This window comes from Atractosteus spatula, chromosome 9 (assembly GCF_055471065.1).
Source record: "Atractosteus spatula isolate fAtrSpa1 chromosome 9, fAtrSpa1.hap1, whole genome shotgun sequence".
NCBI classification, from domain to species: domain Eukaryota; kingdom Metazoa; phylum Chordata; class Actinopteri; order Semionotiformes; family Lepisosteidae; genus Atractosteus; species Atractosteus spatula.
In genome coordinates, this window is record NC_142714.1 from 47,950,695 (window position 1) to 48,091,655 (window position 140,961).

Genomic DNA, 140,961 nt, shown 5'->3' on the forward strand with positions numbered 1-140,961 from the left:
TCCTGTGAGGGAAATTGCAGAAGGGCAGGGTGGTGCCGTAATACCCAATAATGTTAATAAGACTACAAATAGCCATTATTAGAAATTATCCATTGTTATTCTTATCCATTATTAGAAATCTGCTTACTGCATTTAAAGGTTGTGGAAACATTTTGGTACAGAGGGTGCCAGGTGGGGACTGCTCCCTGGAATAAAGTCCAGCTCGCTGCAAGGCACACCCATTCAAAAATAAGCAAACAGGGACACAGGGAGAACATGCACGCTCCACACGGAAAGTGCTTCAGTATAGAATCGAACCCAGGAAGAGCAGTGCGCCAGCAGTACTAATCTCACCATCACCAGGTTTCCCTATAATAGCGACATAATTAGAAATTTACAGTCTTGCCTTAAGTCGACTCCCCTGGTTTGCCAATTGTCTGTTCCCTCAGTATTACATCCTGCTCTTGCTGCGTCTCACCGCTGTGAAGCAGATTTCTGCTATACAAGAAGCACAGCACACCCTCCCTCTGAATACTCTTCCCTATTAGGAGGTTCAACATCTGCCAGTCGCATTTGCTGAGTGGAGCTCAGAGTGAAGGTCACCGGCTGGGTGCTGTGTGCAGAATGAAAATGTCAAAACGCCCGAAAAAGGAAATGTGTCCCTAGGAGGGATGCGCCGAAGTATTGATCCGGCTGACTTGGCCTGCGATTGAAAAAGAGGCTGATCGGCTGGGCGGGGACAGGTGGGGGAAACACGTCCGCATGCCAGACGAGAAATAAAGGGCAAGTCGAAATCCCAGCAACACAGTTCACAAAGACAGATGAACTGTACAAAACTCCCGAAGACACGCTAAGGAAGACCGGATGGTCCTGGACTCTCACACCACAGTATGGGAGTGCCGACCTCTCCGATGACCACAGTGGATCGCCGGTCCAGTGTTGGCTGGGAAGACCAGAGCTGGGCCAGCCTGGATAGTCTAGACACAATCTCCACGGGGATTCGCTGGCTGGAAAGTGTTTTGGGGGGACTCCTCACGACAGGGAGATCCATGGTTTCTTTAGTTGACTATCAGACCGCCAGTAGAGGATTGTCAGGGTTTTTGTGGTTATGTATTCTTTAACAGGGAGTCAGTATTAGTGACACTTGCAGTCTGCGCTTTTACTCCTGGCTCTGTGGCAGAGCCGCGCGGCGCTGAGAGAAGGTCAGTCCTGCCGGGTAAAGTGACCCCCCAGCAGGCTCTGTCCTGCCAGGTGCCCTCTCCCCCCACCTCTGGCCTGCAGGAGAGGGTAAAACACAGAGCCCGTGTCCTTGGGGGGTCATTGTGTGGGTCCAGCAGGGGTCTCCCCGGAGCTGTTGAGCTCATATTGGCCAGCAATGACAGATGGGAAGAGCACCTGCTTCACAGCTCGCAGGAAAGGCAAATAGATTGTCATGCATGAACTCATTGATGGTTCAGTAATGAGACCGTTATGGATTGCACTAAATGTGCCTTTACAGCAGAGGTGGATTCACAGTGGGAGTGTCAAGGGCTGTACAGAGAGACTTCTCTGCTCTTTGAAAGCTAAATTGCAAGGATTATCAGAAGGTTCCTGCAGGGTCTTCAGTAAACACTAAACCGAATCACTTTAGGCATGAACTGAAGAGATTCTGCCAGTGAAAGGCCCTTATGCTACCGACAAACTCAACCCCAGCGGGTAACGTCAGAGTCAGCAGCAGAAAGACCCCAGTGGAAATAAACTTCAGTCCTGCAGAACTGAAAACAGGAGCTCTTGGCATGAGGACAAGAACTCATGTCCTCTTGAGCCTTGTCCTCTTAAGGAGTTGAAGCTGAATCCTTGGGATCTTTCAAGGAGGGCATCAGGCACGTTGGGGTGAATGGCCTTGTCTTCAAACCTGCATGTTCTTCAGGTCAGGGGCAGGTGGAGCTGAGGTTTGAGATGGAGGTCCCCTGCCCAGGCCACTCCCCCACCCCCCTAACCTTTCTGCTGCCTCGAAACAGCCATGGTGCCAATTACAGACAAACCTCCCCTCTCCTCCGGCTCAGCGCCTGACAGCAATTACTTTTAATGAGTAAATAATGAAAGCTGACTGACAGATTGAGGGAAGTGAGCTGTTGAGGGTGTACTGTCAGTAATAAAATGATTGAGAAGATTACCCGCTGTCCACCTCTGCTGTCTCCAAGTCGGAGGTGACGTGTTGCTGGTGTGTTCAGCTTATAGCAGTAAACAGTGATGCCAGTGGCAATTCCTGTAGCAACCTGTCCTCTTCTTCTCCTCTTGCTCAGCCCTCACACTGGGGAGCGTGTCTTTGTGAAATGAATATGAATGCTTTTAACATGAAGGGCACAATGCTTGCCGCATTGCCTCGAATCTGTTGTATCTTTCTTGCAAACATTGTGGTAGAGTGTTGAATTAGAGAGAGAAGTGCAGAAATAGAAGTGCCACTCTTCATCCCTGCACAAAATTGGATAAATGCTGATGGGGCAGCAGTGCACGGGGAGCAGAGTGTGAGAGAGAACAGAGGCAGAGACCCATCCCACCAACCACAGGAGACAGGAGAGAGAGAAGGGGAGGGGGAGAGAATGATTAAGAGCCTCTTGAAAGATTCTTCTATAAATGGGTTGCTTTTCTTGTCTCCAAGTGAGAGTACCTTTGTTTAACCCCTGAGTGTGAGTGTACTGTCACTATATAGGCAGGAGGGCTGAGCTGTGTGTAGCACAATAGACATGTCCCCTGCTGAAAACAAGAAAGGTTGCAAACGAGGAAGTCATCCTGCCTGCCTATCTTTTGGATCTCCTCCAGCCCCTGCCTGAAAGAAGCCAGGGTATCACCTTCAACAGCATGACAGGCTAACTTGTTCCATACTCCCACCACCCTTTTGTGTAAAGCAGTGGGTTCTGTTCCTGTTTTGTTAAGCATTACGTATAAGTATAAACCAGCAAACAACCTTCAGGGTGTTGTGTGTGTGTCTTCTGTTGTATATATGTTATACCTGTGTGAATGCTGGTTCACACTCCCATTATAACAACCAACTGTGTCCCTACGTGGTCTGATTCCTCCACTGGGGCTGTCCGTACCCAGTATGGGTGTATATCAGTCCCCACTGCAGTCTCTTGTTAACCATGGTCATCAGCTCCTGTATTTAAGTCCTGACCGAGCCCTTGCTCTGTGCTGTCATTGGGTTTTCCACTGTCTCAAGCATGCTCTGCTGGTTCTACTGGTGATCTTCCTTGCTTTGCTTGCTCTTTACCATGCTGGAGGTGAACCAACCTTTCCTATGTTTTCCTGACCGCGATTCCGGATTCCCCTGGCTTGTTCCCAGCCTCCTCAGAAGTTCCGAATTCTGGAACTTCCCTACAGTGTCTGGACTGTGTTTTCTGTAGCATCACTGCCTGTCTCTTCATCACTGAGCCCAGCACAAAGGTTCAGCCCAGTTTTCAGAGCGCAGAACCCTGCCACTTATACCAAGTCACTCTAATATTCAGTCATGCCCCCCCCCCCCCGCCCAAGCACCCATCTGTTACTGGTCAGTCTTCAACGCTGCTTGCTTGCAATTTCGGAACGTAATCACAAATTGCTGCAGGGAGGAGATGGAGCCCTGGAGTCAGTCTGGAGAAGGCAGGCCTGACCAGGGCAGGCAGAGGCCTGGACTGTCTGCAGGACTTTCTATGGAAGCACACCTGTGTCTGGAGGTGTTGGCTCCTGCTGAAACTCTGAGCAGTCTCCCCCTTGTACAGGAAAACGTGCCGTACAGCCCTGGTGACCAAAGGGTCATAACCCTCTGCTCTCATATCACCCAGCTGGAAAATTCTCATCTCCTGGTAACACTGGCCTTGTTCCGGCTGTGCGGTGTCGCACAGACAGCAGCTGCTGGGATTCAAGTTTAATTTGCTCACAGGTTATTTACGTTCATTTACTGCAGCCGTGGCAGGAAACGAAAGCGAATGGCCCTTTCCAATTTCCAGAGCCAGCTGCTGCCCGTGAGAAATGCCTTCCACAGGCCCTGCTCATCTCATCGTGGAGGCGGGGGGGACGCGGGGTAGGGTCTCTCTCACCGATGTCCCAGACAGCGGAACAAAACAATGTGCTTTTCCCGGATGGGAACGCCGTTGAGAGTCACATGTATTCGTCCAGTTCTGTTTCACAGTCTGCATCTCAGCGATTCACATCCGAAATCGCAGTGAGTTTTCAGTCCATTTCAGAACAATAAAACAAGATCTGTATGATCTCATAGACCAGCCCTTTGATTGCAGCTTGGGGAGGCATTGAAAATACCTCAGGATAATCTCAACCTCTCATGTTTTAAAACCTGCACAACAGACAAACCCCATTTAAAAATGCAAAACAGCTCTGGGTTCGTTAATTACTTTGTAATTACTGGACACTGCAGTGAATAACATTGGATTAACCAACATGGAGTTCTGCTTTTCTTTCCCTTAAACATGAACAATGCTCTGTCAATTAAGTCTCACATGACTAGGTGACCGTTCGAGGAAAACCAGGCAATACGAAAAAAAGAGAGCAACAGCACTTCCTTAAATTTAGCCAGGTTAACTTTGTAGGCACACAGAGTACTACATAAAACATGGTCCAGCCTCTTGGATCTTTGATGGACAGAGCAGTGAAACTGGCATCCCTGTCACTAAGAGCATTAGGATCTTGCTTGTAATGTAAGCAGAGTGAAATGTGACGCCCTTGGGAGCAGTCCTTTCTCTAAACACTTTGCAGAGGAGTGGCTGTAACCAAAGCCCAGCAAGAACCTGGAAGGAGTCTTACATACAGTATGATCTGCAAGGAGTAGGACGAGAGAAAGACTGCCAAGCTGTTAAGAGTGTGCTCACACACCTTCTTCTGTTAGGTGTCTGGATTAATCCTGCCTGTTTCATCTCCTGCACTTTCAGAAGAGAGGTTATTTAATCCCCTCCCAGCCCCTCTTTTTCTCCACCAGGGAGTGTATGTTAAAGAGCATCCTCCTCGGTGCAATGATTAGCAGGAAAATTGTACTACATCAGACTGATTTCCATTCACAGCCTTCCCCAGTGCCCAGGCAGATTATATCCATGTGATGGATGCCTGTGTTCCCAGGCACCTGGGGGAGGGTGTGAAGGGCTTGTGTTAGATCCAGGCTGTCCTGTCCTGACCAATGAAAGCAAGAAGCCCAGAGGCCAGATTGCACCGTGTAGACAGGAAAGGTGAAGAAGACAGCCTCTGCACAGCAGCAGCGGAACAGAGAGGCACCCGAGAGCCATTCTCTTTGTTGCACTGTGTGGCATGGGAAAAAAAGATGAGATCAGCATGACGTTGCGAAGGCTTTCCAGCACAGAGGAGTAGCCAGCTGGCTTTGTCTCAGAGCTAATGATATTCCGTACTCAGGGGCAGCGGCAAGGACAGACAGCTGCCTTCTCGCCTGGGAGCTTCTTCTGAAGGGCCGCGATTAAAAACACCTCCTGCAGGTACAAGGGCAGTCCAGTCAGGGCCTTACATAACGAAGCAGAATCAGTAAAGCCTTCTGACACATAACTCACTCATTTCTGAAAGGCTCCATCCCTTGAGTTCCACAGTGCTGTCCTCGCATAGCTGCGTGTTTTGGGATTGTCCTGTGATGGAGCACTTTTGGGTGGAAGTCACTGATGGGCTTCTGGATGTGAGTGTGCCACCGAGCTCCCAGATGTTCTTGCACAGTCACGACTCCCAGTTTACTACTAATCCTGCGTGACATCTTCCGCGAGTTGATCTATAGGCAGCCCAAAAAATCTGTTTTGAGAAACTGGTTGAAGCCCGGACTCTTGAATGACACTTGGTTGCATTTGTTTACAAAAATTGGCCATGTAGAAAGATGTAGTGAAAAAATGCTTTGTGTTTTGTCTACAATACTTTGTTCAATTCTTGCTATGTTGTAAAAAATTTAGTAAAAACGGGCCTTCTGAGTGGCTCAACCCTTAAAGGTAACTCTCCCAAACTCAGGTTGAACTCAGTGATCGTGGGTATAAGCCTGGGTTATGTCACCAGCTGACTGTGGCTGAGATACTCCAAATGGCAGCATGACATTGGCTGAGCACCACTGAGAGAAAGGCATACGGGGATTAGTCTGCGGACATTTGCAGGCAAGCAGTACCATCAGCGAGGGACAGGCCTCTCTTGCAGTAGGAGCTGATTTTCTGGCACGGGGCTATACTGCCTGAGACACATTTACTGACCACTGATTCGAATGTAGGCGGGTCCAAACTAACTCATTCTCCCGTGTGCGGTGGCGGGGTTTGGAGACCTGAGGGGATTTTATTGGGAATTGGGAATACATGTGTGTGTTTGAGGGTGGTGAGAGGTGTTTACCTGTTTGACACCAAGCCCTGGTCCTGGAGCAGCACTGTGTCTCTGGTGTGAATTCAAGCTGTGGATGAGACGATCAGACTAGACAAGCCCATGGGGTGACACTGTATTGGACATGCCCACAATGAGCATTTTTCCTTTTGCTTGCTTACGTCCTTTATTGTCAGAGATGGAAAATTTGCTTTGCATTTATTACGAAAAAATAAAGTAAAATATAATAATCGATTGACCAGATTAAGCAGGTTAATATCTGTGGGAATGAAGGATAACTACTGCACTTAAATCTAAGCATTCGAAACCCTGATGGAAGGAGTTCAGTTTTACTTTGTAAGGTCATGACAGTCAATGGCATGTCAGGTACCACACCTGAATAAGGGCCATTTTGAAATTCTAAATTCAAATTGACCTTTTAAGAGCCGAAAGCAAATGTACAGATATGCCCCAGACAGAAAATCGAAATTGATTAACCTGTGATCAAGCGCTCGGCTAGAGCAAAATTAAAACAGAGCAGGTGGAGATCCTCCAGGACTGGGGTTGGGAATCATTGCTCTACAGACCTGATCTGACTTTCCCCATAAAAGCAACAACAGACCTCCGAAACCAGGCAAGACAAAAGACACACACCAGAGGCGAAGTGCAGCCACCACCAACATTATTTACTATATTTACTGTAGACCTGGCTCTGCACATCATCTTCATGTTTCACATGAAGCCTTGCCTCCCACTCTGTTGAAACTCTGTTATGGCTTCCTGTAATTGTTTTATTACGTTAAGTACTTCTGCTATGACTTCAGTCCTCTTATGTTGTCAAGTGCAACCGTGTTATGAAATCTGTGCTATAATTCTGTTATGATGTCTGTTGCTGTGTTATGGAGGCAGTCTACAATTCTTCCAAAGCCCTATTTCTGCTTGTGCCAGTCACCCACTGTCTGTGACTGGCTGTGCCTGAACGTGGAGCCCTTATCACTAACCAGAATGCCCCCCGCTATCTATCTGATCTCTCTTAAATCAATCACTTGCTCATGAATAACATTAATTAAGACCCTTAATTAAATCTGGAGATGACTCTGTTATTCTCAGCTTGTCGCAAGCGTGGGCCAGTTGTAGATGAGTTGGTGTGAGCTTCACTATTTGAAGTTGAATGTCTGTAAAACCAAAGACATGGCAATTGATTTGAGGAAGAAACTCCAGACCCCTACACAAACCTGCATCTGGGGAGAATTGGTGTTAATGGTTGAGATATATATATATAAAAGTATTTAGGGACCATTCTGGCCTGCAAGTATTTTGTATAAGGAAACATTTTAAGGTTGATAATACATTGTTAATCGTGTTTTAGCAGTCTTGTATTGAGGCTGCTTTAACTTTTAGCCCTGATCTGCTGGTCTGGGAATCGGAATCTGAGGAGTAAGAGCAAATTGGTAAGTATTCTCATACTATGTGATACTAGTTTTACGAGTTACTCTGAAGTTAATATTTTATTGCAAAACACAATGAACTCAACGCAAAACGCAAGATTCAAAATCCGACCGAAATATTGTATTTAAAAATACCATGCAGGGTTTACTTTGAGCTCCTGAAGTTGCCCCCCCTACGGACAGCACAAGCGATGAAACCCACCTTATTCGTTAGTGCTACGTTTGTGCCGGTTTGTCGTTGAAAGTAGCGTTTGTGCTGCTTTCGTTTCCGAGATATAGCGCCTTGTTTTTCGGGTAATCACGTGACTATCTACAAGGAAGTTTAAAGGTACCAACAAACTCGGTACTTGAACTCCTGATTGTGATGAAAACAATGGGGGAAATTTGTTTTCCGAGTCTGGTCGGGTGTGATGGATGTTTCTATATATTTCATTATAGCGCCTTCTTTTCCTGGCTGTGACGCCACTCTGTAACGTACAAAACAGCAAAGTCACGACCACCAGATCTTTCAGTTGTCATCTTTTGATCAGTTGACCCCAGACTTTTCAGCCTTTACGCGAATAAACAGTCTTACATTTAGGGAGGAGATACTATGTTAGTGTTTTCTTTTAATTTTTAACCATGTTCTCGAAAATGTATCGCTTGTGTACTCCTTTCATTGGTGAAGAGATACAAGCTTCCAAATTATCGCTCGTACAACACGAGAGCCCATTCACATTTTTAGGTATTAGTTTCAAGATCGATATAATTTAACAATAAAAACAAAATTGAAAGCACGAGCATAATAATATAATGATCATAGACTTTACATGTCTATTCATGTTTGAAGTGCAAAGCAGAAGGTGTTTCACCTACCTTAAATATACGATTAAAATTGTTCAAATACCATGTATTCATTACAGAAAGCAGCGGAGACAGTTATATTGCAAATAAAAAATTATTTATTTCGAAGAGTGCGGGACATGGTGAATCAATAAAGACGTTAAAAAATAAGCCGATGTAGTTATTTTGCAAATGAGTAAAGCATTTTAAAAATAGATTCTCATTGACAGTAAACAAGCCGATCCACCTGGCGCTGCTGGCTTGAACAGCTTTCAGACCCGTGATTGGCTAAAGCCCCGAACAGGTCGGGCCGCGATTGGGTGAAGAGTGAGAATCGACACTCTGATTGGGTAAAGCGCCACAGCAGAAGTTCCGAGAACATGTAGATACACAGGTGATCTTGGTTCAAATACTGTAGCCCCGGTTAACCGTGTGTGCTGTATCAGCACGCTGGATATACAGTAACACATGCATTGGTTTCCAATTACTGGTCAATCTAAGTCGCATTGAGGTCAAAACTGAATAGCAGACAAAGAATGTCATGGCAACCACAGCGCTCCGATAGCATGTCACGATAGGAGTGCGCGCATTACGATCACATCGCGATACCCATTGCGACTGGAGCATCACTGTCATGGCGCCACTGTCCATATTAAGTTCACATTAAGTCAAACATATCGCGATATGGCGTACCCCGACAAAATTCACCCCCCCACCCATGTCGCGACATGAAGCCCGCATATCGCGATATGACATACCCCGGTAAAAATGCCCAGCCCCTATGTCGTGACATGGAGCTCCCATATCGCGATATGACATACCCCAGCAAAAATGCCCCGCCCCCATGTCGCGACATGAAGCCCGCATATCGCGATATGACATACCCCGGCAAAAATGCCCCGCCCCCATGTCACGACATGGAGCCCCCATATCGCGATATGACATACCCCGGCAAAAATGCCCCGCCCCTATGTCGTGACATGGAGCTCCCATATCGCGATATGACATACCCCGGCAAAAATGCCCCGCCCCCATGTCGCGACATTGAGTCCATATGTTGAGATAGGACATACCCTGACAGGATATGCTGACCCCATGTCGCGACACAAAGTCCATTTATCGCGACGCGTCCTATCTGGGTATATCAAGTTCTGAAATGAGACCTTTGTTGCGACAGCGGTGCCAGGGTGGCATGGAAGCAAGGCGCCAGTCCTGATACACTGCCACGATATACATGCGATATACATGGGATCCCTATCATAACATGCTGCGGAGGTCTTGTCGCGATGATATCCCACAGTTACGCGTTTGGCAACAGCGTGTCACGGTAGGGAAAGAAAAGGAAAACGTGCCTGAGAAAATAAAAACCATAGATCTTACAATCACGGTGATTTTACATACATTACAACCACAGGTTTATGTCATAGATAGGTTAACTTGTTGGCATGTGTCATGTCTTAATATTATTCACATCTAAGGAGGCTCATATGTTTATGGATACTGATTGTCTTTAAAATGTTAAGGGTACGAGCTAAACTGTAACAGACGCTTGAACTCGGCAGACGGGGTCACTGGAGGTCAAAGTCACCATGCATGGTCACGTGATCACCGGAAAAACAAGGCTCTATATCTTGGGAACGCAAGCAACACAAACGCTACTTTCAAAGGCACAAACCGGCACAAACGTAGCACTAACGAATGAGGTTGGTTTCATCGTTGGTGCTGTCTGTAGGGGGGGCAACTTCACGGAGCTTTTAACTTGTCTTTAAATATTCAGCGGACTTGAGCATAACATACCAGAAGAACGTGCGCGCACGTATGGGTGTCAGAGGCTGGAGTAAATGCATCGCCCCAAGGGTAATATCGAGTGAGGCGCCATGAGAATAAAAGTGCGAAGGTATTACAATATTAAGTTTTGAAGATCTTGTTTGATCCTTCATGATGCTTTTAAACTTGTATGAAACCCACGAAATAAGTATTCTATTTTCGAAACCAAAAGACACCTAATTTGGAAATTCGTGACTTCCCACAAGACTTAACACTGAATTGTTATAGTCGCGTTACAGTGCTAACCAATTCATTGTACAGTACCTTTAATTGCAAGAATGGTCTGCTAATAAAAGCGTCAATTACATATTTTGGATGTATTTTAGCTCTGTAAACGTCGTTCACTTAAAAATACTGCAGAGCATTTAGAGGCGATCTGTAAAATGCACACTCGCATCTATCCGTCAATATTATCTTAATGTTATTCATGCATTCCAAAACTTGTAATTTACAGGAGAAATTTTAGAACCTCTTCGTGCTCAACTCCTACAGGTCGAGCATGTATCGTGCTGCTACAAGCAAACGCGTGCACTGCACCTTATTCGGGAAGCCAGGCTGTTCTCCTTAAAACCCAAGATGCCTGTAGCATCTCATGTGTCTTATTTGTTTTGGGACTGGTCTGGTCATCTACAGGCGGCTTTTTGAAAAACGTAGATGTATGCATTTGTTTCGTCATGTTGGCTAATAAACCAAAAACCCAGCGCTAGATAGCTCTAAGAGCGTCTGACGACAGCGATAGCCAATTAGGCTATGGCTATGCATGCACCGCCCCACAACAGTTACATAATTTTCTTATTGGTCACAAAAGATACAGCGAGCCAATAGCAAATCACATATGATGAAAAAAATTAAACACGTAACATTAAAAAGCAAATCATGTAATGCAAACAAGGGAAAAAATCTTATTTCTTTGGACTGATTGGGTAGGCCTAGGATCAATCAGGGTGGGCCTGGGCCACGCCCCTGGTGCACGGGTAATCTGATTGGCTTACTAGCTCTAAAGTCTACGCCCTCTCAAATTGACTGAGGTAGAGGCTTGTCTCTGTGCTGTTCTCTGGTTGCGGGAAGCCGCTACCGAAAGTCAGTGGGGCTGATCTTTCGGCACTATCGCACATCTATCAGTTACGAGTCTTGTATAAAGCATATTCCACCCTAGAGGGCTCTTCAAACCCTCCAATTACTCCCTTCAGAGTGCAGATACAGATTTCCCCATCTAAAAACAAACAGGCTCGAGTTCGCATTTATACCTGTGACCATAACCTTGCTCAACAGTCGATTCTCTGGCTCGTGTACATGCGTATTGTTTGTGTGTTTCCTTTATATTGTCTACTGCTGTAAAACAAATTGCCCCTTGGGGATAGTATAGGTACGCTCTCTCTAACCATCTCTATCACAATCAAAACACCAACAGAGCACTTTACAGAATGAGGCAGCAGTTAACAATACAGCAACAGCTGACCATGGAAGAGAGGAGAGGAGGAGAGGAAAACACAAACTCCCAGGGGGAGAGAGAGCACTCTGAAGCATGATCCCTCAGCAGTGCTGGTGTCTGTCTGGCCTGTTCCAGCTTGTCTGCCTTGTGGTTCCCGGGATGCTCTGAGGTCATTGTCACCCCAGGGCTGCCCACAGCCAGAGAGGAGCCAAGAGGCCCAGGGTAGGGATTTAGTTAGCCTGACCCTGGGTTGGAGCACGGCCAGCATTTAACACGTAGTGCCTTGTGTCCACTGGGACAGTCATGGTAGAGATCGCTAAAAGTTTTTTTTTTTACTCTCAAGTCCCGGCACTGATGTTCCTGGATGGAGCGTGCATGTGTGTGGAGAGCAGGTTCTGTAGGTCAAGAGCACCGACCTTGGAGGGCCTTCCAGCTGAGGCAGCAGTTCCTAACTTAACAGGCGGCAGGCGAAGAGAGCGTACCTCGGGACCTCAGTCACTTTAAACGGACTTGAAACAAAGCGAAGGCTAATTGTGCTGGAGCACTGCCCCGTGTAGATCTCTTCTGCAGGGGGTCAGCCCTGGGCGCGAGTTAACGTAGACAGAGGTGTGACTCGACTCACCAGCTCCACCAGCTCGGAGCCAGCTACCAGGATGCAGGCATCCATCAGCTGAAGCAGAGAAAACGACGCGGGCTAATCCTGTAATTCACACACGAACTAGTGCACTCCTCCACTCTCAGTGTGACCTTGTGTGTGTCAGGCCAGGGTTTGCCGAGACAGAGCTTGGCGATGTAGCAGGGCAGACAAAAATAACAAAACACACAGATCTTCAGAACAGGTGTTTTGGTAGGATATGGTTTATTTGTTATACATTGCATAAATCTAGTAAACACTACTGGAAAATTACTAGTACAGTGTGCTACAGTCTTAGACCTAGCTGCTATTACAGCGTGCTGCTGCAAAGATCAATGAAATATTCATGGCTCGACGGATCAGTCATGCTGGTAGTGTAGATACAGCGGTGTTTCTCTTATACCATCTTTACGCTACACGGACAGCTCCTCTTTACTGGGATGTGCCTATCCTTTCCGCTCCCAGGTCGATGAAGGCTGGGACCTGTTTAGACAAGGTGACCTCTCAGAGCACACACCGACACACGCCAATCTTTCAGTAAAGGCTGTAAGAGGGGAGGCTTCTAATACACATGCAAATAGGAAAAAAAAAAACTCCTCTGCAATTTCTACAATCGGGACACGGGACAGAGTTGTGCAGCACCCAAATTTTTGGAAATCCATTCGGATTTTGGTTACATTTTTTTTCCAGAAATCTAGCTGCATATTTTTCTGCGTGGCCTGTGACCAGAGTGTCCTGAAAAGGATTCTTGCTCTCATGGCCGATTTCAGCATCCGTTCTGAGAGGAGAAACGGCAGGAATCGAATTCCAGCTTTTAAGGTGCGACCTTATCTCCACATTAACACAACACTTACACAGACCCGTCAACTGATTACGGTCTTCCTGGTCACCACTCGTCTCTGCGGGTCAGGGGTATACACTCCTGGTTCTGGAGAACTGCGGTCCACCTGCTTTTTAAAGCGCATTTCTAATCGTCAGCGAGCAGAGAGCTGGAAGCAGTGGTATCATTTACTAATTAGGAGAACTAGTAATTCAGATGAAGTTGTTAATTGTCCAGTATGGAATATAAACTTTAAGAAGTCAGTAATATCAACGACTCTTTTCTCTCGGAAGCGTAAAGCAAAAGCTGAAGAAACCGATCTGATTGGGAGCGAAACACGAACGAGTCTCCCAGCTGCCTGCCCCGAACCCGACTAATTTAATATTCCGTCAATGAGAAAAAAAAAACTTTGGGTGAAATTTAATACATTTTTTGAGCGAAAATAACGACATTTTATTTTAAACGCCTTTAACTCGTTTGAGCTTCAGCCAGATGATGGTCAAAAACCGCGCGGGCTGAAGCATGTCTGAATGTAAGATAAACAGACGCGGAACAGCACTTTTTAGATCCACAGTTTGCGTCATACGGATCAGATGGTGCGCTTAAGCTGTTCTCTGGAATTCGGAGAACTGGCCTGTTTGGATTAGTGTGTCAAGCGTTAGTTTGGTGCCGAGTCAGTACAATATAACAGGGAAATGGCACAGACGTCCATCGCACAACGGTTTGGTCAAATGCGGTCTTATTTCTGCATACAAGCCGTCTTCGGATCCTCAGTGTTTTCAAGCCTGTGGCAATAGTCGGTCATCTGCATCCCCAACTTTGAAAAAGTGATTTCAGGGAGGGAGGGGTCGTCCCTCCCATGAAAACTTGCGCACCGGGGGGAGGTCCCCCTTGAAAAAACAAATCACAGCTATATAATTAAATAATTCGCTGATAGATACTATAATAAATATGCAATACACTACACTATAACTCACCAGTCCAGTTGAATCATCTCACTTTCTTTGCAAACTTTCGTTGTACAGAGATGCGGCTCGTTTTAGCAGATTTGAGAAAAATCTGGGAAGGGGGGGGGGTGATTTCTGGGGGATTATGGATCACTTGCGGGCGTCAGGGAGGAGATGTCTGAAATACTGTTTAATATAGTTTTCATTTACACACTGCTTCATCAGAGGTTTCTGCGAAAGCCCGTCGTAAGACCTGAAATGGCTCGGAGTGCCTTACAATAGGAGCCTTAGTGGTCCGGCTGGACCGGACAGTGGAGGAACCCCTCCTGTGTCCGCACTGTGCTGAGCTGAGCTGGCTGGCCCAGGGGGCTGGGCTTCTATGTGGCAGAGTGCGGAGAGGCCGGACGATCCCGACAGGAGTTTGGTGCTGCGCCAGCACTCTCTCCTGGCTTGTAATGAATGGCAGCTGACCTCTTCATGGGAGCAAGTGATACAAGCAGGAACAGCTAAGACTGCTGGTGAGATGGAGGCGAGAGGAAGAGTATTCCCAGATTGGCCCCCAGCTGCAGCCTGGCGTCTTCCCTAGAGCAAGCAGGGAGCTGCAGGCGGGTGAGCTAAGCAAGGGGATGCCATGCTGTATGCAAGACCCCCCTCCCACTCCCACTCCCACTCCCACTAGGCATTGTACTTCCGGAGCAGATCGCTCTGCCAGTGCCTCTTCCGGTCGGGAAAGAGCTGGGGGATGCGGATCCTCCGGAAATCCTCGATGCATTTCCGCAGCTCCTCCTCCAGCAGCTTCTTCTCCTCCTCCACGTCCGGGTCCTGCCTGGGGGGCGCCCCGTTCTCCTGCCCGCTGGACTGTCTGAGCAGCAGGGTGGTGGGCCTGGGAGGGGTGTCCTTGGGTGGGGGGGGCACGCTGGGGGGCAGCGGGGGCGGCATGGTCGGAGGAGGAGGAGGGGGGAGTGTGGGGCTAGGGGGTGGCTCCAGGTCATGTGGGGCTAGTGGGGGCTTGGGTGCATCTGGGGAGAAGCCATTCGTCAGGTCCAGCGTGGTGCTGGTTTCTGATTGGTCGCCCGGGCTGGGTGAGAGCTCCTTGGCCACACCCACTTCAGGGCGGTTTTGGGTGTTGTCTGGCGGGTTGTCTGTGAGCGGCCTTCCCATGGGCACTGTCCCAGCTTCCCTCTCACCTGGGAACGGGAGACAGAGACGGGACTGTTAGATGAGCACTGTGTGCTCCCGAGCCATGCACTCGAGAGGCCTCCTTTTTTGTGGATCCTGCTGTCTATTGCATTTTAAGGGGTTTCTTTGTTTTTTTTTCAGCAGCTGTCATGGTCGTGCCCTTTCTTAAGGGAAACAAGGAAAACAGGCAAGGATGCTCTCAGAGGGGGGTGTATCGATTCAGCTGGGAATTTAGGAGGGTTGCCGAATTCGCCAGCAGCTATATCACCCTGCAACCCACTGAAGCTCAGCAGGTGTGAGCCTGGTCGGTACCTGGATGGGAGACCTCCTGGGAAAGGTCGCTGCTGGAAGAGGTGTTAGTGGGACCAGTAGGGGGTGCTCACACTGTGGTCTGTGTCGGTCCTAATGTCCCAGTATAGTGACGGGGACACTATAGTGTAAAAAGGCACCGTCATTCAGATGGAACATAAAACCGAGGCCCTGACTCTCTGTGGTCATTAAAAATCCCAGGGTGTTTCTTGAAAAGAGTAGGGTAGTTACACTGGCATCCTGGCCAAATTTCCCATTGGCCCTTACCAATCATGGCCTCCTAATAATCCCCATCTCTGAACTGACTACATCACTCTGCTCTCCTCCCCACTGAGAGCTGGTGTTGGGGAGTGTTCTGGTGCACTATGGCTGCTGTCGCATCATCCAGGTGGGGCTGCACAATGGTGGTGGAGGAGGGGATCCCCATTACCTGTAATGTGCTTTGAGTGGAGTGTCCAGAAAAGAGCTATATAAGTGTAAGGGATTATTATTATTAACCTAGAGTGGCAGGCACCCTCAGAGAGCATTGAGGGTCAAATGAAAAGTGTGAATTCGATCACCAGTCCTCACTTAGTCAGTGCCTCTACTTTTTTTTGTGGGGTTCCTTTACATCTGCTGCGCTGTCCTGACAGCGGGACTGCCCTAAGCCCTGTGTCTCCTCTGCAGTCTGCAGCATATCGAACACTGCCGTAATGTGAGCGTCCCCACAGCACCCCACCCCTCGCTGTCCCACTCCTCGCTCTTTGAAAATTACCCATGATCCAACATCTTGCAATTGATCTGAAGTGAGATTTCCTGCCAGTCCTTGTTGGAAGAGCATCATTATGCTATTTTCTGTGTGTGTTCTGTTTTCTTTTATGCTGAGACTATTTTCCTGAATAATTCATCTTTCCTGCGTGGCTCCACTTGGCTGTGGAGCTCTGCGAGCGGATAACTGAGTGTGTGCAGTAATTTTGCCTAAGTGGCGACTCTCCATGTAAATGCAGCTCAAAGCGAGAGAATTAGGGTGTGTGTATGTTTCTGTGTGCCTCTGTGTGTGTGCTTCATTGCCCAAGATCATCAAAACAATTCTTTGAAGCGAGTGCTTAGGTTTCAGGGTATTACATCCATTGAAATGTTTAATTTTTACTGTCCCTGTATTTGTTTCCCTTGTCCAAGATGTGCCATCTAGACAGATTTGATGAGCTGGTGGGACACAGGAAGGGGAAGAGATCAAGCTGATGTAAAGGTGTGTGCCCCAGTGATGCTGAAACACTAGATCAGTGCTTTCCCCGATACTGTTAATTCAGCATATTGTGAAGCTGACCTACGCAGTGCCCCCTGATTTCTGCAACATTGCTGCCTTGTGTAATCCCACAGGCCGACAGGGAGAGCAGGCTGGAGAGGATGGACAGTGACCAATCAAAGTGTGCATGACTGATGCTCTGGAGGTCATCTTTACCCCCCATTCTACCCCTCTAACAGGTCACTCTACACCTGCTACTACCTCCCTCCTGAATGTGCTGTACCTACATTCCTGGACATTCCTTCTTCACACACTCACAGGCGAAACAGAAGCATGCGAGCGCACAGGGGAAACAGTCAGGGACACCGCCTTTCGCACACGGGGGAGGTCGAAGAGCGAAACAGGGATTCACACGAGCACAGTAACCCCCCTTATATAACGGCATTAAGCCGTTAGAGAAATCAGCTTGCTCCATATGGAAGCTCTCTGCATGTGTAGAATATTCTAGCGCAGTGTGTGTGTGTGTGTGTGTGTGTGTGTGTGTGTGTGTGTCTCTCTCAGTTTGAGCACGCGTGAGCTGTGAGAGGAGGAGGTGATGGTGTTTCAGCACAGAGATTGTTACCCCGGGGCTGAGGCTCATTTGTCTGCGAGGATTATAAAAAAGAGAGAGCTTTACACTTTCTCCCGGTCTTCCTATAGAATACAGATGCTCTGCACAATGAGTTCCTGCTCTGATCCCCAGAACAGAGCTCTTTCACGATGATTTCTATTGTCAGCAGCAGTAGTAATGATAGTAGTGGTGCTATCACATTGCAGTACTATTAACAATAGCAGAGTAGCATTATCTCAGTACACATGTGTATATACAGTATACTGTAGGCAGGATGCTGCATACAGTGTATGTGTGTGAGGGAATGAGGGGTGACTGGCCATCACTACCATCAAATCATCTATTGCAACTCAGAACAATTTTATTTTCACCACTGAAGCAAGTGGTCTGTGCAATTACGTTGTTTAGATCACAGCTGCCCATTCCAATGAGTTTTATCAAGCCGATCGAAGCTCGTGTGTGGTCTGAGAGGGCCTGTAAGTGCCACAGGTTTGTGGCTCCAGAGGACCGGGCCCTCGAGCCCTGGTACATGCAGTAACACAGTGTGACCGGGATGCTGTTTCCAGGCCTGGGAGAATCACTGGATTTTAGATAGAGTGAATAATTCACTTGAAATGTGGCGAAGAGAATTAATCATTCAAAAGAACTTGTTTTGATCTCGTACCCGTTTTACACACATTCAAATATCTCAAATTCTGTTGAATCGCGAACTTCCAATCCAGTGTTTCTCAGCGTGTCTGGCTACCCAATTGGACCCTGTTGCCCACGTGCCATCTCCACACCTGCATGATGGCTGCAGGACAGGGCAGAGCTGGGCGGGGGGAGGGGGGGGCGCAGATTAGAGATCTCCTTGACAGGGAGTCCGAGGACAAGGCCAATTTAGGATTAAATCTAATTAGGGACAAGATTATTCCTCCGAAGTCTCCAGATGGAGGAGGTGACACTCCGTCCCAGATCTTGAAACCCCTGTATGCGGGAGCAGATTCAATCTGCCGTTCCCCTTCTCGCCAATCCCTCACCCACACACCCGGCTTGCACTGTAGGGTGAGGGGCACTGCCAGCCTGGGTACACTTTCCCATCTGACTGTCTGTCGTCAATTTCTGTTCATTTCTCCTGCCTCCCCTCCGACGTCAGAGGGATTTCAATCACAGCCGTAATGACTGCCTTGTAATTACAGCTCTTCAACACTGGAAACAGAATTTTATTGCTTGTACGTTTTTTTTTTTTGGTTGATTGCTGTCATGTGCTCTGGCTTTGTCAAATGATTAGCTGTTTTTTTTTCAAACACTCGGGAGCTTGCTTTTCAAAGTGCTTTTTACTGAACCTGATATTCTATTCTATAGTAGCTCTTAGCAACAGCAAGGTGATGTACCACAATCCATAATAATAATAATTCCTTACACTTACAGTATATAGCACGTTTCTGGAAATTCTTCTCAAGCAGTTTCACAGGTAATGTGTAGCCCAACCTGGAACCTGGATCATGCTACGGCAGCCATAGTGCGCCAGTACTCTCACCACACTCCAGCTCTCAGTGAGGGAGGAGAGGAGAACAGAGTGATGAAGCCAGTTCATTAATCTGTTCACAGCTGCCCAGCTGCAGTGGTGATTTGCAGGTTAATATAGCTGCTGGCTAGTGCCCCAATACATACTGGACATCTCCAGGTGCCTCAAGGTGTCGCACACTGTAATTGTTGGAGGTCACCTGTATCTGGATTGTAGGTGAAGTTATCAGGGGGGCAGTGGGTCCCTACTCATTCAGGGGATGGGGAGTCAGCAGCTTTTTGGGGTTGCTTTGAGGGTTTAGCAAATGAGAACGCAGATCCCGTAATTCGTACAATGCTTTTCACCCCCAAAAGATCTCGAGGCAGCTCAGGGGGATCAGGGGAGCAGTGAGAAATCCTTTACTTCATTAATTTAATTAAGGGGGGAACTTTAGGTAGGTCAGACTGTAAGCCTAGAGGGAAATTCAGCCAGGATAGCTGGGCTCACACCTGTACTGTTTCAAACGGTGCCATAGTTTTTACTGATGAAGTAGTCAGCATCTCAGTTTCTCACCCCACCCACGGGACACCACCTCCAACAGCAAGGTGCTTCCTGTCACCGTACTGGGGCATGGGTGTAGAAATTCTGGTCTGGAGGAAAGAGCACCACCTACGGGTCCACCCACACCATGCAGGTCTCTTGATGTGCATCTGATTACCTCAGTTAGAGGTACGTTACCTACACCTGCATATCCTGTGTGCATCAGAGTGATGGAGCTGATTGAATAGAAAACCACATAAGCCACATAACTTAATTATAAAATATAGTTTCCTGTCCCCTGCAAGTAGGGTATTGACTGACATGTGTTACTTTGTGCAACACCCTTCAACTAAGCAACATTTAGGTAGAAACTGAAGAGGAATTCAGCTGAAAGATGTTACAAACCATCGGCCACAGGTCTGTTCTAATGCTGGGCTGGTTTGACAGCATCAATTTCTGTCATTGATGCTGTCTGCATCAATGTCTGTCTGCTGTCTGTCTGCTGAAAGCCTGTAAGGACAAATGATAGAAATACCCATTCTGGCTGTGTTAATCGCCCCTGAATAATTACTGACCACAGACTGTACAATGGCGCAATAATGAGGAGCTGCACACAGCTGGCGCCCTGCCTAAACAGCTATAAATAACCTTGTTGACAATCTGTTAACGAGCGCTGACCAAGAGCAGCCTCCCTGAGAGAGAGAGGGAGTGCTCCAGTCTGCCAGGGGTCTGCCTATGCCAACAGCAATGCCAGCTGTTGGGGCTCCATGCAGGAGCTGAACAATTTGGGGCGCAGTGTCGTCCCCACCTTCGGGAGACGTCGGAGGAATACTGAGTTTCCCTGCTCTCCAAGGAGCCCTGAGCTGTCCTCTGCTCCGGCTGTTATATCTCCGGCCTTGGGCTCTGCACTGTCTGCAATCTGTGATAAATTTTTTTCTTCCATGTTTAATTCCGTTGTTTTTTCGCAATTCATTGGTATCACGAGAAGTTTAATATTGCTGAACATGTTCGCATATATTGCAACTGAGTTAGGCCAAATACAAAAACCCAAATTGATGATGACAAAAGGAAGCGTTGGAGCTAAACCTGCTGCTCTTTCTCTCTCTCTGAGTGCAGCTGGACAGCGAATGCAGGAACACAATGACACAAGGCAGGAGAAAGCACTGTGGATCTGTCAGTACTGCCATACCTGCTGCACCAGTCAATCCAGTTTAGTGCTCATAGGAACAGCTTGGATTGACCTGTGAGGCCTGCAGGGGCGTGCCACAATCGACAGTCTACTTTGCCACCTGTAGAAATTCTGGTACAGAGGGAAGGGCACTAGCTACTGGTCCACAAACATCACTTACAGCAGGCCTAACCTACACAATGCTCAATCCTGTAGGAAGTGTGGTGTCTTGAATGATATGCTGTCATTGATACTTTAAGATGTTATTTAACATCATAAGACAACTCCTCCCACTTGAACAACTGCCCTGATGTAATACTGTTGTAAAAGCTCTAATAATTAATTCGTTATGGATGTCTCTTTACCTTGAGAACTCATTGGCTTCAGATCTAACATTGTCTCCACGGGTATGCCTGTCTCAGGCTGTTTCTGGGCTGCTGCTTGCTGGCCAGTTCTGTTTGTTGCAAACCGTCACAGAGTGTAGTGAACACAGAGGTGAACCACAAAGTCTTGACTGCTCAACACACTGTGGAAAGATGTGGTTGCATTGAGGCAGCCATGACTGTTGGATAATGTTGTGTCACACTGCCATTTGCTTTACAGTTTCCTAATGCTTAAACCATCTGTTTCCTACATGTCACCTCAAAGCAACAGGATTATTTTCTTGCAAAGCATGACTCTGTAACGGTCCTGGCTTGAGCAAGGGCTACAGCACTGGACCTGAGACACAACCTCCTGCAACCTGGAGGTAGGATCCAGGGTGCTGGTCAGCCATTACTGACCAGGCAGATAGGATAGTTATAATTAGTAGCTTCACAGCACAAATGCAGAAATTCCGACCGAGATAAGCATAACCGTTTTAAAGTAGATGGTTCACATATCAAAATGATTTTCCTGTAAAAAAGTTTCAGGAAAAATATTAATCTTAATAAACCTCATCTGCAATAAACACAGTTTCAATAGTGAAATGTTAGTCAAAGAATATATGTGCAAGCTAACAAGTCCATTAGATAATTCAAAACACTTCATATAAATGTTTGTGAAAAAAATACACAGTCATGTTGCTTTCAAGAAGTGTCTAGATAAGATCATTGGATCAATTAGCTACTAGTAATCAAAAATGCTAAATGGACCAAATGGCCTCCTATGTTCACAACCTTTCCAGTGATCTCATTTTCTCATGAATAAGTAAGGCCTGTCCTGAAGACCCAGTATACAGGCAAAGCATTATACTATGAAGCTACTATGAACTATTGTGGCATTTGAAATAATCAAGGATTTTCTTTTACATTATAAATGACTGTTTTTGATGGAGTGTGATTCAAGGATCCCCAACTGTTTTCTAAAAAGTCCCTGTGTTTACAACAGTTAATAAACCTTCCATTTCAGACAGTGGTCTCAGCCCTGGTCCTGGAGTACTCCTGTGTCAGCTGGTGTTTGATCCAGCTAAGTTCGCAACCACCAACTAATTTATTTCTAATAAATAGGCCTTTTCAGAAATTTGCTTTCAACTCTGAAACCACTGAATGAGACATGTAAGTGGTATGAATCCTGTGCTAATTAGTGATGCACGCGGAAATCTTACTAGTTGGACTTAAGCAGAAGGAAAACCGCTGACTCACGATGGGGCTTGTGTGGTGCCAAGAGGGCACTGCTCCTGGCGCTGTCTGCTCCTGCCCACCTCTCCCTGAGCGCCACAGTAATGGATACAAGACCGGTGTCAAACGGGCGGAGGCCCCACGCAGCTCATCCGGCTCGTTAGCTCAAATCTTCGTTTGTCAGAAGCAGGAGGATGGGATGTGAAATCCAGGGGGCGAGATCAACACGTGGCTCAACTGAGCCAGGCGTGCTCGTGTCCTGCCGGGCTGGCGTGGGTGCCAGGCTCTGACTGCCTCCTGCAGTCCCTGGATCATCACGTATGCCCTGTGGCAGGCTGGTGCCATGAGGGAACAGTCTGCTCCTGTGACACAGTACGGCCTCTTCAGTTTGCACAAAGTTCCCTTTCCTTCACTATTGTGCAGTAAATAGTAAATATATGCATTGACCATGCCTGGACTACGATACTCTTATAATACAGCTGTAAACAGTCTTTAAGAGTCTTTATGAGGCTAGTAAATGCATTAAAATCCTTAGAAATTCCACTTAAGGTTTAATGAATTTCAGCCATGCAGTTTGACGCAGGTGTCCACTCACATTCCTCTTCTGCATGGACAGTTTTTAGATTCATTTCTGAAGGATTACAGCCTGCCCGTCAGGGGTTGCGGTCAGCTTTATCTTCATGCATACCTATTCTCTTCCTGTTCTGGGAGTTAGGAATGCACCTTTCCATCGGGAAAGAAAAAAACGATTTGGTTGTATTTCTGCACTGCTGCTGTGCATGCTTAACTCGATATATGGCTTGGTGTCTTTTTACCTTGGAAGAGGATTATTGAATTTTTAAAAAATATTATATTTTTGTTTTCCTTTTCTGACTGCTCTAAGAGAAGTGCAATTTATTTTGCAATATCCCTTGCTCGGGCTCAGCTCATCATCCATTCACTTATATTTCAGTGTCCTGATTCTGTGAGATTTTGATCATGCCCAATACGCATGATTGACACAACCGTGTAATTATCTGTGTTAAAACAGGATGCTTCAAAACAGCAGCTCATCACAGATCCCAGCTGGGGGTTTTAACACTTTGGTTGCCGGGCAGCTGCTCCTCCTTCTTTCCCAGCTACATGTTTTCACCCCAACCCGAGCAGATGAGTTTGCTCCCCGCTGTGTGCTGCCCTTTTCAGCTCTCCGCCCTTCGCTCTCCTCACCTTCCCGGGCCTGGACCGTTACCCGCTGCTGCTGCCTGGCACAACGCAGCCAGGACAACAGGCGTGACAGTACGAGCATCACCGCTCTGACAGCAGCCTCATGGCTCACAGGCCTTTATCTTGTGGAAAACATTGGGGCGTTTCTCCCACCCTCCTGGATGAGCTCTGCAGAGGAACCCTGCCCGCTCCGGCTGACGATCAGACCCGACTCTGCACAGAATTAGCACGTCACTTAGAAAGCCTGCTGCCCCCGGCACTGTCACCCCAGCTAATGTTTCATAATTACAGCCTGTAGCTGTAGAGCCCTCATTACTCCCGAGGATTTGAGAACAGGGGAAAAGCAGGGGGAGTGGCAGTGAGAGTGCCTGGTATGTACCGTGAAACACAGGGCTTCACATTAAAGGTACAGGGCTCGCTGGCTAATTGGGACTCTGAGTTACGAGTCTTCCTCTCCCTCGATCTCCCTCTGTATTCTGCGTAACGCTTCAGACTGGGTGACAAGAGCCAGGCCACCGCTACTGCATCTGATTGAGATCAGAGGCAGCGACTGAATCAAACACTAAGAGACCATACCAGAGGTCAGCCTGCCATGTAAAACTGTATTGTGCTGCCCTGGAAACAGGGAGGGGCAGAGCTGTGCCTCCCAGGGTAGAAATCTGACCCCGGCCTGGGGTCGTTACTCCTGGCCTGGCTTGGGGGAATCTTCAACAGACACCTGCTGTTCTACCTGACACCTCAGGAATAGCTGAAAGGCAGAGATAACATGATCAGGAATAGCCACTAGGCCATAAGAGGAAGCATGTTTGTAATGGCCACTCATAAACCCCCATTCATGGTATTCATGGTAATAACACGGGCTGACCGGAGCTGGACTTGGACTATGACACTCTCTGTAACACTCCTGGAATGCAGGGCACTGTGGGAAATACACCTTGTGCGTGTCTCCTTCTGTGTTTTCCAGAAAGGGACGTTTTGGTCACAAATTAAACTCATCTCAACCCTTTCACTGGACTGCGCTTGCATCCCTAACCCAGACTGTGCGCCGCTGTACACTGGTGTGCCATGAAATGAGAAGGAAGCCTGTGGATCCAGACTTTCTTGTAGTTTTTTTTCCAGCCAAAACAAATGGACGGAACATTTAACTGTTCTCTTCACTGAAACAAGCCATCGAAAGCAGCAAAGCAACAGTGAAGTAAATTCTGACTGTGAAGGTAATTTGGTGTGCCTGCGGAAGGTGTGGAACATTAAAAGAGTGCTGGGACTGTGTGGCAAGCGCCGGGTTACAGAGCGATCCGAAACGCATCGCAGGCCACCCCTCCCCCACTTGCGAGGCACCGGTCACATGACCCTCTAACAGGGCACGGTCATGTGACCTGGGCCAGCAGCTGGAGTCCCCGTGTGTCTCTGGACTGAGACACTCCTGCACTGCCTGCACCACTATGACTCCCCACTCTCACTTCCACGAAGCACGTACCTTCGTTAAATTCAATATTGATGAGCAGCACACGTTAATGCTCAAGTGCGTGTTATTCCATGTCATTACATGTGCCTTTACACAAAGTCTGAATGAAGCTCCTCTCATTTAACACAAAGACAATGTCAGGGTAAAAAAAATTCTTCTGGTGCTTGCTAGATCCAGAAGTTATGTATTGATTCAAATGCATGCATGTGTGAATTGCAGTTAAATTCTTCTAGAGTCCCTTAACTTTCACTGTATTTTGTCATATTTTTAAAGTAATAAAATTCAAACAACATTACCCACCCAAAAGCATAACGAAGCAGGACTACATCCTGTGATTTTCCCATGAAGTCCGTTTGCGTGATCTGACTTAAAGTCACAATTCACTCACGGTTTCTTCCATCCCAGACTGAACTCCCTTGTCCTTCAAGCTCCCAGGTGCTGTCAGTGTATCACAGTGTGTCTGTTCAGATCAGTTTGGACTAGAGCCTTGAAGCTCATCCATGCAGATATTCAGGTCTTAATATGAGCACACAGAGAAATCCACAATGCTGGGACTCCACTGTGCTACTCTGGTCTGAGCCACATGATGAGATATTACCTGCCAACTTTATATTCAATTTTTAAGCTATGTTTAAGAGGAGTGGTATAGTGCAGGGGTAAGTCAGTGGACCCCTGGCTATGGGGTGTGGGTTCAAGTCCCATCCAGGATGGGTGTCAGATGCTCTCTTGTCCTCTCAACACTACAGAGCCAGGATCAGCTTTGTTGTGATGAGCTGCTATGGCCTTCATCTTTTCAGCTATGTTGAAAGTGAAAATGAATTAATGTAGTTTCCTTTTTACTGGGCCTTTTGCTTCTTGCTTGATTTACGCCTTTAATCTTTTATAACCTCTTTCATAACTAAAAGGGTGAGCAAATTGTGCTTTGGAGCAAATAGATACGAAATCTCTCCTATGAAGGGGTGTATCTACCACAGTCTGTGGTATGCTGTAGTGTCAGTGTGGAGTATTGATGTGTACAGAAATTAACCCACTGGTGTCCAATACTGAATTTAACATAGGATCCTCCTTGTATATTTTAAATGTGATGCTGTGTTGCCTGAATTCCTCAAATGCTCTAAATTATTTTAATAGCATCAAAGACTCTACCCATGCACGCTTATTTAACATACATATTCTCAGACCTTCTTTCTCAGTATTGGAACAAAAGGCCAAAAAAACATGACTGCAGAATTGTTTTCCTCCCACTAACATTACCACCTTGTTGCCTCATCTTGGCAGAGCTCAGACATTAAAAAACCTTGTGCCTCTTCATTTCTGGGAAGGGAGACCACTAAAGTTGATGGTACCAGAATTTCCAGACCGATTTTTCAGTATGGTGAAAGCTGTACTGTACTTTCAGCTGTAGGAAGTGCTGTCCTTCAGAGGAGACATTAAAACTGAAGTCCTGCCACTATGCCTAGTAGTGCCTGTTGGGCCGCTGTGGTCTCTGGGCACTGTTAGAGTAGAGGTGGTAACCACTGTATCCTGGCAAAATTCTAGTCTGTGCCTGTTTGTACAATCTGACCTCCATAAGTTGCTCCCATTATGCAATCAGTGAAGCAGTTTCTCATTTCTGCACCTGATCTGTGCAGTGGGGCTGCTGGCGCAGAACGGCTGCCACGCGTCACCCAGGTGGGCACTGCCCTTTCTCGGGGAAAGAGCAGGAGCAGGTAGAGGGCGGGGATACGGCTGAGTGGTCAAGCTGGGACAGGAGGAGGGGGTGAAAGGTGTCACTGTACCTGTTCCAGGAAGTGGCCGACTGCCGCCCTCCTCCTCGCTCCCGACTCCGCCTTTACCTGCGCAGACAAGACAAGCTCGTCACACCTCCCACTCCCCAGCTGCGACAGGCACACACCTCCCTCCTCTTCAACCCCTTCAGCAGCACATCACAGACCCTGAGCAAGGCACATGATTTATTCCCAAGCCCAGGTGACTATAGACTATACACCCTGGTACATTTTTAAATCCTTTCCTATGGAGGCCTTCACATACTCCGAAAAGAGCTGTATTCCTACTCCTGGGGCATAAAATACCACAGGGCCCCTGCAGAACGGTATAAAAGAATGTGGAAAACAAACTTTTTTTCTGCCTGTTGATGATGAGCAGCATCACTCAGAGAGCGAGAGGCCTCTAGTGAGAGAGAGAGAGAGTGGGAGGAAAAGAAAGATTCTTGGATAGGCAAAAAAATCGAAAGAGGGGAAGTTTTTGTCTTGAGAGAAATGGGGAGCGGAGGGGCTGAGGAAGACCGGAGGGTGGGGGGGGAGAGAGAGAAAAGGAAGAGAGTGTGGCTTTCTGAACAAAATCAACAGGGGGGTGTCGGGGGGCGGGAGGCAGGGCGATTCACCTTGGTGATCTGGGATTGAATGGTGGTAATAGCAAAGTGAGGGAGAGTTTATTTTTAAACTGGGGAGGTGGGGGGGAGGGGGAGACAGAGCAAATAGCCTTTGGGAAAGAAAGGAGAGGACCTGCAGGGAGCTTTTCTCTGCAGAGGCAGGCAGAGGGGAGCCCTGTGGAGACTTTAAAAATACACATACACATTTGTAAGACCACAAAAGAACAGGAAGGTTACAGAGATGGGATGTCAGTGTCTTAATGATTGCACTGACTTTTCTTGAATGTCCCCCGTAAATGAACGCTAAGAGACTTAGAGATAAGCAGGGTTCTGCTGTTTTTATCCTCTGCAGTGGATCAAGGCTGTGATCTTCCCCTGAGTGGGAGGACTCTCTGGACCCCAGGCTGACCCTTGAGTGGGTGTGTCACTAGGATGTGACCAGGCCCTACACTGTGAGCCCTTGCCTGGATATGTGAGCAAGGGATGGCGCCTTGTTATTACAGTACCAGTTTGTATTGGTAATGCAATATAATGGTCAGAACCTTTCAGATCACTGATAATGAAGACCTGGTACTAATTAGTGATCAGTTATTAAACTAGGCATGCAGGGCGCAGAGAGTCCGTTGCTTTAGATGATCTGGAGAAGAGGGGCTACAAGCTCCAGCCCCGGTGTCAGGTGGTCTCCTTACAGATATGCCTCCACAACCATGCCTCACCTCACCAGACCTACAGATCCTCACCTTCGGCGGACTCCGTAAGGACACGGTCATATTGAATTGTAGTGATCGAATGTTTTCAGACAAGGAGACGGAACGCATTAAAAAAAAAATCGTGTCAAAGCATTTATCAGTAAGAGGACGAGGCAAAACCACAACAGGCAAATACTTTTCATTTGCACATCCTCCAGTGCAGATTTGCGCTCTGTAATTTCCCTAGGGCTCTTTTATGATTTCAAAAGAACTGTTTTAGAGCACCGGCTCCTCATCCTTCACTTTCCGCACACAGTGTGATCCGAGCGCGAGCAGCTCCCCTCTTTCACGAGCAGCGAAGTGTTCATCTGCCACTTCAAAGACGAGCGATTCCCAGAAACACACACACTGCATAAATCAGATTGCCACAACCCGAGTTCATCACAAAATAACTTTATTGTCTTACTCTGGTCACAGTAGGCATACTATTCCATAGACATCAAAAAAGTGGATCTGCTCATGGTTTTGGCACAGGTTCATGCACATTTAAACTTTTAGCCAAGGGTTTTTTTTTTCGGTTTTCTTTTAAACACAGAGCTTTACGACTGGGCTGCTGTAACATCCCCAAAAAAGGCATGAAGTCTTTTTGTGCTTTTCTGAACAGCTATTCTCATTACTGCTGTTTACTTCTCCCCGTCCTTCGGCGGAAGGATCCCAGGATGCTCTGGGAGATAAACACAAACGACACTGGCCAGTCTGTGGCTTCTTCACTTCAAGACACACTGAAAAATACACCCTGTCAAACACAGGCACAGGAAACACTAAAGAGAGAGCAGGATTCTGGGAGCAGGATCTTTTTCACTCTAGCAGATGTGGTTTTGCTCCTTTGTAACTATTTTCCTCAGGGGGTGTGTGTGTCCAGACGGACTTCACCAAGGTACCCCTTAATGTGATTCTCCCTGTCCGCACTCCAAAAAACTCTCTGGCACACAGAGGGTTAGTCTTGTTCCAGTGCTGACTGACCTGGCGGCAAGCAGAGATGGGCCTTCAAAGGCTTTACTCACTGACAGAGCACCCACCTCCTCCAGTAGGAAATTGAACATAAAAGAAACCGAGGAGGTGAGAAAGAGAATGTAAAAATATAGTACCTATGGCTGGGCTGGAGATCTGACCCTGGTCTCAGAAACAGCAGCCCGAGTACAAACACTGATTTGCAGCGCTTTGTCGATCCGAAATCAGCTATCGCTTCAAAAACAAAATGCCTCTGTACAGAGTCCCCCAGGGTTCAGACACTGCCGGGGTTCAGGCACCCCGACACCGACCTCCTCCATTCACGGGGAGCCTCGTATTTTAGTGGGTTCTCTTTTTTTCTGCATTCGAGCAAAAGAAAACCTCTCGGAATCTTGCGGCTCATCAAGCCGGTGGGAAATAATAGCTTGTTGACGAAAGCGGGCTGGCGGTGTGGTGACTGCGGCGCACGGGACGCGAGTGGGGTTTGGAGCTCTGAACGCCCCAGAGGGTGTCTCACTCCAGAGGAAGGAGGTGTGGCTTCGAGGGGGGGATGGCAGCTTTGTGCCTGCTTGGGAAGTGCTGAAGAGCCCACAGACGCCGGCGTTGATTACTGACAATCAGAGCCTCGGAGCCCACACTTCCAGTCCGAGGGGCTGCTCCCTGGCATGGGTAGCCGAGCAGAAATAAAATCAGCCCCCAGAAGCACACAGCCTTTCAAATCCCTATAGCGGCTTATTAGCACAGCCCCTAAGTGTCTCTGTGCCTCAGTTCGCTGGCGCGAGAACACAAACCTACACTCACTCCCCAGAGCACAGGGCTTTGGTGCATTGGGAATCAGGAGTGTTTTGGGATGTGGTTGTTTTCCGTGCTTTCAACAGCCAAACTTTTCGCAATCTGAAGCAGGAGACCCTGTGCTGACAAAGGGGAATCTGTCTCTTGGCCTTCCCCAAATCCTGTCCTGGAATTGCAGCCGCTGTCAAAACCTTCAGCAGTCTTCACCTATTATCGAAAAACCATGAATATTTTTATTCTAAAACGCAGGCGCTCAACAGCTTCAGCTTTTGGCAGCCCTTAGTCCTGGCTTTTCTTTGAAGGATAGCATCGGATCTACTGAATGGACACATTCAAAAAGCGAATGAGAAAGAAACACAATCAAACCTTCTGCTCTCTCCCTTCATATCCGTGGTGCAGGTGACCCTCAAACACAGAATGCTCGCAGTTTTCGAGACAGCACCTCTGACTTGGCCTCACTTCAAAGCTTCCCGATCCCACAGACACCCCCAAATTTGCAGCGTGTGGGACAAAAACTCATGGTGTTGGGGCATCCCAGAAGTCCCAGACTTCTTCCTATGGTGACTCATTGCGTGGCCACAGCCTACTTCCCTGGCCCTAGCCCATTCACTGGAATGACACCCAAGAACCTCCTCTGCTACCAGATCCTGCTAATGAGCTGTAAATAAAAGCGATTTTAGCAGAGAGTCAGGAGTTGCCCTTTCCTCAGTCGCAGGGATAGAAAGCTGGCTCAGAAACTTCTGTGAAAGACACTCGTTTGTGCCATTCTGTTTTTCCTCTTCAGGAGCTACAGCAGGAAGATGAATACAAGCTCCAATTAGACCTCATAGCAGATGAGACAGATCTACACCGAATCCGGGCTTCCCACTGCACCAGACATCTGGAGGCGCACTGAGGGGCCCCTGGCCCTCACAAACCCACGCCTCCTCGCAAACACCGCCTCCCACCTTCTCCTAACCTTTGGAGCAAATCGCGTCCACGAGAGGAACCAAAATCACACCTTGCTTTCAGTTATCTGTAGCTGATTGACCCAGAAACCTCACCCGGCTGATTCTTAAAGGATACCAGCCATAATACCACGGCAGGTTATGTCACTTCCCGTGACTGGGACTGTTCGCGAAAGGAGGCGGGGAAACAATCCCGAGGCCTGACATTTTTTTAGCCGTTCGAAGGCCGGGATCCTCTGCGTGCTAGCATGGCGGAAGCTGTCTACGTCGCGCGAATGGGCGAACATCATCGCAAACGGCCTGTTCCTTATTGACGGGACAGTGAATACTCCTAGAGGGAGGTTGGGGGACACAGTAAAGCCACCTGGTTCTGGGGGTGTAGTCCCCTGAAGCAGCTAAAGTGATCAGCACGCCAAGCTAGTGGTCCACCTGCCTGTTGGATAACTGACTGGATGTGTGCCTACCTACCCCTAAGACACGGTTTTAAGTCCCCGTCAATGACCCTGACAAGATGCGCGGTTTTAATCGAAATCTGCGTGTTACATCTTCTCTGTCCTTCTCCGCTAGCCTGCAGTCACTGCTGCCTCCTCACCCCCAGGAACCGAGCCTTCCTCCTGTGCCACAGGAAGGCAGGGCCAGCCTTTCCACGAGCTGAACAAAATGTAACCCCCCCCCCTCCTTCTCTCCTCCCTGCCTGCACAGTCCTGGGGTACCTCCAAAATTCAGGAGTAAAAAAATTTGCCCTGGCAACACTTGTACTTCAGCAGTGTTTTCCCCAAAACTGCCACTGCTGTTGTCCAGTCAGTTAAAAGGCTTACTTTAGTTATCTGTAGTAAAATGAGGCAGATAAAAACACTGTTCCCTCATCCGAGGCAATCCACCTGAAATTATATGGAATTACAGCAGTGCTGATTGTTGTGCTGTATTTTAAGCGCAGGTGATGTGCTTTCTTTTCTTTCCGGAGAACGCAAGGTGGTGAGTCTCAAAGCCTGACTTTTTGTCACCATTTAAATGCAGATCAATAAATATAATCATTGCCTGCCCGAGTTTTGCAACAAGCTCACTTAATGACGTCTAGCACTGTGGCCGCACCTCGATGCACAGACCGTTAGCCGAGCACGCTCATTGATTTTGGCGTTATAGAAATGTGTGGAAAAACAGGCAATAACACAATAGGTCTTCACATGACTCATGCTGCCCCATTTCTTAAAGAGCTGTACGGCAGGTCTCGCCGAGAAGCTCCTCTGGGGCCTCACAGCTGCCTGGCAGTGTGGGACACCTCTTACCAGCCTGGCGTCTCGCAGGTCTTCTCTGCAGGTGCGGGTGACTGCGGAAACCTTAGCATTCTCCGGAAAACAGGAGGCAGGTCTAGAGTTTTAGGTGTCTGTCTGTGCTTGGAGAGAGCTTATCGTCTCTATTATTGGGCTCAGGGAAGAATCTGCGCCTTTCGGAGTTCAGCAGGAAGAGCAGCCTGGACAATGTGCTTTCTGGAGCCCCGTACAGTACTGCCACACCCCTCCTCCACGGGCAACAGAATGTCAAGAAAAAAAATGTTCACGGTAAAGTTAACGGGATTAACAGCCTCTCGCTTGTAAATGTTGTTCTGCCACAGCAACAGCAATGTCCGCGGTGATGTCAGCATCGAGCAAAGAAAAATGCAAGAAACTGGAGGAATGACCAGTGGCAGCAAACGCGTACTGGAGGAGAGCGAGAAGGCAGGTGTGGCTCACCCTCATCTGCCCTGACGGCGCAGGCCACTGGGACACTGAACGCTGTTTTTCCACTACAGCCCACGCGCCACGCTCCTTGCAAACACGAGGAGCCGTTCCCCTGCCTTTGAAGCTCGCTCGTGTTTTTCCTTTTTTTCCTCCCTCCGCTGAATGTCCTGCCCGGAGACGCTCCCCCTGCCCCTGCATGGCCGGGGAGGGGGTCCTCATGGGCTCACGGCGGGGCTGAGGAGGAGGGGGTAGAGGTGGCTACTGCTTATTGATCTAGTCCTCCCTTCAGCCTTAAACCCTGAAGGCTTAGGAATGCAGTATCAGTTCACGGGGATCACGTCGCGCTGCCTGACCGGCTTTCGATTTCATAACGTATTGATCAAGGGGGGGGGGGGAAATTTAGTAGAAAATGAAAGACGTTCCCTCCCCTCCCCCCCCCCCCCTTCTTCATCGGGGGAAGGCAAAGAGGGACCTTGAGGTCATTCTTTTTTACGGTTTGATAATCACCAGAAAGAATTAAAAAAAGGATTAAGAAAGAAAAACCACCCGGCAGCAGACCGAAAGGATATCTTCTTCAACTGCGATCCTGGACGACCGCCGGTATCAATAACGGTCCTCTTCTGTTTTATTAGTTTGCGCGGATGTACCAAGAGGAAGAGAGACTTCGCCCCTGTTTAGTTGCCCTTTTTAGAATAATAGAAAGGGAACCGTCGCCGTCTCCCAACCCCACAACCCCCACCGCCCGGGTCTCAGAGTCGAGCGCTACTGGAGACGCAGCCGGCTAGCTGGATCCCGGCTGCGTCTCCCGGCGTCTTAGACACACAAGACACCAGTCGTTAAAAACGGTCCTCCGGGGGTCCTGCAGTCTCTCCGCAGGGCGCGCGTAGGGTCAGTTTGTGCTTCTGGGTAAGAAACCCTGTTTGGGTGAGCTCGGGCACAAAGAGGGGGAGATGGGGGCAACAAAAGATCTCTTATCTACAGCAGGTGGGGCCACCTTGGAGCACAAGAGGATTCTGGGAAGGCAGGCGGACGGGCGCAGGTGAGTGGGTGTGCGGGGGGTGCTGTGGGGGGGGCTCGGAAGGGGGCGGGGAGAGGGGCCGTTGACCTCACTCACGGTAGAACACGTATTCGGTGTAGCTGGTCCAGATCTTGTCGTCGGTCTGGTCGTGGGCGAAGGCGCAGGTGCCCGTGGAGTTGCAGGCCACCATGTGGAAGCCGGCGTCGGCCAGCCGGTCGAAGGCCTGCTCCAGGAAGGTGAACTTCAGGTAGTAGCGGGAGGTGTAGCGCTCGGGGGGCCGGTCGGGGTCCCGGCTCTCGTTCAAGGTGTCGCCGAACACCTCCTTGGCCAGCGAAGTCTTCCCACACACCATGATGCGCGCCACCCGCCGGAACTTGGCGTCCGTCTGGCTGTCGCGGCCCAGGGTGTAGGAGCCCCGGTACCCGATGGTGATGAAGCCGGAGCGCCGGGTTTCGGCGCCGCCCCCGGGGGTCAGACTGGCACAGGCGGCGGCGGCGGCACCCAGCGAGGACAGGTTGCGCGCGGCGGCGTCGGCGGTGGGCGAGGACTCCTCGGGGTCGCTGGGGCAGCCGTCGTCGCCCAGCGAGTTCTGCTTGCTGATCCTGGGCGCCAGCAGCTTGACCAGCTCGGGCAGGTTGAAGAACTCGGCCTCACGCTGCAGCCGGCCGCGCTCGGGGAAGTGCTCGGGCAGCACCAGGGTCTGGTCGCGCATGTAGTCCAGGATGTAGCGGAACAGGAAGCCGTCCCGGTCCACGAAGAAGCGCCCCTTGGCGTCCCGCGCTAGCCCCCTGGCGCTCTTGCGGCTGAACATCTCCCAGAGCAGCGAGTCGGGCACGCTGGTGAGGGTGGAGTAGCGGGTGATGTACACCTGGCCGCCCACGTTCAGCTCCACGATCTCCGGGAATGCCGGCTCCTCCCCGGGCGGGCAGCCGCTGGCGTGGTCCGGCAGAGCCATGGTCGGGCGCTTCCGGGCGGGCAAGGAGACCCCCAGCCCCTCCCTCTCGCTATCTCCTTCTCTCGTCTCCCGTGTGCGGCGGCGACTTCTTCGGCCTCTCCGGGCCACCGAGCTTGGCGCGCCAACAGGTAACGGGCGACAACTCTACCGTGCGACTCTCAGACTGAGCGGAAAACCACGAGAGGGAGAGGTTGTAACACCGGTAAGCCCTGGAAAACGCCTTCTGATTTTTAAATTCCCTCGCAGAATAAAGCCGGTGAACGGGCAAGATGTTCAGCAGAGCACACGGTTGGGCAGTGAAACTCCAGCAGGGCACAGCACCAGCCTCCTCCTCTTCATTGCCAGAGAGAAATTGCCGCCTGGCTTCTTCTCCTCCAGTCTTCTTTGCTGGTGGTGGTGGGGGGGGGGGGTGTTTCTGTATTCCCAGGACACTGTGGGCGCACTAAGAGCCAGGCACTGCTATAAGGAAAGACCGCTACGGAGGCATTCTCAAGCTGTCAGTCCGAGACACGCAGGTAACAGCCCGTCTCTCTGGGACGCGAGAAATATGTTTGCAAACAGCAAATACAAAACATCTCCGTACAGCTCCGTGCAAAAAATAAAAAATAAAAGGAAAGGCGCTCCGAGCAAATCCCTTCAGGGACGCGAACACGGAAGATGCGCAATGAGAATCAAAACAGCGAAAAACAGTGACAATACCTGCCGAGCCGCTCTCTGTCGATGAATCAAAGCCGTAAATTTTTTTGGGGAAAAAACTAAAATATCCCTCTGTCCAGTTGGAGAACACTCAGTTCAGTATCCGGGAGACCCGTTTCGCGTAAGTCAAATCAAGCTGCGGCAGCCGAAGAGCAAAAAAAAAAAAAAAAAGATTGTCGAGGTCCCTTAGTCAAAAAACAAATAAAAATAATAAGGAAAGAAAAAAGCAGGTTCGGTACTTGGAGCACCTAGAACTCCCCAAAGGAAAACACGAAGAAGACAAACATAACTGTTAAAAATATGTTGAAGCAGTAATGGGAGCCGATGGTGACGGCTAGGAACACCTCTGGGTCCATGCCTGCGTGCAGCGGCTGTCGTCTGCCTTCGCTCCTGCTCCACGGCTCGCGCACCCGCTCTCCCTCGCTCCGCGGCGGCTCTCCTCGCCCGACACCCCGCTCCCGCGCACTAATAGCCCCCGCGCTGGCCCCGCCCCCCCCCGGCCCCGGGGCCCGGCCGCGTCACGCTGGCGCCGCTCCAGAGGCGTGAGCCCGAGGGGGGAGCGGGCGCCCGGCTCGTGGCGGAAACGGGACGGCATGCGCGCGAAGAAGCGGGACAGATTGTGCCAGACTTTAGTCCAGCATTTTTTTTTATTTGCATGATTTATATTTATTTTTTTTTTATTTGCCTGCAGTACAGTAGTGTATCTGAAATGATACTTAATTAACAGGGAGAAAAGCAAACGCTTATCACCAGAGTGAAAACCACTGGCCTGTACTGCATGTCCAATAGTAAATGAATAATGCATTCATTTGATTGCTCGATGTACATGAGGCTCTGAGATGCTCTGGAAGCGTTCCTGTAACACACTTCGTTAAACCCGCTGTACAGAAAGTTCCCACGCTGCTGTAAATCACGCCCTTCCAAGACTGGTGTGCTTTTATGCTCGACAGACGCAGCAGGATTGTCTCAGATTCTGCTGGTGTTATTTGAGCGGGTGGGAAAGGCTGGCAGTGTTTTGGATTTTGTTCTGGTGATTAATAAAAATGCAATAACGAGAAAGTGAAAGCTTGCAGTTTCAGGGCAGGGAACACACAATAAATGCTTACACTGCCGTGTCCCGTGCTTCTTGGGCACCAGACCTCCAGTTTTTAATCTTGCCTGCGCAGACAATTTAGCTTGGACATACTTGTGTGCCAACAGCACTTTCAGCCGTGATTCGTGTATTTTTTTCATTTTTGAAAGAACCTTTGCTGTACGTCTATATCGGAATGTGTGTGTGTTAGGTCGCGTTCATAATTATTGCTCGTCTCTTCAGTCTCAACCTTTCTGGACACAAGCTATCAGCGATTACACTTGATCACTTCACCCCGCAGACAGCAATGTGTGCTAAACACTACGCTCTAGGTGTGAATAATGTTCAACGCCTTATGTCTTATTGTTTATTTTATTTTGGGGGCGTCTGTAACCGAATTAAGCACGCAGAATTAATTCTCTTGAATCAACGCCCATTAATCGAAGTTATAAATACGAAGGGAAGCTTGGAGAAGTGAGGACTTATTATTACGAAAAGCGAATAACGGTCACGACCCATCCACCGGCCTATTGAGAAAGCAAATACTAATTAACAGAGCCGAATGCGTTTTGAGCAAACCGGAAACCGGAAAGCTCAGAGAAAAGCCCCAGAAGGTACCCCAGGCCGGACCTCGAACCCAGAACCGAATGACTCGTGAGGCGGCGGTACTACATAATGGCATTTAATTTGGGAGGAAAAAATTAGAGAGCCTCCGATTGCATATTAACACAGCGACATCTAGTGTACATGATAGACACAAGCTGTAGGTGCTGGACACCAGCGGTAGTGTAACACCAGCAAAGAGTTAGGAGGCGTGTGGAGTTCGCAGAATGTGCACGGTTATCACTAAACTGATTTAAAGGTGTTATTCCGAGCTGGTCAGACAAAACACCACGCTTTCGGTTTAAATGTTGCTCCGTATTTGTAGCACTGGAGCAGCAAAGAAATCGATTGACATAAAGCATTAAGAGCCGGGTGCCGGTACGCCAAGCCATGCGCTAAATTAAAATTCAGAGCAGTTCGCCAGCCACAGACATCCAACAGAAACGTCAGACCCTAACCGCTACACCTACGGCTTTGACGTTGTTAAACTCCTGAATTCATTAAAGACGCGTTTTCGTTCTCATAATGAGAGGGGAAAAAAAAAGTATTACAACCATTGCAGACGTGGACAACTTTGTTCAACTTGACAACCGCAGGGCAGCGGTCTCTATGGGAACTCCAACACGAGGCTGAGATTGACACTTCTCGTGTCTCCATGGAGATACCGGGGCAAACGGGTGCAGCGGGTCACAGGTTTCCCGTGTCTCCTTGGAAACCGAGGCACGTTAAAGGTTTTCTTTAGGAGGAATATTTTTTGATAAACTATTCTTCTGTAAAACTATGTTTAGGTTTTACGTCGGATAAGGTGCTCACTACATTTAAACTAAAGAAAGGTAAAGAAAGGTACGTAGAATTTACTCAAGCGTAAATTTAATAAACTGTATAGTCAATGGTCTATGTATTTTCCCGTCAAACGTTTTTTGTTTAGTCCTTATTTTCTAGCATCTCCATTCATTCTTCAGCTGACAGGAGATGGGTCTGTAGATATTCTGTTTTCATTTAGATATTTTCAAAGCACCACACTGCTGAACACCGCATAGGTAACATCTGTCTGCCACAGTTAATAACTTGACGTCGAGAACGCCGAGTGGTTTAAAAATAAGCATTCTTCCGAGTTGAATTCATTAAAATAATCTTGAGGTTTCTTGCCTTAGATAAAAAAGAACTGTTCTTCATTAAGCACTCAAGGGAGATTGTGCAGAAATGGGAATGCCAAGCAGCAGAACACAGAAGCTTAATATTTGACTGTCTAATTTTTATTAAATAAGAATCCTATCTGTATTCTACGATGCGTACAGTTCTATTAACGCTATAACCCTTAAGTAGTTACAGAAAAAAAGAATAAAAGTTGGTTCTCAGTCTAGAGAGATCCAATTTAAAGTCATAGTGGAATATAAAGACAGATAGTTAATTCCTATATTTTTAATTCTAAAAAAACTAGACCTTTGAAGTCAGTACCCTCTTAAATCAGTGCAATTTGAACTTAAATTTGAAGATGTCCAAACTTGTACAAACGCCAGAGAATCGTGACTGTGGCTCCCTGTGAAGCTCACAAGTGGTAATTACTAAGATTAATGTCTTACGACGGAGAATCAGGCTCCAAGAGCCTGAGAGTGGGATAGCAGATCGGGAATCGATGGCAGGAATTAAATGAGACGGTTGTGTGAAAAGTTGAGCAAAATGTAAAAGTAAAAGAAGCCACCGGGCTGTTAGGCTGCGTGGCTGCTCATTGAGAAGTCGTGATGTCAGACCTCCACACAGGGCCAATGGGGACTAATTAGAGCTTCCGAAAAAGGGATGTGTTTAATGAGTGTGTCATGAACGTCAAACCACAGGAAACAAGCGGTATACAGAAAGCAAGAAGTTCCTGTAAAGCATCTGGTAAAAAGGTGTAGGAGGAGGGAGAAAACAAGACTCCAGCTGCAGCAAGGATCTCATTTTTAAAGCCTTTCTGAGCATGCCGCCAAGCACAGAAACAATACCAGCAGAGGGGGGCTGCTTTCAGCTGAAACGGTTGCCTTATGCTGTTTAACCTGCAAGTTTAAAGTCTGCGCTAGTCAGCAGAGCACAAGACGCACAGGGCCGTTTCACCTGCTCGCCACTTCCGTGTAGCCGAGCGAGTCTGTCCAAGCAGCCCCAGCAACCTCCTGCACCTTGCAGTCACCCAGCCTGGTTCTGTCTGGCAGGCTGCTGGCATCGCCGAGCCCTCCTCTCACCCGGCTGGGCCTCACCGCAGGATCGCAGGGGAGAGAAAGCTTGACGTGGGTAAGAGGAAAGCTACCAGGCTTCTCTTGAAGGGCCATGGTTGCAATTTCACTCTGTGATTTCTAGTGAGGACAAGCTCAGGCAGCAATGTGGCCTTTTCTGTGCGTTCGCCATTGTCCTCGTGCTTGCTTTTCTTTTTTTTGGGGGGTGTAAAAAGAGCCGCCAGTGAGCCGGGGTCTTTGTTTTTTGTGGGCGCCCCCACACTGGTGCAGATGGATGGCCGTGTTCTCGCTGCGCAGTATTCTCCAGAGGGAGGTCTTCACTCCACGGGGGGAGCGCCTGCTGGGGGTGTCCTTCGTCTGGAAAGCCCGCAGGAAGAGGAAGAGTGCCATCCTGTGTGCAGCAGGTAATGTGTCCCCCCCCGCTTTGGGTCCTCCATCCTAGACAGGAGGGGGGCGAATTCTACCATGGCCCAAATTCTAGAAGCAGTTGCACCCCATAAAACACACGTAGGCCGACACAGCGAGCTAGATAAATACTGTAAAAATCTGAAGGACCTGATACGTGCAGCCTCTGTTAAAGTCACCAATGAAAGGAGAGCCTTCTCTGCTTCAGTACTGTGAGATGAAAAGAGAAAGAAAAATTGCTTTTCCTCGTAAACCATTTGTTTGCTTCAAACTTATGGTGTGTTTCTCGAAAACAAAACGCAAACAGATCAGCCCATTGTGTGAAAAAAACATTGTTCCTCTTGGTTTAAAAGTCATACCTGGGAGCTGGTGGTCTGTAGTTGAAAAAGCTGTATAGTCACTGCACAGTTAGTGTGAAAGATTTTTTTTCCTTCTAGCACAGACTGCAGTCTTAGGCCCCTGTCAATGTGCTGGCAACATAGGTTGTTAGCACAGTCACTCTGCAGTAAACTGATGTCTTACAATTGATACAGTCCACTGTTTGTCTAAGCAATGGCCAATCACACCTTAAGAACAATGTCACATAAGATAAGATAAGACCACTTTATAGGCCATATACAATTTTCTTGTATTAGGAATTTGTTTTTTCACAGACCCCAACTTACTCTCCATGAGACACACAGACAGGGAGAGAAGCTTGGGGTCAGAGCGCAGGGTCAGCCATTTATACATTAATATTTACATGAGAACATAAAAATTCAGTGTGCTGGAGGAATAGCAATTACCTTTATACTTTTGTTGCTTTGTCTTCAAAATGGTCATATTTAGCCATAGGCCATTTTGTTATATACGTGGAAGCTATACAACAGTTTTGTCTTTTCCCAATACTTTTATTACATTATTAAGCAATGTAATAATGTAATAAGAAGTAATTCTCCCACTGATTACTTCCTCTATATTTCACTTCCTAATCAGAAAACGTTTAATTTACTGTAACATTCCATAAAACCTCTCTGTCCTTTGTTCAGGTGGCTGCAGTTTCTGTGGTGTACGTTTAACTATTTAGTATTTAGCATCTATTTACTACAGCTGACAGAGATATAGCACTGCTATCATTGCTCTCGATGGATTTTGTTTGTAACTTGTGGATTGAGGGAAGCAACCCAATGAGGGAGAGAGTTGCTGTAATGTTATTGTTTAGACAGCCTATACGTTAACACCTGCGAGAGCGTCAGGTTTCCTAAAGGTCACACTCTGCAGGTATAGTTGATGCCCCCGGAGCTTACATGCAGTGACCTCCAGTAGTTGGAAGGATAAGGTATGTTTTCAAAAGATCTTTTAGAGTATAAGCTGCACCTTTCTGCAGAGCGCTGTTAAAAAATATCTGTCAACAAGAGCAGGGAGAGCCTTTTTTGCATTGATTATTTAAGCAGGCTGTCAACTCGGACATGTGGCTGAAGAGAATCAGATTGGGCATGCATTTTTGTCATCTTTTCCCGTTTTTCAGTTTCTCGGTGGCTCAGTGGCTTGAATGTGCCTGAATGATGTCAGACATAATTGGATTAAAATGCCTGGGCCACATCTGACTGCCTTGAGTGCTTCTCAGATTTGTCACGGCTTCCGTCTCTGTCGCCTTCTTTCTGCCGGGGGTGCAGGCAGGAAACGGGCACATTCAAGCGCACACTGACATGAACCTGGCTAGACCGCAGAGCTGGCGCCACGCAAGCAGATTGAGATGAAGGTGACATTTTAGACTGAGCTGACGCCCCTAGGGGCCTGCCACAGCCCAGAAGACCTTGGCTTTGTGCTCCCAAGAACAAGGCAGCGGTCCCTGGGTTAGGAATTATTTCGGCGTCAGAATGGGCAGTGAGTTGGGACAGGTTCAGCCCTGAACAAACCGTAGTTCAGAGAATAACTGCTGCTTCTCATTAGGACGCCATTCACTTGTGTTCAGGTGTTGAGTGTGCAGTATTACAGCACAGCCCACCAATAGATCTGCAGTGGTTTCAGAAGTAGTGTGCAGTATGGAAATAGCAGAACATTCATGGAGTGATCTAAGCATAAGTGATACTGTGTGCAACATTTTTCTCATTCAGCAGGTATGCAATGTAGTTATTTTTGTAATTTTTCACCTATTTATGTTTTTTACCTTTTTTCTTAATTTATAAAGGATTTGTTTCCCAGTCCAATTTTTATTTTGCTTTTAATTAAAGAGTGGATGCCTTTTTGCTTCATACAAATTGTTTTTTAAAAGTGTTTTAGCTCTTTAAATCCTATAGAATTGTGTAAAGACGGCAGAGGATTACTGTATGTATTGTAAGCCTGCGACAAACGTGCTTTGTAACATTTTTAGTTTACTTTTGCACAGCAGCAGCTAGTTTATAAATTATTAATTATTTGAAACCAAATTCCACACCAGTCAATTAGAAAAAAAATGAGCTTATAACAGAAGTCAGGCCATCAAGCTGCTTAAAAGGGCTACAGATTAAGGAGCCTTGATTAAGGAGACACTCTGCATCACAGCAGCTCAGCACAAGACAGGACCAAGCCCTCTCCATTGCCCAGGTTTATTTCAGTCACTTGCTCAAATCGTTAATTGCAGCCTCTGTGAATGCATTACATAATTGTGGATCAGATGGGTGAGAGCAAGTCCTACAGCACAATGAGCTGGAGGGTTGGTTTCTGCAGAAAATGTGGCTCAGGCAGCTCTTACTGCTGTCACCGGCCTGGCTGTGGAAATGTGGAATTCCTTCCTCTTTCAGTGGTGGTGACTCCCCTTCACTCTTGTTCCTGCCTTAGTTCTTTCCATTGAGTCATCCTGATCACCACATCCAGGCGATACCCCAGGTTAAATCAAACATGTGAAAGAAAAACAAAATAATTAATTTAGGCACAAAATAAATAGGCTGTTGACTGATTCTAAGTGCAGCTTTGCTCTTGGTGCTTGCTCTCTGTTTGTCTCTGCAGTGAGTTCAGACCAGTCTGGGCAGGTCGTCCTGGTGACCGTGAAGGCGGACCGGGAGCACTACAAGCTGTCGGCATGCTGGCCAGCCACAGAGCTCACACTGGTGGATGGGAAAGATGCTGTCAAGGTCAGGAGCACTGTGTAATTGCACCAATCCCCCATGTTGAACCAGATGATCTCTGCAGGCAGGCAAACCATGTATAAACTAATTTAATTCCTCCAATGTTGAGAGGAAAAGTTCATTCGTAGAGATCATTAGTAGAAGAATGCAGCAAGGCAAGTCAACAAGAAGGAAATGATTTGGGGTACATAAATTAACTGTTCCTGAGTTGTAATGGTATAACAGTTATTGCCAGGTTTATGGAAGCTAAACTTTTAAAGATAATCTATGAATGGCGATCACAAAGGAGTACTGCGCATAGATTCAGGTGCATGACATAATGTTCATAATCAGATGTTTATAGAAAAAAAACCCAACAGAAATGTATTTACTTAAAATCTTCATACCTTTTAAATTCTTCATTAGTTTACAACACCAGCCTACAATATAAGGTTCCCTCTTGTACACCGGTGTTAAACAGCAAATTCCATTAATTTCAGTGAGTCGCTGTGGAACAGCTTTAGTTGCACATAACACGTGAGGGTGCACTGTTTGTCCACCAAATGTGTTATTGAACCTTATAATTTCAAATCATTTATAATCATGTAATTTCTTCTTTTTTGGCATTGGACAATTCATTCGCTGTTCTGCCTATCTCCATTCTGGATAAACTGACGCACAAGGAAAATGCCACAATTTTAAATCAATTTCTCATTAGACATAATATTTTTTACATTTTTAAAAATTCACTTAGCTCAAGTGCCAGATGTTCATTGTCTGTGAATTGAGGTACAATGGCCAAGCTTACATTAATCTGAATAAACAGTCATTCAAAAAGAATTTGTTTTAATTATTGAAAGAATAGCAAAAGATACAATCTTGCCCTGCTTAGAAGAGTAGTTGCTATGACCATGATTGTTTGAAGGCAGCTGGTCTGTATAAGACTTTGCTTGGAGACTGAGATTTGATTCAGCAATCAGCAAATGAGCCCAGAGACACCAGGAAACTGAAAAGAGGCTCATATCATGGACAGGACATGTCATGACACTACACTGACCCAACATTTCAGTGGCTACAGTACAGGAAATTCCAAGAAGATACTACTCACTCTTCATCAAAATAACTGTAGATTGCTGTCTGCATAAAAATGATATTACAGTGCATGCTTGCAGGGCACTTAGTACTAATGTTGACCTCTCAAAGTCAGCATCTTCTGTGAACCAGAAAACTAAAATAGTGACAGAGAGAGTGCTAGAGTGTTTTATTCACTAGTGAACGCCGTTGTGCCCTTAACGCTTCTGACAGAAGATAATGTGTTCAGAGACATTGTGATGGGCATTATAGGTTGGGTTGTTCAAGCTAGCTGAAGTGCAAAGTTATGAAGAGGAATCTCCTTTAACAAAAGAATTCCTCTAGAGGAAAACGTGGGCTACTTCACCACTCAGCAGTACTTTGACAAAAACCTACCATGTCCGTTTCTCCATACTGGAGTCCCGTCGAACATCTATGGGACTAATTTGCTAATGCTATCAACAGGAGACAACCAGGAATGGCTAACCTCTGCCATCTGGTTGCTGTTGTTCGGGAAGAGTGGCATAACATCTCCTATCAATCTCTCCAGAGATTGTGTTAACAGGGATAAGACTGTGTACAGGGAGGTCGTTCCTGATAGTTATTTAGCACTGTTTTCAGTTTGACAGTGTCACATTTCTTACTCACATGGCCAGGTTTTTCTCACATGGCAATGTTTCTTACAGAACCTTACCATGATTATTTAATTTGTCTTTTTTCAGAGATTGCATTAAGATCTATTTTAAAATCCATTGGACCTGTGTCCAATGGGCACACCTTTTGGGCACCACTCTATATTGTGAGTAGCAAAGGGCTATGCAGTGGAAACCATAAAATCTCAAACAAATGTATACAACTTCCTTTTAATGTGCTGTTGAAAGTGAATTTCAACTACAATGGCATCATGCTGTTGCTGTCCTGGCATGATCTTTCACTGATGTACTTGGTCCAAATTCCTTTGATTTAAAAGAATTTTAAAAAATATATAATATACAGAAAAAACAAAGTAATCAAAAAACTCCACAACTAGGAATAATTCACCCCTATGCTGAATATTTTATCTTATGAAAATGAAAAAAGAGCTAGATAAAAAAAAAAGATTTTCTTCATCTTCAGGGTTGGAACTGGTTGCAAACATGACTATTTAAAGAAAATTAATTCAGTGTTTATTTTTTGGGGAGGGGAAGATATTTTTAATACAGTGTATCACTATAGACCAGGGACAGGAAACTCCAGATCTTGAGGACTACAGGGTTTTCTGGCTTTCATTCCAATTGTTTGAGTTAATTAATTTAACAAGAAGATTGTCTTGATTAGGTGCCAATCAAAATATGCTTGTAAAAGCTGCAGGAATCTGTCCCTTATGAACTGGAGTTGCCTATCTTTGCAATAGATGAAAGTTACTTTGAATTTATGTTTTTTTACTTGATTTCTAACCCTGTCCTCTTTAAATAGATTTCATCATTCTCTCTGCCTTTCAGATGTTTGCAGCCCGTAGAATCTGTACGGAACGCAATGCTTACATACAATTAAATTACAGTATATAATGGATATCTAAGTAGACTTTAATTTGATTGAATGCAAGCAGCATAATGACAAAGTGATTTTGCTGCTGCTTCCCAGCTCTTGGGTTCTGGATTTAATTCCAGACTAGAGCGCCTTCTTTGTGGAGTTTATATGTTTTTCTGCTTGGGATTTCTGTAGGTGCTTCTGTTTCCTCCCACTTTCCAAAGAGATGCAGTCTGGGTTAATCAGTGTCCTTTATATGTGTGAGCCAATGAATGCTTGTGTGTCCTGTGTGCAATATATGGCATTGCATCACATGCTACTGTAGATTAATTTGCCTGATGCCTAGGTGCAATGTAGCAGAGATGGTTTGGGAGAGTTAGTGATGAGTTGGCATAACCTTTAACCTGCAGTTTTTAATTTCCCCCTGATGGACAGGAGACAGCAGAGTTCCACCTGCACCTGGACAAGGTATATAAATGGGTATCAAGCAGCTCTGGGGAGAAGACTGCCTTCGTCTCTTGCTTATGGAAGATCAACCAGCGCTACCTGCAAGACAAAGTCAAGTTTATCAACATCAGCCCCTCTATCCTAGAAGGTATTTTCAAAAAATGTTATCAAGGGTGAATCATTTCTTGTTTGGGACACCATATAAGGCCAATGAAATACAGTCATGCTAACTTTCGCTATTAATTTGCAGCAATTGTCCAGTAACACCAGCATAACTAAACAAACACTTATTCTCAAAAAAGATGAAAATGATGACATATGAACAGATATGGAAACTAATGCCCATAGCCAGCTGCAATGAACAACCAAGGCCAAGCAAGTGACTACTTACATTTTCACCACAGCAGCTGGTCTTGTATGACCATATCTCCAGCAATAATACAGCATTCAGAGACATAATTTTCCTTAATATGAGGGGAATGCATTTTGTTACATGTCTTTGGTTCTCTGATTCAACAATTGATTGAATGATGGTATACGTGAATGATCTGCATGCACTGTAATATCCTGATCTTAAGGGCTATGAGAAAGGCACTAGGCATCAGATCTTGCTTAAACAGAATTTATAAATGGTCTGAAACATCTTCTGCCTTTATTTTTCACTTTCTTATTTATCACATTCCAGAAGAGGTTCTAATATGTTGTTCTTTACCCTGAAATGCTTTACAGAAGTAACAGCAGGAACTCTAAGTGTTTGATGAAAAGCAGGAATACAGTAAATACAGTTAAAGCAATAGAAAGCATATTGCCTTTATAACACTAATTTTTATTAGTTTTAATTCCAGCTGATCTTAAATGAACTGATGCAATCATTAATTTAATTGTTTTCTGCACCTAAATATTTGCAGTTTTTGAGTTATATAAAAAATGTATAAACAGTACTGAGAGGCATGAAAACTCAATAAGTGAGTATTATAGCCAACAGCATCTGTTGCATTTTTCATGCTTCAGTATATTTTAAATCAATTACATTTGCAGAGCTGGAAAGAATTAAAAAACTGTCTAATTAGAAAATATAATCAGTAAATATGGGTTTCAGATAATCAAGATCTCAGAATTATGTGAACAACAGAGGTCACAAAGACCTGAATAGGGAAAAGATTGACAGGATTACAGATTAAGAGGGCTGAATCAACAGTCACAAGTAAACGAACCAAGTTAAAGCACACTGAGAATCCAGCTGCAAACTACACTACTCCTAATCTATTATAGTGTACTGTATATTTAGCTTAATTATATATGTAAATTATTTTACCTGAAAACACTTACATCTGATCGAACAACATTTTATAAAGTCCACATACTAATGTGCCGCAGCCTGTTGACAGCAGAATAACACAAACCTCAACCCAGAACGTGTTGTGTTAGAGGCAAAGACAGAAAGACACAGTGCTCTGAAGCCAGAGATTTACTTAACAGCTGCACACCGCAGTGAAAGTAGAAATCCAAAATTAAAAGAAAATTAATTTGAACATCGAGACTGTTTTTACTTATAACCAGCAAGGAGTCAATATCAATGACAACCCATATTTACGTCCTGTGAATTATTTTTTCAGCACACAGATAGAATCGATTTACACAGAATAGGTCCTAGAGGAGGCTAAACAGCAAGAAGCACAAACAGGTGGCACTGCTGCTGCAACTCAGCGGAAAACAGGCTTGACTGCAGCTTGTGTGTGAGAAGGCTTTTCAATTGGTTTGTCACTAGATAGCTGGATTTCTGCTCAGAAACACCGTTCGCTGGCTCAAGCCTGGGAATGTTAGTCTCATAGAGAAAAAGTTCACCCAGTGTTTACTGAGATGAGTTTCCTTAACAGCCTGTTGGTCTGTAGTATTTTTTTTAGGTATTGCAATTCAAGCTTAAAGATGGAAGTCCTGAGCTACTGATAATGGACAGCGTGTCTATCAGACGACTTCTTAAAAATCTGTTTTACTTTTTCCTGTTGACATCTTGAGCCTCTGCCCACACTCTGCCCCATAGCTAAAATACTTCTCCTGTCCATATGGGCCTTTTTTTCCTCTTGCCCAACTCTGTAAGTTTTTTTTATAAAAAGAAAGAGAGCCCCATTACTAGCCTGATATGGAAATGCATGACTGATACTGATCTAATAGGAGAAGAGACAGCATTTCTGAATTAATTTGCATGTGTTTGTTTTTTTCGTCATTCTTTTACTTTAGAACATGCAGAATGAGAAATTAAGTATTCAGTTCCCAAAGCAGTCTCACAATTTGCAGGACCCCCCAACCTCCTACTTATACCTCTGGGAACAACAACAACAACAACAACACCGCGTTAGTCATTAGTGTGCGTTCTGTCTACATGTGGAGGTGCTGTTCCTCCACAATCTCCGGCCTCCTCTGTGACCCTGGCAGATGGTACATGACAGTCAGAAATAAGAGATGATATATCTCCCACTCACAGCCTGTACGAACCTCAATGTGGAAGCGAAATTATAAATTAACTTCATTAGATTTAAATTTTACTTGTCTAAGATAAATGTGATGTATACTGCGTGTGTTTGTGTGTGGTGGTGGGGCATAGCTCAGATATTGTTCATTGTTATTTTTAAAATAAGAAGTATTTGCATTCCTTCTCAGTATGAGTTATTCCCTGTCTGATTTAAAAATCCACCAGTGGACTGTTTGTGCACGTTGCAGTCTTGTGATTCATTATACACACTGCAGATCCATCCTAAGATAAATTATTCTCCTGTGAATAGAGAAGAATGCTTCACCTAGCTGTGTTCTACAGTGAGGGAGTTCATGCAATATGAATACAGTATGTGTTTGTTTATGCACAGAGATCTGTGGGTCTCTCTTCCTCTCATCAACGAGTCCGTCCCTTGCAGAGGTGTTGCCATGGCAGCAGGGCAGGGCAGTGAGCTCGCAGGTTGAGGAGGAGGAGGACGGGTACCAGGAGCTGACAGCACGGGAGGCTGCTGATATCCAGTACCTGATGGAGCAGAGTGAGCTGGCTGTGTCCAATGCCAAGGCCTTCACTCAAACACTGCATGCTAACCTACAGGCCCTAGATAAGGTGAGGACAGTGGAGCGGGGGATACCGAGACAGCAGTGACCTACAGTGAAAGAGCAGGGGAGCTGTAATAACGTGAAAGAAGAGGCAGGCAATGTGACACGAGGGCATGGTTGTTAACACTACTGCCTCACGATTTTATAGGCAGTTTCCAGCTTGGGCCACCTGTCTTCATTTTCTCTCTCTTCCCCACAAAAACATGCAAGGTTAGGTTATATTGGCTACTCCAAACTGTCCTTTTCCCAGGGTGTTTCAAGGGAATTTCATTTTAGCATGGTCTGTTACCAGACACTGACCAATGGACCATAGAGGACCAAATGAGCATAAAGGGCCAAATGGTCTTTTTTCATTCGTTACCTTTCTCGTGTTCTGATCTTAATTGACAGAAATAATTAATTGACAGTACAGAAATAAATACTTCAGTGTTGTGTCAACCTTTTCACTCAGCGTGACAGAGCAGTAATAAGAATCCTGTCATTTTCATAGACCATAAAATTACAGTGGGTTTGCTTTTAGCTCTTTACATTGCGGGTCCTAGACAATTGTACTATAAGTGCACATTGACACTGTTATAATACTTATGATTGGACGTACAGTCACATATTAAACAACACCCTTTAGCTGGTTTTGTGCTGAGAACTGGTCAGGATTAAGCGAAGTTAGACACATCCAGTGTCTGTGTGGTTAAAATCTCTTCACGATGCAAGAGCTCGGCTCTTTTTTCCGCCTGCCATGTCCCCTTTGACCTCCAGGAATAGTCGCTCTGTCAGGATTATACTTACACAAGCCAGGCTGTGTGCTTCTTCCTCTGTTTCTCATCCTCCTGGTTTATAGGCATGCAAAATGATTAAAAATTGATAACACTGTGCTGGTTCTATCTGGGGAACAGGCATATTTTTATACTCTGTGAACAGTGCAAGCACAGCTTCCTGAGGGAGCCAGTCTGCCTGTGCAATACAGAGACCGTGCAACACAGCACTGTACCACAGCTGTTGCTTAGAGGCATACCTTCATTTGTGAAGCTTCTGCATACTTTGGCCCCCTGTTCTATAGCCGGAGGAAATCATGCTCTATGGATTAAGTGTGCAGTCTAAGCTTACTGACTGCTGTCAGTCATGCTGTGCGAAATGCATTTATTCAATAATCACAGCGGCCTGCAGGAATATGCTTTCCAATTCAACATTTCAGAAATGAACCACGTGATTAAATTACATATAAAACTGTTGTGAAGTATACTTGTACTATACAGGGTATGAAGGCATGTCATTCCTGAAATAAATGTGTGTGTAGCTGTCTGTTTTCACATTTCCCTGTTTTCCAGGGAGTATCACTTAGAGCAATGAAGGCTTCAATGCTGTGAAGGGAGCCTCACCTCCACACATGATAATCTAAAAAGATCTTCAGAGGCTATTGTAACAAATAGTCAGGACTGTTAATAAGCAAATTTGAAATTGTAGGAAATAATATGCAGTACACAGTGTGCACTGTGAAATGAGTAGGAAATGAGTAGCACTTGTGGGACTTCTTGGATCCCAGACATACATAGGCAGCTGTAATGTACAGTAAGACAGATGTAATTGCTTTATTTACAGTCACCAGAACAATGAGGATGGTTGGTAGATCATTCCACATAGCCTTCTGGGAAATGTAGTTGAGGCAAGAAGCTCCGTATAGCTTCCTCCTGTACACCGTCAATGTGTTAAAGGTGCTGCATCAAGGGATTCACTGATGCCTGTTTTTCCTTCACTTTCCCGCACAGCAAAACTGTTAAGAGCAAGGCTGAGACAAGCTACACATCCAGCCACAAGTTTTTTCTTCTTCATATTCTTCATTATTTGTTTACCTTTTTTAACCACTGCGACCTGCAAGAAAAACAAACCAGGTCGTAATAATAAATGGTAATTTACACCATGTAATGCAGAATGTGCTGTGTTTTGCTTTATACGGCGAAATAGAGGACACCCACGTTTTCCCCTCCAGGAGAACCTGCTGGCCTTGCTGGACTCCGAGCGGCAAGTGGGCAGCCTGGTGCAGCTGCTGGAGGTGGGGCTGGAGGAGGTGGCCCGAATCGAGCAGTCGCTGAGCCACCACGACTCACTGCTGCGCACCGTGCAGCAGCAGATGGACAGCATCCACACGCGCAATGCCTGGCTGCAGCGCATCGACCGCAACCACAGCCTGCTGGACGCTGAGCTTTCCTACCTGGTGGTGAGGACCCCGCTGCACGGCCCCCGATACAAATAAGCACCCACTGGCAAGAAGTATTGGGATCCCCCAGGGAAAATGAATGGGCTCTCTCAGTGACAGGCAACGAGTGGCTGGACCTAACGAGCTAGAGTCAGAGTTACATCACCTTCCCTGGCAAGAATAATTCCCAGATAAGATCACTTTATTGGCCATATACAATTTCTTGCATTAGGAATTTGTCTTTTCACATACCCCATCTTGCTCTCCATGAGACACAAAGACACACAGACAGGGAGAGAAGCTTGGGGACAGAGCGCAGGGTCAGCCATTGTACAGAGTTAAGGGCCTTGCTCAGGAGCCCAACAGAGTAGGATTCCTCTGCCAGCCGCAGGATTTGAACCGGAAACCTTCTAGCCACAGGCGGAGATCCTAAGCCACAGAGTCACCGGCCTGCCCTAGATCTCAACCCTTTTAAAAACTGATCGAGAGGCTTGGATCTGTATTTAGGTTTGTCACACCTTTACCTATATTACAGCTTCAGCGGTTGAAAGAATGACAATGAGCTGCAAAACCTATAAATATAAAAGACACGCCACACCCTCTTCATATTATTCTTGCTCCTCTCAATAGGCCCAACATGTTGTTGATTGGGTTTGAAATAGTCTGGCCAGCGTGTACTGTAGTACCATGGGAAGACGAATGAACAACTTTCCCCTCCCCAGGGTCTCTAGTAGCACCCACTCTCACCTCTCCTTCCCAAAATCTACAGCACCAAACCTGAGGCTGGAACAGCATTTTCCACATGGCTCAATACAGCGGTGATTCATGACATCAGATCTATGTTTTCAAATGTCAAAATACAAAATACAAATTATCAGGGACACTGGTGCTGAAAGGCAAATCAGACTAATCCCCACAGGGCAGCTTGTTAGTACAGATTGATTAATTTGGAAAGATATTTTAAGAGCCAGCAGTTCAATGTGCTTACAGGAACAACATCACTGTGCTTTCCGGAAAAGCCTGTTGTATTCATGGGTAGCCTTAGGATCACCAGACAGATTATTAAGAGGGGATAAATCTATGGAGAACAATAAAATGCATCATATTTCCTTTGGTCTTTTTATATTTTGACATTTTCCTTTTCATGTCCTATTTCCAGTTGTCAGCTTGTTATTTGTGTTAAGTGTCTGGTAACTTTCCACAGTGACTTTACATTTACTGTCCTCCTCTCCTGTCTTTGCCCTGTTGAAGTGCTTGACAAGGTTTGCTAGAACTTGCCGGAAAAAGCACCTGACCCATAGTACCCTGTCATGATGAATTTAGATAGCTGACATGGCCTCCCTGCTTCGCAGAAGTAGGGATCGTTTTACAGGGGCAAGCTGTGGGAGAATTGTTGTTATGTGTTGTAACGAGAATCTGAGTGGTGTAATATGTTGTAGAAATATGTGTTTAACTGGTGTTCCTTGGCGGTCTGTGCTCCAGGACAGCCTGACTCTAAGCGAGGAGCATGTCTGGGTTCTGAGTGAAGGGGATCTTGGGAAGGAGCAGGATGTGAAGGCATGTGTTGCTGCAGTTCGGGCCCTGACCAACTGTGCCAACACACCGCTGACCCCAGGTACAGACCCCGTGCGTACACTTCACTGCCCGGTCTTCTAGTATTTTTACTAGAAATATCTTCCAGTATTATATATTTCTATATACTAAATAGTAATTTAGTGTTTTTTTTTATTTGGAGAAACATCCCTACCAAAGAATATGCAGTCCTTCAGTGGCTAAACCTGTAGGTCATTACCACATTTCTTGTTCTACTTTGTGCAATGCTAATTTCTGCCTGTAATGATTTTCTACAAAAAAAAAAGATTAGTTAAAAAGTTTAAAAACCATCAAGAATGTGTGTGGTTACTCAGCACAGTCCTCAGTGTATACTCTCCGGCAGCCATAAAGAGAACTAAAGGCTGCACTGATCCTTACTGGCAGCTCATTGCTGACAGCGAGGATTAATGTGAACGCCAAATTTAAACCTTTCCCACAGAAGTCGATGCAGAGGTTGAGTATTCACCTGAGTCCCCGCAGAGGGGTGTGGGTGTGACCCTGTGCCCCTTGTGCTTCTGCCTGCTGAGGGTGGGTGATACACACCTTCTTTTCCGCAGGCCTCCAAAGGCACATCCCCTGCAGCCGCCTCTCAATGCCTGCGTGCTGTCAGAAGTATAAACTCCAGGGGAAGCCTGACCTCTTAGCTGGCCACTGGTGCCAGCAGTCCTTTTTTTCTTTCTTCTTCTTATTTTTGTCTCCAGGAATGTTCCTGCTTGAGAATCACTGCTCAGAATCGCTTATGAATCATGAAAAAGACAATAGGTCAGGGTATTAACCCTGACAGAATTTCACAAGCAGAAAGAGTGCTGTATCTGACGTTCCCTTGTGGGGGTGTTGTGCTGAAATAAAAGCCGGGCTTCAAAGGCTTGGGTTTCATCCAAACTCTGTGCTTCAAGTATCCACACTAATTGTTTTTTTAAAAAATATTTGCCCTTTCTCTTTTGCTGAATAGCCTATAGAAGCATTGGCAAGGCTTACAGGAATTTTAGGAAGTTTGAATGGATTATTTTGCAATATCATGCCTGTGAGCTTGACTATTTATGCCATCTTCCCCGCTAATATTTTTTCCCTGGCTCCTCAAATATTTTTGTTCTGTATTTCTCAAGCACAAGCATTTTATCGTCATTGAATTTAGTTTTTTTGGAAGCTCTTCGCACTGTCAACAGATTGATGAGAAGCTCAGAATAAAGCTTGTCTGCAGTTTAGGGGTCCTTGTTGTAAAAGTCTTCCAACAGCTTTCTTAGTCCTGTGTGTAGTGAGTTGCCCCAGTTCTCACCACTCTCAAACACTGTGACAGTGACATGATAAGTGATAACTATTGTAACAAAACACCAGCCATAAAATGTAGCAGACCCAATCACATAAGTATTTGATGGCATAAAAAATATAAAAACATTATAAAAGGCCTTACGGAGGTACACAGATATGCGCACATATAGAAACCTGAATTTCTATTTGGGGTGTAAGTATACTGTGATAAAAGTGTACTTCCATTCTTTGCAGAATGCTCATTACTGTGGAGCAGGACTGTATTGTGCTTTGTCCTGGAGTCCAGTGGGCGCTGTGACAGTGTCAGTAAAGCACTGTGCTCAGGTTTCCTGGCTTTGTGTTGCAGGGCAGCGCAAACTGCATGCTGTGGCAGAGCAGCTGATCAAGTTTGAGAGTCTGCGTCAGATCTTTGAGCAGCGCAGCTCCTTGTACATCAACGCCCTCATCGTCCAGCAGGTAAAGGCCACTCCATACAGGGCCAGATAGCCCTGTACAGCTGCTGGGGGAGACAGAAAAACAAGATTTAAAACAATATGTTCTTCATCTGAATCCAATACATTTTATTTATAGCTTTACCACAGTGAAAAAATATTGAGTTCCACTCAAAATAATATTATAAGCTGAAGCCCAAACATCAGGTCATCAGGTTAATGCTTAGCAGAACAGATATTATTCTGATTGGTGTGGTGTGTGATCTTATGATTATTGCATTGACAATTTTTTATTTTTAATGCTTGCGTATACCATTTACCAGGAGGTGCCTTAAAACTGAAAATGAATTATTCTGCTGTAAAGATTAGATGTGTTTGCCAATGTTCATTGTCACAGCTTGCCGAGATTGCTGTTCAAAAGGCCTGTGCTTGAGTGTGTACAGCAGTGGTATGGGTCTTGTTTGCAGGATGTGGCAAATACTGGAGCTGCTGCAGTGGACGAAGACAGGCTGGTTCTACCAAAGCTCACAGATTTTCACCAGCAGCTGACACAGTATGCACCACTGATGGACTGGTTAAGAGAGAACAGCCCTACTGCCTTTCAGCACCTGCAGAAGGTCAGAGCTATCTGTATCTAGACTGCATCTACGGTATTCAGAGTAGAAAGCTACTGCTGGAAGTATCAGAAAGAGAAAAGCCAGAGCATTGCAATGTTTTGCAACTCTTGCAGGAGTAATTGTTACAACTTTCCAAATAACTGTTGCAACAGCAATTTCAGTACAGAAATAAATACTTCAGTGTTGTGTCAACCTTTTCACTCAGTGTGACAGAACAGTAATAAGAATCCTGTCATTTTCATAGACCATAAAATTACAGTAGGTTTGCTTTTAGCTCTTTACATTCCTAGGCAATTGTACTATAAGTGCGCATTGACACTGTTATAATACTTATGATTGGACGTACAGTCACACATTAAACAACACCCTTTAGTTGGTTTTGTTGTTTGTGCAATTGTGAAGAGACTCATTTGTTAGTCAAAAAATGGAAATCTTGTTACCGTAAATAAGGCTTTAAAACAAATAGCATTTTAATAATCATTCTTTTTGGAGCACAGCGTTGCGACAGATTGAATCTAAAATAATACTGTTGTTAGTTGTTGTTTCTGTAGTGCCAGAACTTGTCTGATATTAGAGAAAAACTGCCATCTGGTGATGAAACTGTGTGGCAGTGTGATGTCTACTGTGCAGAGGTGCGGTGTCGATCAGGAGAGGTTCCAACTCTGGTTCTGGTCTTCTGCTTTTTATTACAGCCAAGATCTCAGTAATCTAACTCAGCCACTCGTTGGCTTATTTAGTCAAGCTTTAAAGATAGCTACAAAGTCTGCAGAACTGGAGCTGTTTATGCCTACAATTGCTGTGGAGGAAAAAGATTTTTCCCAACAGCTAGAGAATGTTGTGCCTGTCCCCTTTTTTAATAGAGGAGAAAGCTGCCCTGCCTCTTTAAATCGGGTCTGATTTACACTTTTAAAGCAAAGATGCTCGTTGAGTGTCTAACTTTATCCTTTGATTGCACAGAGGCTAAAAATAAAAACATATATTGATCTTCATTCCAGGTGTATACTGACATTATTGGAAAGCTTTATGACAGACAAATGAAGGACCTTTTTGACGCAGCCAAATTCAAGGTGTCTGGAGTCAAGGAGACAAAGAGATTTGGTGAGAGGGGCTCTAGAGTGTGAATCTGAAAGCTGGTGTTTTGATATGTCTGATGGTTTCACTAAATTTGAGTCCAGCCACATGTACAGTACAGTATATATTCATGTTGGAAAATAAGTTCACCATGGTGGTAAAATTAATTTTCTTTACTGCTTGTGTTATTCACTCTTGACTTCGCCAACCTGTCTTTGACCTCCTGGCTAACCTAATGTATTTAATCTTTGTTTTCTTACACACTGAAAGGAAAAGATTTGTTTGCCTGCAGGTCCTCTCTCCTTAATTTGACTGTGCTGTTCAGAGTTTCACATAGGAGACCTACTCATTCAAACATACACACTTCTGTAGGGGTCACTGAAAATAAATTGGATTTCTTTGGAATCCAATTGAAAGACTTGTTAATAGAGTGCCAAAAGATAAATTAAATTCTTCATGCTTCCTAAGTTTCCTTTTAAACCCAATCTAGCAATTTCTGAATAGATGGGTTTGAAAAATGTTTCTATTATAGCCTTGCACTACTATGTATTTTTTATTTAAAACAAGAGCTGTTTTCAATTTACTCCTGACTGCAACCTGGATAACCGCATATCTTTCACTCCAGCTGGCAGTGAAACTGTTCAGAAATATTGGCTCAAGGCAGTTGTTTTCTGTGCACAGAGCTGCCTGGCAATGTTTTCATGCATGACATCCAAGAGGAATATTTGTTCCAGTGACCAGAACACTGTATTATCCTTCCCTCCCCCATGTCAAAGACCTTGAGTGTGAAGTGCATTGTTCACAGATCACCTGGTACCTGTCAAACACAAATAGCAGGCTTGTCCAGTTATCTGCGTTTCTTTATTTTAACAGCTGTGTTAATACAATCTGTAATTTATTAGGGCTGCAGTCAAGGAGGAATTTGTGCCCTTGGAAATCCATACCCCAGTGCAGATACTTCTCAGTCTACAATTACAGTTTATCTCCTAGTTAGCAGCAGTATAACCGCACTGCCTCTTTTCCAAACTGTATGCTATTGCAGGTACTGCAGCTTGTAAAATTGATTTCATGATCGGGTGAGATGCGAATAGATAACAGATCAGTGTTCTCCTACACCTCCATTTGATGTATATTAACACATAATGCTTTGTTTGTTTTCCTGTGACAGGTATGATTCCTGTGCTCCAGGGGTCTATGGAAAGAGCCCCCAACTCCAGTTCTTCATCATCCAGTACAGAGTGGAGACCCAGCAGGGTGAGAATAGAGCCACTGTCCTTTATTTCAGCAGCATTCACACAATAACTTGCATAGGTCCATCAGCCGTGCTCAGTAACCCCCCTCTTCCTCTCTTGGCCAGGTTGTTGAGCAGATGTTGAGCGAACTGAGTTCTGTTCTCATTGCGGAGCAACAGTTCCTCACCATTTTCTTTGCACTGAACAGAGGAGACAGAGGCAGCAAGCACAGTCTCAGCACTGAGGTGAGCAGGAAGTGGGGGTCTCTGCACTCAAACCACATACTGTCTAGAAACATATTGAAGATTAAAACAGTATTCTTTATTCTTGGAACACCCTGTATTAAGTGTACTACAATGATTTACAAATTAAGAGAATTTAGTGATCTGAATAGCACCAGAGCAGCCTTAAATCACAAAGCAAAATGTTTGGTGTCAGGTCTAGTCTAGTCTGTCCTACTAATTTCTCAGAGCTATGAAAGGAGGTTTCTGCGTTGTTTGCTAGCCCAAAGGTTGATTGTATCTAATGTCATTCACTCATCTCGTGGTACAAATCCTGAAGGACATTCATTATGCGGCGGGTTGCTCTGTCTTGCAGCGCTTCACTTACTCTTCAGCAGGTTAGTATGCACAGTATGTAGAGTATAAGAGGCTGCCTCTTGGCATCTGTCTGTGTGACTTACTCTCTGTTCTGCCGTCTTTTCTCTGCAGTACCCAGCTGTAACCATAAGCAATGTGGCTGACCAGACTAAATTGTGAGTATCATGAATCCTGATTCATTGCGAAATGTTTTTTTAATCCCTCGTATTATGTCCTGTGAAGGCATAATTGATTTGATAGCTCTGACACCACTTTTACTTCTTTCTTAATTCTTGTACAAGACCATATTAGGCCTGCTATGCCTTTATTCCTAACCAAGAACTCATCCACCTGACAGCCTAAATGATCTTAGTAAATTCTGAGGATATGTAACAAAGCATTGCAATCAAGTTCATTAATCTAATTCCCAAATCTCACTGTGTGAGTTTCTTTGACTTCAGGCCAGCAGGACACAAGAAGAGGCCATGCAGCTGGATAAGAGTGTCAAACACTGCTCCCCCGGTATCATACGGCCCAGGAAGCTTAGATTGCATGCAGGAGCTGCTGGGGTGTGTGGAGCCCCGGCTGAGTGTTCTGCTCACCCTCTGTGAGAAGACAGAGCCACTCAGCTGCCTGTGGACGCTGAAGGAAACTGACCAGCGTCTCCACGGCACGCTGCGCAACCCCCATGCCTCTTTCTACTGCTCCCTTCTCCTCTGCACTCTGCAGCTGAGCCAGCAAAGCCTCCAAGGGCACACTGTGAGTGTCGTACAGCACACCAAATACAGCACTCCCTATACGGCACACACGTGCCACATGGTAGAGTATCACCACTCTCTCCCATTACTGAAACACTGATAGTTAAGTAGTGCGTATGGCACTCACAGGAAAGAGGGATGCTCTGCTCTCATCAATTGATTTTTTAAACTTTAAGAAAACAGAACAAACTAAGGGTGAGAATGGAAAGTGTTTCAGGTAGCTTGGAGGAATGGGGGTTTTGCAGCAATGCCGACCTGTTATATTGGTTACATTGGTCTTGCAGGATGCTCTGTGCAAGGAGATTGAAAACTTACGGCTTTCCAAGAAGGCTCGGATGGGGCTGCTGCCTTTTGTGCCCCGACTGGAGGAGTTTGTGTTGGAAGGGGAGAATGTTCTGGGCGGCTCTGAGCGGCGCTGGGGGCTGGATGCTGCGTACAGGCAGCTCTTCACTGCTGCCTTCCAGAGCTGTGCGTGTATCCGCCTTCCCTCTCAGTCACGGCACCGCTGAACTGGTCACAGAGGCACAGCTAAACTAAACAATACACAGAACACATGCACTTTCTCCGTCATCTCTCTGGAATAGTCATGCCTTTGCCCTCACTCTTTTCAAATCGCATGTCAATCAGACCATGCATTGTTCACTTTACTCTTATATTATCTTACTATACTCCTACTATTATCTTTGTGACGCTGAGTAAAGTGTAGTAAAACAAAGGTGAGATGATGACACATGATGAAAATCATGGACAATCTACAAACATTACAGGCAAAAGCTACCAGTAAGGTTTTATACGGAATTGGTGGCAAATAGCATTGCCCTTGGGAGCACTAAAAATGTAGAATCACAATCTGTAATAATTCTTTTTCTCAAATGCATTCCTGAACCATTTGGTCGGTGTATTAAAAATCTCAAAATGTAATGAATGTAAGGCTGTAATGTTGTTCTGCGTGTAGGTAGTGTGTATTCCGTGCACAGCCGCTTCCTGAGGCCGTTTTCTTTCTCTCCCGTGGGTGTCAGTGGAGAGCCTGTCCACCCAGAGCTTGCGCACACACCCCCTAGTGGTGCTGCTGCTGAACTTCCACCGGCTACACGGTTTCATATCCCGCTTGCATCTGCCTGAGCTGGAGTCGCTGTGCGAAGAGGCCAGAGAGAAGAGCGCCCTCTACCGGCAGCAGTATGTCACTCTGAACCTGGGCCAGCCGCTTGGCACACTCACTGTAAGTCACTGCGTGTGAAGGACTCCGGTGTAAAGACTTATATGCTTAGTATAAGGCGGATCAGTGTTTTAAAGTGTGAGCATCTGTGCGTGTGGGCAGCAGTTTGTAGGAGAAGCTGATTGTTGCCTTAGGAGCCCTCTCTCTCTAATATATTTATCTACTTCTCACAAACTCTTGTTATAGCTCCATTCTTCCTTACATAAGATCGGAAAAAAACTCACAGAAAGAGCCAGTCTTTCAGCCCATTTTGCTCACTCGGTTAATAGAAATACTACTGCGTGACAAAGAGGCACTACAAAGAGTGGTGGCATCAACCGATGAGATTCACACCATCCGCCGTTGCGGAAAAAGCCCAATCCATTATTCAGAATCCCAACCATCCCGGCCACAAACTGTCCTCCCCCCTGCGCTTTGGCAAGCAGTACCACACTATTAAAGCATGGACCACTAGACTCAAAAACAGCATCTACCCTACTGCAGTACGCACACTTAACAGCTAACTGCACTGCCTCAGACTCAGAGCACATCTGCACTAAGCACGTTTTGCATGGCCTGCCATGTTTTTCTTTTTCACTACTATATATTTATTGTTCTCCACAACATATTTATTGTTCCTGTCTTTATTATTTAATATGTTTGTAATGTACTGTCTACATTGTGTGGTGTTGTCTGTTGTCCTGTGTGTGTCCTGAGAGATCAGAGCGAATAAGAATTCCAGTGTTCATGTACATATGGCAGTAAACTCCTCAACTCTCTATGCTAGAAGTAACTGATCCAAGGATAAAGCCATTTCCTAAAAGGATCCAGTGAAATCTACTTCAACAATATCCCTTATTGCAAAGATGCATTTCTGTTCTTGGCCCTAAGTTTGAAATAGATGATATAAAGCGCTCTGAACTCGGTGTACTCCCGTCAAGATAAGTTGGTGCTGAAGCTTAAAGGCAGTTGGAACTTGTTTTTCATTTTCAGTTCTTCTGCCAAGTCTCCTGTGTATGCTATTTGTTCAAGAGAGGCCTGCAGCTACTGCCCTTCTCTCTGCCTCCTCTGCCTTCCTCTAGTCCCTGCAGGTCTGCAGGTCTTCCCTCTTCTGTTCTTCCCTTTTCTTTCAGCCTCACCTTTCTCCTTTCTGTAAGCCCTTGTAGCCGCGCTGATCCCTCTCTCCCTCGCCCTCCCTGCCTCCCCGTCTCAGGAATTTCTGGGAGGGGTGCGGACGTGCCTGGCCCACGGCGTGCGCGAGGAGGAGGTCTGTTTCAAGCTGGCGTACAGCAAGCAGGAGCTGCGCAAGGTCATAGAGCGTCACCCAGGGCGGGAGGTGCGCAAGACGATCGAGACGCTGTACAAGCGGGTCAGCAGACACCTGGCTGAAGATGAGAGCCTCCTGCAGGTGCAGCACATTGTAAACTACTCCAGCAGGGCACTGCAAGGGACTGTGACTGGAGCGCCTTATGTGTGGAGTTTGCATGTCCTCCCCTAGTCTGTGTCTCTGTCTTTGCCAGGCTTCTCAGGATTACCCTTGCTTTCCTAAGACATACTAGATAGGTACATTAAACGGTGAATGTCTTGTGTTTTAGAATTTGTGACTCTTACTATCGTTATATCGTATGTTTTACAGTTCGCAGGCACTGCAAACAGGTGGCGAGTTCCTTTAGTCGTTCGACTGCATTCATCTCTCTCTGAATGCATTTGAATGCATTCAACTCACTCTCTTGCAGAGAACTAGATAGCTAAATCAGGTGATTAGTTCCTTTAGTCATTCAGCCACATTCAACTCACTCTGAATGCATTTAACTGCATTCAACTCACTCTCTTGCAGAGAAATTGATAACTCTGTGAAGAAGGACATATTAAACAGATATGTATCTGTGTAATGACAGTGTGTGTTCCATGCAGAATGACAGTTTGGAGGGGCTCTTCCTGAGGCTGTTTCCTGGCATTAGAAAGGGCTTTACTTTAGTGATCAGTACGAGTATGTCGGCATTGATTTCTTTAGTTGTTGAAGTGTTTTTGGCAATACTAGAGCCTTCTTATCACCCCAGTGCAGTTCCGTTTGATAATGAATGTGAACCTCATTCTAAGCGGTGCTGATTTCTCTCTGAGCAGGTGGTGTGGAGAGCCATGCAGGATGAGTTGACAGAGCAGTGCCGCGGGTTCAAGCAGCTGATCGAGAGGTGCTACCCTGGAGCCAGGATCAAGCTGGATTTCACTGAGGAGGACCTGCAGCAATACTTCAGCTCAGTCAGCCTTAGAGACAGAGAGTGAGGCACAGAGACAGAAAGACTGAGGGGTGGAGTGAGTGACAAAGAGAGAGCACAGATGAGTGACTTCCACTGACACCTATTCATTTGTAAGGGTTCATGTCAGATGTTAGATTTATAGTCCAAGAATAAATCTATTGTAAAGTGATCAGGCCCTCACATCATCATGGAAACCTGACAGAAGTCTATCAAGGCATCATTACTCTCCAGACTAAGGCAGTGCCCATCCAGCACACTCTGCAACATATTCTTGTGCTCATTTTATAGTGGTCAGGGCTTTGAGACATAAACTGCCTTTGCACTGAACAAAGGGTTATCTTACTTTCCTCATTTCTGGACCAGCCCTCTGAACTCCTGAATAATGGAGTGTTTCCTGCAGTTACTGTTTATGCAGGCGGTTCTCACATGCTCATTAGATTAAAGGAATTTTGAAAAAGAGCTCTTAAAAATTGTCAAAGAATACAAATATCTATTATCCATTTTTGAAATTGCTTACTTGATTTTTTTCTACATGTCTTGCTGTTGTAAATGGATATTTTTAATATTAAAAATGCAGATTCAGCATTATGCTTCTCATATCTTATTAATACAATAACAAGGACAGGGGTGCACACAGTGTGGTTTGGGAATACCCCTGGTTTTGAGAAGCCTTGTATTTAATAATTTAATTAATATGGAATTTAGTTAATGAGTAATTAATTAATCATATATTAATAAGTAATATAGCAATAGTGATGTAGCTTAGGAAAGACAAAAACTGCTAATATAAAATGAATAATACAGAGTTTGAAGACGCAAATTATGAGAGGTGTTTAGACATCGATTTTATCTTCTAGGCAATGTGGGGAAGCAACAGAACAAGGCAGACAGACTGCTAGGATATATCATTATATATGTCAAGGGACTTTAACATCCATTGTTAAAACTCTCAAAGGCACTGAGGAAGTATGGACTTCTTCAGAATCAACAGTGTAACATGAACAGAAAGAAGCAAGAGGAAATGGGAGTTGCATTTAAAACCGAGAATGGGACGCCTCTCTTTACACCAAGGGTTGTGGGAGTCTGGAACATGCTGCCCACCCATATTACTCTGGTTTCTTTCAATTATGTATGAGATCTTTGGTTCAAGTAGCTACTGAAAAAAGCAAACTAAATAGGCAGCATGGCCTCCCCTAGTTTGTAACTGGTTTGATATTCTTCTCAAGTTTTTATTTTTGCAAGTTTTAATTCAAATTATGATAATACTTATAAAATGAGCAATAGTGAGCGAAAGAAACAGAAAAAACACCAGAAGCCAGAAAGCCATACAGAAGATACCTATTCCTGAAGGGAAATACGGTAAAAGGTCCTATATTCTACGTTTTACGGTTCCGCCATAGGTAGTACAATAGCGGGTTTGTAAGTTTGCCCCCTTGTCAAGTTTCAAGTTCTCAGGTGCTAAAGCAATGGTGATTTTAAGACCCCCCTGGTACTCCGCGGTGCAATGGAGACATTTCTGTTACAAGGTAAAGCAGTTAATTGTTTATTTTGGCTTCGCACGGAATAAGAGATCACTTTTCAGCACTAGAAACAACGTCACCGAGCTCTTGTACGTTTAAGGAGTCCGTAACTTCAGTCATGGCCGCGGTTTTCCTTGCCAGAGAGTTACGTAAAGAAGGAAATTAAATCCCATTAAGAGCAGTATCCGGATGGGGAAGATATTGAAGACGCTGAATTTCTGTCCCGAGTTCACGTCAGGTGGTCAAAGGCTGGCAGTGACATCTTTATTATGTTTGTAAGCCACGAGCAGTTAAGCCGAAATAAAATATTCGGGTCGTTTTTATATTTAAATAATTCATTTTTTCCCCTACATGTCATTTTCATACCAGTGAAGTTTGAGTGGGCCGGCACAGTAGCGTGGCGGTGAATCCTGCTGTCTAAACGCTCCTGCGTCCGGGTTTATGACCGGAGCGCTTTCTGTGTGGAGTTTACATGTTCTCCCCGCGTCTGTGTTTTTTTTTTGCCAAAGTTTCTGGATTACCCTCGCCTTCTTAAGACACACCAGATAGGTTAAAAAAATCGGTGAATTTATTGTGCTTTAGAGTTTGTTCCCGTGCGTTTTACAGTTCGGGGGCACTGCAAACAGCTGATTAGTTTCCTTTAGTCATTCGACCCAGGGAGACGAATCGAGCATCGAGCTCAGTGACCGACACGGGAAATGATTGTCAGATCGTAACACATAGACCTTGATGTGTGTAGATTGGAGGGCTGTTTTACACATGTTTTTGCAGGTTATTTCAGAGCGCTGTTTCGATTCGACTTTATATATTGCCGGAGTTATACCAGGCTGTTGTTATTACTAAAACTACTGGTTGCGGCTACTCAAGTAGGAATACCTAATCGTATTCCCTAAAAGATCAACCTGCCCTTTACTGGCGTGCCCGCTGGAATAGAATCAGTTTGACCTTTTCCAGGAAGTTGATTTCTGGATTTTGGCTTCATATTTTCTGACAAATTAGATTTAATATAAGTTTTTTTTAGCATCTGGCATTGATTCAGCTAAAATCGTTCAGTTTTTAAAATGAAACTACATTAAGTTTACATTAACGGGTTTACAAGTTATTAACTGAATGAGTGAATATTTGTTAGTAACTGTCCACACGCAGATGGTTGGCTCGTTTGTATGAGCCCTAGGAGCCACAGTCTTGGGCTTCAGAGCCGCAGAGCAGCAGAGCAGCAAATCGGACTGTCCCGGCTTTGTCCTGATGTAAGATCTACGTCTCTGTCCCAGTTCCTGGCCAGCCGGGTCACAACTCCAGCCAGGCTCTGCAGCTCCATCACATCGCCGATCCAGATCCACAGTCTGGACCATCTGGTGCTGACGGTGAGGAGCGTGCCGGACTCCCTGGCCTTCTACTCCAGGGTGCTGGGCATGGAGATCGTCACCTTCCAGGTACCGGGATAGGGAGCTGCCGCTGGAATAAGCTGATGGTGACTTTGAGCACAACTCGTAGATTGGATTGGTGTAGTACCTCCTACTGTCCACTAGGTGGGGGCAGCAGCACATACAGAGTGTGCCGCAGAGCTTTTTTCCTTTTTTTATCCAATCCACCTAAAACAAATTCCGGCTTTTCCTGCTTGGAACTTGGATCCCCTGCCATTGCCTCGCAGCCGTTTACAGATTCGGTGCCTGTTGATGCCAGGCTTGAAGAATTCTGTAACTCCAGGCATAATAAGTTAGGAGTTTGATCCTGCTAACAAGCTGTAATTTTAGAGAGCTTTACTGTAAAATCAAATTTAACACTCCAGTGAACACTAAACACTCAGTCTTCAGTCTGAGCACATCAGTTGCAGTCAGCGTCCGCTCAAATGATAAAAGCAGTTTAAAAGACCTTTCAGGCTGATGTGAATGTTTTCTGCGAATGTGGGCGCATTATTAAGCTTTAACTCCTTGCCAGCAGTCATATCACAACTGGCACAACTGGCAGCCCACTGAAGCTCAGCAGGTGTGAGCCTGGTCAGTACTTTGATGGGAGACTCCTGTGAAAGCTAAGGTCACTGCTGGAAGAGGTGTTAGTGGGACCTGCAGGGGGCGCTCACCCTGCAGTCTGTGTGGGTCCTAATGCCCCAGTGTAGTGACGGGGACACTATACTGGAAAAAAGCGCCATCCTTCGGATGAGATGTAAAACCGAGGTCCTGACTCTCTGTGGTTGTTGAAAATCCCAAGGCGTTTCTCAAAAAGAGTAGGGGTGTAACCTGGGTGTCCTGGCCAAATTTCCCCCCTGGCCTTTACCGATCATGGCCTCCTAATAATCCCCATCTCTGAACTGGCTTCATCACCACTGGTTCTCCTCCCCACTGAGAGCTAGTGTGTGGGGAGAGTACTGGTGCACTCTGGCTGCTGGCGCATCATCCAAGGGTGGGGCTGCACACTGGTGGTGGTGGAGGGGTGTCCCCAATACCTGTAAAGCGCTTTGAGTGGGGTGCCCTGAAAAGTGCTCTATAAGTGTCAGGTTCTTGTTGTTAACTGCAGATGCACAGTCCTGCAATCCGGAAGAGAAAAAGACACAAATGCAGACCGTAGCGCTGCCCCCTGTGTACTTCTGAGCTGATCGCCCTTTCCCTCTCTCCGGACCTGCCCCAGGGCAATCGGAAGGCCCTGCGCTTCGGGAGCCACAAGCTGAACCTCCACCAGGCAGGGCAGGAGGTTGAGCCCAAAGCCCTGCGCCCCACGCCGGGCTCCGCCGACCTGTGCCTGGTCACTCACACCCCGCTGTCCGCAGTCACGCGGCACCTCCAGGTGAGGGCAGCACTGTGCCGTTTCCTTCATTGTCTCTTCCTTTTAGACCTTTTTAGGGTGAAACCTAAAGCACGGGCCCATGATTTTTCAACACACATATGTCCAGCTGTGTGAGCTGCGGTGAAATTCCCTGGTGCTCTTATCCTGTGTGCTGTTTTTAATTCCTTCTGGTCTTTTAAAGCTGGTGAGGAGGGATTTTACTTCCAGGATACTTCCCCAGTTCTTCATCTCCTGGGGCGTAGGGGAATACTAGATCAGTAACGGACAGTGTTACGGTTGTGAAGCTGCTGTGCTCACCCTGGGTCTGTGTCTCCAGGGCTGCGGGGTGACAGTGGAGCAGGGTCCTGTGATGAGGACAGGCGCCGTGGGCCCCATCACCTCTGTCTACTTCCGGGATCCCGACGGCAACCTGATAGAGGTCAGCAACTATGACAGGCGTGCTGGAGACGCAACAGGGAAACAGTGATCCCCCTGGCTGTTTCATATCTCATTAAATACCTTGATATCTCATGACCCCTTGATTTTGTGTGTTGATTTTTCGATTTTGCACGCTGAAATATGCTACACAGGGTCCACACAGCCTCCTCGTACGGCCAAGCAGTGCAGCCATGGGATCTAGCTGTGTCCTTTGAAGGGTCACCCACTGCTGCAGTTGTGAAGCCCTAACGAGGAGAAGGGTCCTGGGGCTGGTGGGTGGGTGGGGGGGGGCTCCATAACTCATGCTTGCTTCCCTTCCTTACAAGGGGGGAATCTCTACTCCCTCCTCACAGGAAGAGCTGTGCAGTGTGAGCCGTGAGAAAGAAGCTTGCACACATTCCACTCCACTGCAGCGAGGCGCTCACCACCACCATTGTGGGATGACGATTGAGACCAGCAGAAGGGTGGAAGGGACCGGAACGCCTCCGTCCTTCTCCCCTGCCCTGTTTGGGAATTTGCCAGCTGTTGTAGTTCTCTCCCTGACCTGTAGCAGGCGCTCAGTGCTCACGTAACGGGAGGAATGTACGAACACGGATTTGAAACCCAGTACGATAGGATCTGGAGACTGTGCCAGTTTTAGATTAGCTCCGCTTGTTGTCCTCAGAGTAGCCCCTGTTTTGGGTGCTTGCGTGTGTGGCAACAAATAGGCCTTTCTGCAGCTTTCTGAACTGTAAATTGCTTCCGGTCTACAGCCTTTCTGTATTCCGTGAGCAGTACTCAACGAGCCCCAGAGTTTCATAGGTTCATATTTAAGTGCTGTTGGCTAGATGTTACAGTAGTGTCTTCAGAAAAGTGCAAGGCTAGTGGAAATCAGGAAAATATGGAAAATTTTCTGCAACGATATTTTCTGTCTTTTACTTCACAGGTGTCTTTAGGTGAATTACATTTTATTTTTTTTCAGATGTTAAAAAATTGTTTCTCCACATTACTTACCCACAGTATTGTGACCAGCAGTGTTCAGGAACTTATCAGGAATAGTGTGACTTACCGTACTAACTGCGTGTTGTTAATGACACCCACTGTTGACTTACCACACAGTCTTTAACAGGAAGAAAGAAATTAAAGCCTTTCAAGCCATTTTATTGTACATTCTTTTATTTGTTTTATCATTGATTCCTTATGCACAAACTGGCACACATATATGTTTCTAATTGATTTTTTGAATCTTTAATAAATGCTTTGTTTCTGCATAATTACATCAGTAAATGAAGCTTAATGGTGTGTAATGCTTTGTCAGCCTTTTCATCTTTTCTTTACAGATTCATGTTCTTAAAATGAATAAACCCTGGACTTTATTTCTCATAATTAAACAATGCTTAACAATTGCTATTTAACTTAGACTCAGTAACCAAATCTCAACTCACTGTAGATCCATCTCAGAAGCATCTTGTGTTGAGATTGTACAAAGAATCAGTCACAGCAAAATACTTCATTGCAGTCTCACTTTTTAATTTTATTTCAGTTTAAATTAATTCAGTGCTGTGCTCCTTGAATGCCAGGCACATCATGACACAAATAGGCACAGATGACCGCACATTCCTCCTCTTCTTTTTAAAGCAAATTATATCAAACACGACTACACTTCTGTCTTTTTAGCCACCTTAAATGCCACATCCTTGCAATAAAAGAAGAAATGCTTGCTACTGGTCGACCAATATGCCTAGATGCTCCATTTGAAAAGTAAAGATTTGACTTGGCAGTGCAACGTGTTGCCATTACCTATCTGTAATGCGGGGCCTTCATTGTCCTTCCAATGTAGGGAGAAGGCACTGCTATCAGTTACCAGAAACCCATCTGCAGCAGATCCTTTGAGGACCTGCACACATACAAAACCTCTACTTAGTGTGGGAAAGTGTGGAAGTAGGCTGAGGGCTGCCCAGCCCTAGTATGGTCCTTATCCTACCTGCCTTTCCATATCCGTTGAATCTGCACCTTTTCCTATTCTGCCGGCCGATCCTGTTTGGCCAGGAGCACTTCATCTAACCGCCAGATTAAACCTGCAGTTTGCCACCCCAGGAAGAGCCTTTACCTGATCTATCCTATCCCAGATATACAACATCTGCTGTGTTAAACTCTTTTTATAGAAAGAAATTGGCTTGCAGATATCTGAAGACGATTGCACTAAAAACCTCAATGCAAAACCTTATTGAGCTCTTTCTCTTGGTCTCTGGAGCGTACCTATCCCACCCTCTCTAGCAGCCCAGTCCAGTATTAACACTCAAGATCCTGCAGTTCCGTTACACCTATCCATGTAGATCTAAAGAGGAATTCTTTGGATTTCATCCTTCAAAACTTCAAGTAAAAAGTCAAAATAGCTCTCCTCAGAAGCAGATAAATCCGTCAAAATTTGGAAAAAGCAGAACCGAGACAGCTAGTGTAGCTCAGTCATGTTTGTTAGACAAGCAAGACTGGATGAAATTCTCTTCTTTCATCCAGATGAAAGTTAGGTTTTCCTCTGGGGGTCCCAGGTAGAAGAGCTAATAGCCAGCTGGCCTCCTTCAAGATGGGCTGAATGGCTCCTCTCATCGGTCACCTCTCTTGTGATTCCAGATGATTTGAGTGCCTATTAATTTCAAGCAGTGTGCTCTGACTAACACATTGACCTGTGCTGGAAGTGGGCAGCAATCATTAACTATATCTGCTGGAGAAATCTGAGATTGTTTTTGTTACAATGCTGATGCCTAATCAGGATTATTTAGTTAGCAAAGTTTAATATTACATCCTTTGTCCTGTAAGTCAGCACTGATGGAAAACCACGTCAACTTTGTTACTGGCACGGGGATAAAAAAAATTATTTAAACACAACTGTTTGTTTCTTTCAGGGAGCACTGAATACCTTAATTTCCTCCTTCCTCCTGCATTGTAACAGAATTAAGTAAAGCATTGTTTTTTTAATTCAAGGAAGATAAATATAGCATTGCACTTTACTTGGTAGCTTCCCTCTAGTGGGTTTAAGATTCCAACCACTGTGTTCTTTTGCAGTTTCCAGCAGCTGAAACTTGAGTTGCCTCAATCGCTTATGCAACAACAATTGTTTGACTGACAGGCTAAAAGGAAGGTAGAAAATTCCTCTGATTCACTACTGTTGTAGTGTTTCATAGCCGTTCAGGGACGCCAAATATGTAATGTAGTGGCTCTCTGAAGGCACCAGTTCTGTAGGGTTTGGGCATTTACTGAGACAATTATTAATTGTAGCAGTAAACCACAAAGTTGATTCTTTTGATGGCTTTAGAATCCAACCATGCGACATAACTCAAACAACGCACACACACACAGGTACTAATACACGAGGATACATTTATTAATACATAGAATATGCATGTAAACCTAACAGATCTTATCGAGAGGGTTATCAGAATACAAAAGGTATATATTCAATCAGTTACGAAGTGTTACACATATCAAGAGGACATACGTTCAGTATATCATTCATTTAGACCGTTTCATAAATGAACTTGGTTATAACTTCTACATTAGATACTTGAAACAAGTACATAACTCTTAGGAATTAAATTGGTATCAACTGGTTGGGATAACAATTGAATTCTCGAGCTGTAATGCATTGAAGTTGAATACTCATCCAATCTCTGGGGATTCAGATCTCCTGCGGGCACAAAGAAACAGTTGCAGGCTGTTGCTGTCCAATCCGCGCTCTCTGGCTCCGTGCCAGGCTGTGCTGTGCGGCTTGCGACGGTGCGCTGCTGATGCTCACTGACCGGCTAGTTAGTGTTGGCTTTAACTAGCAAAGTTTGTGCACAGGAGAAAAGATGACTGTGGATCCCAGCAAGTCAGGAAGAGGACCGGTTCGTTCCTGGTGAAGAGCTAGTTCTGAATAGTGATTCAGCTGTCCACAGTTCCGACCTGTTCACGAGGCCTGCTGCTGGTTACTCTCTGGCAACCTCCACTCTAGACTCTTAGAACAAAGGAAAGTTCTGGCACTCGGACACACTGGCCGTTCCGTGGTTGTCCGGGCTGAGTCTCAGGATGGTCAGGAGGCGCGCTGCGAGAATGTCCTGCCCTTGGGAGCCTTCTGCTCCTGGGCCGTCCTGCCCTGGAATTCTCCTTTGAATTCCCTTTAGAACAGTCCACAGAATCCTCTCCAGAATCTTACTGAATCTCCCGAATCTGAATCTTGTTGAATCTCTCAGGCTCTCTGTGTTGCCTGTTTTTACCTGGAGGAACTTCAGCTCATTGATTGGCTGAAAGTACCATGGGCATCAGAGTCCCACGTGGGTTACTCAGCCCTACCAGTCCCTGATTGGTTGATCAAGGTGAGATATGAGTCACTTAGTCCTGACACTTAGTAATGCAGTCCAGATGTCCATCCGGCACTCCCTAGACTGATAGGCGCCAGTGGATGACCATTGATCATGATAGCCAGACTTAGCTAAATGCATCCCCCTTTGGGAGCTGTCCTAGGAAACCTTAAATCACCCTGCACTAATGGTCTCTCTGTGGCTGCACCACAGAGATGAACAGAGAAATGGGGCCTCATTTGGGAAGCTCAGAAACACTTAATTCTGCCTTATTATTAAGCCTCGCCGCTACACTGTTCAAGTGTTGTTATATAACTCCTTACACGGGAAGTGCTTGGAAGGCTTGTTTTTCTTAATACATCATTCAAGAGGCATTCCTGGTATTAGGATGTAGGTCCGTGACACCTGAGATTTATGGGAACTGAATTTTACAGTAACAGCAATAGAAATGTCCAAGATTCTACTGGAAAGACTTCTAGGGGAAAGTAAATTGGTCCGTGACCCCGCGCTGACCCCTGCCCTGTTGACAGAGCGAAAGAAGTTGGGCCAGGGGGACATGAGGACAGTTCCGCAAGGGGAACACAGAACAGGTCCTTCCTCACGCAGAGCAGTGTGGTCAGCACTGAAGCAGAAAGGAGGGGGCCTGGCGAGTCTGGAGGTTCTCCTGGCGTGCGAAGAGGATGTCTCACAACGTCATTGTCTTTTTATTTTGAATCCCGTCTTTACGTTTTTTCTGCCTGCTGGTGGGCCAGCCTAAATTTGCAGGACAGTGGCTCAGTGTTTCAGGGGAGCCCCACCTGTTTTTGTAGCGACCCGCTAGAACAGCAGCCTTCCTGTCAGTACTTTTGGGGGGGGCACTAGGCGTAGGACCTGTCCTCCACACCCCCATCAGAGCAGCTGGGGCCTGCACTTACCCAGGGTATTGTAAAATACAAAAACACGCGTGCGACATTCTGCACAGAACTTTTTCCTTCACAAAACCACAGACGTAGGAGGTTCCAATTTCCACATTTCCAGGACATATTTTTAGCTTTCAGTGGTCCTGGTGTTTGGAAGGGACAAAAAAGAACTTTCTTTATTCAAGTTTCATTTTTTTTTGGCCTCGTGCATTTCAGACTCTTGCATCAGAAGAGTCAGATTAAAATTCACAGGGCCGAAGAATGGGAGTATTGCCAAAGCAATAACTGAAAGACATTTACTGACATTATAGTTATTAATAATAATTTTTGCTCTTTGTTACATGATCAAGTACTGGTCTGCAATTGTTTCATTCACTGAAGCAAATCATTAAGAGGAGAGAAGTGACACAGATTGTCTTTTGTGTTTCTTATTTGTACAAAATATGTTTTCAAAGGTGGCATCATTGTGGTGAGTGAGTATTTGTGTGTCCATGTATGTGAGTGTATGTGTATTCTTGTGTGTGAGTGTCCATGTGTGTGTGAGAATGTATGTAGGTGTGCAAGTGTGTGTATGTGAGTGGGGGTGTTTGTGTCCATGTGTGTGTTTGTGTGTCCACGTGGGTGAGTGTGAGTGTCCATGTGTGTTTTCTCCTTATCTAACACACCACAAACAGGGCATGACCTGGTCAATAGTTCGGCTGTGTTCTAACTAAAGTATTGAAGGTTTGAAACTATGACGAGTTTATTTGGCTCCACTCGCTTGGTGAGGACCCTGCTCTCCTCACGAGGAATGAGCCAGGGAGCAGCTGCTTGGGTGAAGATGGCTGGGAGGGAGGCGAGGGAGAGCAAGAGAGAAGCTCAAAGGGGGTGAGACACCTGTGTAGGAGGGCTGAAGTGAGAAACATGGACTCTTCCTGACTCCGGTGTGGAGAACCTGGTGTGGAAAAACACCATGAGCTTGACGGCAGGATCTCGGAGCCCAGGCGGGCCGAAGAGACAGGCACGAAGCCAAGCGCCTCTTCCACCAGCATCCAGAACAACCTGTCTGTTTCTCTTTTGTGCTTGTCGAAGTGGGAACCTTATGCCAAGGAGCCTTTATTTTTACATCTGTTCCAGGCAGTAAATATGTTTTCTTCCCCTCCTGCTGGTCACCAGAGCTCCTTTTTGTGTCCCTCTGGCCCGGCTGACCAAGGAGAGAGAAGAGGCCCGCCCTCACTGCCCTGCCAGCCTGACCACAGCCCGGCTGTTGACCATTCCTGAAGACACCCGTTCAAGCCTGCTTCTGAACAAGGGGGATATTTTTTGACCCAGACAGCATAAAGTCAGATTGTGTTCTCCCTCTCTTTTAAACACAGCACTTTCTGCCATCTTTTCCAGGCATTCAGAAAGAGCCCATCAGGGGTCAGGCTCATCAGTTGTTACACTGTTTTTCTTGTTGATCCTTATTAAAGCACAGAGTTGTTTTCTGGACAGGAAATCCTGACTACTAGCGAGTCAATGTGTATTTAAGTAGAAAAATACAGGCAGCTCTTTAAGGCTTTCCAGGCACGTGTACTACCCACTTCTCTTAACAGAGTGAAGTAAGGTGAGACTAGAATCATGCCTCCTAAATTTGAAGCTATAAGCAATACTCCAATACGCCAAAATCATTAATCCTGCTTACAATATAGCTGTAACATTAAAGTCTGGAGTCAATGGAAAATCTCAATCTAACCCTAGCTCAAATTCATCTCTGCACCCTTCTGAAAGTGTTGAACGCAAATATTTTAGCAATAAACCAACTGGAAGAAAAGCCAATCATATGCCTTTTTAACCTGTGACATGAATTTTTCCATTTTAACATTGTTTTTGTGTTCGATGTGTATGCAACTAAAACTACAGCTGAACAAGTAATAGGTTTATTCCATGCTGAAAAGAGAAGAAAGCAAACACGTTCTGGCTGTGGAGCCTTCTTCAGGTGACGCAGCTACCCACCTGAACTAAAACTACAGATTGTGTTTATATAGCATCTGATGTGCTAATGTTTAAGGGTTACTAGTCTGATTAAAGCTGGACTCGATCATTGAGGTTGTGATATAAAGAGGTAAGAAGGTTTGAGAAGTAGATTTTGTTTAAATCCAAGGTATCTAATGCACTCTTTAGGCCTAATAGCATATCAACAGCAAACATCTAAAAAAAAGTTATTGCTCAACATGGTAAGCCACTGCATTGGTGCTGAACACCACAAGAGGAGGTGTTTGCATAACTATTTAAATGCAGGGCTCAAAACTATGTGTAGTTTAATGAGTACACAGTAGGGTACAAGTTGCTGCTAGTAACTAATCCAAAATCCTAGTTCGTTCACCTGAGCATGACTGGGCACCTTCCTTCAAACACCCACACACCTTTGTGTAAAGTAGCCTCCTCTGGCTTTCTGTTTTAAAATGCACTTTCTTTCAGTTCCAGGCTGTGTACTTAGCAGAGGACTTTGACAATATTTTTGAGTATTGTGAACACTTGAACTAAATAAACTGCACTTTTTTTTAACAGCTACAGTCCTCTAACTACAGGCACTATATGCAAGTATGCAGGAATCTCAACGTCTGTCAGAACTGAAACACACAGGCAGCAGAGCTTATTTCATCTTATTTATTTGTCAGAGCAAAAATTCTTATTGCCCATTTTTACATCACATAAAGGTCATAATCAAAAGCCAAAAAATAAATTATTATTAATTCGTGTACATGAAAAGTAGCAATAAATTAACAGCAAACCCTGATTTTTTTTTCTCCAGCATTTACAGAATTGGTCTTCTGCAGCCAGCAGCTGACAAGTCCAGCGGGCTAGTTTGGATCAGAACGGCACCGGGCATGCCGAGACCTTCTCATCACCGCAGGACAGGTGGGCCCTGGGACAGGAGCCCCTCGCTCACCTTCGGCATGCAGCATTCATTCACACACATCTCCCGGCACGCGTGCATTCAAAAAAAGCCCTCGACAGAAAGTACAGTAATCGGTTTTAAAAAATGACTATTTAACTATTAAGAGATTCCCACACAAGAACGCAAGAGCAGCTCACTCTTCCGAGAATGTCCGATGCATGAGCGCCCCAGATCCGTGCACACGTCCCGAAGCAAAGCGCGGAAGAGGATGGATAGACGGTAAATCTGGGAAGAGAGCTTAAAACCAACATGCTGGCGGGGGTCCCGGGCCGCGGCTCAGTGCAGCTGCTCCAGCAGGGGGCGGCAGTCCCCCAGCCTGTCCAGCCCCTCCACCGTCTCGATCAGCGCCTCCACCTTCTCCCCGGGCAGCACGGCGCCGGCGTTGTGCCGGAACTTCCCGTGCAGGGCCTCGGCGCTCAGCGGGTTGCGCCAGTGCCCGTAGAAGGTGTTGCAGCGGCCCCGCAGCTCCTCCCCGCCGGCCAGCGTGACCCGCACCTCCCCGTACATGCGGTCAAAGTTGGCGGGGTTGTCCTCCGGGTGCTCCACTCGCACCCGGGCCAGCAGGGCCTGCAGCTCGGGGCGGCGGCGGGCGGCGGGGAGGAAGGAGCGCACCGTCACCTCCCCGTCCAGCAGGGCCGTGCAGGCGCTGAACTGGAAAGAGTGGCGGGCCTGGTGCTCGGACTCCGGGAAGGGCCGGTTGATGTACTTGGAGCGGGGCACGCGGAGCAGGATGTCCCGGATCAGGCCCGGGGAGAAGGAGCCGCCGCGGGCGCCGGGCAGCTGCTCGTGCACCACGGCCGCCGCGTCCGCCACCCAGTGCATGCCCAGGTGGGCCGGGAACCGCTTGAAGGCCACGTCCTGCTCCTCCAGCAGGAAGCGCGGCTCGGCCTCCTCCGGCGAGGGCAGCGGCCGGGCCGCGTAGTCCTCGTAGAAGGCGCTGAAGCCCGCCACCCCCGGCACGGCGTCCAGCACCAGCGGGCTGGCCTCCAGCCCGCGAGAGGCCAGCAGCGCCGCCTCCAGGCCCAGCCGCGCCGCGTTGCCGATGTGCAGGGGCTTGGTCTCCGTGGCAGCGTTGGCCATGGGGGCGCCCGCCAGCGAGGCGGCGATGGCGAGGGCGTGGGCGCACTGGGTGCGCTCCAGGGCCAGGAGCCGGGCGCAGGCGGCAGCGCTGCCCATGGTGCCCACCACGCTGGGGGGGTGGAACCTGCAGAAGGAGAGGGGAGAGGGGCGTCAGAGCGGCCAGTATTCACCATGAGAAGGCTGCCAGTTGTTCTGCAGGAGGAAAATCACAGCTGTAGTGTTAAAAACAAATCTTAATATTAGTCCATACTGGCTCTGTACGCTGGCATTGGGAAGGAATTCTGGGACACATTATAATGCGTCTTGATTTCTCCTTAATGAGAAATCACTTGCATGACGTGAAGCATCCGATGAATAACATCCTCATTGCATGCAAATATGGCTCATTGCATTTTTCATTTTAGCAAGTTTCTTGAAGGAATAATAGGACTTCAAGCTCTGGTTCTTTCCTCATGAAAAGACACGTTTGAACCTTGTTATGTGGGCCAGGTTAACACCACAGTCTGCATCAAATCGCCATGAGAGAAAAGAAACCACTCACTGGCTGGTGAGTGAGTAGATGTCTTTTTCATGCATTTATAAAGGAAGATGTGAAAATAGCCCTTTATTTATTTATTTTTTGACAGTACCAAACCAAAACACAGAATGTTCTTTAATGGGCCAGTTCACCCAATAAACCATCCTTCATTATCCAAGAAATAATTGTGCGTTATTTTTACCTGCGCTGGCTAAAACTAATAGAGAGTGTTTCTGCTGATAGAGCCATCACTTTCTGCTCTACAACAAGATGAGATAACTATCCCTGTTTCCTTCTCTACACGGATTAAATGCTGTTTCCATTCCCATGTTGGCACTAGACACCCATTAACCCAGCAGCTGCTGGGGTTAGGCCAGAGGGAAGACTTTGAGCCGAGACGGATCGGGCTCGAGAGAAGGTGGGCTGGAGTCTCACCTCTTGGGGATGTTGTGCGCCTCATTGGAGAACCTCATCAGCCTGCCCTGGACCTCGATGCCCACGTTGAACGCCAACAGGAAATCCAGCCCTCTGGGCTTGCTGTTGCTAGGCAACATGTCACTGATAGCCAGGAGGGCAGGAAGGACCGCCCCCGAGGGATGAGTGGCAGGGTGCCAGGTGTCATCGAAGTCCATGGAGTGGACCTGGAGTAGCAGGCGAGAGAAAGGCTGAGTAACGAGAAGAGGAGCATTCCTCTGTCCATCTGTCTCCGAGCTCATCACAGAAAGCAGGCACGCCAGAGAGCCCCCTTACCGCCACGCCATTGACGAAGGCCGCCAGCGTTGGGGAGAGCCTGGTCTGGCTGCGGCCGTAGACGGAGCTGATGTCATCGGGGGCGTACATGTGCTGGAAAGACAGGAAGCAGTCGGTCACATGTCCAGCACTAACTCCACCAGCAAACTTTCACGCCTTAGGGCCACATCCCCACTGGACACTGACCAGAGCCCCATTTTGCTAGTGGGATTTTAAATAAGGACTGAAGCAATGGCCTGTACTGTATGAAAGGTAATCAAAGCGTCAATCACGTTTACCGAAAGGCATGACCATGCTTTATTATGAGATCGGCGCCAAGGCGATCAGGAGAGCTGAAGTGAAGGAGCGTGCCCTGATCAGCGGCCGTTCTGTGCCCCTCGTGCGGCCCGCTCACCTGGCAGTGCTGCAGCGCCAGCTCAAACACCTGGGTGGTGCTGCCCAGCAGCCCCACGCCCAGGCTATCCAGCACCATCCTCTTGCTGCGCCTCAGCACCGTCTGCGTCAGCTGCTCCGGCTGCACGGCCTGGATGAAGCCGCCGAAGCTGGCCGTCACCGTCTCCTCTGGGGCAGGCCTCTCCGCCACTGCAGGACAAACAAAACACACGGGGCTGACACCCGGCTCGCCCGCCTACTGCGGCCGCTCGGAGAGAGTGGAGGCTGAAAACCTGAAGAGAGAAGAGACTGGCTTTTCCAGACAAGGTATCTAAAGAAGACCTACAGCCCTGCATTAAGGCTTTTATGAGCAGCTGACCAGTCCTGAGGTGACATACTCTTTACCGGCCAGATGCAGTTAAGGACCTATATTCCAGGCAATACTATATATTTGATTTTTTTTCCCCCCCCTAAAGAGGCTTTCATTGCCTTCATTTATGCAGAACCCTGACCGTGCTCAAGGGTGCACCAGCACTCTCTTATGTGAGATTTGAACCTGCAACCTTCCAGTTACAAGTCCAGAACTCTGACCGCTGCTCCACACTGCCTCAGCTGAAACTGGTCTTGAACCCGCAGGACCCATCACTAAGTATTAGATGGCGAGAGCGCATCCGCACGGAACTTGCAACATGCAGAAACCCGCTGGGGCAGTGAAGCCTGTGCAGCGACAGAACATACAGCTCCTACCTAATTAATCCCTTAAAACTGGTAAAAGGGTAAAAACAGGAAAAGGGCAAAGCCTGGGAATATAGAATTGACTTGATCGGTTTTCACTGCTGGTCTAGTAAATGAAGAGACAGATTTTGGAGAAATGTACAGTCTCTTTACCTTCCAGGGCAGGTTTGTGAAGCTGTCGGATGGCACAAACACGTCTTGACGTTCTCTGCAAAAAAAAAACCCAATAAGATTTAACTTTTGATATGCCAGAGGAAAGTGACGGTTTGATCAAACCAACCACTAGGGGTCCTGCAGGTGTCTGGTAAAGCGAAGACTACCCGTGCATACTGTAAAGTAGGACAAAATATTTTTACAAGACCCTTCAGTGGTTAAATAAAGGCAAGAACTTTCAGAAGATACACACTGAAAAAAAAAATTACAGTTCATACCACTTTTTTTCTAATTCAGTTTTAAAAGTTGTTTGACCTGCTCTGGTGCTGAAAGAAAGCAACTTGTTCAGTTTGCCGACAAGAAATTCAGGCACAGAAGAAACTCAGACAGGAGAGCCAGCATGATGAACACAACCGTTAATGCTGCAGTGACAAGTCTTTAAGCCATGTTATACTTTCTAGTAAAACCTTGGTAAAGTAAAAAAAAAAATAGCACAGCCTTAAAGAGACATGCTAAAAGCAAAACCTGACCAAAATAATTTAACTGCAGTTTCGGGAGACATTCTGGCAAGACATACTCTGTACATTTTCACAAAACACTGAAGAAAAGGATTTTTTTTAAAAAAAAGTCACAAAACACTTAAACAGACACTTTCACCAAAGCAGAACGTCACAGTATGCCTCCATTTCACCAGCGGTGGTTAAAGTCTCAAGGAGCGGCAGTCCCTCCTGGGTGCTGTGCTTACCTGCAGTGTGGAGAGCATGGTGTCGGCTGTGCTGGCAGGATCTTCAGGAGTCTCTCTGAGCCTTGGTGTTGCTGTGAGGAGCAGCTGTTAATCAGGTGAGGCTCTGCTGACTGCTTATATACACACTGACCCTCGGCAGACAACAATACACCCCATTCTAAGGGGGTGGGTTGGGCTGGGGCTTCCAAAATACACCCCTTGCCCCCCCCCACCCAAACAGGTATTTTGTGCCAGTATTCAGGAGGGGATTTCTCCGAATCTGAAAAGGAAGTATTATATAAGAAGGTGGGGGGCCTGTGATATCATTTCTGTTATCAATGCAGGGTGGAGGAAACAAGAAAAGCAGGGAATGTACAGACTCCTCCTGCTCCCCCTCCTCCATTTATAAAGAATATACTTACACCACCCTCAGCCTGCTCACAATTTTGGGAACGGAGCCTTCTGGACAGGTAAATACCATTCTTCTCCTATATCTCCATAGCCTCTGTAGTGTTTTAACTTCCAGCGTGTGCTATTTTATCAGAGGTCTCAGTCTAGAAGAACACAGCACGTTACATTATTCTGAGTAACAGGTCATGCTTGGTAAAGTACTACATACTTTTTATGATCAGAACTTCCCATCTCTTTGTGTTAGGAGGTATGGAGAGATTTGAAAGCTCGATTTCTAACCTACAAAACAGGTCGAGCACAGCATTCCCACGCGAGTGCCAGGGACCCGGGTGTCCGCAGGTCACGGCAGGTGCTCTGTATGGATGCCACCAGCCGCTTAACTCCGTAGTTGCCAGCGTGCGCCGCATCCCCGGGAGCAAATAAAGGCTCGGACCTGCTGCCTGCTGGAAAAGGAACATTGCAGCCGGTATTGGAGGCAGATTTGTTCCTTAAAGATAGTCCGGGCCCAGTCTCGGCTTTCGGAGAAAAGTCAGGCTTTCGCCTCGAAGGTGCGAGAAACAGGGAGCGCGCAGACCTGACTGATAAAACCACTCTGCGCTCTGAACCGCGGGAACATTACAGATACAGCAGTATGTAGTTTCAGACAGGAGTACTGACGCTCATTGTCACCAATTTCCCCCAGCCCGTCATCTGCAATAACTAAATGCGATGTGTTGTGCTACTGTATACTACTGTATCCGCTGAGGTTAATGGATGCGTATTTACAGACGTCCCCCGTCTTAATTAACTTTCTTCCCAAGATCGCCGAGTTTTCGATCGTTTCGGAAGCCGTGCAATTGTTATAGCTAACTTCTGTATAGTCCACCAAGCAGTACGTCTTAAGTTTAATGGTAAATAATTAGTGGTCATTAGGAACCGAGTGACCGCTGGATATATTTTGAGCTTTGTAATATCAATACTACACTCTACACTCTTAATCGACATGAGTTACCAGCTACGGTGTCTTATTCCAGTATCCAGCTGTTTCTGAGCTCAAGTTTAAATAGTAACAGCGTGGGTCTGTGTCCGGGCATCTTCAGCTGTTGACACAGTCCGAGGGCAATCCGTAGAGCCCGGTCCTTTGCAGTTTTGGAGACCGGTGGTAATCTTAGACGCGTTGTATTTTACACATCTGATCACAATCCAGGCCGTGCGTCACGTTCACTCGTGAAGTCTGGCGGACATCGTCACACAAGCCGCTCCGTATCATCACATACCAAAAAAAAAACCTCTTCAGTGTGATCAGAGTAATGAATACTAACGCAACGATATAGTGAACTGTAACACCGACAAAGTTTTACCAGTCGAAATAAAGTCTTGAATATGCAATGTGCATTATTAAATAATAAATAAATGATGCTTCGAATTAAAGCTGCACAGAATTATTCAGAAGGAGGTGTAACCGCTGACGGGACAGGTGCGATCTAAACGGCGGTAGGAAGAGAGACAGTTCTCCAGGGGCCCCGCAGAGGGCGCTGTGAGCCCTGTATTCCAGAAGTCGCTATTTTAGTGGAGCGCGCGTAATCGCAATTTACCGCTTTTCTCTAGGTCAATAAATGTATCGGTAAATTAACAACAACAACAACAACAACAACAAAAACCTTTGAGCTAAACATTTTCCCCGTCCTAATTAAAATGTGTCCCTTAAACTATGGCCAATTCACAACTTTAGATGGCAACGTGATTAAATAAAAATCAAAAGGCGATTTTGTTTTGTTGTTTAGAGTCGGTGCCGTAGGTTTTGGCTTTGCCCGCAGACAGGTGAATGAGAAAAATACAGATCTATTCTGTTGAGACAGTGCAATTAATCCACAAAGTGGAGCTCGGTATCACGAAACTAGTGCATATAAAGCCAGGAAAACTTGCGACTTGACCGTGAATCCTGCTCTCTGGTTTCTCCCAGGGACAGATACTGCACACACAACAGGCCACATGGCGACTACAGACGGCTTCGCTGCTGTGTTCTACGGGGAGCCCGGTGTCTTGGGACTCCTGGCGAATGGAATCAGCGCTTTCCTCGTCCTTCTGCAGAACTTCCACGGAGCGCACACTGGCGTCCCGGCTGTGGGCGTGGAGAACATCCTAGCTGGTAAACACCGCGTCCCGAGCCGCCGCTTGCGTGAATACTGCTGGTTCTGTGTCTGTGTTGGCTTTTTCATTGCTGTATCTCAAAAAAGATTTCAAAATTATGCCTGGCCTTCAGAATTGTATTTTTAGTGTCTCGTGTTGTTTTTTTATGCACCTTTAGTTTACTCCTGTAATTTATGGGTCATCTCAACAAAACATTTAAAACGTTCAACATTTCTGTGCTACACAGCTGAGCTGCATGCTCCCTTGATGTTGTTACTTTAAAACCGGAGGAATTATTGCAATGGAGTAATCTCTGACCCCTGTGACCCCTGACCTCTGACCCATGTCATTTCCGCAGGTGTTCACCTGATCGTGATAGGAGGCGTAACTCAGCTGCTGGCTGGCCTGCTGTCCTTTCGCAAGTATGACCACTTGAGTGGAACATCCTTCATTGCCTACGCTGCTCTCTGGACCAGCTATGGCGCTACCAGGATCGTTCTGGGTGCCAACCCCCCGCTGAGCGACCTGAAAGCTAACAGCTCAAATGGCAGCCTTGGCCTGAATCCCAACACTTCAGTCGCCTTGCTGAGTAATTCCAGCTTGGCTGCTCCTGCCATCCAGGAATCCGCCGTCTCCGGGCTGGTCCCCTACATCTTCATCTCCTTCATCCTGGCCTTCTGCTCCGCCACGGTCAACTACATCATGCCCTTCGTGTTTGGCGCCATCACCTTCACGCTGGTGTTCGAGGCCGTGGGGCTGGTGGGGCGCTGGGCGCTGGTGGTGTCGGGCGTCCTGGAGCTGGTCATCCTGGTGTGTGGGCTCTATGGGGCCACCGCCCTGCTGCTGAAGGGCATATTGCAGCGCAATGTCCTCAAGGGCTTCGGCAACCCACTCTTCAATGTCCTCCTGCTCGGCACGGCCAACAAGAGCAGCTCCCAGAGCCTGGGCCAGGAGAAGAAGAAGAACACCAAGTACGCCGAGCCCATGGCCCTGGGCTACATCTCCGATACTGTCTCCCCCTTCATATTCGCCTTCTACTGCTTTGGCTACATGCCCAACTTCTTTGTGGGAGCCATCTGGGTCTCCATCACCTCCTTCGCCCAGCTCTTTTCCAGCTACTACGCCTATCTGCGTCAGGACTGCTACCACACCACCAAGTTTGGGCTGCACTGCTCTTACTGGCTGATGAAGGCGTGGGAGGAGTTTGTGCTGTCCGTGATGGTGGGCAAGGAGGAGGTTGGAGGAGCCAGAGACGGCATGGTCGGGGACTGGTTCTTCCTGGCCGCGGCCATCGTCCTCTGCCTGCTGTCTCTGAACACGGACACCTTGGAGCTGCTTCACAACGCCCTCTTTCTCCTCCTCACTGTCTCCACCATCTCCCAGATCCCACTGCAGAGGTATTACATCTTTTTTGGGGTGGCCTGCTGCCTGTTCCTGGCCCTCTCCCTCTATGCCACCTTCGCCAGGCAAGTCAACAGCATAGCGGAGAAAGCCCTGATCCCGGTGGGGCCACAGCCTCTCTCCACTGACAATCTCCAGAGCGTGCTGAGCGTCCTCAAGAGGTTCTGGGTGAAACCTCAGGATCTTCCACCCAGCTCCGCCTCCCAGCTGCCCGATGCCCTCTTCTTCCTCTGCAACGGGGTGGCGGCCATGTCCGCCATCCACAACAGCGGCCCGGGCGACTCTTTCCTGCACCTCGCCCTCCCCTGGGTACTGATCACAGGAGCCATCATGCAGCTTTATGTGAGCAGGCTGGCGGTCCAGGGAGGCCACCGGTTCGGACCCATCATCCCCATCTCCTATGCCGCCATCTGGGCAACCTGGACCTGGTACCGGTTTGCAGGTAATTTGGCCAGCTAAGCTCAGGTGTTTAATACACCAACAGAATAGAACATACTGACTAGTCCCAGTTCTAGACAATTGCCATTTTCACACAATCTGATACGCCAGTTCCCAGGATCTCACTCCTTGCTCTCTTGTGTGTTTTTGTTAGGTTTTCTGCTTGACATCACTCCAGGTTCAGCTGGGGGATTTACAGCAGGAGCCATTGCGTTCCTTGTGTTGAATGGTTTCCTCATGCTTACTGGTAAGTCAAGTCAAGTTCTTAGGGATTTGGATTTTGGGCCAAATCTTAACAATACTTTCTTTTGGAATTGGTTTCACTTTCCTTTACTGCTTGGGACTAGATTTCACCCAGTGTTGAATTTTTCATGCAATATTTTTGGCTGCAGTATTGGTATTGTTCCCAAGTTTATTTTTTAGAAAGGCAGATGTCTCTGACAATCTATACAGTCTTGGTCCTGAAGGGCTGGTGTGTCTACAGGATTGCTAGATCACTTTAAAGTAGCAGATCAAGTGAACCTAATCATGCCAATAATGAACTATTGGGGTAGTGAAGAGCTCAGATGGTCCTGAAAGACTAGGGATGATCAGAGCCATGTCTCTAAAATGGCGACTTAGGAGATTGATTGCCAGTGATGTAGTAGGGTATACAGGTTCAAGTGCTCTCTTCATTCTCCTTCCACAGCCGGCTACAGGAACCTGGTGCTCCTGGCACTGACTACTGTGATGGAAGTCATCTTGGTCTGTTTCCTCCTCTCCACCTTGGACAGGCTGCCCTACAAACTGGAAAGTAAGACATTCCCCAGCTTTGTGAAATAAGCGCATCAACAGTCCTCTTTCCTTTTCTCATTTGCCATAGTTCGTTGCTGTCAGCAGTTAAATGCAATGTGCTGCAGGTCCACCATACTGTACGTGACGCTTTGAGGAAGAGGAGATGCTCTTGTGAGACCCAACTGATGGGCATCACCCGAGCAGTTCCTTCATTCTAGACGTGCCTCGGAAAGCTGAGAGTGATGTGCCACTCTCCTAACCTCCCTGGGTGTCTCTTGCAGTTGCCATGCTGGCGATATTCTCCATCATCTGCCTCTATGGCATGCTGGCCTCCCTGGCCAACGCCATCTTCCTCAAGGATCTGCTCCCCCTCGGGCCCCCGGTGCTGAAGGTGAGGCCCCCATCCGCCATTGCTTATACACTGCATACACACACTAGCTACCCACAGGTTCTTCTTTTCAGTCTAGAACGCGGTCTTCTAACCTCATGGGATAAATCAGAATTATGTTGGATTCATATTTTAATCTTGATATTGACTTTACTCTATGCGTATGTCCCTTAAAATGAAAACCTGGATTCGGGGCAATGTGAAATTAGGAAGCCTTTCCAGACAGTCATGCCACGTGGCCCAAGCCGAGAACTGCCCACTGACTAATTCAGCTCGTTACACCCAGGCTCAGAAGAAGGAATTGACCGAGAGGCCTCCTCCTCCCTGCCCCATTGCCAACTCTCGACTGACCAGCGGGTTGATAACCATCTCCAAGCTGTTGGACAGCAGTGGCGTATGTGGCATCCCTACTGACACAGTGTATGCCCTGGCCGCCTCCTGCAGACACCCCAAAGCCATAGAGAAGATCTACAACATCAAGGTAAGCACAGGCCCCTTTCTGATTGTAGAAGCAGCCTTCATTCCCTTTGCTTTCCCTTTGTCAAGAGAAACCTCTCGACAAGCTCAGTAGCAAACGTTCCTGCAAGCGAAGCCTTACACTATGTGACTGTACTGCAGTGCATTTTCTAACACGGTGACCTACAGAATCTTGAACAGCTCAAATGAGCTTTCATTTTCACAACTGGTGATCCCTGAGCGTCTGGCACTGCCTCCCAACAGGACCGCCCCGCAGAGAAGCCCATCTGCATCTGCATCTCGAACCTGGAGCAGCTGGCCGCCGTCAAGCCTCCCTTCAGCACCCTGCTGTGGGAGTTCATGAGGAATGTTTACCCAGGGGGCATCAGCTGCATCGTCAAGAAGGGCGAGTGGCTGTCCAGGCTGGGTGAGTGGGGGCTACTGTGATGCGGAGGGATGTTGTGGGAATTCTGGTTAGCATTTTCCACTCATGGTCTACTCTTAGCTCTGAGGTCCTTCACTCCAGTTCTGTGTCTTATTCTCAATGTAAAGCACTGCAGATTCAAAAATGAATCACTTGACACTGGACAAGCATAGCATTTAGGGATCCTCCTAGCCTGCCCCAGGAAAAAGTCTGGCTTGGCTGGCTATCCCAGTCCTTCCCTGTTACTGACAGTCCTCTGTTGGCTCGCTTCCAGGCGTTGGTCCTGCCTATGACCGCGTGGGCACCAAGGACAGCATCATGATCCGGGTGCCTGACCACACGGTGACCGCACACCTGTGTAACATGACTGGCCCCCTCGCCATCACTTCTGCCAACCCCAGTGGAGAGCCGGACAGCACGCACCACGACATGGTCATCACGTGAGTCTCCGTTTGTCCGTAGAGCTCTTCTTTATGGGAATGGGCCAGATTTGAAACCTCCCTGATCTTTGGGAAGGAACTGCTTACTTCCGACGGCAGCTCATATAGAAAGATCTGCCTAAATCCTGCATATAATATATCCTTTGAAATTGATACCATATTACCATTTTATGCCATACTGAGGTGTGTTGCTTTGCCTTGAGTCTAAATCCACTTTTGATTCTTCTCCTCTAGGCGTCTTGGACACAAGCTGAACGGAGTTCTGTGTGATGGAGAATCGAATGAAGTCGTGGCATCCACTGTGGTCAACTGCTTGAAAATCGATGAAGGTACAGTACGTTCTGTTCTTTGACAAACGGCTCTTACTTTCCAGGGCTGCCACCTCTGATCGGACATCACAGAAAAGGCCTCTTTGAGCTCTGTGTGGTCAGTCAGAGTTTGTGAGCCAGCCCCAGCTATACAGAGGGCCCTTGTTTGTAGGCAGCGAACGTGTCCTGTCATAGAGAAAAACCTAACTGTCCTTTTGTGTTTCAGGCATCATCACCATCATCAGAGAAGGCTGTGTTCCGGCTGTCAAAGTCAGGCAGATATTTGAGAAAGTGAAGACCAGTGTGGCATAAACACCAGGCCTCATCCCTTCGAACCTGAAATACTCTCTCAGGAACAGCGTGCTGTGAAACCACGTGGAGGAGCTTTAAACAATGCAGATATTTATTTGTATATTATTATTTCTTATGCACTATACTAATAAGGGGTGGTGAAGCATACTGGGTTAGCTTTTTGACTCATGACTTCTTGGTTGTGGGTTCGAGTCCCCACTGCAGACACTGGTGTTGTAGCCTCGAATGAGGGACTTTACTCCAGTCCACCCAGCTGTGAAAGTGGGGACCAGCCCTACTGGGGTATCATCACTATGATGGACCAGCGTCCCATCCAGAAGAGGGCATCACAATCTCTCTTGCCCAATGAATCCCACCAAAATCAGGAGGAGTTATGGCCTGATGAGTCACTGTAGCTCTAGTATGGACGTCACCAATTACACTAATATTACAAGAGGAAAACTATTAAGCTCATTCCCAGCTGACCCATCAGCTTTGCACACTTTAACTGGCAGCTATAGAGTGAAGTGAATCACTACAATAATGAACTTAGTGTAATTACTTTGTGGAAAATGTGTAATAAAGGGTGAAATGTATGATTGTGTGAGTAGTGACCTACAATTACTTGGGTTATTCCGTGTCAAAACAATAATTTATTTTTTAAATTAAGAACATATTTTTGAAATGTAAAAAAATAGCCATAGGTGGGAATGACTTTTGGGTTTATTTTCACCATTTTTTAAAAGGATTTAAAGATTCTGCAATGTACATAATGAAGGCCTCTTTTACTGTATCTGTTGGTGAACTACAGTATAGTTCTGTTGACTGCAATAAAGTGATTTATCAGACAACACCTTTATCTTTTGATTTTTGGCAAACAATAGCATTTGTATTATAAGATAAGTAGATCTTTTCAGCCCTCCCTGTTGCCAAGAGATCTCAGATAAAGAGACTCCAATGGTATCTCCAGGTGTTCGGAGTGCTGTTACAGTAGCTCTGAAGGCACTATTCCAGCCCAGTGTTGCTCAAATATACTGAACTACACTTGCTTCCTCGAACACATTGGTTCTGCCGATTAGCATGTTTGCTTGTACAGTATCTCTGCACTGGTGGTGTGGTGCGAAATATTATGTCTCTTAGTTTTTAAAATGCAAACTGTTACTGCTGTTTGTGGTGAATAGTGAAATTCATTGTTTGTACAGTATGTTGAAAGCTGAATCAGTTTGTGAGCTAGTGTACAATGCCATTCTGGGTGTAGATGTCCATTTCTTTTCCATTGGAGTCTCATGTTTATAATTCTAATGCATATTGTATTTGAGTACTGAAAACCCAAATAAAATCACCTGAATCAGTAAGCATGCTTTGATCTTTTGCCTTTTTTGCAAATCCAATAAGTGAATGTCTCTCGAAAAGACAGCAGAAACCTTTAAAAGAATGAAAAACACGGTCGCAGGCACTGCAGCCTGCAGTATACAGACAACCTCTCCATTGCAGGGGAAGCTTAGCAAACTAGGTGTAGTCTATCTGTACTGACACAGGTCAGCGAGGCCCTTGTGAGGGTAAACGATATTGCACTTGATATTCGGAGGCACAGGCACTGTGCATGATATTGTCAGACTCTGGATTTGCAACACATTTTCAATCACATCTCTGCATCAAGCCTGAGCCACAAGGATAAAAGCCCCTAGACTGAAAGACTGGTCCCCTTACATGAGCTACACAAAGGTGCTTAAAAAGCCCAGAGGAACGATCTCACTTCTCACTGTAACAAGCTCAACATGGCCATGCAAGCAGGATAGGAAAAATACAAGGTGTGTCGGGCATGCCTTCTGTGGGAGAGAAAGGGAAAAAGTTCAGCTTGTGATAACTAAAAGTAACTTTAGGTTTCGGTATGCAGTTTTGCGAGATCTCGCCGGATTAAGGGTTATGCAACTTTCATCTGTCTCGCTCTGCAAAAAGAATGTGGTGCAAAGAGATGTATCAATGCTTGGAACCTGTCAGGAGCCTGAGATCTGGTGTCAACACATGGCTCTCCTTCCTAACAGTTCACACAGCAGCAGGGGAGTGAAGGGACTCCAGGTCCTGTATAGGGCTTCAGCCTCCTAGGTCCTTCATTACCTGCTAAGACTCACTCTGCCTGACAGGTGTAGGGATAGAGGGGCATTGGCTGCAATACACACAGCAAGAGACACAGCTACCTGACAGGCTGCTGAAACTTATAGGTTGTTCCTAATGTCTGTTGGATATATTAAGAGCAATAGGAGAATATTGTGTGTTGATCATGATCTTGTGCCTTTTGAATTTTACAAAGGTGAAGCTTCTTGTAAGCCAGATGAGATGAAACGAATCAAAACAATTGGGAGCAAAGCCAGACCAGTCCAGATATTACACTCTGTTTCTCTGTCCAGGGTGAAATGACGTTTGAGGAATCATTGTATGGTGCCTTGCCTCCTTTTTGTATTTTTATTGTGTTTGTCGGGAATTTCTTCAAGCATCATAGCGGAAGCAGTGCTCTTGCAGATAGAAACAGTAAACAAGTTGGTGTTCAGTATAACTTTACAGATCAGACAGAAGTGATCAAGAAACAAGGCACTCGGAGAACCATACTTTCTCCTGGCCTCCTACAGTGGCTTAGGTTTCCAAAAATGTCTGAATAACAACAGAAACAAAAAGTTTGAATTCCCTTTTGAACAAACAGCTCTTCATAGCTCTGGGTCAACCCTTCAGCTTTCTTCCAGTCTGGGTACTGGATGCTCTGCTATTTCCTGACCGCTCTGTGAGACATCAACACACAGTCTGAGAATTCAGGAACTGGTGAGGCTGGCCAATCCCAGAACACACCTCAGCTCAGACACATAAACACTGAGAAGCGAAATCGCAAGGAATTAAAACCCTACGCACAGACCTTAGCCGGGGGAAGAATTCTCCTTAGCTTTTCCAGGTACAGACCATGTCTCTGCTGATCCTAAAACTATGAGAGAAACTGCTAAGCAGTTTGCAAAGAAACTAAACTGTTTTTAGTAAAGGGACACAGGACAAAGGTTAATTTCCCATTAAAAAGTAGAAAAAAGAAACAACATTTTGCCTTCTTCAGATGTCATTTCATCATCCTACTCTTCAGTATGGAATTAATCTTAGCTCATTCCTTTGCAGACAATGTACACTGGCACAGCTCCCCAAATATTTAAGGAGCAGGTCTGCTCACAAACAGAAGGTGAACTAAAACGATTTTTGTGGTGTGGTAAAAATACGAGTTGGCTTACTTCCTTAACAGGAGGGGAAGCCAGACATTTTCAAGACTCCTTCCACTACTGACTGGGTCTGTACTGTCTGTACACACAGTGGAAATCCACATCACAGCCTTTACGCATGGTGCCATCACTTTTAAACATCAGCAGGAGCAAAGTCGGGATGTGAACAGGACAGATGGCACAAAAAGAGTCTTAATGAAAGGGTTTGGATAAAGACAAAGGTTTCAATGAAAAACAAACTGGAGGAACCTTACTTTAAAACCAAAATGCAAAACGTCAGTAGTGTGATACTGGTGTCTTTTCAGGCAGCTCTCCTTTTTCTAGATTGAGGATTTTCTAGTATTTAGTTTCTGGTAACCACATGTTCATAATTGCTCGCCTAGTGTTTCAAATTCACGCAGACTGAAAAGTAGTTGAGTGTAATTAATATTTTTCAGAATTAGGCACCCTTTTTCCAAACGTAATGCCACTCAACGTCTTTCAGTTTTTGTATCAACATCAGCTGCAGTTTGATTGACTGAAAATGTTATATAAGATAAGATCACCTTACTTACTTTATACAATTTCTTGTATTAGGAATTTGTCTTTTTTCACAGACCCCAACTTGCTGTCCATGAGACACACAGACAGGAAGAGAAGCTGGGGGTCAGAGTGCAGGGTCAGTCATTTATACAGCACCCCTGGAGCAGTTGGGGTGAAGGGCCTTGCTCAGGGGCCCAATGGAGTAGGATTCTTCTGCCAGTTGTGGGATATGAACCGGCAACCTTCCAGCCACAGGTGCAGAGCCACCACGTCATCCCCCCCTTTTAAATATCACTTTATTGGCCATATACAATTCTCGTATTAGGAATTATATTGAAAGTCAATATAATCATATTGACATTAGGGTTCTTCCACCCAGTCCTTATCAGCAAGCTTCCCATTCTTGGCAAGGGTGGACGATCAACCCAGAGGCGTTCGTCGAGTTCTGATTAAGCGATGTTGTTAAATGTTGTAGAGTTCTGATTGAGAGATGTTACGAAGTCTTGATTTGTATGATGGTATTGTACTGTTGTTGTATTAAGTTAATGTCGTTTATGTTATACGTTTATGACTTCATAAAGGGGAGCCCTCAGGGGTGATAAATTGATTTGAATTGAAACATACTGGGACATCACCATTAGCATTGATGCCTCACAGAGCAAGTCTGGATCTGGGGTGCTGTCTGTGTGGGGTTGGTGTGTCCTGTCTGTGTTCTCATGGGTTTCTTCTGGGTGATCCTGTGTCCTCCCACAGTCCACAGACATGCTGGTAGGTTCATTGGCTTTTGGGAAACTTGCTGTTCAGGAATCAAGTCCCCACCTTTGCGCTGGGAAGTGTGCAACTGAAATGGAGCTTTTGATGGAACATCTGGGAACAAGTCATCACCCTTTTAGAACCATCTATGGAGAAACATGACTTAACCACTAACCAGTATAGTAACTTACAGAACATCACCTCTTCATGGCCTGGCCTGTAATAGAAAATGATAGAAAAAGTCAAGCATTTTTTTTATAACTGAATGAGGTTTGAAATGAAAAAAGTTACGATTAACCTTGTAACCAACAGCTTCCAGAAAGACTCATGTAGCCAACTCAGAACAAACAATTACTTTAATAAAAGACCATCTGTAGTGATTATATAATCATTGCAGGAAATACTGTACGTGTCTTTTAAACTGTAACAATACTGACTAAGTGCCAACCAGATGACATCAGACTACATGTCTGTCATAAAATGTCAGAGATCTGTTGTTTTGTCAAAGCTGTGCATCAGCAGTAGGAATGTGATTTTGGCTGAACTATGTCCCTTGAAGAAGCCTTTTAGTTTCTGGGAAATGGTTTGGCAAGAAATCACTTGCTTCTCTTCCTTGTAGCCAAATGGACTTTAATCATTTGTTCTCAAATTCTTTCTATTCATCCCCTGGATGGCTTTCCAATGTATTTTCCATACTTTAACTGTGCCTTCGCTGTTTCTTACCACAATGCACCATGGGAAAGCCACCACTCAGCACATCAGTGAATTACTGTGGTCCAGAGACATAAAGCACGGTGAAGGCATGCTCACACCATAGGACACCACAACAAAACTACAGCCAACCCTGGTACAAAACCAACACAGACAACTGTGTGTTAAACTAGCCCAGGCACACTTTAATAACAGCAAACAAAGCATGCACATAGAACGACAAAAATCAGCATCGGGAAGTAATCAGCGCACGAAATGAAGCATGACGCTGTGATTTTACTTCTCTAATCCGTGATTTTTTTCTTTCCAAAGCACGAGGGAGTGCCCACGAAGGAGAGGAGCCATTTCAGAAAAATCGCACCAAGATCAGGCGGGACAGGATCTGTGGAGAGCTCCCACAGCCTGGAGGGAGGATACCCCAACACCTGGTGTTTATCTGTCCCCTGGCCTTTTCTTCTGGAAAACTCCAGCGCCCCCCAGCCCCACCCCCCTCTCCTCACTCTTGTGTAATGGTGAGCAGCGTTAGTGCGGACGTGTTGAAACCAGGGTCCAGGTTGAAGAAGGAAGTTGTGCAAAACCTGGCTACAGGAGAGGCATGACTGGATTCCCTTTGTCATGGTTCCTCTTCTGAGGAAACGCTGAGAGTTTGGTCATCTCAACCGCTGATGTGTGATGCAAGAGAACAAGCAAGTCCTCAGACTCTCAGGCTGTGCACTTCACCACAGGAAGATCTCCCCTAGTTTTTAGGCCTCTGCTCTGCCTCATACAAACGGTTCACTACCTACCGGTGGTGACCGTACAAGAACAGTCTCGCTCTAGGAATCAAGCCCCCGTCTTTGCGCTGGGAAGCATAGAGCTGGAAGGGAGCTTTTGATGGGACCATGTATGGAGCAAGATGAATTAACTGATCAGTTACTAACCAGTATGGTCACTTGCAGAATATCACCTCTTCATGAACTGGGTCTCCATATGCAAAATGACAGTCAGGTTATTTTGTTTAATCAACAAATTTGTTTTAAAAATGAATAAGAGTTCTAATTGCTGCCACCAAGGGAAAAAAATAATTGCCCCCCATCTCGTAATTATGAGAGAAGTATCTAGAAGCTACTGTGAACTTGGCTGGCACTTTCAATTTCATGATTGGGTCAATGTCCAGTGCTGCAGAAGTTGTACGGTTTTATTTTCGACTGGGGGTTTAGTCATAATGAAATCTTGCAAATTTTTAGCAAATATGAACAGAATCGTTATTAGCATGAGGACCTGTTTTGTGGGATTTAGAGATCAAAGCAATGATGGTTTTGTTATTGCTTTACAATACATGCAATCGGTTCTACTGCTTAAACCTGTAAATCCGCACGTAGTGATAAAGGTATTATATGACAATTGTGCTATTGATCAAAGTATGTGAGAATTACTATCTCGTAAATACGAGATTATTTTGTCGTAATTATGAGATAAGAACAATGCGCTTCCCTACTAAATGACCTTGTAACCAACAGTTTCCAAAAGAATTATGCAGCCAACTCAGAACAATCACTATATAATTAACAAAAGACTGGCTGTATTGACTATGTAGTCATTGCAGGAAATCAGTGTCTTTTATACTGTAATGATACTACCTAAGTGCAAATGCCACTTCTTAAGTTCCAAGCAGATTACATCAGAAAAACCTGCAAAACAGAAGCCTCTGTTTGTAGACAAACAATGTGATTTTTTTTTTCACATGTCAAAAATACTTGATAATAATTGATAAGCCAGTTTCACTGTTATCTTTCCAGAACACTTTAGATATGTGCATTCGACCTGTCAAACACTTATATCATTTCCAGCAAGGAAACTGCAGAATTTAATTTTAGTGAGAAGTATATCCGTGTTGGCTTGATTGAATTTCATGGTTAGACTGCTACTTTGCTTTATCTGACTGAAAAAAATGTATTATCAGAAGGTTAAGGTATTTTGCCCTACAGAGATATATGTGTTTTGTTTCTGTTCTCTTCATCAAGCAACAATGCTATAAGTGATTATATTTTCAAACCTAGTTCAACAGTCATTGCATGACTGCGCTGCTCTGTAAAGATTGTATTACTGGTGTGACAGAACATCTGGTGATAGGTACATACTATCTCCTCCAGCAACACAATCATACTGTACATAGATATAGTTATCAGATCAGTCAACATTAGCATTCTCAATTAAAAATGTTCCTCACTCCTTAAACAAACAGCACGAAGATGATTTTGGCACAAAAATGTTAGCATAGCTTGGTCCCATCCTGGTGCGCATGATAATTTCACTCGCCTGCAGCCAGAAAAGGTTATTGAAAATACTACCTGCTCAGATAGCTGTCTGCAGGGTGGGGATCTCTGATCTCTTCCAAAAGATCAGCCTTGATTCTTAAGAAAGCTTCCTCTTTTTAAACCTTTCACGCACAGCAATTCTGAAAGCTTTTAAAACTGTTTTTTAAGCCTACACTCACAGCACATAATTGGATTCAGAGGGGACAGAGGTTAGTGATTAAGTCAGGTACCTTCCCTTGTGACATTAATAAGCCTTTTCAGTCTATGAAACTCAAATCCTAAACTACCAAGGTCTTTATTAAAAACAGATCAGGAGAGATGTGTAGGTGTAGTTGCTCCGGTGCCTTCTGTCACATTAATAATAAACTGTATAGTGAAAGGTAATTGCTCTCGCCTTTCCTACAGCCTTAATGCATCACCCACTGCTGCTGGCTTTCTCCTGGTGGACAGGTGTGCTGGGGGGCTTACGGGCTTCAATGAGCAATCCTTTAATGAAACATTATTTATTTCAGCAAAGTTTGCATGTTTCTAAATACAAATTCTGAATGAATTTAGACAATTGTTAAGTGTTACAAACTATACAGTATAAACTATTATTATATATTATATTATTACTGCAAATAATAATTAATATCTGACAAAAGCTTTGTTTGGTGCTACTACATAGGCCTTGGCTGTCGGTTACCTTTAATCCAAAGACTCTACAAGAAACCAAGGCTGTGAAGATAAGGTGGGGAGCAAAAACACCTGACATATTTATTCTGCTTGTTCCCAGAATTCATGAAGGCAGAAAGGTGCACAATAGTATACTATATTGTCGATTCTAAAATTCCCCATTAAAGCACTAAAACAGTTCTAAAATAACCCGTTGAAATAACCAGTGTGTGGCGTTTGTACAACAAGGTGGTCTGTGGTTTAATATTTGACGGCTTCAAATTAGCAATTGACTTCCAATGAATAATGCTTCCCAAGAGACATTTTTCATCCCACTGTCTTGTACTGGCTTTTAAACTGACACACACAGTCACGTCTGCTTGCCCAATCGTGTTTACTGTCTTCTTGTCAGTTGGACGTGTCTCAGGATAGAGACGCTCTTTCTCCTTTTGCTCATGGGACACAAGTTATTAAAACCATTTAGCATTGCAAGGAAGGCATTTCTCTGATCTGCAGGGACACGGTCTGCCGGTGTTGAAAAACAACAGATTCCAGTGGGCAGCAATGCAGAGCCTGGGTCAGGGCCTCTTCTCCACTCAGAGAGTGAGGGTCCCAGCACTGAGTGCTGTCCCTGCTCAGCTCCCAATCTCAGGACACGCAGCACTAGGGCTTGTGGGGGCCGTGAGCTACTGTTGGGAAATGGCCAAATGGATGAAAAGCAGAGGGAAAGATCCCTAAGGCATTTTTATAACAATAGCGGGGCACAGTTTTAGCACAGCTTATGGGAGTGTCTACGTGCTGCGCTGAGACACGAGGTGGGAATTTCACAGTGACCAAGCTGGACAGGGCACTAGTGAACAGAGGGGGCCATGCGGACTTCCTGTTAGTGCTGGGTCACCTACGAATGTTCCCCTCCAATTCTGTCCTTTCTGTGTGTTTCTTGACCCATGCACTGTATTTCAGCTCATAGAAGGCGGCATAAAATCTTGTCTGATTTTATGCCAGGGGAGCTAACCAGAGGGGAGCCCCACAGGCTGGAGGAGGGCTACAGGTGGAGGTATCGGTCTCTTTCAGAAAGTGACGTCATGGAAAATTACATAACGGAGTTCAGAGGTTATGGAGACCGTGGTGCTGTCATTCCTCCTGAATTTTCTTTAAAAACTCCATTAACAGGATGGGAGGGAGGGTGTGGCTAATTTGATCCCATTGGCCCATTAGAGCAGTATTCAGGTATGCCTTTTTGTTATTTTAATAAAATGATTCCCCTAGCTGAATACTGCTGTACTCTCCTCCTCCACATTCCCATCGATCACTAGTACACCCCTGTAACTCTTGCTCTACTGGAATTCAAGACAGCTCTATGCAGTACAAGTTCTTGGGGAGTTAGATCACCATGACGGGCTCAAGGCCCTCAGTACACCAACATTTTCCTCTCAATCTTAAGTATCTTTTAATAAAAACTTGAAAAAGACATAACCGACCAGATACAGTAATAGACAACACCAGCACAAACAGGTGCACTGTGTTTCAGGCACCTTTCCATGGGTGCTGACTTAATTTTAACATCTGTTACGACTTTGTTAATAGGGTTAACAACTGCAGGCTGAAATGATTTAAGATTGAAGTCGGGGAAGAGCCAGTGGCTCTTTGCTAGATCGAAAGTAGCTCAATGCAGAGGAAAACGAAACAAATAAACAGGGGTCATGCTAGTCATGACTCTGGAAATGAATATGCATTAGTATTTGGATGTGCTCATGAAGTAAAAGAGCGATTTCTTTTATTTTCTCTTCAACAAACAGCTCAGAAACGCAAACAAATAATATTAAAGCACAAACCAAAAACAATATACAACAAACAAAATAAAAGACAAGAAAAACACAAATAGTCCATTATTCAAAATTCTTCTATCCAAATCAATTACCAAAATTTACTTATTACTCCCTCCATCCCTCACACTGAGTCAGCCACTTCCTTGTCTCAGCATCACCCATAACAGCCATTTTCAACATACTGTATAATAATGTTTAACGCTATGCTTAAAACCATTTACAGAAAACCAGGGCACCCAGAGGAATCCCAGGCAAACATGGGAAGAACGTACTAACGTCAAGCAGGTTGGGAATTGAGCCACAGGAACTCAGTGGTGCTAAGCATTGCTAAACACTGCGCCTCAGTGCTGCACTAACTCATGCCAGTCCTAAGATCTTTCTACAGCTACACTCCAGCTGGAACTGGAGCCCACAGCCTCTGACTTACAAGACAAGGGCCCTGATCACTGCCAGGCTGTGTTTTTGACAAGTACAACTGCAGGTATGTACTGTACTGTATATCCCGTATATATGAGGAAGATCAGTGTTTTATCTTCTAATGCCGATCGATTCAGACTGGTAAGGCTATTTTGTTACAATATAACTAAACTATATATTATAAACAGTAGCCATTCACTAACAATCAATGCCGGAACTCAACATACAGGTTAGAATCAAAACCAGAACATCCAGTGATTCCTGAAGGGGGAGGTGAGTGCCTCTGGTCAACCCTCAGACCCAGAGAGCCATCACTGGTGGAGCCCCAGCAGACGATGGGGTTCAGCCCAGTTTCATCACAAATGAGGAATGTGTCGTAAGTGACAGGAGACAACTGTGCCCAACAAAGTCTGCCAAAACAATCTGAACTGTCAGGTTTGAATCACAGCCAGAACATCGGGTGATTCCTGCAGCAGAGGGACTGAGTGTTCCTAGACTACCCCAAGGCCACTGAGCCATTACTAAGTGTGGCTCCTTCCTCGTGCCAGAGGACAATGGGGCTAATTGGGGAGAGATTCCCACCCCTCGAGTGCAGTTAGTTATGGAAATGAAGCAGCAATTTCTTTTATTTTCTCTTCAACAAACAGCTCAGAAACGCAAACAAATAATATTAAAGCACAAACCAAAAACAATATACAACAAACAAAATAAAAGACAAGAAAAACACAAATAGTCCATTATTCAATATTCTTCTATCCAAATCAATTACCAAAATTTACTTATTACTCCCTCCATCCCTCACACTGAGTCAGCCACTTCCTTGTCTCAGCATCACCCATAACAGCCATTTTCAACATACTGTATAATAATGTTTAACGCTATGCTTAAAACCATTTACAATTAAGATATTTGCTTGTTGTGTCTTGTAAAGCCAGGCTTTAGCAAGTAGTATCAGTATATTAAACACTCGAATCAATCTTCAGATCCCCATGTATTATCATTTGCAATATGAACAGGTGATAGGTTTATTCCATGCTGTTTTCTTTCTTTCTTCTCTTTTCAGCATGGAATAAACCTATTACTTGCTCCTTTGCAGCCTCCACATGCTGACGCAGCTGCCCACCTGAACTAATTTGCAATATAACCATAACGTTGCCTGTTATAGGAAGTAACCAGTCTTGTATTGATAGCAATTTCTTATTTGTCAAGTTGTCATCTGATTTCCCAAACCCAATGTGCAATCTGAACATAAACAATATTTGAGCAATAATTAAATTTTGTATTCAAAAACACTGTAGGCATTGCATAACATCGGCTTTGAACACATAGGGCAAAGCCCAGCAGTCCAGTCCAACTTTCGGGAGTTTTGACACCATGCTGACATGTCATGCATGTAAAGGTGGAGGTCATATTACATATGCAGACATACAGTACAATACCTCTTTTGAATGAGTTACCTTATTTCTAGGGCAACCTGCCACTGTCCAGATTTCACTTTGCTCTTGTGAAGATCTAAAGAGATCTTTTCACAGCCTTATAATCTCTCATCTAATGGATTATCCATCCATCAATTTTCTAGCCAGTGTAACCAATACAGGGTTGCAGGGGAGCCAAAGCCTATTCTGGCAAGCATAGGGGACTAAGCAAGGTATATCCTGAACAGGATGTCAGTCCATCACAGGGCCCACACCCAGACACAAACACAGACATGCACACACTCACACCAGGGCCAATTTGGCAAAAAGCAAATTAACCTGCACTACCAGCATGTGTGTGGATTGTGGGAGAAAACCAGGGCACCCAGAGGAATCCCAGGCAAACATGGGAAGAACGTACTAACGTCAAGCAGGTTGGGAATTGAGCCACAGGAACTCAGTGGTGCTAAGCATTGCTAAACACTGCGCCTCAGTGCTGCACTAACTCATGCCAGTCCTAAGATCTTTCTACAGCTACACTCCAGCTGGAACTGGAGCCCACAGCCTCTGACTTACAAGACAAGGGCCCTGATCACTGCCAGGCTGTGTTTTTGACAAGTACAACTGCAGGTATGTACTGTACTGTATATCCCGTATATATGAGGAAGATCAGTGTTTTATCTTCTAATGCCGATCGATTCAGACTGGTAAGGCTATTTTGTTACAATATAACTAAACTATATATTATAAACAGTAGCCATTCACTAACAATCAATGCCGGAACTCAACATACAGGTTAGAATCAAAACCAGAACATCCAGTGATTCCTGAAGGGGGAGGTGAGTGCCTCTGGTCAACCCTCAGACCCAGAGAGCCATCACTGGTGGAGCCCCAGCAGACGATGGGGTTCAGCCCAGTTTCATCACAAATGAGGAATGTGTCGTAAGTGACAGGAGACAACTGTGCCCAACAAAGTCTGCCAAAACAATCTGAACTGTCAGGTTTGAATCACAGCCAGAACATCGGGTGACTCCTGCAGCAGAGGGACTGAGTGTTCCTAGACTACCCCAAGGCCACTGAGCCATTACTAAGTGTGGCTCCTTCCTCGTGCCAGAGGACAATGGGGCTAATTGGGGAGAGATTCCCACCCCTCGAGTGCAGTTAGTTATGGAAATGAAGCAGCAATTTCTTTTATTTTCTCTTCAACAAACAGCTCAGAAACGCAAACAAATAATATTAAAGCACAAACCAAAAACAATATACAACAAACAAAATAAAAGACAAGAAAAACACAAATAGTCCATTATTCAATATTCTTCTATCCAAATCAATTTCCAAAATTTACTTATTACTCCCTCCATCCCTCACACTGAGTCAGCCACTTCCTTGTCTCAGCATCACCCATAACAGCCATTTTCAACATACTGTATAATAATGTTTAACGCTATGCTTAAAACCATTTACAATTAAGATATTTGCTTGTTGTGTCTTGTAAAGCAAGGCTTTAGCAAGTAGTATCAGTATATTAAACACTCGAATCAATCTTCAGATCCCCAAGTATTATCATTTGCAATATGAACAGGTGATAGGTTTATTCCATGCTGTTTTCTTTCTTTCTTCTCTTTTCAGCATGGAATAAACCTATTACTTGCTCCTTTGCAGCCTCCACATGCTGACGCAGCTGCCCACCTGAACTAATTTGCAATATAACCATAACGTTGCCTGTTATAGGAAGTAACCAGTCTTGTATTGATAGCAATTTCTTATCTGACAAGTTGTCATCTGATTTCCCAAACCCAATGTGCAATCTGAACATTAACAATATTTGAGCAATATTTAAATTTTGTATTCAAAAACACTGTAGGCATTGCATAACATCGGCTTTGAACACATAGGGCAAAGCCCAGCAGTCCAGTCCAACTTTCGGGAGTTTTGACACCATGCTGACATGTCATGCATGTAAAGGTGGAGGTCATATTACATATGCAGACATACAGTACAATACCTCTTTTGAATGAGTTACCTTATTTCTAGGGCAACCTGCCACTGTCCAGATTTCACTTTGCTCTTGAGAAGATCTAAAGAGATCTTTTCACAGCCTTATAATTTCTCATCTAATGGATTATCCATCCATCAATTTTCTAGCCAGTGTAACCAATACAGGGTTGCAGGGGAGCCAAAGCCTATTCTGGCAAGCACAGGGGACTAAGCAAGGTCTATCCTGAACAGGACGTCAGTCCATCACAGGGCCCACACCCAGACACAAACACAGACATGCACACACTCACACCAGGGCCAATTTGGCAAAAAGCAAATTAACCTGCACTACCAGCATGTGTGTGGATTGTGGGAGAAAACCAGGGCACCCAGAGGAATCCCAGGCAAACATGGGAAGAACGTACTAACGTCAAGCAGGTTGGGAATTGAGCCACAGGAACTCAGTGGTGCTAAGCATTGCTAAACACTGCGCCTCAGTGCTGCACTAACTCATGCCAGTCCTAAGATCTTTCTACAGCTACACTCCAGCTGAAACTGGAGCCCACAGCCTCTGACTTACAAGACAAGGGCCCTGATCACTGCCAGGCTGTGTTTTTGACAAGTACAACTGCAGGTATGTACTGTACTGTATATCCCGTATATATGAGGAAGATCAGTGTTTTATCTTCTAATGCCGATCGATTCAGACTGGTAAGGCTATTTTGTTACAATATAACTAAACTATATATTATAAACAGTAGCCATTCACTAACAATCAATGCCGGAACTCAACATACAGGTTAGAATCAAAACCAGAACATCCAGTGATTCCTGAAGGGGGAGGTGAGTGTCTCTGGTCAACCCTCAGACCCAGAGAGCCATCACTGGTGGAGCCCCAGCAGACGATGGGGTTCAGCCCAGTTTCATCACAAATGAGGAATGTGTCGTAAGTGACAGGAGACAACTGTGCCCAACAAAGTCTGCCAAAACAATCTGAACTGTCAGGTTTGAATCACAGCCAGAACATCGGGTGATTCCTGCAGCAGAGGGACTGAGTGTTCCTAGACTACCCCAAGGCCACTGAGCCATTACTAAGTGTGGCTCCTTCCTCGTGCCAGAGGACAATGGGGCTAATTGGGGAGAGATTCCCACCCCTCGAGTGCAGTTAGTTATGGAAATGAAGCAGCAATTTCTTTTATTTTCTCTTCAACAAACAGCTCAGAAACGCAAACAAATAATATTAAAGCACAAACCAAAAACAATATACAACAAACAATATAAAAGACAAGGAAAACACAAATAGTCCATTATTCAAAATTCTTCTATCCAAATCAATTACCAAAATTTACTTATTACTCCCTCCATCCCTCACACTGAGTCAGCCACTTCCTTGTCTCAGCATCACCCATAACAGCCATTTTCAACATACTGTATAATAATGTTTAACGCTATGCTTAAAACCATTGTTGTAACAGAAGAAATAAGGTTCTTGATCCCGAGATGAAGTAAAACAGATGAGTTTATTGCATGCAAGGAACAATAAAGCCGAAGTCTTGTTTCCCGCAAGAAACAACAAAACCGAAGTATTGTTCGATGTGCCGGTACAAACTTTTAGGTTATATAGTCCTTGCTTGCTGCTTCAGACGTCATTCGATGTTATGGTAAGAAGGGGGGGGGGGGGTCATGGTATTTGGCCAAATGGTCAGTTTAAGGTTATGACCCCAGGGGGTTCCTTGCTCGCATCTGGAATCCTTATCAGTTAACCCCCTTTCCTGCCATAAACCCCTGTTGCTTAGAAGTCTAATTTTCAGGCAGAACTGACTTAAGTTATTAACCCTTTTAACATATTGTCTCTTACTTCACCATTTACAATTAAGATATTTGCTTGTTGTGTCTTGTAAATCAAGGCTTTAGCAAGTAGTATCAGTATTTTAAACACTCGAATCAATCTTCAGATAGTGCTTCAGTGAAGTGAACACTGAACATCGTGGGCAGAAGGGTATTTGGATTTTTTTGATCCCTAAGTAAGAAAGGAGACTACCAGGCCTATCTAGCTAGTTTGGTGGGCAAATATGAGAAGTTGTGAGTTGTGAGAATATGGAAGAAGCTTCCCAGCCATGTAGCTAAACTCAGTAAGAAAACTGACTTTAATCAAGAAATAATGAATTGAGATTTCTAATTAAATTAACTACAAAAGGGGCTAGATGGGTTGAATGGCTTCCTCTTGTAACCTTTCTTATGGTCCAAATGACTGAAATGGACATACCACGAGTTTAACTGGATTGTAGCTAAATTGTTCAAGGCCATTGGCAATTGAGGACTTCAGGACCACCTGTTACACCTGCTGGACTAGAGCTCTCTAGAAAACCCACAGGTCAAAATAGAGGCTATTTTGTTACAATATAACTAAACTATATATTATAAACAGTAGCCATTCACTAACAATCAATGCCGGAACTCAACATACAGGTTAGACTCAAAGCCAGAACATCCAGTGATTCCTGAAGGGGGAGGTGAGTGCCTCTGGTCAACCCTCAGACCCAGAGAGCCATCACTGGTGGAGCCCCAGCAGACAATGGGGTTCAGCCCAGTTTCATCACAAATGAGGAATGTGTCGTAAGTGACAGGAGACAACTGTGCCCAACAAAGTCTGCCAAAACAATCTGAACTGTCAGGTTTGAATCACAGCCAGAACATCGGGTGATTCCTGCAGCAGAGGGACTGAGTGTTCCTAGACTACCCCAAGGCCACTGAGCCATTACTAAGTGTGGCTCCTTCCTCGTGCCAGAGGACAATGGGGCTAATTGAGGAGAGATTCCCACCCCTCGAGTGCAGTTAGTTATGGAAATGAAGCAGCAATTTCTTTTATTTTCTCTTCAACAAACAGCTCAGAAACGCAAACAAATAATATTAAAGCACAAACCAAAAACAATATACAACAAACAAAATAAAAGACAAGAAAAACACAAATAGTCCATTATTCAATATTCTTCTATCCAAATCAATTTCCAAAAATGACTTATTACTCCCTCCATCCCTCACACTGAGTCAGCCACTTCCTTGTCTCAGCATCACCCATAACAGCCATTTTCAACATACTGTATAATAATGTTTAACGCTATGCTTAAAACCATTTACAATTAAGATATTTGCTTGTTGTGTCTTGTAAATCAAGGCTTTAGCAAGTAGTATCAGTATTTTAAACACTCGAATCAATCTTCAGATAGTGCTTCAGTGAAGTGAACACTGAACATCGTGGGCAGAAGGGTATTTGGATTTTTTTGATCCCTAAGTAAGAAAGGAGACTACCAGGCCTATCTAGCTAGTTTGGTGGGCAAATATGAGAAGTTGTGAGTTGTGAGAATATGGAAGAAGCTTCCCAGCCATGTAGCTAAACTCAGTAAGAAAACTGACTTTAATCAAGAAATAATGAATTGAGATTTCTAATTAAATTAACTACAAAAGGGGCTAGATGGGTTGAATGGCTTCCTCTTGTAACCTTTCTTATGGTCCAAATGACTGAAATGGACATACCACGAGTTTAACTGGATTGTAGCTAAATTGTTCAAGGCCATTGGCAATTGAGGACTTCAGGACCACCTGTTACACCTGCTGGACTAGAGCTCTCTAGAAAACCCACAGGTCAAAATAGAGGCTATTTTGTTACAATATAACTAAACTATATATTATAAACAGTAGCCATTCACTAACAATCAATGCCGGAACTCAACATACAGGTTAGACTCAAAGCCAGAACATCCAGTGATTCCTGAAGGGGGAGGTGAGTGCCTCTGGTCAACCCTCAGACCCAGAGAGCCATCACTGGTGGAGCCCCAGCAGACGATGGGGTTCAGCCCAGTTTCATCACAAATGAGGAATGTGTCGTAAGTGACAGGAGACAACTGTGCCCAGCAAAGTCTGCCAAAACAATCTGAACTGTCAGGTTTGAATCACAGCCAGAACATCGGGTGACTCCTGCAGCAGAGGGACTGAGTGTTCCTAGACTACCCCAAGGCTACTGAGCCATTACTAAGTGTGGCTCCTTCCTCGTGCCAGAGGACAATGGGGCTAATTGGGGAGAGATTCCCACCCCTCGAGTGCAGTTAGTTATGGAAATGAAGCAGGGCATGAGTAAGGTAAGTGCCTATTCTCAGACACACACAGCTTCGCATCATATCACTGATTTCAGTTAAAATAATGTTCGGCACACTCAGTAATGCCTCCTGTTTTGCAAAGCATGCTCTTTCAGCTGAATATTTGCCTGTGATTGTACCATGGTCTCTACTCCAAATACAGAAATGTTTCTTACACTCACACACCATGTCTGACAATGTCCTTCTGGTTATTTTTTTAAACCTGAGGATCTTCATGATAGAAAGGCAAGAATAATTTAATGCAACTCTTGCACCAACCTGATTTCTGCTCTCATTCTACTAGTCCACAAAGTCTTTATGAGCACAGAATGAAAGCACAGCCCTTTGTCCATACAGCACAGGTCTCGGTGCTGGTCTGTACATGCTGAGCAGAAAGAGACAGCAACGCTAATTCTTTTCCAGCATTTGGTTTTTGTAGCTCAAGAAACTCATCCTGTGTGGTTGTGCCCAACAGAGAATGACACATCGCATCTGCCACCTGTAAGCCTTTGTTTTCCAGAGTTCCCTGTGCTGAGAGCTGACAGACCAGGTGATAGCAAAATGTTAACTCAAAGGACTTTAAAGTTCAGTTATTCACAGGAAGTTTGAAACTAATCTTTTCTAACTCAGAGTATAATATAATGCAAATCATAATTAGATGATTAAGTAATAAACAAAGTAGAAGCAAGAATCAAGAGAAAGAGGCTGTGTGAGAATATTTGATACTGCTTATATCAAAGCAAACGTAATAAGTGTAAAATGTAAAGCAAATGTAATAAATTTGTTTGGGTTTTACTTGATTCTGCAGAAAATTGCATGTATGTCTGGAGGGTGGAAAGACTGCATGAGTTTGAGTGTATATTAGTTCAGAGGAAACCATGACTGTACCAAGAAATGCAAGTTTTGTACTTCAAGTACTTCAGAATTGTCTTTCTTGCATACAAGCAGTACAGCAGGTTCTGAACACAGCCGACTGGTCGGTAAAGACACAACTGCAGCAGGCTGTGCCCTTCAGTCAGAGCATGGTGGGAGCTCGTCTTTCCCAGAGTCTGCAGGGATGATGGGATGCAGTGACAGCCTGAGGCGAGGAGCTCCACAGGGATGGGGACTGTCCACATGTGTGCTCATGAGCAGGAAGAGGTTCCATATGTCATTCTAAACCGAGGGGGCGGCATTTTCTTAATCAGAAATATCAGAGCTTTGCAGTGATGTCACGCTCCTGTCCGCTTTCATGGCTCTGAGCAATAGGGCACAGCCAGGGAAAGTCCCCAGCCTGGTCTGAGTTACTGGCGTCACCAAGGACAATGCCAAGGCTGCCCACTGGAGGGTTTCCTTTTCCTGCTGTCGAGAAAGATGCAAGGAATAGCCGAACAACAAGGAAGTCGTGCAATTTCCAGTAAGTGCTCCCTCGAGTGCACTAGGGAGTCTAGAGTTTTCCTTTCCTAAATTTAGAATCACAATTTATTTATTTTATAAATACCTGTAACTCAATTTACTGGAGTAGCCTGTTGTGTTTTTCACAGCTATGAATACCTCCACCGCAAGTGACAGATCTCTGATGGAAAAGCACCCGTTGAAACTATTAGAGCTATTTAATGCTTTTCCCCCAAGCCCTCCTGACAATCCTTTTGTGACGCCCCACCCTCTAAGACACAAAGAACAAGTGATCCCAACACCCTGAAACACAAAAGCCTTATTCATGAAGGAGAAACCTTCCGGTGTCTTCCAAAGATGATCTATTTGATAAATACAATAGCTTATTTTCTACAAGTCCATTTGAATGATCTATGAAATAACTGTGTTGAACTTTCATTAAACAATGGATTTGAAAGCTGATATATTTTTTACCAGTATACTTTGCAGTGCCATATTCCACAATGCAAAGTTCACATTGCTCAAACTCTCCATATATACTGTGCCTATATACGTATATACCCAAGCTTTACATTTGGTACCTTCTTATTAACAAAACCCACTGATCCCCAGGTGTTTTTTTAGTTCAGCTTCACTTCCACCTGTGTCCCGGCACTCCTATGAAGTTCAGGTCTGAAGCTCAGCCCATAGCAACACTGGCACAAGAATAAAGGTAAATTAATGACTGGAGCGTTTTTGAATAGAACATATTTTTTCATAGTCAAATAACACAAAGACACAAAGTCTGGTACAAGGTGCATATCAATGACTCCAAAGGGGAATATTGGGTACAAATGATATAATCCTAAACGACCCTTCCTGCATTCAATATTGCCTCTCCATTCTCAGACTTCCACAGCCTGGTCATTCAATCTACACCACAGAGAAATCAGAGCTTCTCCGAGTCTCCGAACCCCTTCTGACTCACAATCCTCCGGCTCAGACAGCGGCGGTGGTCTCTCAGCTCTCTGCTACATCACCGTCTCTCTCACTGTATCACACTCATGCTTTTCATTCTCCATCTTATTGCACTGGAAGCAAGACATGTTTACACTGCTGCTGGGTAATTTCGTTCTGACTGTGCCTTTTGTTTGAGTGGCGTCTGTGATGCTTGTCCAGTTTATACCTCATTGCCCTTTTATTAATCTGATTTACCTTCTCAAACCTGGACAATTGCTCTTTGTGCAGAAAGTACACTGGCTACATCCATCCATTTTCTAACTGCTACATCCAATTTTGGGTCATGGGGGAGCTGGAGCCTGTCTCAGCAAGCGACAGGCATAAGGCATGATGGAATGCCAGTTCATCACAGGGCAGACAGACACAAACACACACACACTCACACCAGGGCCAAGTTTACCAGAAGTCCATTATCCTACAAGCATGGCTTTGGACTGTGGGAGGAAACCAGAGTACCTGGAGGAAACCATGCAAACATGATCATGGGGAGAACATACAGACTCCACACAGACAGCACCCTAGGTCTGGATTTGAACTCAGGCCTCCAGCACTGCGAGGCAGCAATGCTAACCACAGCACCACTGTACCACCCCACACTTTCTGCAGTACATTGTAAATCACCCTGGATAAAGGAGTCTGCTAAGCAAATTTAAAAAAATCGTGCAAGGGGAAAAACATTTAAAACTGTTCACGTAAAAGAAATATTTAAGGACACGGCTCTAGTGTGTTTTTGACACATCAACACAGTCTCAAGCTAAGTCTAATAAACTTTTTCATGCTTAGTTTGTGCCATGAAAATGCACCGGAAGACAAATAAAAATAAAAATGTTGCTGTTTTTTTCCAACGTGTCTTAGGTATATTGGATCACGAAGGTCTATTTGACTTAGCCTTGACTGGACTAATCGACTTGGTATAAAGTAAAAAGCATTCCATCCTAAAAAAAATCTGTTAAAAAGTGGATGTGGAATACCAAATTGCAAACAATTGATTCAGGGATGCTTTTCAGAAAAACTCTGAAATAACAAATTAACGAATAACAATAATCATTATTCCTCAGTGTTTGTACAGTACAGGGGTCTCCAACCAGAGAGCCCCAATCCACTTACTGTTGTAAGTCACCTGTTTCTAAAGACAGATAACACCTCTGTTTAAAGCAAGTAATCCATTCAAGTAAGAGAACTCCAGTCCTCTGGAGGGCTGGAGAGTACTTAGATTTTAGACCTAAATTATCTCAAAACCATAGAATGTTACAAATCACACTTTTAACTGATCACAATGGAGTTGTTCCATATCTTTTCAGACTGGTGCCCTACAAAAGCCCCTGGATGTGGGGCTCTCAGGTACCAGGGCCAAACCCTGGAATGGTTGTAGGCCTTAAAAATCTTCCTGGCCATCCAATTAAAAACCTTGTTGGTTAATTAGTGCACCTTCCATACTCCATTGGATTTTCGTGCTGAATTAGAAGACTTCAGGAAATAGGTAAGGGATAAAGAGGCATGCAGGGGCAGTCAACAGCTGTTATAGCTGAAATGCAGCCATCTCTGACTCCTGTGTCTCTTTATGCCCTTTCTCTCAGGGGCTGCACATCAGACTGCACTCATGGTGAACTAGCTAATAGGCAAAGTCAGCAGAGCCTCATGGAGAGCAAGCAACCATAATAACACTATGCCCAAGAACACAGTGCACCCTCTGAGACTGCCCGAAACCCCGAATTACCTCTAAACAGCCAAGGTAAGGTGTTTTTGAGCCCAACACCTGCAGTTAAGCGTGTGACATGAAGTGAATTAATCTCATGCCTTCCCTGTGCCGATGTTTGGCTGTAGTTAGGTTCAGCACACCTTTCTGGGAGACCCCCTCCTCTGCACAGCCTCTGCCCACCTCTGTCCCACTGAGGAAACCCAGGAACCGGAAAACAAAGCAGCTATTATGCTTGGAATGAGCAATCAAGGACCCCGAGCAGGACTCCACCAGCTGTGGGCTTGCCTTCGGGCTGGGCGGTCATCTTTTCCAGCACCGATGGGCCCAGCAGGCAGGTCGCCCCTGCTGGTCTGTCATCTCTCTGCCCAGTGCCCCGGAGGAGCGTGGCACAGGCTCCCATGCCCTGCCCTGTCCTGCCCTCGGTGGCCCGCAGGACATTCTCCACATATTCACATAATCCTCCGACACCAACGTTCATTTGCCTTTTTTATTTAGGAAACGTTACTTTTCTTTTGAAAGTTTCCAGAATTTTGTTTACAAAAATGCACGAGGGTGATCGAATTCAATGGGATTTCTGCAGAAATAGTTTAAGGTGCACGAAGTAGAATGACGTCATTAAAGAATTTTCATGCTGAAAAGAGAAGAAAGAAAACACGTTTCGGCTCTGGAGCCTTCTTTGGGTGCAAGTTTACCCAAAGAACGCTCTGTCACGGGTGCCGGCCCAGGCAGTCAGGACGTCTGGGAATAAGACCAGCCCTCGGGCTACCCACGAGCCCGGGGAATAGGCAAGCCTTGTGGCGTCCATCTTCCAATGCTGAGCCAGGAATAGTGGGAGCGCTTGGCTTAAATAATAACAGGCAAAACAGGGGGCAGGTGCACATAAGAAACTAAAATGTGAAAGGGTCAGAGCGCCCTTAAGAGGAGGGGTGACGATCATGACAGGCTCCACAGCGGAAACGTTGTGTTTTCTTTCTTTTCTTTTCAGCGTGGAATAAACCTATTACTTGTTCCTTTGCAGCCTATGCGTGCTGACGCAGCTGCCCACCTGACTTATTAAATAATTTTGTATATTACTATAATAGTGACCCTGCATTGTGAACAATAGTCTGTATTATAAATGCAGTGAACAGGCAGGGCAATGTTAAACCATGTGCATAATGACTTCTGTGTTCAGTTCTGCCTTGCCGTCACCCAGTATGTATTTAATTACAAGTTGGGTTATTTTTTGAGTTTCACTGTTTGGATTTTCCGCAGTCATTTCTGCCAAGCACTGCCCGTTTGAATATGCCATACCAGCAGCTCTCAACAGAACACACAACACAACAGTAAACCACAAGGGCTTTATTGCAGAGCAGGAAAAAAGTCCAATAATTTAAAAAAACACAAAACAAAGGCGTTTTTTGTCAGAGTTACGAGGAACGATACACAGAGCGAATCTGCTAGAAAATAAAAATAAATAATTCAAATAACTCTTGAAACAAAGCACCGTGGATCAACTCCTTCAAAGTTCCATTGAATACTTTCAAGAAGATGATAAAAAAGCAGCATACTTACATTATTTACAATGATCAATCAAATGATCTCTTTTTGGAATAGATATTCTAATAATATATAAAAGGGAGTATAAAAGATCATTTGGGCCATCTCCAGCTGTTTGAAAATCTCTGAAGAGGGGGCAGCAGATCTCTGCAGATCTCCCAGTACTCTCTGAACAAGCAGTGCGCCGGGCAGCGCAGACTGCAGCGTGGCGAATGAGCTCTTCAAACGATCCTGGACACTCGGACTCGGTTTGACATAACGGAGGCTTGTGGAGCTGACAGCTCCCCACTGACACTGAATGGAAGTGCGGATCTAAGGATCTCACTCATACAGAGACTACAGGACACAGCGGTGAAGCTCGGTTAGGGAAAAGACAGTGGGAGCAAGCTCTGGTGATGTGTTTGTTTCCCTGGATCTTCTATTAGAAAACACAGAGGTTCCTGAAACCCTTTCGGACCTTGATGAAGGACATGGCCACACTGACAGACAGACAGTAAGGTAAGAGGTACTGTATTGCTGTCATGCAGTACCACATCCCTGCGGATCATGCTTTTAATTACAAACAGCATGCAGCTGTCTTTGAGGGCGCTGCGTGGAGGGCACAGCTCCTACAACTGCTCCTCCTCCTCCCTCACTGGGCTCAGTTCCCCCCGCTGGGATTCGGCCTCGTGGTCCATCTCCTCGCCTGCGTCGGGGGTGTCTGGCTCGAAGGTGGGGTTCACCATTCCGCCCCCCGCGTGCTTCCTCTGCACCTGCTCGAAGATCTGCAGCACCTGCCGACAGAGACACGCCGCGCGTTAGCAGGGGCTGGGACACCGGGAGGGAGCTAGGAACAGCAGGACGGAACGCAGCAGGCTCGTGGTTTGTAACTCGGGTGTGAGACTGCTCTACATTCGGATCCGATTTCCTAGATTTCCTTTTAAACAGCAACTCTGGGGGAAGTCTATCCATACTCCTGCCCACTTCCACTCTTGCTATGCAAAGATATCTCACCGCTTAAACGCAGCTCTCTTGCAGCCCTCCCTCTATCCCATCATCCCCCCCCCCCTCCACCCTGCCAGATCTGATTCACTTCCTGCCATCATCCTTATGGTCAGGTTGCACGGGACCTGCTGCAATTCGCCTGACTTTACGGATGAGACAATGTCTCCAGAAGCTGACCAAGATCCCTGGGAGATGGGGACAGAGATGGGTGGCCCAATGGGCGCAGGGATTACCTGGGACTTGGGGATGATGCCCACTCTGAAGAAGCCGATGTTGCCGCTTTCGATCTTGGTGCAATCCACCACTGTGGAGGCGATGTTCTCGGGAGAGGGGCCGTCACACAGCACGCCATCCACCTGCGGGGAGAGGTAATGGCATCTGCACTCACGCTGGGACACGTGAGGAGACAGGGCAGACAGAGTCCTGCTCGGAGGGAGAGAGAGCTGGCCGTGGGGACAAAGGCTACGACCATTGAACACAAAGCCACCATCCCTGCAGAGACAGACGGCGACCGCCAAGCTAGAGTTGGAGCGACATGGGGACAGAGGCTCTCCTTCCCCTGGCTAATCCCCTCCACCCGTCTGCTCACCTTGTCTCCCAGCTTGGCGTACACCTGGTTGTGATGCGTCGTGTCCGCCTCGCCTGTGGGGTTCGCGGACATCGTGGCGATGGGCCCAACCTGCGGGAGAGAAGAGGGTTCGTGTCTGCCGGGCCCATCGGTGTGGAGTAGTGACCTGTGGCTTATACAGCACACGACCCGACCGCGGTGGCGGCACCGTAACAACGGCTACACACAAGAGGAGGCCCGGTGGACCATCTGGCCCGTTTGGACCCAAGGATCTCATCCAGCTGCTTCTTGAAAGAAGCTGGGGTGCGAGTTTCAACAACATGTCCAGCTCATTCATTTCATTCTTCACATCCCTCTGTATAGAGAAATGCCTCTTCCTCTCACTTTTAAATGCACTCCCACACAGCTTCCACCTTTTCCCACAAATCGCACCATATGAGCAGGGACAGCTCCACACATAACAGGCACTCTTACAGACAGTGGGAGAACACAACACTAGGGTGTGTTCAAAATCCGGCTTCTTCGCTGTTTGCATTCTGAAATATCCTACTGCAAAGACTTCATCCCAGATTGAGTGACTAAGGGCCTTTTTAATGAATGCAATCCTGTCTGGATCACAGTGTGGTGTGGGAATGGTTTGGAGCCGGACAGCTTGTCTGCTGCGCCTGTGTGCCGAGGTGCACCTGTCCAGTCCGTATCTCACCAGGTCAATGAGGTGTGTGGCAACCGTGCAGTCAGGATTGCGGATTGCAACGCTCTGGGGAGTGCCGATGTACTTCGCCGAGTCTTTCAAGCCAAAGCAGTCCATCCACGGGCCTGAGGGACACAGACACACTCCCTGTAAACGTCGCTCGACACACACACACAGACTCATAAACTGCTGCCTCCGAAATCAGCAGGACATCCTGGCTGGAACTCTCCCCGAGTACTCCGGCACAGTGCTACCACCGTCCTCCCGCTGAACAGAGAGCTTGACTCCCTGCACGGCTTGCACCCCTGCCTGTGAGCTCCAGTAAGCAGCCCGCGCCCTACTCGTCTGTTTCGCATCCTGCTGCACAAACTGGCTGGGATTCGAAATGCATTTGCATGTTTGCATGTCGCTAACAGGGAGAACGTTTGAATTATGGAAATTCTTTAATCAAATGTAAGATTAAGAAAATTGACACAAATGTATGAAAGAAAACAGCACCTGTGGAGAGTAATGAATCTGTAAATACAAGTTAGGGACTACACCTCAGCAATATTCAGATCTGGATGTAGAGAACTACAGTCCTGGCCTTAACTCTGTCCAGATTATTCACTTAATTGGTCCTACATTTTTATCCATTGACACTGCAGAACCAGCACAGATTTAACTTCTACTCTTGACCTAACTCCTCTACCACCAGCATCTCCACTACTCTTGTGCTCTACAGCGCCACCTACCTCTGGGGATGACCATGCTGATGGAAGATGGCCAGGCAGCCTCCATGAAGTCCCAGAGCACAGGGTTGATGAGGTGCCTGGACGGCTCCAGCTGTTTGATGCTAGAGATCCACAGAGACATGGGCCTGTCCTGGGCGTGCACTTTTGCCCTGCAAACAAGACCGACACACAACACTGAGCACCAGCGACCCAAAAGGATCTGTTAACAGCAGTGACGGAGCAAAGGCTCTTCGGACTGACCAACAGGGAAACCTGCAAATGCATGGCTGATATGGAGGACACCAGTAACCAAAGGTGGGATTTCAGATGCTTCATAAGATCACCCCTAAAGCAGAGAAGGGGAGAGGTCTGAATAGAGGTCAGCGACTTACTTGTACGCCTTCTCCACTGCATCAGGGCGATTGCACGCGGCTACCAACACGTAGACTGTGTCTGTGGGCATCCCACAGGCGCCACCGTTCTTCAGGATCTCTGCAGGTCAATGGGACAACCCGTTACACACCCCAAGACTCAATGCAAATGTATGGTGACTTGCTATGTGCAGGTTAGGGCAATGGCTGGAAAGGAAATGAGGCTGCAGGTGGCAGAGGGCAGTAAGAACCAGGAGGGGGCGCTCTCACCCGCGATCTGCAGCACGGAGGTGGCTTTGCGGGCCGGGACGTGGGGGCACTTCTCGCCTCCGCTGCCGTACCCGCTGAGCTTGACGAAGGGGGTGCCCAGGGGCAGCTGCGGGCTCTGGAAGCTGCTGTTGAAGAGGTTGGCGAGGAAGCAGTAGAAGCTGACCAGCCCGAAGATGATGGTGACGCCGATGTCGTAGCCGTAGGGCAGGGCGCCCACCGCGTCCAGCAGGAAGCTGATGAGGATGAGCTCGAAGGTGAGCGCGTAGGCGAACCAGGCCTTGCTGAGGAACAGCGCCCCCGCCGTCACGAAGCAGTTGAACAGCATGAAGCAGATGATGCCCACGGCCACGTTGAACCCGCGCGTGCTGCCGTACAGCCCGCCGTACCTCGTCAGCCCCCACACCACCCACATGATGCCGTACAGGATGAAGGCCGTGCTCTCCAGCGTCTTCCCCCGGGCGAAGGCCACCGAGCCGCACACCAGCTGCAGCGCCCCGCCGGCCACCACCACCCAGGGCAGCACCAGCACCCCCAGCGGCCCCTCGGGGCCCACGGTGGCAGTGATGGCGAAGGCGGCCAGGACGCTGCAGGCGTGGCCCAGCACCTCGGCGTCCGCGTACTTCGAGTACCCCAGGTAGGGCGCGTGCAGGTCTTTGTCCTGCGGCCGCAGGACCAGGCGGCTGCTCCGGGACAGCAGGGATCTCAGCAGCCCCTCGCCCGTGGGCACCCGCCAGGGGGAGGCCATGTTGTGAAGGGTGACCAGCAGCATGAGGGCAGACGCCACGAAGATTGCTGCCTGCACGCCCTGCGTGCCGCCCTGGAAGAAGCCCTTGGGCTGGGCGGCCAGCGCGATGCAGTAGGCCACGTAGAAGAGCTGGTACAGCCCCTCGGCCAGGCTCCTCTGGGTGCTGAAGAGGGCCAGGACAAAGAAGAGCACGGCGAAGACCGTGGGGAAGGGCACGGGGGAGTAGGGTGGTGGCAGGCTCCAGGCACCCAGCAGCAGGCTGTACCCCTCGGCGAACTTCAGCACCGAGGTGAAGCCATAGAAGGTGGCAGCCAGGGTGTCCATGGCCCGGTAGGACAAGATGCACACCCCCAGCTGGTACACGCCCGCCGTCCACAGCCAGGGCACCTGGCCCGGGAACAGAGCGGGCACCACGCCAAGCAGCGGGCAGGCCAGCACGCTGGCGGACAGCAGGTTCATGGCCAGCCCCGCCGTCGTCACGTCGTTGCGGTCCTGGGCCTGCGCGGCGGTGAGCTTCGCCTTCTTGCCCAGCCGCGTGCCCGGCAGCTGCACCGCGCCCTTGGTGATGTAGCTGAGGAGCCGCCCCGTGCCGAAGTAGGCGGCCACGAAGCAGACCAGCAGGTAGTTGGCGGCCGTGGCGCCCTGGCCGAAGCCCAGGTCGTAGAGGCCGGCGATCTGGTGCGCGCAGGCCATGCTCACGCAGAAGGCGATGACGGAGAGGACCGCTTCCTTCTGCAGCACCCCCACCACGCCGATGATGAGGAGGGCCAGGGTGAAGGCGGCCAGGCCCGGGACCATCGCCCCCCGCAGGCCCGCCGGGCCCTGGACCACGCCCTGCCCAGACAGGATGTGCACCAGCCCCGAGCCGCACCACAGCGCCGAGATGGTCATGCTGAGAGAAACGAAGACAGGGGCGTGGCACAGGCAGCGACGCACTCCTGCAGCACCGAGAGAGGCAGGGAGAGAGGAGAGAGAGACAGGAGAGAGGCAGGGAGAGAGGAGAGAGAGACAGGAGAGAGGCAGGGAGAGACAGGGAGAGAGGGAGTGTGGACAGGGAGAGAGAGGAGAGACACAGGGAGTGAGGAGAGAGACAGGGAGAGAGGAGAGAGGGAGCGAGAGACAGGGAGAGAGGAGAGAGAGGGAGTGTGGGGAGAGAGGAGAGAGACAGGGAGAGAGGGAGAAGACAGGGAGAGAGGAGAGAGGGAGTGAGAGACAGGGAGAGAGGAGAGAGAGGGAGTGTGGGGAGAGAGGAGAGAGACAGGGAGAGGAGAGGAGAGAGACAGGGAGTGTGCAGAGAGAGGAGAGAGACAGGGAGAGAGGGATTGAGAGACAGAGAGAGGGAGACAGGGAATGAGGACAGGGAGAGAGGAGAGAAACAGGAAGAGGCAGGGAGAGAGGTGAGACACAGGGAGAGACGGGAGAGAGGGATTGAGAGACAGAGAGAGGGAGACAGGGAGTGAGGACAGGGAGAGAGGAGAGAAACAGGAAGAGGCAGGGAGAGATGGGAGAGAGAGGAGAGAGACGGGGAGAGAGAGGCAGAGACTATCGTCAGTAACCTCTCACACACACAGTGCAAGACTCCTGGACAACTTAAAGAACACACCTGCAGCTTATTAAGTATATTTCAACAAACTCCTAAAAGTTCTTGTAAAATGGAACGCTGTGCTCACATGATTTTTATTCACTGATATGCTATTCCATCTCCCCTGCTTCATCGGGCATGACCCCAATCTTTATAACTAGTCTTTTTTTCCTGAAACACTCACTGCATCTGTCCTTAGGGCCTGAGTAACAATTCTATTGAAAAGTGACATTCGTGCATTTACATTTTTATTCGTGCATTACAGCTGAATGCTGGGGATGAGAGTGCTGCTTTTGCCATACCTGCATAGGCCAGGAGAGAGGCGATGATGAGGAGGAGGATGCCCAGGGCTGTGCCAGGGATGAGGGGCTGGACCGGGGAGTCAGTGTAGCCATTGACCAGCAGTAGCAGGGACCCTGCAGGAAGCAACGCCACACCGGACACCGTTAGCGAAAGCCTGCGTTACAACCGCCCGCGTGTTTTACTCGCAACTGCTTCGCGCGGCGCCCTCTGTCGGTGATTCCCCACCGTACAGGACACGCGGTTTCGAAAGCGCGATTTCTCATCGCGTCCTCTCGTTTCGCAAACTCCTCTCGGGTTACAGCTTTGGGCCCTTCTGATCTGCCAGCTCCTACCCCGGGACAAACGTAGTGCTCGTATTCGCCGCTAATTCGGGACCAAAACTCACAATAAAATAGATCAAACACTTCATCTCCATAATTAACGGGTCTTATGAGAGGTACACAAAGAAAAACGATTCAAGGAGCTCTTTTTCTGACTATAGGCATTTTGGGACAGCAACACTTGCTCTGTACGATGGGGGACACAGATATTGCCCAATTTTACCAGTCTCTGAATGTTACTGCTCGTTTCTGACTCACTCAACACCAGCTCGGTCTCAGGCTGGAGCCGAGCGGAAAAAAGGGGCAGAGAATTTCAGCTGTAGTCGTACAAAATACCAGAATATTCTTAAAATGATACAGAAAAGTGGAATGTGATCGAGAAACGACTGCAGAATTTCTGTGGTTCGCAAGTTTATTTTAAAAACTAGAAAATGCCCTGTGCTATAATATTAATTACAGTTCTGCTGATTAGTACTCATTCTTCTGTCCCTTCAGTGATATGGAGACATTTTTTTTTTATCTGCTTCGCGTTTTTTTCCTGTTCTAAACTCATATATTAAACTTCCATTCCTCCATTTTCTAAATCCCTTTTTCCAATTCAGGGTCGCGGGGTATTTATTAAACTGGAATAGACATTGCTTTATCAGCTAAAAACATAATTGATCAGAAAGTGCGGTATATTACTTAATGAATATTAAAATGAAACATTTCCCGAAAAGCGAGATTATTCTACCGAGGCTACGCGTTTTAATGTTTTAGAAAAGTACACAAAGCTGAAATCGGTTTATACACTTCTGTATGTGGTACGTATAAAATACATAAAGCAGATAATCTATTCTAAAAGACTCAGTTTACCGTTTCCCATCACTGCGCCTAAAGTTTCGAGAGGGGGAGCGGCGTTATAAACTGATTTTCCTCGTGAAGGGTTAAATTTGCTAGAGTGAAGCAACAGTCAATTAAATGAGAAAGATTGTACCTCCGGCGATTCCTAGAACACCGACTGAGAAGTGCAGAGACTCGACGTGCGCCCGCGGTTCTGCCATCGTTGCGTGCTGCCCAGAGGCTTCGGGTGAACAAGACACACTGCGGCGCTTATCAGAGCCCAGCACTTATAAATCCTCCCTCCCCTCTCGGACTGCTCGCTTCTCTTCCTGGAGGAAGTTAGGCAGCCTGGTAGTATGTAAATTATGACTATTTTGGGACTTCTTAGAAGGCACCCGAAACCTGTCACCTGGAGTAGAACAATGAATTTCTTACCCTGACGTACACCCGCGAGGAGTGGCCCTGAAAAAAGAGAGATGTGAAAAAGACATAATTCCCTGGAAATGATGTGTGACTCGCAACACGGATACACTTCTAATACAAGGAAAATCCTTCTAAAAATGACAGTTATATAAGGCCACCTAAAGATCGGAACCTTTGCAGAATCCGACTGTGGGATTTCTAATTTCCACATAACGTGGTTTCGCGCCATCACAACATTTATTGTAACCCAGCGTACTTCATTCCTCTCAAATGCTGTCAAAAACATTTCGTGAACACCGGCACAGCAAGGAAGCAGAGCACGAAGAATTAGGAAGCTACCCCAGAGGGGGAAAAGAGGGCACTCTCGTCGTGTCGAGCAACTTGAAAAACGCCCCAGCCTGTCTTTCAGCGTGGGGTAAGCAAGAGGTGATAGCGCCCACGGAGCTCCACTCACAGAACTGGAGAAGACGCAGAAGTTTAAAGGGAAGACGTTCAGATTTATAAACGGTTTGAGCTGGATTATACAGCGAACAACAGGCTCGAGCGCAGGAATTGGGGTGATTTGGGGTGCAGGGTGTCCCGTCATCATAGAGCGATGTAAACAGGCACAATGGCAGTGTATACTTTATACTATGTTATATAAGTATAAGGTACTGTATACCAAGTATAAGGTGTGGACATTTGTAAATATTTTCTAACCACTTCTTCCAGTTCAGAGCTGCAGGGGAGCTGGAGCCTATACCAGCAAGCAACGGGCGCAAGGCAGGGTACACCCTGGACCTGATGTCAATCCATCACAGGGGAGAGACACAGACACACTCACACCAGCGACCATGTTATCAGAAGCCAGTTCATCTCCCAGTATGTCTTTGGACAGTGGCAGGAAACTGAAGCACCCAGAGGAAACTCACACAAACATGGGGAGAACATGCAAACTCCACACAGACAGCACCCCAGGTCCTGAAATGAAGCAAGGCTGCACTATCTATAAATATATAGACTAATATGTTTGATATGTGTTATACAGTACAATATAGAGACAACAACATCCAAGAGCTGAGTGCCCTGTGATGTTTGGAATACTGGGTGAGACAGGTTTGGCTTGACGAGCCTGGTTAATGGGCAGCCTCCTGGCCTCAGGGCGAGCAGGTTCGAACCCCGTTCACACAGGGTGGCCCCAGGGGCAGCAGCAAGGTGGAGGAGGGAGGCATGAGGCGAGTGTGAAGAGAGCCGTCTGAAGTCAGGTTATGCAGGTGGTTTAGTCATGAGGGTGATTAGGCGCAGCTGTGTGAGACTGGCTTGTCGTTGTCCTCCCTCCCAGATTCCAGTTAATGGCTTCCATTTAACATGGCATCTCTCACGGCACAGTAGTATTTATTATTTTAATGCTGTGATTCACCCAGTATGCTTCTTGAAAGGAGTCAAGAGATGGCTCTCGGCACGGCTGACCAACGCCTATCCCCGGGGCAGTGCCCATCTGTGCTGAGCTGCTGAGCACCTTCGATCGGTTAATTATTCACCTGTTGCTTGTCCCTGTCGGCTTGTCACAGTACTTCCTGGAACCCTGCCTGCCCTCACTTCCTCCTGCCGCTCCCGGGCGGAGACCGGCCATAGAGGCAGGACTCGTTTACACGTCGCGATCAATACCTCTACATAACTGTTTCTATATATCTCATCTCTGTATTAAACCAAACGAGAAATTCTTTGTGTGTGTGTGTTAAAAACATTGAACTTTTTTTCTCATTTTTCCTTTTGCTTAAAATACCTTGCTGACCTAAGTATTGGTCGTTTTGTAAATGGCTTGAAACGTGCGCCGATTTCGATCATATTTCCCAGTCGCCCGAGAAATGACGTTTGTTTGTGTGTGATACAAGAACCCCCCCTTGTTTTATAAACACTGTACAAAACCAGAAACAATTCCTTTGTGAAAGTTATAAGCACGAGGCAGAAAACAAAAACTTCCAGTGTGCCGTTTTGCAAAGATTTCAGCTTGATTTAAAAGGCTGTGATTGTATCTGGAAGGGAGTTTCAGAGGTTTGGGTGATGAGAACAGCCCAGCCTGCACAGTCCTATAGTGAGAACACACAGACGTTTAGAATTAGGGAGGTGGAGGTTGAGTCTAATTGAATTACAAAAGAAGATTAAATCTGTCAACAAAAGAATGTTATGATTAATACAAAGATTGGCAGTGTTGAAGATAAAACGATATCAATATTAATACACTATTAACAGAATTAAAAAAAATCATAAAACAAGATTCCTGTAGACAGGACTAATATGATTACTTGAACGGGACTTGGTTAGTGTTCTGGTTGCTGAGTGCTCGATATCCAATGGCCGGGATTTCAGAGTTCGATTTCTGCTGCTGATGACGAACCTGTCAACGGGACCTCTCTCTGATCACAGCTGAATTAGGGCTGCGAGTCGGGAGGCACGGCGGGGCAGCGCTTAGTATTACAGCCTCAGGGTGCTGGAGCCCCTCAGTTCCAGACCTGGCTGGGCATGCTGTCTGTGTGGAGGCTGCATGTTCCGCCTGTGTTTATGTGGGTTTCCTCTGGGTGCTCTGGTTTCACCCCACAGTCCAAAACATACTGGTGGGTTAATTGTAAATGAGCCCTGGTGTGAGTATGTCTGTGTGTGCCTGTTGCCTGCTGGAATAGGCTCCAGCTCCCTGTGACCCCGTGTTAAGGGTGTAAGAGGATGGATGGATATACAGTATATACGAGTTATATAAATATGTGTGCGGTCAGAGTGGAGAACTGCATCAATGCATTTTAGTCACACATTTGGAAATAGCTCCCCCGTGAAACACTGTTTTACCAGTTATGCACAAGGAATTAATCTCGACTGATTGATTATAAAAAAGCGAGAGGGGGTAATGAAGAGAGCCAGGCGTTCGCCCAGATCAGATTGTGGTTTGATTCCATATCCCTGCGTCGTGACTGGGCGGCTGTCTCTGTGAGGGCAGAGGGGCTGACGATATTCCCATCACGACCACACCGCCATCTTAACTATCCCCGGAGAAAAATAACACCCCCGAACCACACAGGAAGGAGTCCCATCCTGGAAATTAAACCCTTGATTGAACCCAAAGAGCAATGATCTTATGATGTTACGAGGCAGTAACATTAATCTGCATGGCACGCCGATGCCATATATAAATGCCATATATAAATCCAATACAAAGAGCAGTATAAACACGACAATATAAGACAGTACAAACAGGGGGAAATATACAAATTTAACATGACTAGAGTAACACCAAAAACTTTCTTGAAAGAAAAGCCGTGGTTTTCCGACTCCTGAAGCAAGCCTGCAGATAGCAGCGGATGAGGCTGCCCCTATTGGACAGGCTGCGTCATTGCACCGTGTAGGACTGTGGGATTTACGGTATACCCACTCGGATGGGACTGGGTGAGGGGACTTGGTTTGAACAGGTACTGTCAATAAACCTGATGATAAAATAGCACGGAGCAGGAATGACTCAGCGAGTTTCTTTTCACTCTGAATGGCTTTTTAATTTGTTTTCCTTGTTCTGCGCAGCACGGAAACCCCCGTATTTGTTCTTCAGGCCCGCAGAGGCGAGAAAAACCCGCCCGCGTGGGCGGTGTCGGCGCCGTGGGCCCCCGCCCCCGTGGGTGCGGCCACACCGGTGCTCAGCGGTTGCTGCTATAAGTCAGCTGAGCGCAGCGAGAGTCATTCATATCTCCCAGTCGGAAAAGTCTTCCGTGTCGCCTCTGCTTACCTGCCGGCTACCAACTCTTCAACAGGTAAGAAAACCGCACTATGAACTTGTTATGGATGCTTCTCTATCGCAGGTCGATTTTTATATGCAACCTTTTTTCTGCACATAGTTCCAGACTACTTAGAATAAAGAAGAGATTTTTTTTTCTGAAGGCTGAGGCAAGAGCAAGTCCGATCTAGATCTGTTTTTGTCCAAGTAGTGCCTTGCAGTTTCCCGTTTTGTGCAGAAGTAATCCAGTGCTGTCTGCGTGTTACCTGCAGGCCCTGTTTACACAGATCTCTCCCTGACACCTTGGCTGGAGACACTGCGCGCACTCCTCATGGGAGATCGCTCATTCGCACTCTCTCGTCCTAATTAGTGAAGGAACAAGTAATAGGTTTATTCCGTGCTGAAAAGAGAAAAAGAAAACACAGCGTTTCGGCGTGGATGCTTTCGGCACGGAATCAACCTATTACTTGTTCCTTTGCAGCCTACGCATGCTGACGCAGCTGCCCACCTGAACTACTAATTACTGAAGGGTTAGTGTTGCTGGCTTGTTAACGCACAGCAGCAGTTGTATTGGTACCCTACCGCTGTGAATAGCGCCTGGTTTTCATGACAGCCTGCGAGTTTGATGGTGGTTATCCTTCTATCAGAAGTCTTTCTAACTTCTGGTACCTCCTGTGAACCTACCGTCTGGCAGAGAAACCCTATTTTGTCTGAGGGGACGCTTGAACAGAAAGAAATGCCAACCACCTGAAATTATAATGACAATATTATAGGGGCAAATTTTTAGTAGTCAGCTGGCGTGTCCGTGCGCGGCGTGTGGCGCTCAGTGCGCCGAGCGAGCGACGGGAGTGACGTCACTCCAGAGCAAGTTGAACTTGAGTGCGGCGCTGTCTAGGGCGTGGCAGTTCCTCGAGCGACAGGGGCAGAATCCCCGCAGGGGCAGGCGAGATGCGCTAACTACACTTCACAGTCCAGTTAAATAACGTTTTTACAGTATTGCGGTGTCCGTTTGCGTTTGCACTGACCATTCCAGCCGTCACCCTGAAGCTCAGCAGGTGTGAGCCTGGCCAGTACCTGGATGGGAGCCTCCTGGGGAAAAACTAAGGTTGCTGCTGGAAGAGGTGTTAGTGGGGCCAGAAGGGGGCGCTCACCCTGCGGTCTGTGCCTAATGCCCCATAGTGATGGGGACACTATACCTGTAAAACTGAGGTCCTGACTCTCTGTGGTCATTAAAAATCCCAGGGTGTTTCTCTAAAAGAGTAGGGGTGTTACCCCGGTGTCCTGGCCAAATTCCCCTTGGCCCTTACCAATCATGGCCTCCTAATAATCTCCCTCTCTGGACTGGCTTCATCAATCTGCTCTCCTCCCCACTGAGAGCTGGTGTGTGGGGAGTGGACTGCTGCATCATCCAGGTGGGGCTGCACACTGGTGGTGGTGGAGGGGAGTCCACATCACCTGTAAAGCGCTTTGAGTGGAGTGTCCAGAAAAGTGCTGTATAAGTGTGAAGGATTATTATTATTATTATTCTGTCCTAATGACGCTCTGTGTGTGTTTTGCGTTCAGCAGCAATGGTGAAACGAGTGGCGGTCATTCTCTCCGGTTGTGGGGTGTACGACGGCAGCGAAGTCCACGAGTCCTCTGCTGTGCTGGTGCACCTGAGCAGAGCGGGGACCAAGGTGAGGACCCCCCCACACACACACACACACACACACACACACACACACACACACCCATGCCCCCCCTCCACAGGCACGCATGCTAGCCTCATGCAGAACCACAGTAGAACTGGCAATGCCCAGCCTGGTCTGTGTCTGTGTTCCCTTTTCGTGACATTCACCCACAACGACCCCCCACGCATTTGAGTCAGAGCGGAGCAAAACGTACCTGTTCTCCGTTCACGGTCTGCTTCCTGGCAGGTGTTGGTGGTGATGAATTTTTAACCTGCTGATGGCGGTTAAGATACAACATTGTTCCTTAGCTGGTGCCTGACACAGTCAGGATATCTGATAACCGGCCTATGTGAATATTTCATCAGTAGCATGTGCTTAAGGACACATTATCGACTGCAGGGGAGGGAGGAATGGCCTTATTGTTCTAGGTTCTGGCCTTGGGAGTCTGTCTGTGGGGAGTTCACATGTTCTGCCTGTACCTCCGCATGGGGTTTTTGCACGGCTCCCTCCTAAAGACATGGCAGCCGGGCCTGTTATTCAGACTCGAGGGGTAGCTGGGTCTGTCCTCTCCCGTTCTCCGGCTGACGGATGCCAACGTTTCTGTGTGGCAGGTGCAGATGTTCGCCCCAGATGTGGAGCAGATGCACGTGGTCAACCACGTGGAGGGCAAGCCCACCCAGGAGAAGCGCAACGTGCTGCAGGAGAGCGCCCGCATCGCCCGCGGCGACATCGCGGACCTGGCCACGCTGGACCCCAAGCAGTTTGACGCCCTCATCATCCCCGGTGAGTCGCAGGGCTGTGTGCTGCTGTACTGATACACGGAGACCGAGCTGAGCACACAGACCTGGCTACAATACAGTGACGCATAGAACCCCCACTTCAGAGAGCCCCAGCTGTGATGGACTCACTCCTGCAGGCGTGCGTCCGGTCCTTCTGCGTTTTGGTCAGACGGAGCTCAAGAGATTGTTCCAGCCTCTTAACAAACTGACGTCCCAATTAGTCATTTAATTGCTACAACTTGAATGCAGCAGTCGCACGCACCCCCCACTCATGTACCACTTGAGCGTGATCCAATTACTTTGCAAACTTTTAACTGACCAGTTATATCTGTCAGCGCACAGTAGGCCAGGTGGATATTGTAGTTTGTGTCTCCTAGTGGAACATCAGTTTACTTAGGAACGAGTGAAGGTTTATCCGGTGCTGGAAAGGAAAGAGACGCAACGTTTCGCCCGTGGAGCCTTCTTCAGATGCGGACTGTCAAAGAGATCTAGATTTAGCAGAAGACACAGTGGGTTGAAGAAGCTCAAGTGGGTAGCTTGGCTGCAGAGGAACAGGTGAAGGTTTATTCGGAGCTGTGAGGAAAAGGAAAGAGACGCAACATTTCAGCTGTGGAGCTTCTTCAGGTGTGAACTTAGACTACTTGAACTACAGCAAATAACAATAATTAATTCCTTACACTTATATAGCACTTTTCTGGACGCTCCACTCTAGGCACTTTAAAGATAACAGGAACTCCCCTCCTGGATGATGCGCCAGTACTCTCCCCACACACCAGCTCTCAGTGGGGAGGAGAGCAGAGTGATGAAGCCAGTTCAGAGATGGGGATTATTGGGAGGCCATGATTGGTAAAGAGCAGGGGGAAATTTGGCCAGGATGCCGGGGTAATACCCCTACTCTTTTTGAGAAACACCCTGGGATTTTTAATGACCACAGAGAGTCAGGACATCTCATCTAAAGGACAGCGCCTTTTTACTATATAGTGTCCCCATCACTATACTGGGGCATTAGGACCCACATGGACCACAGGGTGAGTGCCCCGTGCTGGTCCCACTAACGCCTCTTCCAGCAGCAACCTTAGTGTTTCCCAGGAGGTCTCCCATCCAGGTACTGACCAGGCTCACACCTGCTGAGCTCCAGTGGGTTGTAGGGTGATATGGCTACTGGCTACATTTATTTAGCCTTCTCTTCAGTTGCACAGTTTCTGATCGCACAGCGCTGTGCAGAGGGTTCCTGCGGGGAGGGCCGGGCCGCGCCGCAGGCGGGAGCTGACCGAGCGGCGTGTCTTTCCTCTCCCGGCACGCGCAGGGGGCTTCGGCGTGGCGAAGAACCTCAGCTCCTGGGCCACCGAGGGGAAGGAGTGCACCGTGCGGCCCGCCGTGGAGACCGCCGTCCGGGCCTTCCACCGCGCGGACAAGCCCCTGGGCCTCTGCTGCATCTCCCCGGTCCTGGCCGCCAAGATCCTGCCGGGCTGCGAGGTCACCGTGGGGCACGACAAGGAGTCCGACAAGTGAGTGAGGGGCCGCCGGTGAGGACAGAGGCGGTGGGCTGGTGGGGCCAGCAGGGTCCGTTCCATAGAGCTGACGGTCATCAAAGCAAAGAAGGCAGATGTTCCTTAGACCAGGATGTCTAATTGTGGCCTTTAACCCGAGTTAAAGCCGCTATTTTTATATTTTGTGGTTAGAGAGAATCGGCGCTGATGAGTGCATTTCAAACCGCAATAATAAAAGTAAAGCGTACAAGGGTAGCGTGTAAAACCTCCAGTTTACATCACGAAGTAGCCGGCGTTTCCCGCTAAGCCTCTGTGGTTCAGAACCAGGCAACCAAACTTCCCGAGAGGTGAAGTGGCCCTGTTACACTGTGAACAAGCAGGCTTGGGAATCCAGCTCTTTTAATCCACTAGAAAGATTGCTCTCCACTTCCAGACGTTTTTTCCGGCAGATGCCACTGGATAACTCTGCATGCGGGTCATGTGGGAACATCTCTGCTGGGAAGTATCTGCTGCACAACCTGTACTCTTTCACTCGTCCGTCACATCGCATTACTCTGACGGCGGCTTGAAATCGCTCGTCAATGACGATTCTTTCTAACCCTGAAGTATACAGTGACTAGCGAGCGGGAAGGGCCGCCTCATGTCGCGGTTCTCGTGAACTCTCCCTCTCGACCGCGGAGACTTTGTGCTTAATATAAAATTGGTTTAAAAAAATCTATAACGTCAAAGAACTTATTCTGTTACTTGATTTAATCACTGGTCTGAGAAATTGGGACTGCAGTTCCCCTTTGAACGGCCATCCTCGGTGACTCGCCATTAGTGAAAATGCAGATTGCTCCTCTAAGTAAAAAAAAATGCAATGTCAATTAGCAAAGACGCATGCGTGAAGTACACGTGCGCAGGCCACCTTTAATGACAGAATTAGATCTCCTGTTTGAATTGATAGCGAGCCACCGAAGACGGCCAATTTAAAGTCGCTTGTGCAGGTCGTCTGTCGCGAACCGCGGCTCCCTGAAGCGGGCTGTCGTCGTTACCCACCCGCCTTGCTCTGCTCTGCCCCCAGGTGGCCGTACGCAGGAACTGCGACCGCGGTGAAGGAAATGGGCTGCAAGCACGTGAACAAGGACGTGGGGGAGGTGCACGTGGACGCGAAGTACAAGCTGGTGACCACGAGCGCCTTCATGTGCAACGCACCGCTGCACCAGATCTTCGACGGGATCGGCGTCATGGTCGCCGAGGTCCTCAAGATGGCCTAGAGGCCCCTCGACCGGAGAGCTCCGGGGAGGCGTGAGAGAGGCGTTACAGTGGTGGTTTGAGCAGGTCACGGCCCCCCCGTGGAAGAGTTACCCCAGGGGTGTACAGTTTCTTACGCCCTTGGCTGTTAAATTGAGTGTTGCTGTGTTTTACACCCTGATTGGCTAATCCTGGCTTTCACATGTTCCTTGGAATGCTCCTGCTAGGTAGGGGCCACGCCCTCCATCAGCCTGCTTCAAGTGGAGTGTTTTTGCAATGTCGTGTACAAGCCGGGCATTGAAACTAGGAGAACTGATCCAAAGTGACGGGTACAGGTTTATTCCATGCTGAAAAGAGACACAGCATTTTGGCTGTGGAGCCTTCTCCAGGTGTGAGACTGTTATGTTAGGACAGACGCAGCTACCCCTCAAGTCTGAATAACAAAACAGTACGACTTCTGAAGAAGCGTTGTTTCTTTTCCTTTCAGCATGGAATAGACCTCTACCTGTTCCTTTGTAGCTTATACCCGCTGAACGTAAACTGATTCAAAAGCCATGTTTGTGTTACCCCTGTGTGTGTATTTAATGTGTGAGTTTTCTTTCATCGTTCAATAAAACGAATGTGAAACTATCGGCGAATTCATCCCATCTGATTAAATGTGTTGATTAAATATGGTTTAACTGATACAATTATGATTCACATTTAAATCTGATTAAGTATGGAGGTAACTGTTCTCCTTTATTAACTGCTTGGTTATTTCCGCCTTGCAAATTGGCACCTTGCTGCTAAAAGGAGCTCAGACTTCCTTCGTTTCTGACGGCCAGGGTTTGGACAGGGACCTGTTCCAGGCTGCTATAATGTCAGGTCAGCGCTCCTGACTGGCTGCATGGTGCCAGTTCCTCTTCCTGGTTGGCATTCTGAGTTAACGCAGCAGCAACGTTTCTTTGTCAATGTGTCTAGAGAACAGGCCGTGCCCACTAACTGTGGAGACATTCTTACAACACCTACACACATGTTCCTTGACTGAGTGCAGGGAACCTGCAGAGCTAGAAACCAGCAGGGCAGGCATTTCTTCCCTATTTTGTAAGGATGGAAAGCTGGTGAAGAAACAAGGGAACATATATATATATATATTTTTTTGCATCCAAGGAAGCGGAGTCATTTCATTTGGAGGGGAGATCCAGAGTTTTGAGCCATATCGCATATTGAGAACACAGAACTCCAGACGTGTTCTGGGCAAAGAAGCCAATTTAATGTAATACTTGAACCTGATGGAGTTTAGCAGGAAGTAAAACCATCAGGCCCATGCTTTCCACCGCAACAGCTGAAAACTGAAGCCCAGGCCAGGACACTGGAGATGAGCTCTCTTATATTAACCCCCAGGACATTCTAATTACTGTTATTGTTAAATTTATTAAACCACAAGCTGGATTGCCAGGCTGCAGTATGCAACGATATGAGGAAGTGAAAATATGTGAGAACTGAGATTTAACAGATGCTGGTAGGAAACCTCAGGCTTAGAAAATAACTTGTGAAGATGATAAAACTCGGTCATGTTTGCTCGATTATATGGGGTCAGTAAAGACAGAAGAGCATCTCGAGAATGGCGGGGGATATCACTGCTTTTATAAACAGTGACACGCGACAGCTGAGCCAGTAAATGTCACAAAGCAGCAATAATAAAAATGAAAATGACAGGACGAGATGCTTGAAGGAAAGTGCAGTTCTCATTTGAACCAGCTGAGGTCACTGCAACCCTACTCCTGACATGCTGTGTGATCACGTTCGAGTTAAATTCCTGCACTAAAACACCGGGGGTCAGTCTGATTCTGGCTGGGCACTCCTGTTGTGCCTCCACATGTACCCACAGAAGGATATAAACATGGCACGCTCCAAAGTCAAAACTGGAAGACGATACCAACACAGTTTATTTTCATGCAGGAAACATGAATCATTTGGACGGTGGTGTGGATATCATTATGCAAACATCATATAAGCCACAAAAACCCATGCAAAAGCCTGTGCTTCAGCTCAGCTCAGCACAGTGCAGCTGTTGGCGGGCTGCGTGGGAAGTGTTCGAACTGGTCTCTTCCAGACACCAGGACAGTGGCGTGGAAGCGGTGCAGGCGATCAGGATCCTGCCAGGAAGGGAAAGGTGCAGCTCAGACATTGCCAAAGTCTTTGTCACAGTCTAGACTTCTGCACTATGCAAAGTGAAATGCAGATGATCATGTACAAAGCGGAGGTACTGTGACGCTCACATGTAATGCATTAGGGCCCTCAGGGACAGGGAAGTTGGAATTGTTTGGTTCCAATGAGGGACAGTCACTCACCTGCACAGGAAAGGCGGACGTGGGGACAAAGCGCATGACAAATCCACAGCGCCTCCTGCTGGATGTGTTGGGCTCACTGCCATGCACCAGTAGCCCATCATGCACCTGGGACAAAGGTCATGGGGTTAAAGGTCAGGGGTTAGAGCAATGACACCCACAGTGACATACTAAAGCACAAACACCAATGCACCAATGAGAAACCTTTTCTACTTATCCCCTATATTCTCTTCTGCTCAGCTGAGATTTGGGTTTGTTCTCTGAAAGCAAAGCCTGCAGCGACACTTACAGACATCTGCCCAGCCTGCAGGGGACAGAGCTGAGCGCTGTCAGTCAGAAGATGATGTTCTGGTATCTCCTGGTTGGCAGACAGCATGTTCCTGGAGCATGCCGAAGACTGGTGAGGCAGAATCCCCAGGGTGTGGCTGCCTGTGGGCAGAGTGATGTCAAATGACAAGCTCAGCGGACAACTCGCAGAGCTTACAACCCCCCAAAACCAAAACCAGAGACAGGAGGAACCCTTTTGACCTCAAAGCATTCAGAAATGAAAACAATCTACCTTCATAATTACATCAAAATGAATCACTGGCATACAGGTCAACACAAACCAACTGCAAGACCGATAAACCTGAAACCTCGGACCCAATGTCTTAGACCGCAGTACCTGGGATGACCTGCAGGGCTCTGTTGTCTCTAAAAGAGTCATCCAGAGCCAGCCACACCTACAGCACTGGACCCGCAGCCACGCCCCAGTACCTGCAACCAATCACAGCAAGGTCACCACTGCACTACAACTCCCATGAAGCTCAGCACACACGCCCAGGTTACGTCTTGTCCATCACAAATTGGGTGCTCTTGGCTTATATCTCATTTCTTTCCTTTGCAGGACTTCAGACCCACAGAACCTTAATATTATCCTAACTGACCTATGAATACTTACTGGCCCTAATGTTTTAGTATTTATATACTTAAATTTTTCAATATTAAATTGGCACAAAGGCTGGTACAGAACTCAAAGAGCCAAGGCTGCCTATCCTTGCTCCGTGTTGTAGAGATCACATGGGACCAACCTAATGTCCTGGTGCCAGGCCACAAAAGGGAGGTCACCGGTGACCTGCTGCTCAGAGGGGGAAGTATTGAGTTTCCCCACAGTCTACACCAGGGGTGCTGCTGAGCTGCTCTGGTTTGCTGTCAGAACGGTCACTCTCCTCCCCTCCTCCAGGACTGCTGTGTGGGGACACAGGGCACTTGCAAATGAAGTGGGAGTCAAGCAGGATGACATCGGGTTCCAGAATGGCCATGACCAGCTCCAGTACCTTGGGGTGCGTGGCCAAGTCCATAACCCATCCACACTGCAGGTGGACATTGTGCAGGCTGTACTGAGCATACTCTTTCCCTGTACAAGGACACACACACAGGGGACACACAACCACCCCATCACATGTGCGCAATGAAGCTTACCAATCAAACCGCCACCTGTCTTTTCTTCCAGTCTTATCAATCCAAGTGTTCAATCTGAGACACTAGCAAATTCAACTGGAAGAGCTCCTCAAAGCCAGAATCAGAGAAAACAGCCTCAGTTTTCAGGGCCTCCAGGAAGACATTAAAAATGGCCCTGTATGATTAGGGTGTGCTACCACTGATCTAAAATATGTTCCCACAATATCACCCCTTGAAAACAAAAAGAACCTACAGTGGGACAGTAATCGGAAACACTGCAGCGCTAACAGAACTGATCTGCTTGACCTCGCTGTGCAGGGTGTGCACTGTGTTAGAGAGGGCCACTGGCCAGGGTTCCTGAGTGACTGTAGTTGCAGTGATTGATGGGGTACCTTCTCTGGGGTGATCCTGATGGACGTACAGTGTCTGGCGAAGAGCTCTTAACTACATGAACCTCAAATCAGACACTCTGCCCCCTCCCTGGGTGCCTCACTTACCAAACTCCCTCTCCAGCCTGTTGAAAGCCTCTCTGGTGGCCTCCAGCTCCTCCTGGTTCAGCACTGGCACCCCTGACACAAAGCCCTGCCGCCTGTAGGAGGCACCCATCTGTTCCAGCGAAGAGCTCATGTCTGCTTCCTCAGTGAATCTGCTGCTCCTTCTCTTCTGGACTCACGGCTTCTCTCGCTCCTGGGGCTCAGGGCTGGGGCTGAGCTGGATGCTGTGTGATTTTATATCCTGTGCTGAGTGACTGGGGGGAGAGAGACCAACCACTGACCTCAAGGGTGATCGAGATACTGCTGCTTCTCTGCACCCTCCTTGACCGAATTCTTCTCAAAGAGAGGGGTATTCTGTGATGGTTATGGAGCTTCAAGAATTATTGGACTCGTAAAGTGTGGCGGGGGCTGGCTCAGTGGTAAAACCATCCTACTTGCAAGAACAACTCGACTCCCCCCCACTAGGGAGCAGTTAAACAGCAGTACTGTCAGAACAGAAACAATGCTCAGATTTAGGTCCCTGCTAGTAGGACACAGAGCTCCAACTGACACCCAGATTGCAGCCAAAGTAACAGACATTGGCACAGAAGTGAGACTGGGCCACTAAGCAACGTGCCGAAGGATCTGTTCAGCTGCTCTGTTCCCCCACCATCCTGCAGGATCTATAAGCCTTCTGGAACCTCTGACTATTTGTTGGGGAAAGACTTCAATCGTACTTAAACTAAGCAGTGTTACACTGATCTGAAAATACTTTGGGGAACAATAACCTTGAAATTGAAAAATAACTCACAATAAGTGAGTGAAAACCACCAAAAAAATGTATTTTAAAACAAATTTACCTGCAACTATTTTTCACCATTTTCATATATACAGTATATTGTAGGGCTTACTGCAGAGAAGTCAGAGCAGTCAGCCTCAGCTGTTCCATAACAGAACATTACGGACTTCTTAGAACAAAGCAGACAGAATAATCATAAAAACAGCAAAGAGTAAGTGCTGATTTATAGCTGTACTAGAGAGCAGCACACATTGCTCCCTAGAGTCCTCCTGACGAACTGGAAGTCTGATTGGTCGGCCTAATATACTAAAAGCTGTTTTCTCTCGTAACTGCCTGTGGGGATTCGTAAATGGTTCTTATTTCCTTTTTTCACACATATACAATTATAGACAACTTGTTACAGACATAACACATTACAATTAGTGTTTGTTTCCTACACGTATTCGTTTTGTATTTTTCCTAAAAACATGTTTAACTTAAATATTGTGATGTGATCGGAGTTGCTTACACGGCGGGGGTGACCAGGACGCCTCCAGCCCACAAGAGGGCGCTCAGGAGGAAGTCCGGCGGCCGAACGGAAAGTGATCTCTTCAGCGCTGACAGTGTACAGTACAGTGGTTTTGCATAGACCTGGAGAGTTCAAATCTTTTTAGTGAATTGATTAATCTGATTCAGTTCTGTGAAGCGATTCGATTCAAACGATTCGTCCATTTGATTCGCCAAGAAAAAAATCCTTAAATGAGGCATATTCACTTAAGAACCTAAATGGAAAATAGGATGTACTGTACTGCGCAATTGAGATTCCTGGTCGTTTTCATTCTTCCGCATGAAGAGATATGTAGTTTGAGAAATATGGTAATAGTTTTTGTAAAATTTCTGTAGGAAATCATTTCTAGGGCAACTGTAGCTGTTTGTCACGTACAGTTGTTTGCAGGGTGAAAGGCTGCAAAACATGAATACAATTGTAACTGCCAAAATATACTCATTGCATTATACCGAATTAGCAAAAAAATCAAAGAAGTAGATTAGGTAATAAACAAGGCGAGAGCTTTTACAAACGCACGAACAAAGGCGAAACAATTAAAGAAAAAAAAATAATAAATCAGTAACATGACACTTTATGAATTCTTATTTCGAAACATCAATTCAAGTTAAATCTGTAACAGTGAAATGATCGTGGAAAGCTAATAAAATAGCACATTATATTTGCCTACACTAGGGCATATTTGCATTTAAAGCTGAAGATATACATTACATACACATTGTACTATTGAAACTTTAAAACAGACAGCAATATGTAGTCTGCAGATGTATCCGGTGTTTAGTACAATTATTGCAGTCTGATATAATTCGGGAATTTTTGCAAAGGCGAATCAATACAGCCGTCTGAAATACCCAGCCCTTAAACTGGCACACCTCATTAAGAAGAGGGGAGTGGGTTTTATTCACAGTTTGAAAGTGTTTAGATCAGAATACGCCCTGTGCAGACTCGCCTGGCTCGACGCTCGATTCCTCTCGTTGAGCCTAGTGACCTAGTGAAGCGAAGGAGAGCATCCTCCGGAGGCAGTGAACGGATCACCTGATTCACTATTCACTGCCATGATTCAGAACGAACGAGTCGTTCGCCAACTGCACAGATCTAGTCTTGACATGGATATCAAAGAGCGCAGCAATTTTACAAGTCCATTTCGATTCCTTCTCCACCTGGTCTTCTGCTATGAATCCTTCCCAACAGGTTAAATGTAGTTTAATGCCTATATCCATCAAGACAGATGTATATAAGATACAGTTAAACAGACTGTTGGAATATTGAGCTTTGCTAATTATGTATTGGAGTTTTTCTCAGCAGTGTGAACCAAGGGATTTCACAATACATGGGGGAAAAAACAGTGTTCACACTATTAAGTATGTACAACAATATTAAAGATTTATTATTTACAGTTCTGTGTATTCGTTTTCACTGTACCTATGCTTTAAAGAGGGTGTAGTGATGTTTTAAAATGTCCCAGTTTACGATGTGTTTTATTTGTTAGATTAAAAGCAACAGTAATTAAATGAGAAAGACTGTACCTCCGGCGATTCCTGGAATACCGACAGAGCCTGTCGCTCGGTGTTCTAACTTCGTTCACCAAGAGGCTTCGGGTGAAGATTAAGGCTTCGCGGCATTAAGGACTGTCCCCTCCCAGAGACCGCGTTTCTGTTTCGGGATGAATATGCAGTGTAGCAAAATGTAAATGATACCTTACTTTTAAGACTATTAGAATTTAAAAAAAAGGTGTAGTTAAACTGAAGTCTTGACAAACACCTGAAAGATGACGTTTAATGTAGGCAAATGCAGGGTTTTGCGTACAGGTGGTAAAAAATTATTTTCTAAGTATAAACGCGGACACCCCCAAGCTAGAAGAGGCTACTTGTGTAAAAGTACTAGGTGATCACGTCTGAACATTGTTCATATCTTCACGGCAGTGTAGAGACGCAATTAAAACGGCTAACAAAAACACTTATAAGGCCTCATTTAGAATGCTGTGTACAATTGTGCTCACCACGTTTTAGAAAAGATACTGCTGCTCTGGAATCAGTCCGGAGAAGAACAAACAGATTCATTCCAGGGTGTAAGGGAATGAACCACAAGGACAGGCTGAAGGACTACAGGGGAACCTGATACAAGCTTTCAAACTCCTCAAAGGCCTTGACTCACTCAACACAGCAGAGCGCTTCAGAATCGACAGTGGAAGATGAGCCAGGCGAGCGCAGGAGGAAACTACGGGGAAGTGCTTTTAAAACCTAGAACAGCAGACATTTCTTTACACAAAGGGTTGTGGGGGTGTGGAACAAGCTACCATGACTGATAGCTGAAGCAGATACCCTGGTTTCTTTCAACAAGTGGCTGGAGGAGATCCTGGGATCAGTTAACTACGAACTTCCAAATAGGCTAGATAGGCCTAACAGCTCCTCTCATCTGTGACCTGCCTTGAGTCAACAGCCAGTAAGATCACTTTATTGGCCATATACAACTTCTTGTGTTAGGAATTTGTCTTTTCACATACTCCAGCTTGCTCTCCAAGCACACACAGACAGGGAGAGAAGCATGGGCTCAAAGCGCAGGGTCAGCCATTTATATGGCACCCCCGGAGCAGTTGGGGTTAAGGGCCTTGCTCAGGGGCCCAATGGAGTAGGATTGCTCTACCGGCCACGGGATTCGAACCGGCAACTTTCCAGCCACGGGTGTAGATCCTGAGCCACAGAGCCACCGCACCGCCCCAAGTAAAACCTGTGTAAAGTGAACCATTATTAACAGTAGTAGTAACAATGACAGCAGCACTGCCCAGCAGTGAAGAACCTGAACACTCAGGTCTGAACCCCAGCCAGAATGCTCTTGCAGTGGCTCTTGCAGACCCCTCACAGATGCAGAATGAAAATACAGCCCTGTGTCCAGAGTGATTATTATTTACCTAAACTAGAATATAATACAAATAATAATGAGATGATTTAATTAAGAAAGATATTAGACGCAAGCAATGATCAAGAGGGGGTGGCTGCGTGAGAATATTTGATACTGCGCTTACACAGTAACAAAGCTGGAAGGTTAAATAACTCACTTCAGAGACTCACTAATCTTTTAAGCAAACGTGATTAATTTGCTTGGCTTTGACTTGATTCTGCAGAAAATTGCATGTATGTCTGGAGGGTGGAAAGACTGCATGAGTTTGAGTGTATATTAGTTCAGAGGAAACCATGACTGTACCAACAAATGCAAGTTTAGTACTTCAAGTACTTCAGAATTGTCTTTCTTGCATACAAGCAGTACAGCAGGTTCTGAACACAGCCGACTGGTCGGTAAAGACACAACTGCAGCAGGCTGTGCCCTTCAGTCAGAGCATGGTGGGAGCTCGTCTTTCCCAGAGTCTGCAGGGATGATGGGATGCAGTGACAGCCTGAGGCGAGGAGCTCCACAGGGATGGGGACTGTCCACATGTGTGCTCATGAGCAGGAAGAGGTTCCATATGTCATTCTAAACCGAGGGGGCGGCATTGTCTTAATCAGAAATATCATAGCTTTGCAGTGATGTCATGCTCCTGTCCACTTTCATGGCTCTGAGCAATAGGGCACAGCCAGGGAAAGTCCCCAGCCTGGTCTGAGTTACTGGCGTCACCAAGGACAATGCCAAGGCTGCCCACTGGAGGGTTTCCTTTTCCTGCTGTCGAGAAAGATGCAAGGAATAGCCGAACAACAAGGAAGTCGTGCAATTTCCAGTAAGTGCTCCCTCGAGTGCACTAGGGAGTCTAGAGTTTTCCTTTCCTAAATTTAGAATCACAATTTATTTATTTTATAAATACCTGTAACTCAATTTACTGGAGTAGCCTGTTGTGTTTTTCACAGCTAAGAATACCTCCACCGCAAGTGACAGATCTCTGATGGAAAAGCACCTGTTGAAACTATTAGAGCTATTTAATGCTTTTCCCCCAAGCCCTCCTGACAATCCTTTCTGTGACGCCCCACCCTCTAAGACACAAAGAACAAGTGACTCCCACACCCTGAAACACAAAAGCCTTATTCATGAAGGAGAAACCTTCCGGTGTCTTCCAAAGATGATCTATTTGATAAAACCAGTTGCTTCTCATTTGATATAATGCCATGTGAATGATTTATGAACTAAGAACAGGGAAAGGTTAATCCAACGCTGAACAGTAAAAAGAAGCAACATGTTTCGACTGTTAAATTTCTTCCCAGATGAGAGGTGACAAACTCTCTCCTTTCAGAGCAGGATTAACCTTTAATTGCTCCTTTGCAGAAGACGCACACTGACACAGCTCCCCGATTTAACCTTTTCTGTGAAATACGTGTGTTTAAAGCTCATGAATCAATGGACTGGAAAGGTAATATTTGACTACCACTCTACCCTACAGTACCATGTCCTTTTGGTCCATAATACAGAAAAGCAAACAGGTAAAAGAAGAAGAAGATCACTTTACTGGCCCTATACAATTTCTTGCATTAGGAATTTGTCTTTTCACAGACCCCATCTTGCTCTCCATGAGACACACAGACAGGGAGAGGAGCTTGGGGTCAGAGCGCAGGGTCAGCCATTTATACGGCGCCCCTGGAGCAGCTGGAGTTAAGGGCCTTGCTCAGGGGCCCAACAGAGTAAGATTCCTCTGCCGGCTGCGGGATATGAACTGGCAACCTTCCAGCCACAGGCGCAGATCCTGAGCCACAGAGCCACCACCACAACTGGACTAAAATGGGAGCCTGAGACAAAGATCTCTAAAGAGCTGGGGTGACTTCTTAAAAACAAGATCTGACAGTTAGTCAGATTCAGTTCAGCTTCACTTCCCCTGTGTCCCGGCACTCACAGGGAGTGCTCACTGTCACCCAGCTGTGCTGCTGGGGTCAGCAGGTGCTCCTGCTCAGGTCGGTGCTGTAGCCCTGATCCCTCAACTGGCACAAGACTAAAGGTAAGGTCATGACTGGAGCCTTTTAAATGAGAACATTCTGATTTTTTCATAGTCTAATCAAACAGGTGTAAGAGTCAAAGACGGCCCCAGCTTACTTTCTTACAGAGCACTCGTACAAGTTGTTAATAAAATATTAATGGTTCAGGAGAAACTAACAAAAACACGAGATGATTTTGCCCTTCCTTTCAGGAGTGGGAAACGTGTGGGAAATGCTGATGAATTCTCAAGTGTCTCTTGCTCTAACCTGGCTCCCAGTCAGGCAGCCTTACAGCTGAAGGAAGCATGTTCATATGCAGAACAGGACCAGAACCCCTCCTTCTGCAGAACAACATCAGCTGAATTTACAAATTAAATGTAAAGGCCTGGAGGGCATGACAAAGCTTTGGATATAAAAGCAGCTGTAATCAGTAATTCTCTTCTGCCCCCTAGTGGCAGACTGTTAGAAGAACACAAATAAGATGGCTGATTAAACTACTCACTCTTCTTGCTTCTAAATTTTCATTGGATTTAGACCACAGACAATAACCCTGGGCCTACAGGGTCTCTAGGTCTCTTTAAATTGAATTTTCGTATTAGGGCTATAATTTCTTGATGTGATAATGCACATGTTCATATGAAGCACAGTCTAGATCCTATTGGATGGGTAATGGATCTATTGGAATGGACCTATTGACGAAGTGCACTATCATCCTGATACCCGTTGAAAAGGACTCAAGAAGTCAGTCAAGGAAACGTAAAACCTCACATGCAATACAATCTTAACTCAACCACAAAAGCCCTAGGCACATTCTGTGTATTTACCTGTACATATTCAAGAAGACATCAGGGCTGAGGAGTTTAAGGCGGCTGAAATCAGATTTTAAATTAAATTACTTTCCTTGTATCACTTCTTATGCCCTTTTCTTAATCTTTTGCATTTCCAAGTTGTCTGATTTTGCTTAAATTCCCTCTACACCTCATCGTGCAGTGTGTTATGACGCTGGATTTTCAGTACTGTAGGTATCAAAGAGAAAATGAACTCTCTTTTCCATTTCCCTCCATGCTGGTCAGGAAAGATGTCTGAATTTGAGCTAAATGCACAGTTAGCTCCTTTCCTGCAAGTCTGGACCTTCCTCCCAAAGCTTAAAACGAGCAGGTGGTGCTCTGAGCAGTGAGGCTAATTTCACACAGTAAAGCGATCATGCACCTAATGGGAATGTTAACTGCCCCTACCTACAAAAGAGCTTAGCTTAGCTTTGCGCTGTTAATTGGGTTTTATTCCCTTCAGAGAATGTAGCTCGGTGAAAGCCAGCCCACACTGGGAAAAGAGCAGCATTAAATAAAATACCTGCTTTTCCTCATTTGACTCAAAAGCCCTTTTAATTACAAGCGTAATGGAATAATCGCAGTTCACAAACCAGGCCCAGGCCAGACGTTTCATGTTGAGCATAGAGGCATTGAGTTCTGTCTGTGGCATCTTAGCAAAACTGTCTGAGTATTCTTGCCTTTTTTTTCTCTAAAAAAGTATGACCAGAAAAAGTCTGAGCCTGCTGCATCCCCGTTTTAAATCCTTAAATTCATCTCTCAAGTAATGTCCTGGGATTTATCGGGACCCCGCCTGCACACAGCTCACTGCTCACTGCCACAACCGAGAGGAATGTTAATCCATTATGTTATTAGTGGAACCGGCTGATTAATTGCCACCAGGAATGAGGAGAGCGTGGTATGAGTGGGGGCAGTGTGGCTGAGTCCTGATTCTCCTTCAGAGGCTGGAGTCATAGTAACACACATAGTTCAGGTGGGTAAGCTGCGTCAGCGTGCGTAGGCTGCAAAGGAACAAGTAACAGTTTGTTCCCTGCTAAAAAGAGAAGAAAAGAAACACAATGTTTCGGCTGCGGAGCCTTCTTTGAAGGCTCACCCAAAAAATGCCCCACAGCTGAAATGTTGTGTTTCTTTTCTTCGCTTTTCAGCAGGGAATAAGCCTTTACTTGTTCCGTTACACACACATGCACAAATACAAAGACATTCACACATCTTTCCGTCAGAAAAATGGCTTCGAGCCCACTAATCACACCTCTTACAACTATCGTCCTTTAAACTCAGAGCAATTTTGCGATCTCTTCCTTCGAAGGCAAGGCTCTGGTGGAGATCACGAGCAGGCAGGCTGTCTGCTCTCTCCTTGATGAACAGGGGAGAACGCAGTCTTAAACACACGTGAGCGGTGTTTGGAAACGCATTTGACCCTGTGTCTGCTGTCAGCAATGGGAAATGACTTTGGGAAACCGAATGAATACTTCCTGACTGAGAGGCAGGTGCACTTGAATTATTTTTGCTGACGAGAGGCTGCTGGGGTGGACAGCCTTCTTTTTCACCTAAAGCGGACTTTCGCTCTGTCCACGTGTCTCCTCACGTCTCGTTTTCCGACCGCGAGACAACCTCGGGCAGAGGCCACCTGCAGACAGAGGCGACTTGACGCTTTTCCAAATGTCAGCGACCCGCGTTACGACTCAGGCTGTCAGCGATGTGTTCTGGAATAGAGACGTGTTCTGGAGTGCCGTGTGACAGCACAGCCCCTTCCCGTCGGCTCTCACGAGCTTTTCATCTGGATAGCAGCTGTCAGCTGTCCCTGAAGGACTGTCACAGCAGGCAGCGCCCGGCCTGACACAACTCAGTTCTTCTTGTTGGTGACAGACAAGCAATAAGGGAAACGCCTTCATAAAAGCAACAATTCTGACTCTCCCACGCAAGAGCTTTCCTTCCTAATTCTCAGTATTCATCGTCTCTATCGAACCAATCAACCAATCAATCAATGAATTAATCAATGATTGCCTTCACAGTGTGCATTTTAAAGTGTTTTGCAAGTAATCAATTTTTTTTTCTCATAGCTGAAGAGAAATAAGGGTCATATAAAGTCATATCAAGTAGTAGTCAGCTATCCACAACTTGAAACGTAGGATCAGGGGTCTCCAGTCCTGGTCCTGGGGAGCCAGTGTGTCAGCAGGTTTTTCTGGGTCTCTGAACAGCTGGGGGAAAATGTTAAACTGGCCCAATTAATTCCACAATGAGTTCATTTTGCTCATTTAAACCATCTAAGAGCTGAGCTGGAAGGAAAACCTGCAGACACAGCAGCCCTCAAGGTTTAGACACAAGGAATGAGGGCAGCAGAAGACTGTGTGTGAAAGCAGAATCGTTCATGGGCGTTTTGTGAAAACTTGGCCAATCTCCCTGCTATAGGATGGGGAAGCCAGGACTCTGGGAAAAGGTGACCAAGTGGTACAGGTGGCTCTGTGGCTAAGGATCTGCTCCTGTGGCTGGAAGGTTGCCAGTTCGTATCCCGCGGCCGGCAGAGGAATCCTACTCCGTTGGGCCCCTGAGCAAGGCCCTTAACCCCAACTGCTCCAGGGGTGCTATATAAATTGTTGACCCTGAGCTCTGACCCCAAGCTTCTGTCCTTGTGTGTGTGTGTGTCACGGAGAGCAAGTTGGGGAATGCGAAAAGACAAATTCCTAATACAAGAAATTGAATATGGCCAATAAAGTGATCTTATAACTGGAGATGTGGTGGAGGAGGGATGGAAAAACATCCAAGGAAGAGGAGAGGGTGGAGGATGGAAATCTGAGAAACTACATCAGGATTTGCTGTGGGTTGTGGCAGCTGAGCTTGATTAGTCCGGCAACCCTCATCCCTCCCGAACCTTCGTCAGAATTCCATTTAGTCTGGTCTGAAGCCACTGTAAGCTTAGATG

At 46.5% G+C, this 140,961-nt stretch overlaps 8 protein-coding genes across 12 annotated transcripts; 4 read left to right on the forward strand and 4 right to left on the reverse strand.

Moving 5' to 3' along the window:
* Positions 1 to 12,647: 12,647 nt before the first annotated feature.
* On the reverse strand, positions 12,648 to 35,632 carry kctd12b (potassium channel tetramerisation domain containing 12b). The gene is made up of 3 exons (XM_088925047.1): positions 33,632 to 35,632; positions 26,768 to 26,824; positions 12,648 to 15,393 (listed from the first exon to the last, which is right to left on the reverse strand). Exons 1-3 carry the CDS (start codon positions 34,488 to 34,490, stop codon positions 14,882 to 14,884), a joined length of 1,428 nt encoding a protein of 475 aa, XP_088781173.1. The 5' UTR covers positions 34,491 to 35,632; the 3' UTR covers positions 12,648 to 14,881.
* Positions 35,633 to 38,738: 3,106 nt separating this feature from the next.
* LOC148828691 (exocyst complex component 1-like) lies at positions 38,739 to 62,431 on the forward strand. Of its 2 annotated transcripts, none has more exons than XR_016091695.1 (18): positions 38,739 to 39,126; positions 39,339 to 39,472; positions 42,441 to 42,565; positions 45,554 to 45,713; positions 48,475 to 48,662; positions 50,640 to 50,867; positions 52,329 to 52,461; positions 54,055 to 54,164; positions 54,607 to 54,756; positions 55,752 to 55,854; positions 56,996 to 57,081; positions 57,185 to 57,304; positions 57,770 to 57,813; positions 58,099 to 58,396; positions 58,680 to 58,863; positions 59,351 to 59,614; positions 60,804 to 60,998; positions 61,715 to 62,431. XR_016091695.1 is itself a non-coding variant. In XM_088926023.1 (18 exons), the coding sequence occupies exons 2-18, from the start codon at positions 39,343 to 39,345 to the stop codon at positions 61,871 to 61,873; spliced, it is 2,613 nt and encodes an 870-aa protein (XP_088782149.1). In that variant the 5' UTR covers positions 38,739 to 39,126; positions 39,339 to 39,342; the 3' UTR covers positions 61,874 to 62,431. The 2 variants fall into 2 exon arrangements, 1 of the variants encoding a protein (XP_088782149.1); XM_088926023.1 differs by having other exon boundaries at positions 59,415 to 59,614.
* An 801-nt stretch (positions 62,432 to 63,232) lies between these two features.
* glod5 (glyoxalase domain containing 5) lies at positions 63,233 to 66,656 on the forward strand. Of its 2 annotated transcripts, XM_088925146.1 has the most exons (4): positions 63,233 to 63,374; positions 64,640 to 64,801; positions 65,994 to 66,149; positions 66,466 to 66,656. In XM_088925146.1, exons 1-4 carry the CDS (start codon positions 63,315 to 63,317, stop codon positions 66,613 to 66,615), a joined length of 528 nt encoding a protein of 175 aa, XP_088781272.1. In that variant the 5' UTR covers positions 63,233 to 63,314; the 3' UTR covers positions 66,616 to 66,656. The 2 variants fall into 2 exon arrangements, with proteins under 2 accessions (XP_088781272.1, XP_088781271.1); XM_088925145.1 differs by lacking the exon at positions 63,233 to 63,374 and having other exon boundaries at positions 64,077 to 64,801.
* Positions 66,657 to 74,395: 7,739 nt separating this feature from the next.
* On the reverse strand, positions 74,396 to 79,313 carry irg1l (immunoresponsive gene 1, like). The gene is made up of 6 exons (XM_088925421.1): positions 79,054 to 79,313; positions 78,309 to 78,363; positions 77,443 to 77,630; positions 77,049 to 77,141; positions 76,734 to 76,939; positions 74,396 to 75,905 (listed from the first exon to the last, which is right to left on the reverse strand). The coding sequence occupies exons 1-6, from the start codon at positions 79,069 to 79,071 to the stop codon at positions 74,978 to 74,980; spliced, it is 1,488 nt and encodes a 495-aa protein (XP_088781547.1). The 5' UTR covers positions 79,072 to 79,313; the 3' UTR covers positions 74,396 to 74,977.
* Positions 79,314 to 81,414: 2,101 nt separating this feature from the next.
* LOC148828694 (uncharacterized) lies at positions 81,415 to 86,979 on the forward strand. 2 transcript variants are annotated; one of them, XM_088925641.1, is made up of 10 exons: positions 81,415 to 81,571; positions 81,911 to 83,395; positions 83,546 to 83,638; positions 84,080 to 84,184; positions 84,447 to 84,556; positions 84,840 to 85,034; positions 85,274 to 85,436; positions 85,708 to 85,873; positions 86,108 to 86,202; positions 86,408 to 86,979. In XM_088925641.1, exons 1-10 carry the CDS (start codon positions 81,415 to 81,417, stop codon positions 86,491 to 86,493), a joined length of 2,655 nt encoding a protein of 884 aa, XP_088781767.1. In that variant the 3' UTR covers positions 86,494 to 86,979. The 2 variants fall into 2 exon arrangements, with proteins under 2 accessions (XP_088781767.1, XP_088781768.1); XM_088925642.1 differs by having other exon boundaries at positions 84,846 to 85,034.
* Positions 86,980 to 109,855: 22,876 nt separating this feature from the next.
* LOC148828695 (uncharacterized) lies at positions 109,856 to 117,660 on the reverse strand. The gene is made up of 9 exons (XM_088925525.1): positions 117,566 to 117,660; positions 116,269 to 116,382; positions 113,640 to 115,322; positions 113,391 to 113,490; positions 113,020 to 113,168; positions 112,298 to 112,410; positions 111,616 to 111,705; positions 111,260 to 111,382; positions 109,856 to 110,815 (listed from the first exon to the last, which is right to left on the reverse strand). The coding sequence occupies exons 1-9, from the start codon at positions 117,630 to 117,632 to the stop codon at positions 110,651 to 110,653; spliced, it is 2,604 nt and encodes an 867-aa protein (XP_088781651.1). The 5' UTR covers positions 117,633 to 117,660; the 3' UTR covers positions 109,856 to 110,650.
* A 3,852-nt stretch (positions 117,661 to 121,512) lies between these two features.
* On the forward strand, positions 121,513 to 127,369 carry LOC148828696 (glutamine amidotransferase-like class 1 domain-containing protein 3, mitochondrial). Of its 2 annotated transcripts, none has more exons than XM_088925638.1 (5): positions 121,513 to 121,604; positions 123,131 to 123,243; positions 123,849 to 124,020; positions 125,323 to 125,524; positions 126,570 to 127,369. In XM_088925638.1, exons 2-5 carry the CDS (start codon positions 123,136 to 123,138, stop codon positions 126,760 to 126,762), a joined length of 675 nt encoding a protein of 224 aa, XP_088781764.1. In that variant the 5' UTR covers positions 121,513 to 121,604; positions 123,131 to 123,135; the 3' UTR covers positions 126,763 to 127,369. The 2 variants fall into 2 exon arrangements, with proteins under 2 accessions (XP_088781764.1, XP_088781765.1); XM_088925639.1 differs by having other exon boundaries at positions 121,514 to 121,604; positions 123,134 to 123,243.
* A 1,406-nt stretch (positions 127,370 to 128,775) lies between these two features.
* LOC148828697 (uncharacterized) lies at positions 128,776 to 131,136 on the reverse strand. Its single transcript, XM_088926051.1, is given in 7 exon segments — positions 128,776 to 128,877; positions 129,073 to 129,177; positions 129,359 to 129,498; positions 129,734 to 129,825; positions 130,140 to 130,189; positions 130,227 to 130,465; positions 131,007 to 131,136. Coding segments are annotated over 7 exon segments (858 nt in total).
* Positions 131,137 to 140,961: the final 9,825 nt, after the last annotated feature.

Coding starts and splice junctions, on each gene's coding strand:
- LOC148828696 (XM_088925638.1), top strand. CDS start 123,136: ATGGTGAAACGAGTGGCGGTCATTCTCTCCGGTTGTGGGGTGTACGAC. Junction 123,244..123,848: donor TGAGCAGAGCGGGGACCAAG/GTGAGGACCCCC, acceptor TCTGTGTGGCAG/GTGCAGATGTTCGCCCCAGA. Junction 125,525..126,569: donor CACGACAAGGAGTCCGACAA/GTGAGTGAGGGG, acceptor CTCTGCCCCCAG/GTGGCCGTACGCAGGAACTG.
- LOC148828695 (XM_088925525.1), bottom strand. CDS start 117,632: ATGGCAGAACCGCGGGCGCACGTCGAGTCTCTGCACTTCTCAGTCGGT. Junction 112,411..113,019: donor CAGCATGGTCATCCCCAGAG/GTAGGTGGCGCT, acceptor TGTGTCCCTCAG/GCCCGTGGATGGACTGCTTT. Junction 111,706..112,297: donor CCACACACCTCATTGACCTG/GTGAGATACGGA, acceptor TCTCTCCCGCAG/GTTGGGCCCATCGCCACGAT.
- glod5 (XM_088925145.1), top strand. CDS start 64,532: ATGAGCCCTAGGAGCCACAGTCTTGGGCTTCAGAGCCGCAGAGCAGCA. Junction 64,802..65,993: donor TGGAGATCGTCACCTTCCAG/GTACCGGGATAG, acceptor GACCTGCCCCAG/GGCAATCGGAAGGCCCTGCG. Junction 66,150..66,465: donor CAGTCACGCGGCACCTCCAG/GTGAGGGCAGCA, acceptor CTGTGTCTCCAG/GGCTGCGGGGTGACAGTGGA.
- LOC148828691 (XM_088926023.1), top strand. CDS start 39,343: ATGGCCGTGTTCTCGCTGCGCAGTATTCTCCAGAGGGAGGTCTTCACT. Junction 57,305..57,769: donor AGCACAGTCTCAGCACTGAG/GTGAGCAGGAAG, acceptor TTTTCTCTGCAG/TACCCAGCTGTAACCATAAG. Junction 60,999..61,714: donor AAGATGAGAGCCTCCTGCAG/GTGCAGCACATT, acceptor CTCTCTGAGCAG/GTGGTGTGGAGAGCCATGCA.
- LOC148828694 (XM_088925641.1), top strand. CDS start 81,415: ATGGCGACTACAGACGGCTTCGCTGCTGTGTTCTACGGGGAGCCCGGT. Junction 83,396..83,545: donor GACCTGGTACCGGTTTGCAG/GTAATTTGGCCA, acceptor TGTTTTTGTTAG/GTTTTCTGCTTGACATCACT. Junction 83,639..84,079: donor TGGTTTCCTCATGCTTACTG/GTAAGTCAAGTC, acceptor CTCCTTCCACAG/CCGGCTACAGGAACCTGGTG.
- kctd12b (XM_088925047.1), bottom strand. CDS start 34,490: ATGGCTCTGCCGGACCACGCCAGCGGCTGCCCGCCCGGGGAGGAGCCG. Junction 26,825..33,631: donor CACCGAATACGTGTTCTACC/GTGAGTGAGGTC, acceptor TTGTCTGCGCAG/GTAAAGGCGGAGTCGGGAGC. Junction 15,394..26,767: donor TCGGCCACTTCCTGGAACAG/GTACAGTGACAC, acceptor TCCCGTTCCCAG/GTGAGAGGGAAGCTGGGACA.
- irg1l (XM_088925421.1), bottom strand. Junction 77,631..78,308: donor TCACAAACCTGCCCTGGAAG/GTAAAGAGACTG, acceptor TTTGTCCTGCAG/TGGCGGAGAGGCCTGCCCCA. Junction 77,142..77,442: donor TGGCGCTGCAGCACTGCCAG/GTGAGCGGGCCG, acceptor CTGTCTTTCCAG/CACATGTACGCCCCCGATGA.